The sequence below is a fragment of the Alligator mississippiensis genome, chromosome 4, assembly GCF_030867095.1.
Source record: "Alligator mississippiensis isolate rAllMis1 chromosome 4, rAllMis1, whole genome shotgun sequence".
Lineage (NCBI taxonomy): Eukaryota > Metazoa > Chordata > Crocodylia > Alligatoridae > Alligator > Alligator mississippiensis.
The window spans coordinates 235,799,525-235,923,279 of NC_081827.1; the positions used below are offsets into that span (position 1 = coordinate 235,799,525).

Consider the following 123,755-nt stretch of genomic DNA (forward strand, 5'->3'; position numbering starts at 1 on the left):
TTATGGCATGATCAGTACATTAAGTCACACCATAAATAGCTGTGTGCCACACACACAAAGCCAATTTATAGCAGCGTAAAATGGCAAACCATCCACAAATACGTTTCATATAAAATGGCCCGACTGGGATCTGACAAATTTTATGCCCCATCCTATGCTCAGCATGGCAGAAGGCACAATGTTTGGGCTGGGACAAGAATGTATCATGTCCTAATCATACCATTTTTATTTTAACATTTACCAAGGGCTTGAGTTTTCATTATCAAACTATATGATCACCTTGTGTGTAACTGAATGTGGGGTGTTTTTTCATACAGACAAAAGCAGAAGAGACTCTTGCACTTAATTCTACAATTAAATACAAGATACTTAGCTGAAACTTATAAACCAGTTTTGATCTATCTAAAAAAATACTTTTTTTCATGGCACGTCTTACTGTGACCTGGAAAACCAAAGCAGATTACCCATTTAAAACGGTTCTCAAAATGATTTCCTAAAAGCATGGGAGGACACGTTTGCTTAAGTGTTCTCCCTAGGCAATGGTTTATTTACTGCATACATACGAGCCCCCATTCCTTGCAGACTTGGTCCCAAGGACTAAGTAATAGAGTTAAAAGTGATAAGAAACATTATTCATTCCAACCATGTGAAGCTAAATAGGTTCACAGGGATTACAAATGCCTTTTTTTCCCCCCAATGAGTCCCTTTTGCACTAGATACTGCTTACTGCACACATTCACACAACGCTTTCCCTTGGGCGGTGCAATCGCTAGCTTTCAGATCTGTAGAACCATTTCTCTATGCGCATCTTACAGAAGGAAAATGCTGCAGATGGTTCTCGTTTTCAAAGTGCTGGCAAAAATTGCATATCAGTCATAAGGAAATATTTTCTTTTATTCCAGATTTCTCCTCTAGAATCGAACAGAAAATATGCATACTATATACTGATTATATTCACGTACAATTAAGATTTACAGCACTTGCTCTATTAGTTTTCTTTGTAGTTCATACTCATTTCCAAAATATTACTTTCTCTTTGTTTACTGTCCCTCTCAATTACTGAGGGGTTTCCTTCAATGTCATAGTTGTAAATAACCCTATTTTAAATATGTCTTTTAGAGTACTTACACTGGTTAAAGACAAACATTATTATGACTGTTAACAGCAGATGGCAGCATACAGCTGCTTAGCTAACAAGGTTTGCTACTGGGCTGTGCACAAAACAGACCTAAGGGGAAAAGATATTTTAGAGACAGAAACAAAACTATCTTCCAGTCCACCACCCATGTTCATTCTTGAATAACAAAATGATACTAGGGGTGACAGAACTAACTACCATATTGTAGAGGGCAAATGAAAGGTAATTTTTTTATTAATAATCTGTCATGAGAATTAAAAACCCACAAACAAAAATGATCTGAACAAAATCCCTTTATTCAACTACCCTGAAATTTTTGGTCACTTCAGATCCCAAATTTCAACTTTGCAATTTTAGGTCCACCTAAACATTTAATAAAGTCCATTTTATTTTCATACTACTTCAGAGTTTTTTTTCTACATTATATTTTTCCTGGCTAATGATAAGCTGTATAACTTTTAAAATAATAGATTTTCCCCTGCTTGTACATGCTGATGGCAACATTTTCATTTCCATCATTCCAGACCATTTATACATTTAGGAAGTCAGGCCTCTGCAAATTATCCATTTCCCCTGTTAACTAGTGTTAAGTATGGTAGGGATTATTATTATTATTTCATCTAAATAGTCAAAAAATTAGTGCAGCCTAAAAATGTTAATGCTTTCTAATTCCTTAAACTACAGTTTTTAAGGCAAAACAGATATAAAGTGCAATTATTTTCATATCTCACCCAACAATTATTAGCTCATAAAATCAACAAGGCAGGCAGAACAACTGCCTGGCCGATGTTACAAATAAATAAATAAAAAACTATGATTCTCCCTTCTGTATGTAAAGTTTATCAGACTTCAGCTCTTAGCCACTCTTAAGGCTGATTCTTAAAAGTTCGGAAATGCTAACTTCAGTAGTTCAAGGAAATTCTACAAGCGTTTTCCCAGGGTGCCGATGCTAATCTCTCCATAAAAGTCTAAAATGGAAACAGTTAGCACTTATTATTAGCCATTCTTTTATCTTCCATCTTATTTCAGTGCAAAAGCTCAAACGGATCTTTGTAAATTTGGGTTATAATGGTAACTTAGAAAAGGTGTCTAAGAACAGTTGCTATATTCTGATGTAGAAATCTACAGACAAGTTTACACCGCCCTCATATTCATGCATGTTCAACCATGTCATGGTTGAAAGCAGGGAATACATTTAGAGGACCCAGTATCTAATTTTGGCTGCCAATAAGAGACATATACCTGAAAAGAGCCTCTATTTTTTCTCCCTCCCCAAAATTATAAAAATGGTATTTGACTTTGATTTTTCTTCATCTGTACCCTTACACTTTATGAAAGGGACCAAGTGCCTCATCCATATATAAACGTGCCTGGTGACAAATCAAGGCATTAGGAGAGGTTACTGGCATGTAGAAATGTATCAAATTTGGCACGGACTTGCAAGAGTAGCTTAAATTATTCCAATATCACAAGTAATACCATTATTGGTGTTGCCATATTCCTAGTTAGCTTGGTTTTTGGCCAGAGTAGTCCAAATCCAGGGGGGTGGGGGCTGCATGGCACACTGCTTGCAGGTTCGGGGCTGCATACTGTATGGGCCACAAGCCATGTGGGATCCCAAAAGCTGCACACTATGTGGACTCCCCAGGATCCCCACTACCTGGGCCATATGAGCCCACTGATGTTGCAAAAGCCCCCCCATACTTCAACCATGCAAGACTTCCCCAGCCCCGCAGTGCTGCCACCAAACAGTCAGTGAATTCACCAGGCCCGCTCCTGCTGTGCTGCCTTGCCTCAGAAACCCTGACCACTGTAGAAGAAGGAACAAAAACAGGAGTGGTGGCCAGGTAGGAACTTGTAGGCTGCACATTAACCACATGGGCCACCAGTTAGACAGCCCTCTTTTAGGCTATAGTTCCACATGCCTAATTCAGTCCAGAATTTCTGATCGCAGTGGCATTTTGGATAGTAGCCGCATTACATTTTTGGGCTTGCTGGATCAAGATTTCTTCTTATTAACGGATACTGTTTGGTTGAGTACCAGGTCATTTGGCAGAAGGATCAAGCCCTCCAAGTTTTACCCTTGTCATTCACTGGATTATCAATTTCTAAATCCATCTGTCAAGGAGCAGAAGTTGAAACCAGCTGGTCATGCATAAAGTGCAACACAAAAGCAGTATAACTATTCTCTATTTTAGTCTATAATTTCACACACCATAGAAATTTATGGTGTTATGAGTTAAAACGGATCACTGTTTTTTAATACACACCAATGGGGCAGAAGGGCAAGTAGTGTAGTCAAATGATGACACTTCCAGAGAGAGTGAGAGATCCTGTGGATGGGTTTTACAAACATTTAAGAAAGAGAAGTTTGATGGGAATGATAACTTCAGTGAAGAATAACAGTGAAATCCAGTAATCGTATTGTGCTAATGTGGGTGAATGCTTCTAAACAGTATTTCCCTCACCTTTAATGACACTGTATTAAGAAGAGGGCTTCCTAACTTCTTGAGTTTGAATAATCAGTGTACTAGCTGAAAACTAGAGAAGGCTGAGAGGTGACCTTGTGGCTGCCTATAAATTCATCATGGGTACACAGAAGGGAATTGGTGAGGCTCTACACACCAAGGCGACCCTAGGGGTCACAAGAAACAATGGCCACAAGCTAGCAGAGAGCAGATTTAGACTGGACATTAGGAAGAACTTCTTCACAGTTCGAGTGACCAAGATCTGGAATGGGCTCCCAAGGGAGGTGGTGCTCTCCCCTACCCTGGGGGTCTTCAAGAGGAGGTTAGATAGGCATCTGGCTGGGGTCATCTAGACCCAGCACTCTTTCCTGCCTATGCAGGGGGTTGGACTGGATAATCTATTGAGGTCCTTTCCGACCCTAACATCTATGAAAACACGATACTTTCTTTTTCATCCTATTCATCCCTCTCCCTATTTCCTCTTTTCTTTCCTACTTCTCATTATTTTCCTTCTATTTTTCCTGTTTTCCTAAATCATTTTTTTAATTTGTTGCAATTTTTAATAAACTTTTAGCGTCTCAATATCAAAAAGAAGCTTTCCAACACACCACTTAACAGAAAGAAGGGAAAGTAAAGGCAAACGGATATTGTCATTATATATTTAAATAACTTCTAATAGTCCACGGGCAGGCATGCCAGAATTTGCCAACTGTTGCAAAAGGTACAAGCCAGATTTCTTCCTTCCCACATTATAGCCCAATTTAACCTCAGGACAAAAGTTATTGAGTTTGTACCTTGTCAGTGGAGATCTAATTTATGTGCTTTCAAAAAATGTATTCTGTTCCCTGGAAATAGCTGGGAAGATACAATTTTTGTTCAAAGGCCTAGAAAGCTAACAAAGCAGACATCTGAGTGCATTTGTTCATGAAGAATGCTTCCATTTCCATCACAAGAGGTGAGATTCTGCAGAGCTGTTGTATATGCGGATGGCCCATGATGAGATGCATGTATGTATGTATGAAAGAAATTAACAGAATTTGGCTTACCTTTGAATTATGCCGGGGAACCAGGCCAGAACACAGAAATATTAAACCATGGTTTAACTAAGGCAAGAAGATAATTGCACTGTCTCCAGCTAAAATCGCAGCCATTGAGTTGAGCCGTGGCTAATAATATCCAATTTAGACAATTCCAAATGTTTAGGTTAATTAGTGCCTAAATGCAGGTAGAGAACATAGCAATGACAGTTTATCAACAGCAGTGAGAAAGAGAGTAGGCTAAGGAGAAAACTAGGCTCTAAAACTAGTACTTCGCAGCTGGAACTGAACATGTTTTTAAAATAACGTGCATCTATAAAATAATGCCTATGTCTATTTTTTGGTTATCAGCATTTCACTCGTGTTTTGCTTCCCTTTTTTCAGACCATTACAGACTATTTGTTACTTGATTTGACTTATATATCTAGAGAAGATCAAACCTGAGTATGACCACCCATCTGGGATAAAGTGCTCTCTGGCAGCCTGTTATGGCTGTGACTCAACATCTTGCTTCAGAACTTCAATGGAAGCAGTTTTACATTGCAAATGAGAATTGTGAAAATCTTTCAGGGCACGCTGTTGATAAATTACTGGCAAACTCTAAGGATTATGTTTCGTTCCCAGCAGAGACTGTGCACCAGGTCTTTACAATTAAGCTTCATTTGCACTTTTTTGATGAACTCTCCGGGCCAGTAAGATTATATACTGTACTGCATCTTAGGCAACGTAGAGGTTTCGATGTTGCAACCAGCTTTAATAATGAATGATGTTCTACTGAAGTCACTATCTATAGTAACCTCAGAAGCTTCTGACAACACTTAATTGTGGCAAGTTACTGGAAACCTGGTTTGTGTGACAAGCAGCTGGAAATTAAATAAATAAATAATAAGCATTAAGAAATATATAACTGACACTGTTCCCATCACCACAGCTAATGCTTTAGGTCTGTTACAGACATTACACGTTTACCGGTATAAGTGATCAGAAACTGGTCTATACCCAGAACAGTATGGAAGTTCATCACACAGACTGGTTTAAAAATGATGGAACCCGGTCCTCAAAGGATAAATGTGTGTCCTGTTCCCTACCAATCTACACTACGGTGCTTACAGAAAACTGGATAACTAAGATCAATTCTGCCTTGGACTTTTTGAATGTCTGTACCTAGTCAACATGTACGTGAGTGGAAATTACATTCATCTTCTATTTAATCCCTCATAGTAGCAAATAAAAAGAGCCTCAGACTTTATCTGGCATTTTATAACATGCCTGCATTAAACAAACATTCTCTTTATACTTCATACTTTTCTTTGCTTCTAAAGCCATTTCCTGCTAAAGGGATGTTTTCGTATGATTTTCTCTTCCATGGTTTTCAACACTGCTACAGAAGAATTAAAATAAAATTATTCTCCTCCCCCACCCCCACATACAGCAAAATCCTAACATTTGGTGCATTTCTTTTGAAAATGGGCCTGAACTGGAAAGATCAGACCTAGATTTGAAGTCTAGCCCCATTCAGACAGTTTTAGATACAGACGTCAGCTGTGAAATACAGATGAAGATTTACATTTTGAGTTTTCCCAAAATCTAAGGTTGCTGAAATGCAAATGGGCTCTGATTGCATTACTTTTCAGCCACAATGAACAAAGGGGGTGACACCTAGCAGCTTTTGTGGCAACCCAGTACAGAGGTATCAATGCAACACTGTACAGAAGTCCTTCTAGGCTAGGGACAGAAGTTACCAATATACTGGTTTAAGTAATCAGAAACTAATTTAAACCTGTAAAAGAACAGAAGTTCAGCGCACATTAACCATTTTCAAAATGGCTGAAACTGGTTTAAAATAAACCTGGTTGAATGTAACATCATACTTAACAGATTTATGTCAAGCCAGTTTATGAAACTTCTGTTCCAGGTCCCTTCCCGGTTCAAATTAAGTCACATTCCCCCAGCATCCCAACATTCTTTGCAGCCCAGGGCTGGGCAGGGCTGCCTGCTCCTCGCCTCTAGCACTGGCTGGGGCCTGGGGACCAAGTGGGGGAGGGGGGAAGGTTAAAATTCCTCTTCCCCCGACTACAGAGCTGCCCTGCCCTGCCCTGCTAAAGTTACTACTGGCTGCAACTGTGGACTACAAATCCCAGAGGCACCTTGAAGCAGAAAGAGGAAGTGATGAGCAACCCTGCAGAGTCCTGCTGTTATGATTGTGGACTGCAAATCCCAGAGACCTTGGGGGCAGCAGGAAAAGGAAGTGAACACATAGCTGAGCTGTGTTGAATGCTCACTTCAGAGGGAAAAAAAAAGCAAACATTCTTTTTCAAGCTTTTATAAATTCAATGCCACTATTTTTCCCCCACCCAGCCCCTCCTCAGCCTGGCAACCTCTGCCTCCCCCTCCCCACCCAGGCAAAGCACAGCTGGGACCTGGCCACACCTCCTCCTTGCCAGTAGGGAGGAAGGATGAACTTTGGAGGGCTTCTTTCTTCCTTTCCCTTTGGCAGTGGCTGGTAGGTATGCTGTAGCATCCCTGGCTTCAGCCTGCAGGCATGTGGCTGTATTTCCTGAATCAAAAGTGAATGCCTGTTCATTTGCTTATTGGTTCAATCTTCAATCTCTGCAGCTTAGACTAACCTGCAAAGACTGAACTGATTCAGCCTCAGACTTTTTGACTGTCTATACTTAGCCCTAAAGTCCTTTGGTGACAAGTCCAGGAAATCTGAGCTTTTTCGTAGTTTTTTCTGACTTCTTTCTACAATCATGTTTTTACCTATGTGCAATTTCAGGTCAATAACAAGAACCTCAATAATAGAAGCCTGAAGCCAGTTTCTTAAATCCCTATTAGAAATTGATTTTAAAAAGGGCTGAGGACACAAGAAAACATGAACAGTGTGACTTATGTGCTAGCAGCAAGAGAGATATAGCATCAAACAATAGTGACACAGTAAAGTAATATAAAGAGTGGTTGGACAAAATTCACAGCATGAGAACAATGCACAATGAAAAATCAAAGAACCTGAGAGACTTTGGAGGCATGATAAAAGGTAGTTCCTGACCTCTCAGGACATGGATATTCTTCCAACGCCTCCCTACAAGCAGGACCAGGCTACTGTTTAAGAAGTCTCAGTAAACCCTCCCCTTCCTAGCCTCCCAGGTTTGTGGCCATCTCCCCATGAGTACAGGTGATAAAAACTGTCTGTTAGTTGCAGACAGATTTGCTTTTCTGGAAAGAATGCTTTGCAGAGAAAAGATAATAAATGAAGGGAAGTTCTGGGAAAGGGAACTTAAATCAAGATACTGTTTATATAGTAACAACATCCCCCATTCAGCCAACCACATTCTGTCCCATCAGGCCTGAATCCTATCCCTGTATCCTCACTAGCCTCATCACCTCTCCTGCCAGCAAGCACTGAGAATTGTTGGCACTAGATTTATGACCCAAATACCTTGTTCCAGGCAGACCCAAACCCTCAGACTGACCACAACCTCTCCATTTGATAATAGGCAAATGTTATTGATACACAGTAATAGCAGATAAGAATAATGCAAAAAATTCTATATCTACCAGTCCTAGAGCTGTCATCAGAGGGGAGGTACATCTGGCCAGTACGCGAGCTTCATCCTGAGGTTCTTTCTTGAATGTCAGATGTCAGCAGCCTGGAGGTTGGAGGCTGAGTCCCACCCCCCGCCCAGTGGACTGGGTGAGATGGGCTGGTGGTCTGCCCTCTGTCCATTGTGGTGTTACGTTCCTCCCTCAGGGACCTTTTACTGCTCTGAAATCTCTCCTTTTGTATCCTTTTTCTCCTTCTGATGACTTTTCATCTTTGGGCATCGCTGATTGGTCTCTCTGTGGCTGTCATACTGTCCATGTTCTCTCCTGTCAGCATATTTCTTTGTTTCACAAACCCAACACGTGCACACATCCTAATATGGGTCTTTACTGGTCTACTAATTTGGTCTGTTCACCAAAACCAGAAATCCCAAGTGCTCTGCACTTAGGCACTGTGACCTGGTGCCACCTTATCTCATGTTATAGAACAGTGTGGTACATGTCTTTAATTTCCCAGCCTGTGTGTCTGCTTGCCTGTCACACAATGGACCTTGAGGAAACTTTCACAGACAGGCTTTTTAGAAATCAGTTAACACTTGCCTGGATCATTATTCTACTTTACCTACAAGCCAATTCCCAAAAGCAAACTTCTAAATGCCATTTTCTAGCCATCAAGAATGAGGCAGTCGGCAGTCTCTGCAAAAGGACCCAATGGCCGCTTTCCTTTCTAGCTCCACACAGGCTCCCCCACACACAGTAACTACATGATAAACCATATTTAGTCCTGCTGGATGCATGAGGATTCTACACGTGCATGATACTGCATGAGAGCTAAGAACGTTTCTCTCAAAAAGAGCAGGGGACAACACATGGACAAAATTCGCTTATATGTCCCTGAAAAAAATAAGTGTCCAGGTCTACTGTGTAATTACAACTGAATACATTAAAATGCTGCTTTAATATGCCAAATAGTTAGATATCTTGGGTTTCTTTTCTCCTCCACCCCAAACACATGTGAAGTCATCACTCCTTTTCTCTAGTCTATGTAAAGAAACTATCAAAACAACCATTCTGGCCTCCAGATGAGACAAATTACTCTTTATTCAAACTCCCCAGCTGACAGCCACATTGCTGTGAAGAGAAGCAGGAAGTAGAAAGATACAAAATGGCTCTAAAATAATGCCTTCCTTAGATGTCCTAGATGTCAAAGCATCCAAATCGAGTCGGAAAAGCTTCAGAAAAAGATTCAGCTGATTCGGAGATTCAACCACTGACTAAGCAGGCAGCTGACAGCTGCCTCTAGCTGATAAGTATGTTGGGGTTGGGGGAGGGAGGGATTGGGGCTAGGGCAAACTGCCCAGTCAGGGTGGGGGAACACATTACTGGGGTGCGGGATGCAGGCATGGCAGTATTGGGAGCAGGGGCTCTGCCAGGGTGGGAGGGGAAAGCAAGATGCAGGCGCAGCTCACTCCAGGTGGAAGGGGGCAAGCAGCAACAGGGCATAGCCCCCACTCCCAGCGCTGCTGCGCCCACATCCCACACTCCAGCTCCAGCCTCCCAGCAATTTCAAAAAAAAAAAGCCACACACTCACCAGCTCCGGCAGCAGTGATTGGGGCCTCTAGGTGTGCATGGCAGGGCCCCCAGTGGAGTTTGAGGCGGCGGGGTGCAGCAGGGATTGCCCCTCCCCCTGCTTGGCACCTGCACAGCAGCTGCCCCATTGTGAGGGTGCAGTGTGGCTCAGCAGGACGTTGTGCACTGTCTGGGAACTGGGGTAGCTCCAGCAGTCAGCTGGAGCCTGGCAGCACTCAGCCCCAGTAGCCCCAGCTCCCAGGCAGTGTGCGGCACCTTGCCGAGCCACGCTGCACCCACACCATGGGGCAGCTGCTGCACAGGTGCCAGGTGGAGGGGGGGGTGATCCCCACTGCCCCCCCACTACCCTGTACTGCTTGGGGGGACTCTGCCCCGTCTCCCCCAGAGGTGGGGGATGGGGCGGGGTAGGGCAGCCATGGGGGCTTCTCCCGTGGCTCCCCCAACCCAGGGAGAGGCAGGCACAACCGGAGGAGCCACAGGAGAACCTGCAGCTGCCCAGTTGTGCATGCCTCTCTGGCCAATCCGAATCACCAAATCTCTCCAAATCAATGCCGAATCTTCCAAAGCTGATTTGGCTGAATTGATTCAGGACAGTAATCCAAATCAAATGACTGTCCTCTGAATCGGCCAAATCAGAATCAAATACTTCCCTATTCGCACAGGCCTACTAGGTACAGACATTATACATAAACCAGTATAAGTGATCAGAAACCAATTTAAACCTGTAACAGAACAGAAGTTCAGTGAACACAGACTAGTTAAAAAATGGTGAAATGCAATCTAAGATAGACCTGCATGGATACATAGTCAGATTTAATTGCTTTAGGTTAGACCAGTCTATCAAATTTCTGCACCAGATTCCCTCCCGACTCTAGTTAGGTTGCAGTCCCCCAGCATTCCAAGCTGCTTCTCAGGTCCCTGCTAACCCACCCTGGGGCCTCAGCTCTGTGATAGCAGCACATCTCCCAGCCAGGCCGGGAAGTAGGGAGGGGAGGGGAGGGGAAGGTGGAGCAGAGATCCCACTCCCCCAGCCAGCACAGCTGGGGGAGCCATGTGACCCTCCCCCCACTTCCTGTCCTAGCACAGCATCTCTCTCCAGTCCTGTCCCCTGCCAGTGGCAGAGAGGGGTGGGGAAGAGCGAAAACTGGAGGCCCCTGCTGTGCAGCTGCCCCCTCTCTCCCCACACACACGCCTGTTGTGGCTGGGTTGGGGGGGGGGGCTGGTCTATGCAGCAGGGACCTCCACTTTCCCCTCTCTCCCTGTCACTAACAGCTGGCATGGGACAGGGCTGGGGAGAAAGGCCATACTGGCCCATGCAGCAGAGGAGGGGGAAGCCCCCACCATGTGCCCCCGACTCCAGCTATGGTGGTGGGGGGTTCCCAGGGCAGGAGCAGGGGTATCCATTTCCCCCTTCTGCCACTGAGAGCTGGTGGGGGGCAGGGTTGGAGAGAGCTTTCTGCTTTCTCACCCTCTCCACCACTGCTGACAGCTGGTGGGGTGTGGGCTTGGGGAGAGAAGCCACGCTAGCCATGTGGCCACTCCCAGCTGTGTTGGTGGGGGGGGCAGTATGGGGGCCTCCACTTTCCTCTCACTCCCCTCCCCACCCCCCCACCCCCGCTGCCACTGGCAGGAAGGGGTGGGACTGGGAAGAGATTCTGTTCTGGATCTCCGCTCACTGCAGTTGCTAGTAGAAGACTGGGGGGTGGTGTGCCAGGCATCTAATCAGGGGTTCTTGCCTACATTTGGCTGCCCTGGCAGTCTCCAGCATGCTGGGAGACATGCAAGAACCTTGCTGGCCACAGCCACTGCAGGCATCTGCATGTCACCCCTCCCTTCACCCACCCGAAGGGTGAATGTATGTTCTGTTCACTCCCAATCCAATCTATGCAGCTTAGAGAAACTTGCAAAGGGTTGATCAGTCCCACTTCTGACTTTATATCATTGTCTGCTGCTATGTTAAGTACCAACATTTTGCACAGCAAATAGGATATAGTCATTATCAGACATGATAAATTGTGATTGTTTTTCCACAACTATGTCAAATTTCAATTTTCCAGCATTTTTACAAACATCAGAAACCTGTGGCAACTTCAATAAAATCTACCAGCAGTACCAGCAATTTTACAATTAGCAGGTAAAAAAATGTATGAGGTGCAGATAGTTCTTCAATAGGTCTCTTGATAAAGTCAGATTACAAATACCTTTCAGGAGATTAAAAAAAATAATAAAAATACTTCTCTTAGTAAATCATGAAGCTTTAAAAAGAAAACAAACAAACACGCAACTAAAAACATGTCACTGGCCATACTGCCACATCTCAGACTTACTCTTAATACAGCATGAAATGTAAATTTTAAGGGATATAAAACAAAAAAACCTATCTGTAACACAATGGGTCAGATTCATCCTTGGCACACTTGCATTGATTTGAGATATGAAATGAATCAGATAATTTAGGTTTAGACATTGCAAACATTTTAAATCTTAAAATAAAAGACAGGTTCTTCTCCATTTACCACTCAAGTCCTAAATCTGTGCTCTATACTTCTTTGAAACAGATGGTGGCATCACTGCACCTAAGACAATGCAAGGTACAATATTTTTCCATCTCTTTTTTTTAACCTGAAGATTCTCTTGCCAGCAGCTCTGGCACAACTGTAATACTAAATATTATACAGCATAAAACTGTTTATTGAACATTTTTACTTGCTGCAACTTTTTTCTGTATTATAATATAATATTCATAATCATGCTAAAAGTATGATTAATATACTTGCTAGCTAGAATGCATTTACACACACTATGCCTGGGGCCCTGACTACCTGTTATTTGACAACCTGTTATTGTTAATATGATTCATTAGAAACATACTAGGATATATTTAAAGCTAACCTTTTCCTTTTTTCCCATTACTTTACTGACAATACCTGCTGATGCGGTAGACACAGGGACTGTTACCACTGCTCTGGTAATAGATCAAAGGAATTTTCTACTTGCTTAGTCAGGGTTCACCAACATTTTTCAGCATAGGGCCAGAATGACCCATTCATTCAGCTTGGTCAGATCTGGGTGGGCATTAGGACCTAAACACCAGCACAGCTTCTTCCTGCCATCCAGCTGCAAGGCAGCGAGACAAAAGCCCTATTCCACCAGATGCCAGCCTACCCAACTGCAGCCTGGCACAGTCAGAGGTCCCCCACCACCAGAGGCACAAACAACTGACTGCAGCACACCTCCGCTGGAGTCCCAGGCACCATGGCACAGGGAGAGCACCCACTGCCAGATGCCGGCAAAGCCATGGCTCTGTGGGACTGATCCAGCCCATGGGCCAGCAGTTGCTGACCCCTGTTCTAAGAGATCAGTGTCAGAAATCTAATGCAATCTTGCTCAACCTCAGAACCCTCATTTTCCAACTAATGCAATAGGAAACCCTGTTTCTCTTCTTCCAATTTGACTCCCACAAACCACAAAATGGAGTGGGGGGTGGAACCCCCCCTTTGCCCAATTTTTCTAATTCTTCGATTTTTATAGCTGGATTATAAATTCAGAGAGCACTGTGGCAGAATTCCTCAGAGAGAAAAGATAAGGAATAGTTCCTGAGCTCTCCAGACATGGATATACTTCCAATCCCACCCTACAAGTGGGACCAGTACTGTTTAAGAAGCCTCAACCAACTGCTCCCTCCCCCAGATTTGTGGCGGTCTCCCTATGACTACAAATGATAAAGACTGTCTGTCATTTGCAAACAGACAAACAATACCAGGCCTATTTGTCACCCTCCAAGTTTCTTATTGGCCTCCCTCAGGCAGTGAGGCTACAGGAAAAGATGACAACAGACCCCTTGGGACAAATCATAAAAAAACCCAGGGACGGGAGTGCTGGTCAAAGGTTCAAAACAAGAGTGCCAAGGGAGGACACCAAGCAGAGCATGCCAGACAGCCCCCACTGGCCCTCAAATGACTCCAAGGAGCCAGTGGACACTGCCCAGTGATATTCTGCTTGGAGACGGGAGCAAAGTAGCATGAGGAAAGTGGCCCCGCAGGCCCCAGGAACCCCCTTGGCCAGACCCTCCTTCCCAGTCATATACACGGCCAGCTTGGCCAGGGCCAGGAGGAGGTTGACCAGGAGATCCCAGGCCTTGGTGGGGCCATGGACAGGGAGTGCATAAATAAAAAGGTGAGGCTCTAGAGGAGGCGATGCAGAGGCTGCCATCTGGTGCACTCCAGGTAGGTGTGCGCCTGGGTCTCCCTCTGCTCACAAAAGGGGCAGGTATCAAGGGTGTTAGTGAACTGCACCAGATACATGCCTATGGCTATGGCTCCGTGGAAAAGCTGACAAATAATACCAGGTAATTAGGATTTGGGCTTGCCCCAAGACTAGCAGGATTGAAACCCTTTTGCCCCCAGTATGGGGACATTGTATAGTCCCCAAGTATCCTATCTATAAAACCATCCCCATAGGTTTTCTAACAACCTAAAAAGAAAAATCTTGTTTTTTGCACAAATCTTCCTCAAGCATAGAACACCAGTTTCCTTCTTTGCCTCGAACAGAAACAGCTGAAAAGTCAAGACAAACATCTCCTGCTCTTAGCAACACTCAGCAAAGCCCTTCAGAAGACAATTAACTTTCAAGTTCACCTTCCTTAACTGTCACCATCTCTGAAAGCCTTTAATAAGTTTATTCACCAGTAACAAGATTAAGGGTGACATTCTGGCTACCTGTTCTTCTAGCCATCTAAGACCATCCTGACTTTTTTGCTTTTTTGATCCAATGATATTAGGCGGGGCTGTAGAAACACAGAGCTCCCATGCATTTCTCAGCTTTAAGGACAAAGTGGAGGTCCACCCAAGATTGCTCCTGAATTTCTGTTTCAGGATCTGTGCAAATTCTAGCAAGTTCATAGGCTGCACAATCAATCTTTACCTAGATATTAGTCCTGGTAGAAAAAGTCTCTGCAAATATTCCTACTCAGTCTAAAGATCATTCCTGCCTGCCCCCCCGAAATCAGGTTCCAAAAGACCATCAAGTAACAATGCCAAGTCCAACAGGCCACTATGACAAAACTCTGAAAGGGAGACAAATACGCTACAGCATCACTGCCTGGTCTTAATTTACATAGTCAGATTAGGTCCAAGCCTTAATCTGGCTGCTGGAGTCAGATGGGAGGGCAGGAAGGACATGGCAAGTTTTAGTAAGGGCTGCTTTAGGAACTACTGATCAGCCTCCAATTATTGCTCTCTCCTAGCCCACTACAAGTCCTTAGGCAGCCAGTCTGTCTTGAACCAGATATTTCAGCAAGCTTTCTTTCACTCGGCACAGGCCCAGGCTAACTTGCGGAGGCTCTGGCAGTTGTTGCAGGCTATCAAACAGAGAACCACACCTGTAGACTTCAGTTTGAAACAAACACAGCTTCCCCCAGGAGAGTGTTCTTTCCCACAGTCTTTCCCATGATAGCCCAGCTATCCACCAGGTAGGCTGATCTCAAAGGCTTTTCAGACAAAATATGCAAAAGAAAAAATAATAAAAAGGGATTTCTTACCTCTCTAGCAGACTTGTTACTCCCCTAGCTCCTTGTAAAGTCCTCCCTGCTCTGAAAGACCCAGCCCCATTCCCAAAAGGCCTTTCCACCTCTGTAATGTTACTCTGAAGAGGAAACTCCCAGATTGCTTTCCTTGTTCTTTTAGTTCAGTAAGATTGAGAAAAAGAGATCGAAAGGGAGACTGGCTAGAAGTAGTCCCTAGCTCCTAGATCTGTATTTCTCAACACTGAGGGCAGAGTAGAGTTCCACCCAAACTTGCTCCTGCAAAAATAGCAGTTTCAGTTTATTTCCCAAACTCCAAACTGTCCCTCCAGGAATACTAGCACTCTCCTACAAGCAACTTTATTCCTTGCCCTGCAGTTTTATCTTCTTTTTCAGAACAACCTGGAATAGATTAGTGTTGGTTTTGTGAACTCCTCTCACATGTCTGAAAGAGTCATACAAATCACAGAATAAAAACTCTGCATTATAAATAAGACAAGCAAAAGGAAAGGAGAGAGATGAGTCCAAATTCGTGAGAAATAAAAAAAAAATCTGTGGTATTTTTCTCTTTATCTTCCTTCTTTTGTCTGTTTTAAGATGGACCAATAGGTAACTAGTCAGGTTTAATTTCTCAACTAAACAAAATGCCAGAGGTCAACACTCTGCATTATTGTAAAAAAAAATGTTTAATCACTTTTAATATCTAAAATGTCATTGTCTTAGGTAAGGAGGTTCAATAACTTTTAACCTGACTGTAACTTTTTTATAACAGAAAAGAAAATCTTTGATCTAGAAAGTAAAAAAAGTCAGCTTAAAAGTTTAAATTGGTGAATGAATAAGTGACTACAAGTCTTAATGGTCTATAACAGCTGCACCAAATTTAGCAGCAGCAAGACTGCATTATTGACTATAATTCTTTCATCTTATAACTGAAGCATTGGCTATAGGAAATCAGTAGAATGTATTATGCTGACTATCCATATCAGCTTTTTAATGACAAGCACACAGACAATATCTGTAAAACAGCCTTTCCTGTTGCAATGTGAATTGTCATTAACAACTTATGAAACTAATGATGGGACTTAGGAAAATTCCAGGTTTCCCTCACATACAAAATGCTGTGTGAAAGCTCTCTTCTCTCTCTAGGAGAGACTAATTATTTATTAGTTGAGCCCAGTTGCTTGTATTGTTTTTCAGTCTAAATTAATTATCCTCACAACATTGAAAAGACTCAGGACTTTCATGCTGATTATAATGTCACATGACCGAAACAGTCACAAACTGTAAATAATACAGTTGTATGGTGAAATATCATGGTAATAAAACAGTTTGGTCTAGGTTTGGTTATTATGAAAAAATTACCAATGAAGCATCTGCAGGGGGTAGATAAGCTCATAAAAGCTGACACTTCCTGATGATACAGAAGATAAATAATTTGAGAATAGATACATAATACAGATACCATCATCTTTGACCCTAATCAACATTTATGCTGAAAAAACACATTAATAAAGACATTTCTATTTTTGCCATCTTGGTCAAGAGAAAGGGCATGTTATAAAACCACTTGTTGATTTCTTGTCCTCTAGGATTACTTTACTGCATCTTTGGCAGACTTAGTCTATGTATGTTATTGTACCTTTCTATTATTTTTAGTCCCGACTAAAAATAAAAGCATAAAGGAAAGCATTGCATTTGTATTAAAATTCATGACCGACCCAAGAGCTAACCTTTGTGCTTTCACATTTCTGTATTCAAATGCATCCTATTCATTTATTCATTCATTCATTCGTTCATATTTCTTTACTATTGCTGATATCAGGGAGTTCACAATAAAAAAGTCATATTTGTTTTATATACAGTATGAATCACAAATCTAATAAAAATATAAGTGATTCACCCTCAGCTGAGCTAGACTTGGAGCCATTAATGGAATCTAGGATAGCTGAATGTGATCTCACTCTAATTTGGGGCTTACAGACTTCTGGTAAACCCCATTTTGAAATAGTGCTAAGCCATTGACATGATATTTACAGGTATTTATTAAAAATATCTTCAGATATCTTTTGCTAGTAGAGTACTCAGTGGATGTTTTCTTAGTGATGCTGATTTGCATATTTTGTCTTAAGGAAAACAAAAGCTGCAGACTATTGGTGGAGGTGAAAAAGAAATATCTTTAAAAAATATATATTTTAAAACTTTCTTTTCAACTGTCTTTTCAGTTTATCTTTCCTTTCCACTTTCTAATGTCATCTTTTACTATTTTTCTGGGTCTGCTTTTAACATTCCTATTCAGAACTAAAATTACACATCCCACCTGCATGCCCTGCAAAGCTGAAATAATTTAAAAGTAGGCCGAGTTCAACTAGCCTGGTATACAAAAAAACTAGAACTCTTGGTTCCAAAATGATACCTTTTATTAGACCAACTGGACAATGGCAAGAAAACTGTCCTTTTCTGCAAGCTTTTGGGATCAAAGTCCCTTCGTCAGGCTCTGGGGAAAGTGTAGATGGAACAAGATGGTAAAAAGTCCCCACTGGTAGGAAATAAACTTCATTTTTGCACAGAGGGAGCTGAAGATGGAAGGCTGTCCTTCCATATAATATAAATAGCATACAGTATAAATGCTATACTAGCCTGGTATAGCATTTAGCATTTGTTTCAAGATACAAAGGTACAAATGCTTCAAGGGCAGATTCATCCACTATATGCCACTAAAGAGAGATGTTGCTATAGCTCTGCCAGCATAGATATGATGGCAAGAGCTCCTATAGAAAAGACTTAAATGAAGAAATACTATTTAGCTGATGAATTGCTTTACTTCAAATCTGGAGGTCCCAGTCAGTTAAACAGTGAAGTTTATGGTCTCCATTGAAAAGTCCTCTTCCCTTCTCTCCCCTCTTCTGTTCCTTGTCTATGACCTTGTAAATGGAGCTTCACAAACCGAAAGACCCAAACAAGTGGACGAAAAACGTGCAAGGGTTGGTATGGAGCCACTAGGCATATGTGTTCTTTCCCCTCCTCCTTCCATGTAAGCCACATTCACACATTTAAATGATCTGGAACGACTGTCCTGGGTTTGATTTCCTAGTATAAAAACTTACCTGGAGATGCCTGAACAGACAATTGAACACTGAGCCCCTGAAGAGCAAAAAGCCTGCAATGCGCAGCCAGGGGGCCGGCCCTCTGCACACATCTCAGCTTGCTCCCATTTTTGCTGTCTAGAGGAAAATCCTGAACATCAGTACACTTGTGATTTCTCCTGGGACAGCGCAGACTCTCTAAAAAGAAACTGCACTTTAAAGTACAGTAGTAGGGTTACCATACATCTGGGTTTCCCCAGACATGTTCTCTTTTGGGTCCTTCCATCTCTGTCCAGTGTTGGGTTGTTTTTTTTTTAATATCAACAAATGTCCAGGATTTGGGATTTTGCTCTGTTCAGCATAAAAGTTTTCACTGGCACTGGGCTGCAGTAGGGCTGTGGAGGTGCTTGGTCCTCCAGGCAGGGAAGAGAGTGGGGGAGGGACAGGAGAGAACTGAATAGCTGGACTGTGCTGGTGCCCATAGGCAGCGCATAGGGGGAGCACAGGGGGCACGTGCCCCCCTGAGAATGGCCACCGCCAAAGCTGCTGCCGGCTTCTGCAGGTAATCACCGCTCACACCTGCCCTCCCCTTGTTGCCACCATGGCTGGCAGCATCTGTGGGCAGATCCCGCTCACCACTCACCCCCCACCCTGCCCCTGACACCACCGCCAGCAGCTGGGAGCAGTCCCCACTTGCCACTCGCCGTCACTGACATCAACACTGGCAGCTGCGGGTGGTTCCCACTTGCTGCTTACTGATGCTAACACCTATGCGGCAGCAGTGGGTGGTTCAGGTTCACCACCATGGTGCTCCCCCAGTCTTGGGAGGCACAGGGGTGGGGCAGCCAGGAGATGCTTGCAGAGCTGGGGGGAGCAGGGGACTCTGGGTTGAGAGAGAGGGGCACCGGCAGGACTGGGGGGAGCAGTGGGCTGTGAGTTGGGAGTGAGGGGGCACTGGCAGGTCTGGGAGGGGTTAAGGGGATGTGGGTCAGGAGTGAGAGGCACCGGGAGGGCTGAGGATGCTGTGGTTTGGGAGTGAGGACAGCAGGGAAGGTCAGGAACACAGGGAACAGGCAGTGCCAAAGAGCTGTGGGTCAGAAGTGAGAGGCATCAGCAGGAGCAAGGGGACTGCAGGTTGGGAGTGAGGGGCACCAACATCATCTCAGGGGTGGGGAACTGTGGGTCAGGAGTGAGGGGCAGCAGCAGGGCTTGGGAGTGAGGAGCAGGAGAAGGGTATGGGCATAACACTGCCCCCCCATAATCATATTACCCCTCTCCCCTGACAGGTGTCCTCTTTTTTTAAACTGGAAATTCAGTAACCCTACACAGTATCCTATTCTACTGCACATTAAAGCAGCACATAAAAACAGTGCTAATATGCTAATGTGTAATAGAATAGGCTATTGTGCATTAAGCATCCCCTAAAAAGCAAGCATTTGCACTAATGCGCGTTATGGCAGCCTAATGCACATTAATTTAGTACTTCATATTGGAGGCACTAAGTTTAATGCGCATTCATTACGAAAAGGACATTAATGCATGGGTAGATGTGCCCTGAATGTTTATATGTGGCCTTATTAACACTTCTGGTGAAAATTTCTTTGTGGAGCCCATATTGTAGACATTTTGGAATCACTTCAGTCAGATGTGTCCTTGACAAAACTGTTCCTAGTTACCGTCATCAACCTCAAGAGAATTTTTTGTAGGTATGAGCAAGGCTGGCTGGCTGTAGTCTTTATTATCCTGCCTTATGCTGCGTGGATTGTGCTGAAATATGCTGAAGCTTTAGAGACAGATATTCCCTGGGGACTGTATGTACACAATGGGCCAAGTTCTTCACTCTGTTATTCCAATAAATACGTGATATATTTAACTGATTTCTGGATTTATCATTAAGTAACTGGGATCAAACTGCATTACTTCATTAGGCTTTTTCTGTGAGCAAATTTCTACTTAATAAGTGCCTAAAAGATTTTTAAGTCCATGTGAATGTTTGTGCTTTCTTAAAAAGAAAAAACACACAAAGACTTCAACTGCGGAAAAACTGTATTAAATAATAAATTGTATTGTGACAGCAATTCTCAATACTCTGAGGAGCTAATCCTTCTTCTTAACACAAGTGAATGATCTGCCTTTCTTCTGTAAATTCGTGAATTAGCAATGGGGTGTCATTCAGCCTTAGTTTTCAATTTCTTTAGTTTGACAGTTTGTTTCTTAACTTTTTATTTTTTCAACTTTTTTTTTTTTTTTGCATTTAATGTATCAAAGTGCTTACAGCCTGTTCTGAGAGGTTGTGAAGATGTGTGATATGGGAAAAGTGTAAGCCCAGCAGGGATCAGTAAAGAACAAGTCAGTTTAAGATAGCTTCTTGATTTCCACAGCCAGGCCTAGCTGGTAATTTGTTACATCCCCTGCTGGTAAAATACATCTTATAAGTTTGTATGCTCTTAGGGTGAATGAAAGCTTAATTGGCTTCCAGTACTGCAGCTGGAGGATGAGCAAGGTGAAGGCTTTGTTTCCTGTGATAAGAGAATACCTTACCTCTGCATGCAAGACAAAGATGTACAGATGAACTGAAACTGGGAGTAGGAGATACGAGGCATCCACCATGTGTGATAAGTAACTGCTCCTGAAACTATCCCACAAAGAAATGTCACTCTGCTTAGGCTGTGCATGAAATGAAAAAAGGAAAATGCTTGAAATCAATCAGTTCCTTATCACTCATGCAAAAGGAAATTTAAAAAGAGAAAAAAGATTAGGATTAAATTGTATGTGGGGAAGCTGGGATATACATGGGATTCACAGAAGGGATCCATTTCAGTTTACAAAATTCACCCTTTATAAATAACTAACTGATGAAGGAACCCATCCTGTATTGTTTATGCTGAGGAGGAGATGTGTGTTATTCAGTCAGATGGAAACATCCAAACTGATGGGAGTCTCTACCAACAGCACGGGGACTTCATATTTTGAAGTGTTATCTGTGGTACTTGTGTACTTAGTGCTGTAATTTCTGTAGCTAACTTGTAAAATACCTAACATGGATGCTATTTAACACCTCTACTTAGTAGGGCTGCGTGAAATTTTGCCAGCAGTTTCGTTTTGACACTGTTTCGGCTCATTTTGAGCTCAAAACAGTAAAATCAAAATGAAATAGAGAGCTTCGAAACGGCCTCAAAACGAAATGAGGCAAGCCGAAAAGTTTTGAAATGTTTTGAGTTTCAAAGCTCAAGCTGGGCTTGCCTGCAGGGAAACAGAAACTAAAGTAAAGGGTGGGGGGGAGGGAAGAGTGGGGAAGGGGTGCTCTCATTATTGACTATGTAGCTGGCCAGTGACTGTCATCCTTCCCTGAGGCCCCTTCCAATCGCAGTGCTCTGGGGAACGGATGGAAAAACCGCATGTAACCCTGGGCGCGACACTACATGCGCCCTCACCTGAATAATGGGATCCTGGGGTACCCGGTAGCCAGTCGCCCTGCCCACCCCCCCTGGGAAGCTGTTGCAGTGCCCCCGAGCGGAGAGCCTCCCCGTACAATCAAGCACCCTTGCAGACAGTTCTCAAACTATTTACAAGATTTAATTATTTATATCATAATAAATAATCATTAAATAAGCACATGGATATACGGTCTAATAAACCCTCAAGAACTTATTTACACAGTCTCTCACCGGCCACCCGGCTGCAGTCAGGTCTCTCCAGACTTGGGTTCTCCACACCGGCAGTCCCCTCCTGCTCCTGCTCCTGCCGCTGCAGCTTCTCCACTCTGCTCCTGCAGGCCTCTCTCAGGGGCTCTCCGAGGGACCACTGCGCTGAGACTCTCAATCCGGTCTCCAGCCTGTCCCTCAGCTTCCCCCCCCCACTCTCTTGTTCCCCCAGTGTCCGCAGGTCAGAAAGAATGGGCTGGCGGCCCCAACTGGCCCATGGGCCGCATTTTGCCCACCCCTGATCTACATCATAACAGCAACACGCCTACCTACCCACACCCACTCATGTGCCAAATCCAGAAACCTGGCAACATGACCCTCAGGGTCATCACTCTGAAACCACTCCCAATACTTTGTTCTCTAACATGTCTGAGAGCAGCTGCTGGGACAATTTAGAAATATCCTGACTGGTGCAGTTCCAGGTTTGCTATGTGTGAGCAGGAGTGGGTGGATGGGCCATGACTGGGGACATCTGGGCAGGGGGACAGTGATGCCCCTGGCACAGTGCTGCCACAGTGTCCACAATAAGTACTTCAGAATGTGATTCAAATTAGCCAACAAGCTGAGCAGAGAGCCACCTCAAATTCAGTAACAGACAATGCTGAGCACAAGGGTGTGCCTGGAGTCCTGCCTTCTCTCAAACCTGGGCAGCTCACTCCAGGTTGCAGAAAGGCACTTCCAACCAATGTGCAATCCTCTCCTGAGAGCAAGTGCTGACAACCATTCCTTCAAAGAAGTAGGGTTTACTATTTTCTCTTAACACATAGGAGAAGGAGAAGAAGGTACCTTCTGCTTATTTTACGAGGACTAGAGCCCAGCAATGTCTTCTCTGGTCCAATGTATCCCGAGTTCTTTGCTCTGCAGTGTCATACATTTCACAGGAAAGGTGGGCAGGATGCCTATCAAAAATGGTCCATAGCCTGGTATTTGGGTTATTCTCTTGGAATATGGGAGCTGTGGGTTTGAATTCCCTCAGGTTGAGACGACCATTGAATCCAGGACTCTCGCTTCCTGGGTGAATACTTCAACCACTATTGTACTATATGAAATGTGGGCGGCACTACTACTGTCTCTTCTTGCTTTAAAAGAAAGTTACAACAACTTCACTGTAGAACCCAATCTCATTAAGATGTGTTCTCATACCATGCCTAGCAGATTGAGCCCTGCAGACAAGTTTAGTGGAGGAATGTCTAATGGATCCTAGCTGGGCCTGGCCAGGAGATGGGTAATGAGTCTGGGAAGTCCTGGGCATATGCAAGAACACAACTCTGAGGACAGAAACTTTAAAATCAAACATGGAGTTTTCTAAGAGAATTTAGGCATCTGTTGGGTTAGAAAAGCTGAACAGAGAATTTTTAGACATAGGCACCTCAATTCAACCTTAGTTTTGCTTTGGATACACAAGTTCTTTACTGGGTATAGGCCTAACTACTTTTGAGGATGAAGGTCATAAGGGCTGATCTGTTAGCCATTAAAGTAACTGGCAAAACTCCAGTTGACGTCAATATTGTCGAATTTGACCAATACTGATTTGGATATAAGGCACTCTACAGTATAATATGAGCAGAAAAGCAGTGTAGAAGAATTGCTTTGAACTGAAGAAAATTGATTCTGTCAGTGTCCCTTTTAAATCCCTGTACTCTGTTTTCTCTGATGTTGCTTTTGCTTCAAACTGTGATTATTTCACCTTCCTGTTTTTCTCTGAATCCATTCAATATTGGTTGAGTGTTCCTTTGCACAAATTAGGTAAGTTTAGATGTAAGCATCTCTTAATATGAATAACATCCCTTATTTTAAAATCCAGTTTACCTCTCTCCTACATAAACCAAATATCTCATATTTACTACAAAGACTACATAGAAAGAATGTTGATATGCATACTTAGGAAATGCCAGATTTACAGATGCCTAATCAACTTTAAGTCTGTTTCCCTTGTGTATCCATTCTGTGCACTGAATGGGGTTTTTTGGAAAAAAAGAGTATGTGATTATCAGGGATGCAGGTTTTCTGTTTCCTGCAGAAAAAAACACAGATTTTTTCCTTTGAGAAAAACAAGGAGAAAGCAGCAAGGAGCTGCTTGAGACTGGGGAGAGTGGGGGGAGGCTGACTTGAGGTAGGGGGTGCCACATGCATGTTCATGCACACACACACACACACACACACGGCATACAGCCAGACAAACTGGTAGGAACAGCCCTGGCAGATGGATTCAGGTAAGTCTAGGGGCTGGGTGGCGGGGGGGGGGGGAGGTTGGAGGGCCAGGGCTTGGGGACTATCCAGACAGGGGGGGCATATACATGTGGAGGGAGTGTGTGCGGGGGTGCCTGTCGGCACTGGGGGAAGATGCCCGGGTGCTGGGGCTGCAGTGGGGCAGGGGGGTCTGAGGCAGTATTTGGTGCTGCCAGCAAGCTCAACTCCATACTGTTGCGAGCAGGGCCCACCCAGAGACAACTGCCCCTCCAGAGGGGGAAGAGGGCAGGGGGTCGTTTGGGAGTGGCGGGGAGCTGCGTGGCTGGCCCAGTGGCACTGGGAGCTGGTGCCCATGCTCTTAGGGGCAGGGCAGCTGGGAGACACTGTGGGGGCGGGGGGGGGGGGTGCTACAGGCATCCCCTCCTCTTCCCTCCAGCGTACACTGGGGCCAGATTTGCTCCATCGCTGTCCACATGAGCCTGAGCCACCGGTCGCAGCTGTCATGCTCCAGCCCAAGCAGGATGAAGACTGCCTGGAGCCCCTTGCCCTCCTCCTGCTGCCCACAGCACAGCCCAAGCCAGAACTGAACTTTGCTTCATGTTGCTGCTGTGGAGTGTGGTGCTGGTCCTCCCCCCTGCCCCCTGCCCCCTGCCCCGCCACAGCTGTGGCCAGGGGTGCAGGGCAGTGTGTGGTGCTTCAGCCACTGCCTATGCTTCCACATGAGGTGCACTGCACGGTGGCAGTGAGGGGCAGCAGCAGGGGAGGAGGGAGCTGTGACTTGGGAGTGAGGGGCACCGGTATATCCGGGCTGCCTAGCATCACAAAACAGTAAGGGAGACAGGGGAAGCTGGATCCGCATCCTGGTTAGTGAAGGGAGCAGGAGGAGCTCTGATTTTCCTTGATAAAAAGAACAAATGAATTCAAAGGCCAAAATATATAGGTATTTAGAATTTAGTTTTTTATAATGATTGAAGTTTCCAAATTCCAAAATTTTACCTCCCTGTCTGACATCAGACACCTCCAGGGAAGAAGCCTGATGAATCTGCACATCACAGAGCAACTCTCACAAAAGGACCCAGAGGCAAAAACATTTATTCTCTACCTCCCCTGTGCAAAAATAAGTTTATTTTCTACCTGGGAGAACTTTTACAATCTTTGAATTCTCCTCAGCTGACTAATGCTCTTTGGACCCATAAGCTTGCAAAAAAATATTTTTTTGCCCCTACTTAGTTAGTCTAATAAAAGATATCACCTCTAAACATTTTGTTGACTCTATTTCTTAGATCAACATGGCTACAACATATATCCCAGACATCAACCATCCACCATTCACCTTAAGTATTGACTATATCAATGTGGGGCAAAAGGATGCTGCTATTACATAGTTCCAGGAGGCAGAGAGGGGCAATAAGCATTGTTTAGAAAGGCATGTTCTGGGTTTAGGAGAGATCATGAAAAGTCCAATCTGTTTCTCTCATCCCTTTAGATATCCCCACTCTATTGTTGTTTAGTTAATAACATTATTCCCCAGATAGCTTTCCAAACATTAATCTTTAAAAAGGCTATATATGAAAAGAATTAATACCATTTTGAATTCATGTCCTTTATATCCCATCTAATATAGTTTCACACATCCTTATATCATTAGATCATGTCAATCTATGACCATTTCAAATCCTTCTCCTAACTAGTGTCCTTTAATCTGTAACCACCACCTTGGATTGTATATTCCTTTTCTATAAATTAAATCATAATCTCCATGAATATTTTTCTAATCTTTTAAAACCATGTTGCAATTTCTTTCTGTCCTTCTGTGTTTACTTAGTACTCCTAATTAAGCATTGCATGAAAAATGTGATTGATGTTCAACATTCAGTATTCTAATCCAATCCTATTCTTTTATGAAGATGTTAAAAAGTAATGAAACCAGGGGGTTGATACAGCTATTCATTCTGATGTTTTCCTTTCTCTGTTTATGGTTTATCATCCAGTGTTGTACCCACTCTACTCTATTTTTATTCATATTCATATTGTCCTACATTCTCAAAGATGGTCTACATGCAGTTTTTGTACTGATTTATCTAAATTAATTTTTTGACTTCTATAGTTCAATCAGAAGAACACTTTGTATAGAGTAGTCCTTATTCTCTGACAGAAATGTGTGCAGCCATTATATGCAAGATATTAGATCAGACATATCTTTATATCTGACCTTTGTGGTTATTGCTGTGATCGCAGTTCATGAAAGCACCTCTACCAAAGCAAGCCCTTAAGAACATAGTTCATTTTAGTTTTAATCATAAGCTTAAGTCCTAATGAAATTAATAAAATTAATGACCTAAGTGCTTTCTTGAATATACAGCGCTTAAACCTGTACATATATTTTCCTGAACTGGGGGACTAAATGACTAAAATCTTAATATATTAGGTCCCCTATTAAATATAAGTACTATGTAATCATACATTTTTTTTGCCTATTAAGACTCAGATCCTGAAAACACCTATGCATGTGATTCAATAACACTACTAAGATGAATTACGTTTACTCACATGAGCTAAGGTTAAATTTTTGAAGGCGCGTTTGTAGCCAAGAAAACTGATTTGTGTAGCATGGCTTCTTCTTCATGAAAGCAGACTGCATGTAGTCATCAAATTATCTTCTAGGCACCTGCACATCAATTCCTTTATTAGTTACTTAGATATTGTACTTGGATTTGACTAGTGAATTGCTAATTACTTGAATATACCTTCTTCTTCTTAATTCTTACATGTTCATAAGAATTTTTTGATGTATTGATTACCATTATTGCATGCACCTCACTTAATTAGTAGTCTATTAGCACCATGCTTTTTAATGTTGTAGCAGCACATCTATTATGAATCCTCTGTTTTCAAAGGTTTTTATTTGCCCATAAAATTTGATCTGGGTTATAGATTTGAAATCACAGGCAAGTTTTATCTTCTTTTTTTTTTTAAAGGAGTTCAAGATTTATCAGCAATGTACAATTTATTTAAAATGTTTCTCAAGCACAAGGTTAATTTTCATTGTTACAAGTTAAGGTTTGATTCTGTAAGGCAGCAGTGCTCAACCTTTTCATCCAGTGGGCTGGATGGGGTGTGCCTGAACCCTCCATGGGCTGGATCCAGGTAGTGGACACAATCCAGAGCCTGGGACAGGCACAGTGAGGCCCCGAGCGGCCACACAGAGGGGGAGTGGGGGGCAGTCCAGCCCTGATCCAACCATGTAGGGGAAAGAAGCTTGGCCTGGCCCCAACCTGGCCCCATGGGGAGGGAGGGGGTTTGGGAGGGTGCATGACTGAGCCCTAATCTAGCTCCTTGGAGGGGAAGGGGCATGACCTGACTGCGCAGGAGGAAGGGGGCATGGTCCAGCCCCAGCCTGGCTGGGAGGGAGGAAAGGGAATGTGGCCCAGCCCCACAGAGGGAAGGGGGAATGGCTTGGCTCTGATCTGGCTGCGCAGGGGGAGGGTTGTGACCTGGCTTCAGCACACCACTCAGGGCTTCAGATTGTGGCAGCATGGAGGTGGCAGCATTGCTTCCCCTCTGCCAGATATCTCTACCCTTGGGGAGCTGCACGGGCCAGATTTCAAGGCTCAGCAAACAGCATTTGGCCCACAGGTCAGAGTACTGAGCACCCCTGCTGTAAGGCATTAAGTGTCCTCAGCTAATTTTGAAATAAAAGGAAGCTAAGGACTATCAGAATCACCCAGGAAGCATCCAGTATCTTTTAAAGTCAGGCTTTAAATCTGAACATGGAATGAACAACAGGGCATGAGTCTAGGTTTGTCAGTGCTGCACCACAGACCTCTATCACTTGACCTAAAGGAGTAATCCTATTAGCTGGTAATAGTAGACCATCATTCTCTACTAGACTAGTCACTAGAGGGAAGCACAATGCACACTCACTGGTCCCTCCTTGGGAAAATAAATAAATAGTGTGTTCTTAACTGAAGATAGCTAACTGAAGATAACGACCGCTAACTCGAGATAAAAATTCTAGTATGGATAAGGCAGTTTGTTGTTTTCATGAGTTAGGATGTCTAATTAAAGACAGCTTAATAATTGCCATATTCAAAATAAGGTAAATGAGGATACTATACTGGATAAAGGAATACCAGCAGGTAGAAGGATGAAAAACAAACTGGTGCTTCCTTAATCACCTTCTGAAAGTGGATTTGACTCAAATGGATTGTGTTTTAATCATGCTATCTCTTCATAGTTCTGTAGTCTTTAACATTAACACACAGTGGGCATGTCTATACATTCATTAATGCGCTTTAGGTAATACACATTGAATCTAGTACTTAAGGGTGCCTATACATGAGTGCGGAGGCTACTTCAATGTACTGGAATTCCAGCGTGTTGGAGCAGATTCAGTTAATTGAGTCTGTTGGAGCGTGGCAATTGCTGTGCTCCAAAAGCCTCCTGTGCCTCACGTATCAGTGTTTCTCTACTTAAAAATGGTGGCGGGAACACTTGAATTAAAGCTCATTTTGGAGACACTCTAATTAAAGTGCCACCCTACCACTCACAAAGCATATGTAAAAGTGCCCTCCATTGTGAGGAAGTAGAAAAATGTACATTAGCTTATTTTAATGTGTTTAAGCTGAAGACCATGATTTTTTGTGATGCTTTAATGTGCATTAAAATAGGCTAATGCACATTGAAGTGCATGTGTAGATGTGCCCAGTATTGCCCATTCACCTTTAGCTTTATTCTTCTCTTTCCCAAACAATATATGCTCTTTTAAATTGTTGTCCCAGTTATGATAGCTGTTCCACACAATTCTGTTATCCCAGTTATACATCTGATTTAAAACCTCATACCAGTAGTTCTAGTTTACCCCATATTGTTTCCAAAACTCTTTACATTAGTATACAAACATCTTAGTAGTTTCTCACTGGTGACATCCATTTTCCTACAGGTGTCACCTGTAGTAGTACTTTCTTTCTCGGGGCTTGAGCCGGGGAGTCTCTTATCAGCCTGTGTGATTGGGTTTGGATATGGATAGAGATCTCTGTAATGTCCTTGGACTGGTGTTATTTAATATCTTCATCAGCAATTTGGATGAGGGTGTGGAGAGTACCCTATCCAAGTTCACAGATGATACCAAGTTATGGGGCAAAGTTAACACACCAGAGGGCAGGGAGCAGATACAAGCTGTTCTGGACAGTTGGATCAATGGGCAGAACGAAATAGGATGCAATTCAACAAAGATAAATGTAAGGTACTCCACCTAGGGAGGAGGAATCCCCAGCACACCTATAGGTTGGGGGATGACCTCAGCAGCTCAGAGGCTGAGAGGGATCTTGGAGTCATAGCTGACTCCAAGATGAACATGAGCTGGCAGTGTAATGAAGCCATCAACAAGACCAGTCACACCTTGTTGTGCATTAGCAGATGCATGACCAACAGATGGAGGAAGGTGATGCTCCCCCACTATGCGGCACTGGTCAGGCTGCAGTTGGAGTACTCTGTCCAGTTTTGGGCACCGCACTTCAAAAGGGACATGGAGAATCTGGAGAGGGCTCACAGGAGGGCCACTCACATGATTAGTTGCCTCCGTGCAAGACCCTAAGAGTGGAGGTTGAGGGATCTGGATCTCTTCAGCCTTCACAAGAGATGGCTGAGGGGAGACCTTGTAGCCGCCTATAAGTTTATCAAGGGAGGACAACAGGGAATTGGAGAAGCGCTACTTACCAGAGCACCCCTAGGAGTAACTAGGAATAATGGGTGCAAACTAGTGGAGAGTAGATTCAGGTTAGACATTAGGAAGAATTTTTTACAATAAGGGTGGCCAGAATCTGGAACGGGCTTCCAAGAGAGGTGGTGCTATCACCTAACTTGGAGGTCTTCAAGAAGAGGCTTGATAGTCACCTGGCTGGGGTCATCTGATCTTGGTCCTCTTTCCGGCCAGGGACAGGGGGTCGGACACAATGATCCTTTGTGGTCCCTTCCGACTCTACAATCTATGAATCTATGAGTTAGAGATATAAATGCTAACAGGAGACTTCTACTTTGCAGATGTAGATTGGAGAATAGTTTTTCTAATAATGGTAAGTTTCAGATACTCCTGGAATTAACAATTGAGAGGGTCTTTATCTGAACCCAAACCAGCTGCTATTTTACACTGGGTTTTGGTAAATATCACGGACATAACAGAAGAAGTGGTCATAAAAAATCAATTTGTGATCACTTGATCCAAGGTTACTCAGTTTAAATTGAATGGAAGGATAAACAAAGGTATGTCTGCAACAAAGTTTCTCAATTTTTAATGGAAATTTTGGAGAAAATAAGAGGAGTTGTTAATGAAGTTAACTGGAATGGAGAATTCAAGGATTTGAATGTGGAGGAGGCTTGGAATTTTTTTAAGTTTAAAATGCAAAAATCACATCCTCAGCAATCCCTCATAGTCATAGTTGATTGTCTTTCATGATTGTCTTATCTGTGGGTCTGAAGATGGCTTACGAGGTTGACCCAGGATCAGTAGAGCCTGCTTCAACTCAAGAATCCAGGGTGGGTACCTCCAGATTCTGAATTTGGTCTGCAGTGCATTGTTTCTGCCGCTCCTGCTTTTCCATCTCCTGTTATTGTCATAAGGTTTCAAAGTACTGACACCCTTGCAACAGACACTTCCTCCATTTGGAGTGGTCCTTGCCGATAATCTCCCACAAGTTGATGTTACATTTTTCAAGTTGACCTTAAGGACATCCTTAAAGCACTTTCTTTGTCTTTCCCTTGAGCATATGCTTTGACCGAACTGGGAAAATAAAACTTGCTTTGTGAGTCTGGAGTCATACATTTGGATGTGGGTGCATGTCGCAGGGCACTAAGGTAGCCTGCTTCTTTAAGGGCAGAAACTGCCTAGAGAGAGGGCGCTAGCAGCCAAGCAGAAACCCCACAGGTGCAGGTTACTGTGGCAGCAGGCTAATGAGGAAATTAGCCTGCACCTGCATCCGGTCAGCTGACCGAAAGAAAGCACGGCCCTGGGCACATATAACCCCCAGTGTTGGGACTAGAGGGTTAGTTCCCTGGCAGCAAAGGGGGAAGGAGCTCTCATAGAAGAAGCTAGTTGGAGATGCTTGACTGCCTTTTCTGCTTCTGGTAGGTTTAAGAGGCTATAGGAGCTCATAAGTGCTGGTGGAGAGGAGGCCCATTAAACTGAGAGAGGGATAGAGTGTGGACCCTATGTTATTGCTGTGTTTTGTAGCCCAGTGGCTTGTGTTTTATGTTGTTATTTAAACCAGTGGACCAGGCTGAGGCTATTGGGGAGGAGGAGGCCTCATTGGGGCACACTACAGTGTGGAGAGCCCAACGCCAGAGAGGGCACAACGACAGGAGGCTACTCTAAATGGAGGCCTTGTAGAAAGGGAAAATGTTTAATTGTCACCTGCAAGGCATGGGGCATGGTAAAGGGAAGGTTTTGGAGCCACACATCTAGCCCATAAGGCTTGGGGGTATCGTAAGGCATCTCCTGAGTGTGGGACCCAATAAGGGGTCCAACAACCCACAGGGTTTACAGGAGTCTGTCAGGACTGTGACCAAGCAGCAACTCAAGGGCAGCCTCCCGATTCATCATTTAAAACAGCAAGACGTTGCAGATGAGATTAGTAGGTGCCCACTGGGCGGAGCTGGCACGTCCCTAGAGCACTGTGATCATCAGGCCATCCCTGGGAAGGCCATATCTTGACCATACAAAAAATCTAAGGTGAACTAGAACCTCAAATTAGGAGAGTAATAGTAGTGGAGGTCTCCAGACCTAACTGGGTGAATAAACTCCTCAAAAGTGGTTAAAAACAGAAAGTCTGAAAGCAATGGGAAAAAAAGAATTGATCAACAAAAAGCTAAATCTGAGGGGTCATAAAATGTAGGGATAAAGTAAGAAGTGCCAGAAGTCAAGCTGGGTTAAGCCTTCCAAAGGAAATTAAAACAAACAGCAAAAGGTTATTCAGTTTTATAAATAAAATAAAAAAAAAAAGAACAAGGAAAAAAATGTGGGACTACTGTGTGGTGAGGCTAGATTAACATTTAAAAATGATTTGTATACATACCTCAAACTAACTAAACACCTTCTTTTAATTTTCAATATTGCTAATAATGTAGAACAAGGTAGCAATGGCAAGATAGTTAATAGTAATGGAAACAACTAAAAGGAAATTACTAAATCTAAAGTGGAAGCAAAACTCAAAATGTTCAATGTGCTTAAACAGGAGGAATGGAATAAGCTCTAAAAGAAATGACACATGAAATTACAGGTCTAGTAACAAGGATGTTTAATGAATCTGTGGATTGATATGTTTGGAGAATGGCAAGTGCACTCCTTCTTCAAGAAAAAGAAAAATGTGTGATCCAGGAAGTTAAAGGCATGTTACCCTGCCCTAAGTAATATATAAAGCTTGAAGGAGAAAGTGGTAATGACGCTTTCAATCAGATCTTCAATCTGAGGCATTTGATGCCTACCCTATGTTGCTATCTTGTTTGTTTTTTTGAAATCCAGGCAGAGGTGCATTGTTCGACAGATCTTTGGGTTCATCACTGAGGGGCTTTACCACTCGCTTCACATTTTTTGAATAATGCCCTGAGCCAACATTTGGTGTATCTCCTCTTTCACCAGTCCCTAGAGCCACCTCCAGCCTTCCCTTATGATTCTGTTAGGAGTCACTTTTCTGTTGTTTGATTAATCAGGTAATCCCAAGCTCTTCCATAAAGACCTCGAGAAACTCCCACACTCTCTGCCCCAACTGGGTTCATTGGGCATCTGATAGGCCTAGGGTCACTGAGGCCCCAGTCTTCTTCTCCCCTGCCTGGTGAGCCAGCGGCAGTGTCAATGGCAGGGCATGGGGTGGTGAACAGCAAGTGAGGAGGGGCAAACGGTGACCGCCTGCAGAAGGTGGTAGCAACTAATCTGGGGGTGGCACATGCCCCCCCCCCCCCAATGCCTGCCTTACACATCGCCTATGGGCATAGGGCCTCCTCTTTATCATCTCAGTTAATAGTTCATGGAATAGTGACCAGTCCTAGCCCAGCAGCATGGGGTAAGGCAGCTTACAAGCCACACACACCAACAAGATATGGGTGTGTCCTGCTGTAGTCATCCACACATGGACCTGATCATAACTTTCTGGCTTGCTGTGTAGGCACACCAGTGTTCGTTGATCTATCACCTGTCCTAGCCCCGCCCCCCCTTCAGCAGCCTCTGTCATACCAAGGTTTGCTCGGATTCAGAATCTGAGGGCCAGGACCTGCTTCCCCTTCACCTAAGGGTCTGCTATGAGGCGGGCCCCATCACATACCTTGATCTTCCTTGCTCTAAGGGAAATGACCCCATAGTCACATGCCATCTAGTCTACGGTAAAAGGTTCCATCTTACCTCCCACATCCCCCACCAGATTCATGGACCTGACTTTATCCTGCCCACCCCAGGGGCAGCTCCAGATGAAACAATCCAGATGGCCACACCGCAAACATGTCCAGCTAGGGGTGCCTAGCACAGGCAGCTTTTTATCCATGACCCCTTTTCACTCCAGTCAAGGTCTCCCCCTAGCTTGGCTACCTTAGCTCCCCTGTTCCTGACCCAATTCGTTTTCTGCCGTTACGTTTTCCACTAACCTGATTGCTTGCTCCAGGGTCTGGAGTTGGTGACTACTTATCCAGTCCTTGACCCTTCTAGGTCCCAGACAAAACTTCTAGGTCCCAGACAAACTGTGCTAGGACTATCTGTTCCAGTAGTCCCTCCAGTGACCTTTCTTTGGAACACAGCCATTTGGTAGCCTTGTCCCAGAGGAACTGACCTAGTCCACTGGGGCTGAGGACATCTGTCCCATGTTTTTTGCCCAAAACCGCTACCTATGGGTCTCCTCAGACACTTCTAATCTCAGCATGGCCTCTTTCACTTTGCCATAGTTGGCAGCTTCCTCCCTAGGCAAAGCCCAATAGGTGGCTTAGGCTTCTCCAGCTAGCAACATTCCTAGACCCAGGGCCCATGCTTGTTTCTCCCATTGGGAGACTATGGCATACCTTTCAAATGCCTCCAAAAAATGCCTCCGAGTCATCCTCTCTTTAGTTATTTTCACTGAAGTGAACAGGGGGAGCCTGATTCCCAGACCCCCTGTGTTACACATGAATGCTTTTCACATCACTTTCCAGTTTTCCAGGACTAGCATTTGCAGTTTCAGCATGGTGAAACTGCAAATGTATTGTATCCCTTATCTTCTCTTCCTGCTTCTGGGCCTGTTCATTAGCCATAGCTTGTTAATGGGCTAGCAGCCATAACAACTGTTCCATTTCCATGCATTTGCATTGCTGAGCCTGATGGCTCATGTTTGGGCCCAAGCGTCCTTTATAATTGTTACGGCAAACTGAATCACCCACTAACCACACTTCCCAGCCAATACACCACTTGTAATGTACCCAGCACTGGAGCAGCAAAGTCTTTCCTCCTGACTACCACCTGGACCCTACCTCTTTACCTCCTCTGGCTTCTCAGAAGGAGGTTGAGAGGTGTTACTTTTCTGCCACACCTTGATGTTATAATTTCATAAGGAAGCTGCACCTAGGAGGCAAAAAGTGAGTTTGGGAAAGTTTGTCTGGACTGAGGCCCTCCCTGGCCATGGCCCACTTCAATCTCGCTGGGTTCTACCCAAGGTTCACTGCACCAGGACCTCAAGCTCCCAGACCCCAGCTTGCCCCCTTATGGGCTCTGAGCCCCTCGGCCCCCTGGTCTCACTTTCATAGGCTCATGGCTTGCATCTCTTCAGTCTTTGCTGCCAGGTACTTAGTCCTGTGATACACAACCATCCTGTCTGCATTGTTTTGGGGTTTTGCCCGCACACAGCCCACTGGGCTTCAGGCCCTGGAAGTGCTCTTTGTTGTGTGCCCCTGCAGGACCCCAGTGGCTGTTAATCCTCCCCTTACAGCCACAACCAATCCTCCAGTTTAAATGCAAACCATGAACATTATCTCTCACAAGAAGAAGCTCCCTGCCTGAGGTTAATCTTACTCTTCAATAGCACTAGTCTGTTTCTGTCCATGGTGCAGGGTCTTCTCCGGCTCCCCTACAGCCCACAGCCTTTCCTCTGCCAGCAGCTCACACTGGCTCCTCCCTGAGGCTCTGCTCCTACAGCCAAACTCCATCCTCTGGGTCAGGCCCTGGGTTTATGAGCCTCTCCCAGAGTCACCTGACCCACTATTTCCATCACAGTCCTGTCAACCACTGACCACACCTGGCATAAGTGACCACTTTACTAAAATCCCCTTTGCCATTGTGAGTCTGTTGGAGGGGCTGAGGCTGGCGCTGGCCATCTGGCCCTGGGCTCCTCTCCCCCTCAGTAATCAGGCGGGGGCCCCATTATAGAAGCATACCAATAATATCAAATTTGAAGCAATTATCAGAGGATGACTGGATGATCATACAGACAGAAATGAATAATTTTCAGAACAGGAACAGCAGAAACAGTACAAATGGCAAAGTCATGCAGTTAGGGATCAATAACAAGAATTTCTACTTTAAACTGGAAGTTCCTCAACTGGAAACAACAAAGGAGGGAAAGCTTATATGTCAATCTCAGAGGCAGCAACAGTGCAACCAGCTGCCAGTTGTGACAGCAACTATTGTGCACCTCTCCCCTCCTCCCTCCCTTGCCAAAGACAGTGCTTGGTGCTGCTACCCCAGTTGCCCTCTATTCCCCCAGTTACTCTACTGTCACTGACTAGTTTTAAGATGTAGCTAGAACAGTAGATAAAATGGATTTACAAGCAAAGACTGAACTTGCTGACTTCCAGGCTTGTATTCCTAACATTAGGAAACAGAGTGGGAAGATGGGATAGGGCTGAGACCAATATTTAAAACCAAAAGAAATGCATTTTGAGAAATGCATTTGAAGAGTGAGATTATGTGACAGATTGGTTTAGGGTTAAATACATGTTCTATTTGCTTGTTATCCTTGATAGAGAAACAAAACTACTGCTGAGTGTTTTACTAAAGCTAGAAATCAGCAGTTAATCAGCTTTGTCCTCACCTGATAGTTGAAGCGGAGATGATTTAGGTCCGTTAAATCCTGCTCTGGATAGTCCACTACCAAACTGTCTCTGTCAGTTAGCCAGGAGAGGATTGCTTCCTGGAATACATTAGATGTAGCCTGTTATTGTATTTTCTTTAAAGCCCAATCAGAATATTAACACCTATGTCTTCAAATAACATTTAAATATAACGTTAACACACCGAAGCAAAGGAATGGAAAGCTGAGACCTTGCTTGCTGTTCTTAACTAATACCAGAGTGAATTTTCTGGGAAGCAATATAAATAACACTTACTACTTGCTGTGTATAGTACTTTTCATCTTAAAAGCGCTTTATAAACATTTACTGCCGGTTAATTTAGGAGATTATGATTTAAGGCCAGCTTCTCATAGCTTGTGTGACAAAGTTAATGTCATTTAAATTGAGTCTGTTTGTATTTAATAGGATAGAACTACAGTACTTTAAATTCTATTGTTCCATTAAAAGCCAATTACAGAAATTCAGCTTTCCTTGAATTTATAGCGCACAGCTTTTCCTCTAAAAAGATCTATCTAAATACTTCATCTGAGTTTAGTCTTCGTAATTCTAACTAATTGCATAACATTCTTTTCACCCTCCTGCATAATGTAACCCTCATGTGGAAATAAAATCTTTGCATTGTACTTGCTGGTAGTACTGCCTTTGAGCAGTAGATAGCGCTCCTGATGTTTCCATTTATTTGATGGAAGAGAGACTGTCCTTTTCATCCCTGTTCTGATAGCCATTGGGCAAATTCACACCTATCTAGCTCATGGGAGAATAGGATGCTGAGTATATGAGCCATTGCCAGGCTAGAAATAGGTACTGTCTCATTGTTAATCGATGTACTAGATAATTTCTTTTTTTTTTTTTTTTTGTATGTGCCTAAATATAATTTCAGTGTGGTGAAACTAGCATTCAAAATCCCCAAACAGATTTTCGGTACTATTTATTTAAACTCACAATGTGGAAATAATTTTCAGATTCAAATCCTAATAGGTAACCACCGTGAAAATCTAAGTATTGTTTAAGTTGACTATTTCGTATTTTAAAAACATATACAAATACATTGGAGATCTGCTAAAGTGAACATACAACGGAAAAAATGAAAATATTCTGCGTCTGTCATAAAAATGATATTCATATCCTGACTGAATTTTAAAATATGATCTCAATGAGCCTCTGAGAGTGTTTGGAATATTTCTTTGTATGTTCTTGTAATTATGAAGAAAATAAATTCATTTCACTCATTTTAGAGTTGACAAGTTAATCTTTGCTTCTTGTTTGCATGGATCTGGTGTGTTTTAAGACCCAAATGAGTAAGTGAGATTGGTGCCTACCGCCGATGCTCAGAACACAATTCAGTCTAGGATACAACGCCAGAGGACCTGGCTGAGGACCTGAGGGATACAACTACACTTATTGCAGTCATTACCTGATCAGATCCTGCCTGTCTTCACGTACAATAAAAGGATTTTCAAGGCTGGTTTTTTTTCCTGGTGAGGATTTTTAAAACTTTAAAATATAGGGCTATTCAGAATGTAACTGGAACATGCACCTGAGTAATGAGAGGAGACAAGGCAACAGAGAATTAGGTGGAAACTAATCTGCAAATGACAGGCAGGGTTTGAAAAATGAAACCACTGCCTCCATCCCAACTCCAGCCTTGTAGCAGAGAGGTCACATATCACATCACATGCAAATTGCCGATTAGAAAAATGTGGCACTGCCAAGCCTAAAACAAAAGCATCAATTAAAAATAAAGGCACTGCCAGCTCACGTCCCTGCAACGCAGAAGGGTTGGGTTCTCAAACTTTTATTTCTTCTGTTCAGGGATAAATTAAAGAGCCCTTACTTTGGGGGCATGGAGGAGTGATGGGGAGGCCTTACTTTGGGGGCATGGAGGAGCCCTTACTTTGGGGCATGTGGGTTGTGTAGCATCAGTTCCTACCCGCTGTCCTTACAGATTGGTCCAGCAGACCAGGTGTCATAGTTTCAGATCATCGGGTCCAACCCCCTTGCACGGGGGCAGGAAAGACTGCAGGGATCAAATGATCCCAGCAAGATAGGCGTCAAGACGTTCTTTGGGTAGATGTGATACCTTTTATTAGCCCAACTAAATTGTTGGAAAAATTGTTCTTTGCAAGCTTTTGAGCACAAACACCCTTGCCACACTTGTGTCCCGCTACCCACACGCTGGATCCTGCTGTCCCCTGTAACACGAGCTTTTTTTTTCCTGAAGGCTGAAGACCTGTGCGAACAAGGTGCCCTTGCCCTCCCTTTGCAGGCCCTATCGTGGCTCACAGAGGGGACTTCTCCAGCAGTTCATGAACGCTGTTTGTGCACACTGGTCTGGTGGAGAAAGTGGGAAGGGTGTCTCCATCCAGAGCTCGAGCGATGGACCTTATCCCTGCTGAGACCACTGGTGCAGCCACCTGCCTCCAACCACCCCGGACACTCAGTCTTCCTGGGCCTCTCACATCACCCCGGAGCAGAGGGAAACCTCCCTTTCCTATCACTGTCCCTGAGGGCCTGCCAAGGGGAACGACCCTACAAACCAGGGGGTGGGGGGACCTTTCCCACAAGCGCCCCCGATCTCCAGAAGTGAACTGGGGCCACAAGCAGAGCTGTGCTCCCGCAACATGGGAGGAAAAAAGCAAAAAGACGCGATGTGGGAGCGGCAAGGAAGCCAGGAGCCTTGGTCCTCGTCCCCCTCAGAGCTGCGGGCGGAGGGAGGGACTTTCGGAGCTGCGGGAGGAGGGGGAAGGGGTTGAAATAGCGGCTTCTTTTAAACCCTCGCTGCCCTCCGCCGCCTCTCCCCCGAAGCAGCGGGTGCGGGGGCGGGCAGGGCAGGGCAGGGGAGGGAGTGCGGCGCTGCAGCCATGCGGCCGCTCGCCGCCCTCCCCCGGGGCGCGGGGCCGGGCGCGGGCGCGGGGCGCTGCGGGGCGCGGGCGGGCGGCCGCGCTGAGGGTCCCGGGGCCCCGCGCGCGGCGGGCGGGATGCGCGCGGGGCTGGGCTGGGCGGCAGGTGGTCGGAGCCGCGCAGTCCTGCCCCCCGACGTGGAGATGCGCGGCAGGCGAGGCCGGGAGCTCCGCGCCTAGACGGCCGCCACCATGAGGTCCCTGCAGCCACTGCCTCTGCTCGCGGTGCACGGCCTGCTGCAGCTCGTAAGTCCGCGCCGGGGCCGGGCGGGCGGGCGGGGCGGGGGGAGGAAGGCGCGGCTCCAGGCTTGTTTGGGGCAACTTTCCCCAAGAGCCGCGACGGGCGAGGGAGAGCTGTCGGGATGTGGGGACGGGGACGGGGACGGCTTTGGCATCCGCGCCCGGCCGGGCTGTGCTCCGAGGAGCCGAGCGTGGTTGCGGGAGGAATGCCCGCGGCGCTGGCACCTGCGGCTCCACCGCCCAGCCCGAGCCCGCAACCCCGGCACCACGCACGGATCCCACCAACTTGCAGCTCCTAGTGCCTGGACCGTGCCTGTAGGACCAGACAGGACATAGAGATATTTTTCATGTTTTAAAGCTCTTTTGGTGCCTTAAAATGATTGTGATGGATGGGTGGAGTTTATTGCTAGAGTCTGCACAGGGCTTTCTGTAAGTTGCCTTTTTGGAACCGGAGGGCAGAAATATGCACCTATGCAGAGGACGGTGTAGTCCCCGCTGTACCAAGTGGAGCAGGGCGTGGAGACAACGTCGGTGTAAAATGTGAAAGGACAAAGGGATGAATTCAAGTGAGATGCACTCTGCGTAGGTGTGGAAAGAGCAGGATGTCTAGAAAAATAGGGAAAAAACTGAGCGGTGCTCTTAGGACATGAATGGTAGAAAATCAGCAATCTGCTTTTTCAGGCTAGTGAGGTGAGAGAAACAGAAAACGTTTGACAGGGGTTTGCCAGCCTTACCTAGCGTCGTGTTATGCTAATTGTATCCCAAAACGCTGCTTTTTCAGGAGCATGCTGGCTGCTCACGTAATTCTCCCTCATTCATGCTCCAAAAGTTCTGCTTCTCTTCCTTAGCTGCCTTGGATCTGAAAGTTTGTCACTATAGTCAATAGGGAATGTGTAATAAACCTTGAAGGGATTAAACACCCTCCTTAAGAACTGAATTCTAATATTACAGCATGAGTTGATTGATTAGTTTTTGAGGAAGCTTATGTCAAATTCTAATCCGTTTTTGGATTGTGCTTGTCTTGTAATGTTTTTTTTGCTCCAGCACTTTATCATAGCAATGAAGCACGGAGCTGCAGCCCTGCGATAAGGCACACATTTCTTTCACACTGCTCTCCTTTTGGACAATAAAAGGCTGTTTACATTCTTCACATTCTTACAGCACAGTTTCCAGCTAAACAACACACAGGGGTTAGGGATGTGAATGGAAGGCAGTAAATGGATTACAAAGTTGCTGAGCTGGAGAGAAGTAAATTGAAACACTTCCCTCCACACAACACACCATGCCTTTTTCTTTTTCTTTTTTTTAAACCAAATATCAAAGAAAGTGATTAAAACTTATCCCAGCAGACAGCATTTGTGTTGCACATGATTATGGATGTTGTTGCAAACTTATTTGCTGTGTTCTGACAATGGTTTGTGTGAAGGCTGATCACTCTGAGAGAATCAAAAGGTGCTTTCTTTGATGTTACTGAACTCTTACTCAGTTAATACCTATTCTCAGATGATATAACCCATATAACGGGGGGGGGGGGTGTTCATTTTTCTGTTTTTATTATTTACATCATAAGCAAGTAAAGTTTTGGAGGCACTTGGTCCTATAGTGTTTACTAAAAACTTACTAAGAACCTAAATCAGAACAAAATGAGGTTGTCTTCAATTTTTAAGCATAATTTAAGGGCATGCTTTAAATTGAGTACATTGTGGAAATATATTAAAAAATAACTTGTGCTAATACATTTTTCCACACTGCTTATACCACCACCATGTTCATCTAACCTTTGTATCCGGTTAACCATAACTAAGCTACAGTTTCTTATAAACAGAATCCTGAACTGACATTGTAAACATTTGGTTTCTATGGCCGTGTATAGAATAGGTGTCCCTGTGCTACTGTTTGGCTTGGTGGTCAATTTTCCAATGACTAATAGCTTCTTGGAATCTAATTAGGACAGTCTTAACAAGCTGGTGTTAGTTATATTTTATTAGGTCTTGCCTCTCTTTTGAAAACTAAAGATCAGCATAAAAATACTAATACTACACAAGAGGTTCCGTCTTACAGCTCACGCAGAAGAATACAATTTTTAGAATTACAATATAACAAAATGCTTGTAACTAAGAAATTCTGTATAATCAGCAAACCTTTGTCATTAACTAGGTAATTTTCATTTTTAAGGGAAACAGAGGTGCTAGAATGCAAGAAGATTATAGTTCCAGTGAGAATGCCACATTCTTAAGGAAGCTTAAACTCATTTCAAACCAGCTCCAATTCAAAGTTGATATTTGTTTTACAAAGACAAGTAGATGTGGGTGTATGTTATGCATATGCATGCCTTATGTGCAAATATTAGGGGAACTTTACAGATTGGAGAAACACTAGTGATTCTGACAGGTTTCACATTCCACTTCTTAAAATAGTGCTAGGCAGATATTTATGTGCCATATCCACTATTGCTCAACCAAAGTTTGTTTACAGTATATATGAGTTACGCTTCTAATACTCTGCTGTATTTTTCTTTACTAATATCAAGGTACGTAGGTTTATATGCACATACATACTTCTCGCATTACTTTGTATATTCAAGTATGTTAAATAACGAGAATGCATGCCACTGTACAAGATTACTACATTTGCCAACTCATTACTCTCTGAATTTATAAATCAGTTTACTCCGTACCACACCAGTCAATATACATCAAAGGGATAATTTGCTACATGCAATCAATACTTATCTGGGCAGTTATTGGATAAATAGCAACAAGGCAAAAAAGTGCTACTACAGATTATGGCTAATACTTACTTTTGGCTTATGTTGAGTATTGTGTCACTTAGATGCTGAATTGTGAAGTAATTTTTCAGTCCCACATTACTTATATTTTTATGAAAAATGGAATTGTACATACTGAAAGTAGAAAAGACCTCATGTATTAGGGATATCTAGCCTATCCTTTGTCATCACTGAATTGTTTCCTAAGTACATCTGCCAATAGTTTTTAATTCAGGGTCTTAAGTGATGGAGTTTCCACCATTGCATGTGGGATATTATTTTTCATTCTAGCAAATCTTACTGCTGGGAAGTTTTCCTGAAATTCAGCATATTTTTTCTAAACTTCATAACATTTCATTATATTCCTCCACTTATATTTGCTGCTTAAAAATGTGTATTTATTTCACAGTATTTGCATAAGCCCCTAACTTAAAATGCATTGAAATTCAGAAAGAAAAGAAAATCAGCCACTAAGGAACATATGCTGCTTTTGAACCAAAGTCTGTTTTTTTTTTTTTTTTTATCCCTGTAGGAATGGGAGAGTGCTTACACTTTGTTTCATTGTTTTACATTTATAGACAAATAAGGTAAAAAGTAACTTTGTTTTTTTTTTCCTGAAGCCTTCCAGAGTAATAGTTTTAAAAGAATTATAGCAGCATTTATTAGTCCCTATAATTAAACTTGTGTCAGCATTTCTATTTTTTTCTTATAATCATTTCTAACCTAGCCATAAACATTATCATTTGGAAAACCATTACCAGGCCTGGTGTACACCTAAAAAGAAATAACTTTACAAAAAATGTAAAGCAGTTGAGTAACTTTTAAGGTGTATTTGAGGAAGGAGAAGTGATTATACATTTAGGAACACATTAGGACTAGGTAACAAAGCTTTCATTTAGATAAATTCAGAAAGAAAGTTAGGTCATTTGTGTTTATAGATTAATACTTTGGATTTAACATTAAGAACATTAGTAGAATCCTCTAGTGTCACAAGACTCCCCACAAACACAAATGTCTTGAAACCTAGGACAGTCCAAGTTAAGTTTGCAATTAAAATGTGTATTTGGGCAGTATGGAAATGCAGAGCCAAGATCCCCCAGACAATTTTCCTTCTCCCATATTTCTGTTAACCTGTGTCTCTTCTGCATAAATTAATGTGCACTTCAGTGTCATGTCAAAAACCATATTTATGTGCAGTAAAATTAAGCTAGTGCACATTAAGCATCACTAAAAGAGCATGTGCTTTTGCTGCTGCACATTAGGGGAACCTAATGCGCATTTATGTAGTACTTCACATTAGAAGTACTAAGTTTAATGTGCAGTAGCAAAAGCTCATTAATGAACGTGTAGACGTGTCCACTGAGTTCTAAATATTACCTAAATTCAGCTGTTCTAGCCTTGTGAAGGAGGTAAGTCGTATAATTTACATTGGACAGATAATGTACCTAGGGAACCAGAAGGTTGTAGAATCTTTAAAAAAAAAAATGAAATAGGTGGCTAATAGAGTGGTACAGAAGCAACATATTCTAATTTGATGCCTATGCCTAATCCACTAGATCAAAATGCAATGCTTGCCTTCCTAACCAAGCCATGCAACCTCTGTACATCTTAATGTTTGCCTTGCTTTGTAAAGTGCTTTGAGATCTACACACAAAAATGTGCTAAAAGTTTTACTAACTAATAACCTGAATTGAGGAACGAGAACCTGAAGTACAGTTAAAGTAAAAGTCTGTTTCATTTTTCAGAAGTGACTTGGGCACATAACCTGCCTAGGCCCTTCTGACAATCTAACTGAAACCTCCCATTAGAAACTAAATAGCTTTGAGAATCTGGTCCTTAGCATCACTACTGACTTCTTCCCAAGTTACACAAGGGCTTTCGAAAAATGTACCCTAAATGCATAGCAAAGGTTTGGCAGTAAGAACTGTTGTGGTCTAGTGGAATGGATATGAACCTAGTATTCCCAAAACTATTTTTTGTATTCATGCATGATTCTGCATAATAATGTATAATCCTTCATACATAACAATGAAAATCTGATGCGTATACATCTTTAAAGGGTCCAGATACCCATAGGTACTGAATGTAAACCCTTAAAAACGCTAATTAAGTTCATATGTATACCAGCTGAATGACAGGCTTTTGTAAAGCATACATGCTGAGAAGATAGCTAACGTTTCTTGTTCAGCCATTTAAGGCCATCAGGTCAATAAAAATTGCCCAGGTGTAAAAATGTAGATTTTAATATTCAAGAATTATTTGGATGTTGCTGGTCAATAAACCACATTTTACATGTCTATAAATCTGTTTTCACATCAGCCGTATTTTAGAAGCCTGTATATTTACCACAAAAGGTAAGGCTAAGGAGTAAAATCTTGAGCACTTGCATGAGATATTTTTCTGCTTTTCCCAATGTAAACTACTTGATAGTTAACAATAACGGACATTTTTACAAAAAAGATACATGCCATGCATCTAGATTAAAAGAGAACTGTATGTGCATGTCTCTTCCTTCCTTCCTTCCTAAAACTGTCGTTTTGCTGTGAAGCAAAAGAGTTTGCCTGAGATCAATATATGAGGAGCTAAGAGGAAAAATGTGAAAGCTCTCATGCTGACCCGGCCAGCAGCAATTAAACCTTAGTTTAACTTTGAGACAAGTTAATTTCCTCATCCCTTTTCTCTCCTTACTCTAATGCCAGAGTAGCCTATTTATATTCTGAAATACTTCTAAAATGTCTGTATTATTCCCTCTTGTCATCTTTACATTTAATTTCCAGTTATCAAGTCCAGTTGTTTAATATATCATAAAATATCTTTAGGGAATTTATGGACTCATGCCAGTTAAAAAAGAAAAGTTACCAACATAGTCTGTGTTTTTACTAGTACAGGATTGCTTTCTACAGTATGTTTTCCATTACTTTGTGTACTCTAGGATTAGATAACTCAAGAAATACAATGCCGGCCATATTTCTTAGAAAACTTTGTTCCACATATTAACAAAGGATATATTTACAAGTTTTCCCTGATATTCAGCCTAAATCCTGATCTCTAGCAATTTTCTTCTAATTTCGTCCCCTGACTTCATTGTTTCGCTTTAGATCAGGGATGGCCAACCTGTGGCACAGGGGCCATAAGTGGCACAGGCAGCCTCTGTGTGTGGTACATGGCAGATTATGGCAGCGTTTCCCAACTGGTGTGCCACGGCACACTGGTGCACTGTCAGGTATGTCCAGGTGTGCCGTGGCATTTGGGGCTGGAGCCACGCCTCCCGCCTGCTGCTGCTGTGGACACAGACAGATGGGGAGCATGGCTCCAGCCCAAAATGCAGTCTGGCTGGCAGTGCACCACCCCTCCCCATCGGTGTCTGGCTGGTCTCACGCCACCTTCCCCCTCCCCCACCCCCCTATCAGTGTCTGACTGGCCACGCGCCACTCCTCCCCTCTCCCTCCCCCCCACTCTGCATCCAGTGTGCCACGGTGCTTTTTTATTTAGGTAAGTGTGCCCTGGGGCGAAAAAGGTTGGGAAATGCTGGATTAGGGAGGGGACAAGCAGCACAATGGCAGATAGGGCAGGGAGCAGAAAGCAAGGAATCACATCAGACAGGGAGCAGAAAGCTGCAGCTTAGTTAGGGCACACAGGGTAGCAAGCAGAGCAGCAGATCAGATAAGAGATTGGCGTGGCACTCAAGGAGGGTGGGTATGGGGTTAATTTGTGACATGCTGGCAAAAAAGGTTGGTTCCCACTGCCTTAGATCATTCAAACAATGTATCACTGTGCTTGGTATTTATTGCAGGTTCTTTTACTGTTTAGTTTATAGTAACACCCTAAAGGAAGTGGCTACATGACTGCCTGCTGTTGTCGCTGGCATACACTCCTGAGCATGCCCCATCTACCTGCTTCTACTCGCCCATGCCAAACCCTACCATGGAAGTTTAAAACAGAGATCTTGACAATAGCCACAGAGGAGTGTCAGAAGGAATGTAGCAGACACTTGATACAGACACCCCTTAAATATGCTAGGATCTCTGTAAGACTAAAAAAACAGTCCCGTTCTCAAAGATAAGGCTTTCTGCCCTGCTGGCAGCTCGTGCAGGGGGAGATGTGGCCAGAGCCAGCCTGGGCATCACCTCCTTACCGCCCCCTAATCCCCTCTCCCATCTCACAGGGGATTGTTCAGGAATTACCCATCCGCCAATGTCATGGTATGAATATGTTGTATTGCCTGGCACTTGCTGGCTCCCTGAGACGGGAACTAGGAGGTTTGTTGGGAGACAAGGATGACTCTGTGCCCTGGGAGTCTGCTCCAAACAGATCCCTTTGCTGCTTGGGCAGCTGCTTGTGTATACCAGCTTTGTTTGTGCAGCCAGGAGACTTGGGGCTGGTAGGGGCCAGAGCCGCCTTCTCGCTGGAAGGGGCTTGTGTTGGCTCACTGTGAGCAGGGCTGGTAGGGGCCAGTGCTGCCTGCTCACAGTGAGCCGACACTGGCCCCTACCAGTGAGCAGGCAGCTCTGGCCCCTACCAGCCCCAGATCTCCTGGTTGCACAAAGCTGGCACAGACAAACAGCTGCCCAAACAGCAAAGGGATCTGTTTGGAGCAGAACCCCAGGGCACGGAGTCACCCTTGTGTCCCAGCAGGCCACTCCCAGCTTCCATCTTGGGGAGCCAGCAAGTGCTAGGCAATGCAGCGTGTTTCTAGTCTGCCATCAGCAGATGTGTAATTCCTGAACGACCCCCTGTGAAACAGGAGAGGGAATTAGGGAGCAGTAATGAAGCACTGCCTGGGCTGGCTCTGGCCATGCCTCCTGCCATGTGAGCAGCCAGTGGGGCAGAAAGCTGGGCAGACCCTGGCTGGGGTCCCCGTGCTGGTGAGAGAGAGGGGAGATGGGGGGAGTTAATTCCCCACCCTCCCTGCCTTTGCCTGAGGCTGCTGTCCGGGCTGGCTCTGGCCACACCTCAGCTGCACAACCGGACAGCAGGGGGGAAAAGCCAGGCAGACCTGGGCTGGGGGTCCATACAGGTGGGACAAGGGAGGCAGGTGGGTTTTATCCTTCTCCCTTCACCTAAGCCTGTTGACCCATGCCTGCCACCCCTCCACTCCAGCAGAGAAAAGTCTGGCAGGGGCTGCTCTGTTCCCACCACACAGACCAGGCTGTGCTAGCTGGGCTTCCCACCCCCATCCCCTTGCCAGCCCACATCACTGCTCATGCCAGGGAGCAGGGGGTGGGGCCAGCCTGGCTCTGCTCTAGCAGAGAGCACAGACCAGCCCAGGGCTGGGCATGCTGGAGGACTCTGATTTAACTTGAACCAGAAACTGGTTTGACCTAAATCAGTTAAGTCTGATACTATATTCAACCAGGTTTATCTTTAAAAAGTTCCAACCATTTTGAAACCAGTTTATGTGCACTGAACTTCTGTTCTGTTACAGGTTTAAACCAGTTTCTCATCACTTAAACCAGTTAATGTGCAACTTCTGTCCCTAGCCCATGTCTACGTGGAGCCAGCTGATGTAAACACAGAGCTTTTGGCAGGACTGAGACCTATAAGGCAAGAAAACAAATGAAGAATGGAAGAAAAAGCCAAAACAAGAAAGCCTTGCTTATGGATGCACAGTTAAGGCTAAGGAGTTTTGCACTAAAAGGAAAGCTTTAAGAATTTGTTATGTCTAGAGTACATTCTATTTTTCCCAACATTGTAACGCTTACTGTTTGAGTAAAGAGTTTACTTTCTATTAATTTAGGAGTTAATCAATTAATTAGTTTGATTTAAATTAAAAACCTCTCAAAATACATTTTATCACCTGATCGTCATCACAAATTGTTCTTAATAACAGAAGTCACTCATAGCAATTTTAGAGATCCAGTGAGAAGGGAAAAGGAAAAAAAAATAATAGGTATCTCTCTAAAATCAGCTTTATCTAGTGTGGGACCACGGACACTGAACTCCTGAATCATAATTATTCTGCCATTACATGGCAAAATATGTAAACTCTGCATTTCTATGCTAAACATATTTGGATTTCATTGAACTTTATGAATTTAGGAAATTTAGCATTCAGTATTAATGTTTGTTTTGGAGATGTCTTCCAATTTGTTTTATTTTAAATTACTGATGTGTGATAGTTTGATGTATCTGTTGTCTGAAAATATAAACACATGGCTGGACATTTGTTAGGCTTCTGTACTTTATTTTGTTTCTATAATTGCTTTATCATGATAAATATTTAGTTTTTGGGAGAAGCTGAGTACAGTCAGTGTTGAACTGAAGGAAAGGAAGGCTGGGACTGGAGGACTTAAAGCAGGAAAAATAGGACAGGAAGATAAAAATGGAAAAAGGAGAAGGGACTGTGAGAGAATGAAAAAGCACAGTGGGCAGGAAGAGTGAGGCTGGGCAGCCATGGGTCGGCAGACGTATGTACAGGGCACCAACATGGAAGCAACAGCAACATAGCTTATGGCACTGCATTTCAGAGTTAAGTGGACAATTATATCAGGATGTTGTGCATGTTTGTCTCAGATACTGCTGTATCTGGGGAAAAGAGGCTGGGTCTAGTCCCCAAGATGTGTTCCTCCGGTTTGATGGGGAGAAAACAGGAATAGGGGATCTAGAGTCCCTGTCTAGCCTCAGTCATAAAAAGGTGCAAGGGCTAGAATGCAAAGAATTTGGGGATTCCCATAGTGTTATGGATACTGCTTCTGTTTATCCCTTGGGGGAGAGGTCAGTAGGCCTAATAGTCCAGGTGTGTCCCTCTGGGTTTAGGTTAGGGTGGACAGAGAGTAATGAAAGCTCTTATCTTCCCTCCGCACATTGGGCTGTGAAAGGCTGCATTCTTGATGGTGAAAGAATCGGGAAATTTACGTTCTTCCTCTCTTGGCAGCTGTTAGTGATCCCCACGTGGAACAGAGGGGTGGATTGGTGCGTACAAGGCAGGAGGCCTCTGATTTATCCCCTGTGCTTTAGGTGTGGTTGCCAGTAGTGGCCGTGCGTAGACGAAATGAGGAGTGTGTGCACACAACACTTTAAAGCGGGCTAAATGCTTTTGCACTGTTTTAATGGTGTCAGTGTTTGCATGCCTCGGTGGTGTATTGTGCATTAATTTCAGCCACTGTAGGAAATTCGGTAGCACAATGTGCCTTAAATGAATTGGGATGCAGCAAACTAAAACTCCTCGGAGTCCAGGAGTTTTGGGGAAATTTTCCTTGACTCCAAGGAGTTTTAGTTTGCTGCTTCTACAGCCGTGGAGTAAAGCACAAGGCTCCGTGCAGCTCCGCGGCTGTGCAGGAAGCCCTGCAGGCAGCCTGGCAGCAGCCCGGGAAGGCAGGCTCCACCCAAGAAAAGTGGCAAGCCTGACCTTTTTTTTCCCCCCCTTGCCCTGGAGCCTGCCTGACTGCCTGAGTTGCACGGGGGCCCGGTGCTTCCCTGCACGGCTGCAGTGCTTTCTGGGACTACCCGAGCTGGGTGCCTGCTGGTGGCTGGGGGCACCACCACTGGCACAGAGGGAAGCTCCAGCCCCCGGACTGCTCCACCCACCAGCAGCTTGCCCTCCCCTCCACCCCGCTGGAGAAGCAGGTAAGCTGGGTGTGTGCATGACACTGGGGTTTAATCAGTCCTAAATTGAAGCAGTGTTTTTTAAAAACTTACCGCTTCAGTTTAGGGCCCTTGTTTCATCTATACACACCCAGTAAGAGCAAAAGTTAGGTTCCTTCTTTATTACCAATACTGTGGCCAGGTACAGACCTTGCTTTTACCAGTATAAGTGATTAGAAACTGGTCTATACCGATAACAGAACAGAAGTTTGGTGCCCACAGACTTGTTTAAAAATGGCAGAACCATTTTTACAGAAAACCGCATAACTTAGATCAATTCCACCTTGGGCTCTTGAATGTCTGTACCTATCCTGAATGTAACATTTCCCCAAATCAAATTTTCTTCCTAACTCAAGCAATTGTCTGCCTACCAGTAAAGGCAGAAGTCCTGTCAGCACACAGTGGGAATCTGTGCCTTGTGACATTAATATTTTAACTAATATTTTTTCTGTTTATTATATACCTCTTCTTAGTCAAGGTATCTTTTGAGTCCCCCGGGCCACAGCCACCTCTAGGAGCCTCGACATAAAAGAGCATACAGACTCAGGATTGATTATCTTTCAGCTTCCCCTTTGGCAGACCAGAGCAGAGTGCTGCACAGCTCACCCAGTCTTCCCATCAGAAGAACGGGGCAGTGGAACATTGCCAAGGGGGCGGTTCACTTCCCTACTGAGTATACAACTGTGTATGTAGGGAAACAATCAAAGCCAATGACACTGCACCATCCCAAGTATAGCAGTGTCCCTTTACTAATACACTGCTCTTTAATAATACCTGTTGCTTCTTCAGCCACTTCTAGTTCATTTGATACCGTCTATGTAAAATTTTAATTAAAATTTCTAGTAGGATTTAAATTAGATAGCTTTGTGATATGCTTTCCAAAACTAAGTTCTATTATGTATAGCTGCACTAAAGAATAATAAAATAGTTTGATATTTACTGTATTCAAAGATAAAAAGAAATAGGTTTGAATAGAGCTAAAGTTGAATAGAGCTAAATTTTAAGTAAAAACCATTAATATCAGAACCACTTATTTAGAAATCCAGAAAAATCAAAGTTAAGGTACCACTGAAAAGAAATCCAAACTTACTGATGCATGGAAATGCACATGTGGGGAACATTAACAGCCTTGAATCTTCCCCGAAATAACACCAGGAGGGGAAAATGTGAGGAACACAGCCTGAATGCCTTTAAAATTTCTTTTAACCCAATCTTGGACCAATTTCTTTACTGCCTTCTCATAGCATATTCTAGAGAGCAAAGCTTAGATTATTTGAATGCATTTTCTTACCTCAACATGCTTAATTTCATTTAACTGTAACCTCATGTCTGAATGTCTGCAACTTCTAATATTTGATAATATTATTGATGTCCTTTTTGTACTTGCAATATTTCTTTTTTTCCTTCTTCACTATTAAAATATTATACATGATCACTTAATAAACAAAGACAGTGGTGCCATGTGATATTACTAATGAGTTGAAGGTATTAAATATCACCCTTAAGACATTTTTTTTCTTTTAAGGCTGGGTATACCAATACACCATAGCAGCATAGCTGCAGAAAAGTAGTGGTGAATTTGGTCTTTTTAATTTGTATTTTAATTTGTGGTTTAAAGGTCTGAGTTTTTGCAAGCTGATACTATGTGAGAGGTTAAGTAACAGATGCCAAGGCCCTAAGTTTTAGTATGTCAAAACTTTGAAATCTCTTCCCACCTGTCTACCTGGGCAGTACAATGATAGAGAACTGAGCCTTAACAGAATAGTCACCTGGTTCTTTAATAGAATAGAGACAGTTGGAGCAAGCAACCTGTGAAAGAGTACTTCAGACACCTGTAATGGAGTCAGTGGTATGATACTACAGAAAACAGTTCTTTTTATGCACACTAGCTCTAGAGAAAGGGTAGTAATTGATTGAGCTACTTCTGTACTATGGCACCAATCACAAGTTGTCTGAGCTGTTGACCTGGCTCTGTCAGCAGCTTAGGTGGCATCACATATTCAACTCAACACTTACTAAGTATAGCTAAAATGCAAGTGGAGGCATGTTCAAGTAGTTTAGCACATGTTAAGTGCCCTTGTGGTGTTGTTCCCTTTCAGGCAAGGGTCATCTCATAACACATACTAACTTTAATAGAGGGCTGCATTCCAATCATTTGCAATTGTTGCAAATGAATTTGACACACCACTGGAACAGTCACAATGTTTAATATGTCCCAGCCTTAAAATGATTGCAACTGTTGCAAGTAAACATGTGACAGGGCCCTTAGATAACCCAAACAGGGGCAATAACTGTTCAAAACTTAATTTCTTCTCAAATAGTCGATGGAATATAGTTCAATAATTATATAGTGGACTATATGAATGGTTTCTTTCTTTACTGTCTTTAGTTCTTTACAGAGATCATTCAGGACAAGAAAAAGATGGACACATTCTAAATTTCTTATTGGATCGATTTTTAAATTAATTTTAACACAAATTTAACAGATTCACCTGGAAAATTCTCAGAAAATTCATTCTGGGCACATCTACACATGTAAGTAATATGATGCAGTAAACTCCAGCACATATCGCACTGGAGTTTATTGCTTCTGGGTGTGCTGTTTAAATGTGCACCAGGGACTGCAACACATCGAGCTGGGTCAGAGCAGCCCTGGCTGGCAAGGCACTTGGGCAGGACAGCTTGTCAGCCCAGGGCTGTTCCAACCCAGCTCGATGTGCTGCAGAGGGGCTGGATGGGGCACAAGGGTGCTCCAGTGCAGAACCAGCTGGCAATGAAGCACCCTTGTGTCCTGCCACCCTGTCAGCATCTAAACATGTATTGCTGCATGCTAAAGAATGCCACCATAGGATAGTAACCTATTAACAGTGGAGTTGATTAGTTTTCCTAACCTATGGCAGAGTGTCATGGTGTGGGGTCCCCAGGGATGGCAATGATGCCCCTAGGAGTCCATGACAGTGCCACTCTTGCCCAATGTGCACCCTTTTTCTCGCCTGCCACATCTTGCTGGTTATTATAAGAAATAGGGAGGTTGCCCTCAAGTTTGTTTGGACACAGTCCTGATGGAGCCCACTGAACACTGTGGGTTCTTGGACCCCTTTTTGGGTCCTGCTCAAAATAGATGCCTCACAGGACACCCTCAGCCTTATGAGCTAGATGTGTGGCTCCAAAACCACCCCTTTGCCGTGTCCTCTTCCTAAGCAGTTTCTGCCCTTAAAGGAGCAGGCATTTTAGTGCCCTGCAGCACAGAGTTAAGTAGTTTACTACAAATAGGGCCACAGGTTGGGTTCACACTTACAGGTTAGGCCACGGGTTGTAAGCTTCACACTTACAAATTTTTTTCTGTCCACAAGGGGAAAAAATGTTTTCCCTCAAAGAAATGGGCAATAACCATAGCCTCCTAAATCCATGGATTCAGCAAGATATCCTAGAGACTGGCCACCGCCTAGACAACATGGCTATCTCAGAGACCATTAGCCCACAGAGTTCCTGCTGACTGCTAGCTGAAAAACCAAGCCACAGAAGTAATGGAGAGAGGCTTTCTAGCCTGCTCCTTCAGCCTCTCCTGGGTGCATCTACACATGCACTTTACTGCAGAGTTGCATAGTAAGATCCATAGTAAAGTGTCACCACCTAGATGTGCACCAACATTAGGGCACAGTAACTTAATTAACTCTGCTGTAATATAGTACTGTCTCAGTGTGTAGACTCTGCACCCGGGAGCAGCTCACTCCGGCTCGAACTGTTCCTGAATTTATTGTGTCGTGTTAGTGTCATGTGGAGATGCACCCCCTGTGAAGGTCTCCTTGTTTTGGTAGTGAGCTTGGGTGTGTAAAAGTCAGATCAAAACTAAGAGATACAGCAAACTGTACTTCCACTGCAATGCGCATATGTTAGCATTTTGGGGACAAACAAAGCCTTTTCCTTTTTTCCTCTCTCAAAAAATAGCTTTTTGTTACAGCAATCCTGGTAAAACTACTCCTGACAGAGATTTTCCCACAGATTTCTGAGGTCTGGTCTCATCTACTCCATTCTTCTTCAATCTCTTAATTATTGTCTTCTGTTAGGACTAAATGCACAGTTGAATGTACCAATCTCAAATCTTCTTAAAATAATAATACATTCTGAATGTGTGTCATTATCTTACCTTTTAAAATTAATCAGTGAGAGTAATTTCTGAGACTATTTAAAACAAAATGTGTTTAGAAGTAAGCATCAGTAAGTGTAAGACTGAAAGAAAAATATTGGCATGTTTTGTGCTCGGATCTGTTTTATGATATGAATCTTTTAATCTGTTTATGCAGAATTTCATGAGTTATCTGTTAGTAGTAATGGATAGTCTGACATTGCCAGGGCTAGGGAATTTAACCTCTTATTTTATTTAGTGACACCTTTTCTGTGTATTAGAAGGGGATCTGCTACCCTATACTTGCTTAGTCCACTCAAACTCCATGTTATCATTTTTAATAATCATAATGTTACATACTTAACTAGTCAGAAGGAAACAAGCTTTTGATATATTTCAAGTAATATACATGAAGATATTGCTACTAGCCTACTGAAATTTACCTTCTCATGACATTTTAATTCTAAATGAACATGATACTTTTATTTCTTGGCAGAGTAACAAGATTAATGTGGTCACTATCATAGTTTTGGTTTGATGGATTGGGTTGTCTCAAATTCAGATTAGCTACCAGATTTTTAATTGGGGTTAACAAAGCTGACAACTGTGAAGGAGACTTAAGTTTAAACAGTATATGAATTTTAAAGATGAAGTCCTTCTACTGCAAATAAGTAGCCGCTTTAACTGATCTCTCCTTTGCTATTTGATGCTCTCAAATACAATTAACAATGGCATAAAAGTGGAAATGGGTCCAACACACAAATACAAAAAATAACAGAATCTCACCCGAGATCTTGGACTTTGGTTTATTCTCTTCTAGAGAGTGGAGGTCCAAACAATATTGATATCTAGACAGAGACTTTACCAAGATACAGTCTATTCAGTTCTGGGGTTTGGGTTCATGTCCCACTTCTATCAAATATTCAGTGGGAACAGAAAGGAAGGAAGGAAGGATTTTAATGGAATAAAAACAATTTTTGCATATAAACAACAGTCACTTTTTTTCTTTGAACTGTTCCACTTTGGAATGACCTCCTAATTAGAGGGGGTTTGACATTTTTTATAGAAAAACCTGTATCCATAAAACAAAAAGCTTCCCAGACTCTCAGTTACAAGATTAGAGGCCAAACCCCCAGCCTTTTGGCTATTCTTCAGCGGAGAGAGCCTCTCTCACTCTTTGTGAAAACTTTGAAGGGTCCTGGTTTTATTCCAATGGGAACAAGAACATATTTTGAACATGGAAGTTTTTTGGAAAGGATAAACAGCTTCCTATCTGTCTTATTCCTGGTGTTCTGGTCACATGTCCCTGTTCCCAAGTATGGAATCACTAAGCCTTACATGTTGGGCTTTTATTTGTCATTCTAAAAAGTAAAAACATTCATTCTCACCTGACACAAAAGTGTGGCCTGACGGAAGCAGTCTGGTCTGGATGTTGATTGCTTTAGCTGGTTCTTGGTGAGCTGGGTGTAAAATAGTGGCTGCTCTGTTTTATGCTGAGAACTCTATCATGCATCAAGAATCAGGCAATTTAGGATCTAAGCCAAGAGGTTTGTCATGTAGAGGAAGTGTACAGAATATACTGATCTTAAACAAGGCAGAGAAAATAGGGGCATGGACACGTCTGGTTTGCACTAGTGTAATCTACCTTGAAAATAGCAACCTGAAAAAAGACCAATGTGTGACATACAGCCCTGTACCAGTGTCACTTGCTTGAATTACCCTGGGGAAAATCAGGAATAAAATTACAAGGTTTTAAGTGTCATGATGCCAGGGGTAGCCATTTATTCAAAGCAACCACTCTATTACTTGTTCTCCTTCCCCAAACACTGTAATGCCTGTCTTCTCTGTGTAACTGTCCTGGGATACCTATTCATATAAGTTGAACCCACTGAGTCATTTGGGACTCCATCCATGAAGGAATTTCACTATCACAATGGTGAGCATTACTACACCTAAATTTAGGAATCTGTATAGCCCTAAGTTAGGTGCTTAGGCTTCTTACTCCATGCATAGGGAACATAAAGTGCCTAAAAAGTGGCATGCACAAAACACAGAACACTGAACAAGAAGCTGCCTAAACTAGTCACTAGGAAATGCTGAGAGCAGAGGCCTGCCTCAGACTTAGGTGCCTTACTCTGGTCCACTCAGCTCAAATCTACATTACAAAGCTTCTGCCAGCAGCTCTGCTAGCTTTGCCATCAGGACATGGAGGCGGCTTGCCAACTTGGAAAAAACAAAACAGCACTTTATTTTAAACTCGGTGCACTCCTACGCCAAGCCCAACGCATGCCCAGAAGAGGCGTTGTGTTACTTGGACCCAGCTTTCTGAATTTCTGTATAGATCGGACACTTTAGTTCTTTCATCTAACAGCTGATTGAATCAGTTATTAGGTAAAAGTGCCGTAAAGCCCCCCTGAAGCACCTGATCTATGCAGATGCTGCAGAGCCAGGTCAAAGTAATGTGTCGCTGCTTCCAGTAAAGTGCGTGTTTGTGTTTTTTTCCCCCACATCTCTCAGCACCCATAGTGTGTCCTGAGAGGCAACTTCTAAAGGGACTGCAGCAGTCAGCCAAAGTTGGAGTGTGTCTACATGTGTCTTTGTTTGGTGTCCAAGTGATGCCAGAAGATTTTTGTCTTTATAGAGGTAGTGTTATGCTGCTGGCAGAAGAGCTATGGCTGAGGACACACTCACTGTTGTGCCAGCATAATCTGACTTCTGCTGGAAAAACCATGTTGTATAGACCAGACCTCAAAGTCTTGCACCCTCTCTTTGAGTAAGGTGTGTAAACCCTTTCTTCCAAGGATCAAGGAAAAAGAGAATGGGTCACCCCCATTTTATACAATAGCTCAGAGGTTAGAACATTAATTTATCAAGTAGGAGACATGGGCTGCATTTCATTGTCTTTATGATGGGGGTTTGACCCCCCACATAGTGCCCTAATCACCAAGCTATATGGTATCCTATATTCAATGGTCCCTCCCACTGAAGCTGTTCCAGTTTGCATTGACGGTAGGGGAAAGAGAGAAAGAGAGAGAGGGGGAGGGAGAAGGGCAGGAGATGCATCTTCTAGTCTCCTGGGCAGAGTAGGGACCTCTGGTCTCTCAGATGATAGATGAGTACTGTTACCAGTGAGCTGCTCACTGTGCCCTGTGAACATCTCCTGAGTGTTTGGGGCCTGCAGGTATGATATGCAAAGAATATCTAGTTTTGTATCCAGACAGTGTTCACCAAACAGTTATCTGTTTGTCAAGACGGAGATGATGCTCTGCATACTGAGAAGCAAGTCCTTAGACCTCTTAGGGAACTTTACTTTTGGAAACCTAGGTTGCTGTGGACTTCAAATACCTTCAAGCAGATGAGTTCAGGACTTGTACATCTAAGGGTGTGCACACATGTACTAAGTCAACTTAAAATAAGTCAACTTAACTAAGTTGACTTAAAATAAGCCATGTCAGAGTGTACACACATACAGCTCTTTGACATGGTGGCTGCTATCTTGTCAGTTAAGTCAGCTTAACTAATGCAACTCAAGATAATACACCACAAAGGTATATTATCTTGCACTGCATTTAAGTTGACTCTGCTCCACATATGTGTGTACTCTCTGACAGTTAAGGTGGCTTAACTTTCAGAAAGTTAGTTTGTGTGTAGGCATCCTAAAGTAGCAGTTGGGTGTCTAAATCCTTTTCCAGTTCTAGCCCTCAATGTCCTAACCATTCCTACAGCTCAGGCTGGTCTTATCAATTCTCAGAATTGGTTCAGTTTCAAGGAACACTGGTGATGAAAATTATTCCTGTAAAATCTGCTTTCTCCCAAGTCATTCAGCTCACCATAGAAGGAAGATATGGAAAAAAATCTATCCAGTATCTTCCTGCAAATGCAGAATTGTTCCCTTTAATACACTATCAAGTATTTTCCCCTGGCTTGGTTTAAAAGAACCAAATAATGGTCCCTAGGAAACTATTCCATGACAGACTCTATCTCATTGTTGGTAAGTTTTCCCTAATATTATGCCTAAAGTTTCCCCTTTTTTAATTTCTTCCCATTATGCTTCACTGTCTCCTTTTATATCATGCTCGAGACAGTTTTGCTTTAGGCAGGATTATTTGCCTGCTTCTGGGAACCTATTCTTCAAAGAGCTGTGATGTGAACACTATGACTCATGTCATATTCTGTCTCCCTTCCCCACTGATCTTTCTAGTGTCTCTCACACACATTTGGTGTGAGCTAGTCTTTTTTTCCCTGGTTTGTTTTTGCAGAACATCCTAAGAGAAAGGTATCCAAAATGCTAACTGAAACTATATTAAAACAGAGTGTCATTATTAAAAGACATCATCCGAACTGAGATTGTTAAAGAATTTGGCAAGGTGGCAGGTGAAAAGAATGGCTTGGATTCAAAAGAGTGGGGAAAATGATGTTCTGAATACTATATTTTACCAGTTCTCTTTTGGAGAAAGCAACCACTCATCATGACTAACTGTAGTGATATAGGCTATCTTGCACTCTGTGCTTTCTTTTGTGTTGATCTGACGGAACATTCTCTTTCTGGCATAAGCGTACCATCTTATTTTGCATATCCCTGTTCGACGCACGCTTCTTCCATGCCTTCTTTCAGCCTTAATTTACCAATAAGCAATGATTCCATTCAGCCCAACACAACAAACAGTAACGTATTGTCTTACATCTTCGATTATCAGCTTTTTAGGGCAAGGCTGTAGCTACCCCATGTTCTGTATAGGCACTGTTAATGCCCAAGAAATGAACAAATACAATGAATAGTAAATAAAAATGACTTAAAAAGACAAATAGAATCTGGGATTATATATAATCATCCTATGACACCAAGACTGTTTTGTTCGTGCATTCAACAATTTTTTTTAACATCAGCTCCTCAGACCCACTTCTCTTTGTAAATAATGACAACTTTCAGCAGCTGTCAACGTGTACAAAAAGCCTTTCTTGAGAAGTGTGGTAGAAAAAGACCATATGTTCTCTTGACAGAGGCCAGATATTACTACAAATATCCCATTCTTGAAGAAAATAAATCTAGACAAATCTGTAAAATAATCCTCCCATACAACACTGCAACCTGCTTCTCTTACAAGTCATCACCTCTAATAAACAAACGTCCTATACAGAGCTAGACAAAGCTGTTCTTCTGGTTTTACTGCTTGTAACCAGAAATGAGATCAATAAATGTGTGGAGAGAGATTCATCAATTTGGCTAGAAACATCAAGGTATATGTCTGCCTGATATATACAGTATGTGGAAGTGCCATCCTCTCAAAGAAAAAGCCTCAAGTATAAAATTATTGACCTTGGAGGAGAATGTACAGTAGAATCTTGCTAATCTGCACTTTGTTAAACTAGTCACCAGGTAAATGGCACTTAAAATTTATAGTCTCATCCTCCTCAGCAAAGATTTAATAGCAGATGTTGTAGAAAAATCTATTACTAAAATTTCATTCGTTTTATAAAATATACTATAGTAACAGTCTATTTATGACTATATTGTGAAGTATTATATATAGCTACAATTAACTACAGTTGACATGAGTGATTAAGTATATTTTAAAGTGCATTTATCTCCTTCAGGGGTGTACTTGGTAGCCGTGTTGGCCTGAGACAAAAAGACGTATAAAAAACTAGAACTCTTGGTTCCAAAATTATACTTTTTATTAAACCAACTGGAAAATGGCAAGAAAATTGTCCTTTTCTGCAAGCTTTCAGGATCAAAGTCCCTTCGTTAGGCTCTGGGAAAAGTGTAGATGGTACAAGATGGTAAAAAGTCCCCATAGGTAGGAAATAAACTTCATTTTTGCACAGAGGGAGCTGAAGATGGAAGGCTGTCCCTCTGGGTCCATGAGAGTGTCTTTGTGAGCTTTGTTGAGTAGCTCTTTGATGTGTTGATCAGGTAGAATTTTTATCTCTTTCCAATTTCTTTGCTTACTTTTTCCCTATAGCCCTGAATCTAGAGGATCAACTAATTCAGATCTCTGCACCTATTCAGGATGTCCCTTTAGTCCTTGAAATAGCTGCATGAGATGTGCACTAGCAGACCAAGTACAGGATCAAGATTTCATAGATTCATAGATGTAGGGTTAGAAGGGACCTAAGTAGATCATCAAGTCCGACCCCCTGCCCTGGACAGGAGAGAATACTGGGCTTATATGACCCCAGCTAGGTAATTGTCAAGCCTCCTCTTAAAGACCCCCAAGGTAGGAGCCAGCACCACTTCCCTTGGAAGTTGGTTCTAGATCTTAGCCACCCTGACTGTGAAGTAGTGCCTTCTAATGTCCAGCCTGAACCTAGTCTCAAGCAACTTATGGCTGTTATTCCTTGTTACTCCAGGGGTGCTCAGGTGAACAGGGTCTCTCCCATTTCCCGCTGGTCCCCCCCTGGTGAGTTTATAGACAGCCACCAGATCCCCTCTCAGCCTTCTCTTGTGGAGGCTGAACAGGTTTAGGTCCTGTAGCCTCTCCTCATAGGGTCTGCCCTGCTGCCCCTTGACCATGCAAATGGCCCTCCTCTGGACCCTCCCAGTGCTGGCCACATCTCTCCTAAAGTGCAGCGCCCAGAACTGGATGCAGTACTCCAACCGTGGCCTGACCAGTGTCGCATAGAGGGGGAGGATCACCTCCTCGGCCCTGCATCTGTGGATGCATGACAAGGTTTAATTCACATGGGCTCACTCTTCAATCTCATAAGGCTCTTATAGATGAGTGTGGAGGCTGCTCCAATGTGCTGGAATTCCAGCGAGTCTGCTGGGGTGTGGCAATTACCGTGCTCCAGCAGCCTCCTGCGTCTCGTGTATCAGCATCCGTGCTTAAAAATGGCAGCAGGGGTGCTTTATCTAAAGCTCGTTGAATCAGTTTTAGTTCAAGTGCCCCCACCACCATTTTGAAATGCGAGTACACTGATACTCGAGACACAGCAACACTTGAATTAGAGCAGTTCTCAAAGTGACTCTAATTAAAGCGGCACCCCCCCCCACCTTCAGAGCACATGTAAAAGTGCCCATCGTGACTGAGAAATGCTACTGTATTCCTCGAAAAGCTGAATTCTTCATGGTATGTTGTTCTTCCTTTTCATGGTTCTGTCTTGTAACAAAACCCATATACATAGGCATCAAGATCTTCTCCTTCGGTATAAGCACAGACTAACTCCTTGTTTGGTCTTGATTGTTCTTTCTGTTATAGTCAAGACAGATAAGGTATGTTAAAAGGATCATTTAAGTGGCAAAACGCCAGTATCTTGTTTCCCAAAGGAGCTTATCAAGACTCAAATGATTAGTTAAAATTTCTGCCAGAATTTGAGTATTTAATTTAAAATCACCATAATTATATTAGGTTTATTTGGATTCCAACCAACAAAAGGACATTTCTGAAATAACGTACTTCAACCAGTGAGTGTAGTTTATTTCTCTAAGTGCTGTACTGTCCTCAGAAACCCAAACATGAAGTAACCAGTTGAAAACAGACAGCTTACAAAGCAAGAAAGAAAGATGACGTCCTACAGCACATTTACCATATATCAGCAAAACAGCTGCCTTGGAAGCTGGCAGATTAAAATTATTCCATAAAATAGATAGTATCTACTACACACCAACCTGAGATTTATTAAGATGTGTAAAATTGAACCCATCCAGAAGAGGTCTTTTCCCCCAAAAGATGTTGCTGTTCTCAGGCAATGGATTAGATGGCTTGGAGTCAGGAAGAGTTTTATATCGTATCCATAACATACAAGAAAATCTCATGCAGAAGTGATTGGAATGTGATAAACTGTTTTCAGTAAAGGAGCCATAGGCCTTGCCCACATGAATTCGTATTATGGGTTATGATAGGGACAAAAACAAGCTATAGAAATACTGAAAGCAAGATCTTAAATTCAATACTGAGTACTCTTTGTGTCCATAAAACCATTATTTATGCCCTGGAATTGTATTTTACTAAATTAATTTTCATGAATTTAAATTTCAGCTTGTGTATAGACCCTAACTAATTTTTTTTTCCAAATCTGATACTAAGATTTCAACCAGAGAGTTTGATAGCAATTTTAAATAGGCAGATATATTTTGTGAAGAAAACTACATTTTGGAAAAACCTTTCTTGAAACCCTTATTTCTAATAATTAGTATTTATAGCATGCCTTTGATTCAGTGATCTTGAAGCATTTGACAGCTAATAATAATTCAAGAAAAAAGCCTCAAAGTCTGCCTATATGTTGTTATTTTATCAGTCTCACAGAAGGCCATGTGGTGTGCTGGGAGGTCCAATGATAACTCAGGTCATGCAATAAGCCAGTGCTAAAGTAAAGAGTGGAATTCACAAGTACAAACACTTCAGATAACTGAATTTTGTTATATCAGGGCCAAATAAATCCTTCATTTTAGTGTATCACTGAGCTAGGTGTTAGATTCTGCATAAGTTTTTTTTAGTGGTAGATGATACAAAACCTAAGTCTTTGCCTGAAAAGATAGTAGTAGTAGTCAAGACAAAATTCATAAAACTCACTGCAAACGAGAAGTCTGCAAAACTCTTACTCTAAAAAAAATAGGCTAACAACTGTATAGTCATCATTAAAAATGGGCTTTCTAATGAGTCAAGGCAATTTTGTTTCCTTTAAGGAAATCTAAAGTGTAGAAGGAACATGTGAGTTTAGGGGTGGATCAAGAGCGGGGTGTGCACTGGCGCACTTGAGTTCCCCATTGGTGCCTATTCCACTCAAGTTCAAAAGCAACTGCCTAGTAGTAGCAGCATTTTTAGTCAGTAATGAGGTAATCAATTGACTTCATGGTTCATTATAATCTACCTGATCCCATCTAAATTCTTCATTCCATTGGTGTTAACAACGCTTTCTTCTTCTAAATAGTCTTGATGTTCCACCAATCAAGCTGTCCTTTGTTCTGCAGTCTGTTAGCCATCCCTGGTAATTAATTAATTTCACAGCCCTGCAGATTGTTTTTAATTCATTCCAATGATGTTACCTTTGTATTTGCTTCAATCTTAAACTGAATAATAGAGCCCTGGGGCTCTAGCATACTAGCAAAACTTGTAGTTTTCTTTTTAACTTGATAAAAATGTGTTTGAGAAGTGATGATGCACCTCACCATCTGCACCCTCCTTTTCAAAATTCTAAATCTGCCCATGTACAAGTATGGGGCTCTAATATTGTTGGAAAGGCTAACTTGATAGACAGAAGGATTTGTTGTGATCTTTGAATAGTGTGATGCCCAAGAATGGGTTACCATTGAAAGTGAGCAATAGCATTCATTCTCTAAGTGTATTGAAAAAAATGTTCTTGAAGGGACTGTTTCCTTCACCAAGTCAACTCTTATGCGGCACATATATTTACAATAATATAGTACAAGCATATGATTCATGAAGCATGTCATAAAGTAGCATCAATACGGGCTTCTGAGCACAAGTAAATGAATGTATCCAATCAAAACAAATTAAAATATTATTACGATATTTATTTGTATTATATAGAGCCATACCCATAGGTATAGACTTATCAGTGCTTATATTAACAACAGAAAAATATTTTGTGATTCTTACTAACCCAGTCATAGTCAATTTAACTGGCCTTATGTATATTGCACTCCAGAGTTAACATAGCCAAACTGTCCTTAAAGTCAGACTGATTGTTTTTATTCTTGTAAAACTGATATGAGTTTTTAATTATGTGTTAATTTGTGTATGTATCAAAAGCTTTTAGATGAAATATTAAACTGGGAAATTGTAGATGGTCGAACAGAAGATAGAATAATCTTAGAACTAAAAATGGATCCTGCATTTTACTGTTTTGCAGATGTATAGGAAATTGTCTTTAACTACAGTTGAGTAGCTAAGATATCCTACTTCAGGAAAAGTCAGTTTTACCCACAGTTTGTTAGTTTATCTAGTGACAAGTTGGTCAAACAATCCAGATTTAGCTAAGGATTTGGAACTTGAAACACCGGGGAGGTGTCATGCATTCAAAAATAGGATGTGTCGTAAAACCTATTGCTCCTTTGATGTCCAAACATAACCTGATGGTGTTCTCACCTGTTGTCGAGAATGATGTTGCCTTCAATCATAGTCCAAGATAAATGTATAAAATAAGGATTATTATTTTGACATTGTCCCAAAGTGAACAGTAAAAATAAAGCCAGACTTTACACAGGGCTGCTGGAAAAGCTAAAAAAAAAAATCCCACTTCCATCCTCCAACTTAGTCCTGAGGGGTGATGGGTATTAGTGTTTACTGCCAGTTTCTTAAAAAAAAACACTTTCCTACCCATCCATGCTGTTTAACAGAGTGCAGAACTGATTGTCTGAGGAAATGTTTAACTCTCTCTCTTCCAGACTTTAGGTAGAGCCCCCCATGTTATATACTAAAAACCCAGTAATGCATTGGGATTTTCCTAGCAGAGATGTTTGTACTGGGGTTTGTACTAATGCATCTTAATGTAAGTCTGGGTCTATTTTTGATATTGTTAAAGAGCTGTATTAAAATGCATTTTAAAGAAAGAATTGCCAGTATCCATAAATGTTTTTTGCTTTACATTTAAATTGTTATTTATTCCACTCCATTGTGTCTCAATGTTGCATCAAACACTGGCATAAGAACTATGAAAGATCAATAAGATCTTTATTGTGATGATTTAAGATGCTATAGGAAGTACAGTGAATACTGCAAATACTGGAATTATCTAACTGAAAATCCTTATTTAGTTACTAAGGGGAATTAGAGAGCTTTATGGACCATGACTGCACAAAAAAGACAGCATATGTGTACTTCCCAGCTGCAGAAGTATTTAAAAAATACAGGGATCATGCATCTCATTTTCCCCAATTTAAAAAATAAACAAACATTTTGAAAATTTGACAACAGCTTGATTAATTTATCATCCAAGTTAGGTTCTTTTTTTTTTTTAATTGGAAGGTTAAAACAATGGAGCTGTGGAGTGAAAGACAAGCAGAGAAGGCAGAGTGAAAAATTAATGCAAGAAGACAGAAAAATGAGCAGAACAGTGCAGAGATACAATTATAATAAAATAATGTATTCAGTGTGTACCAATTATATATAGAAACATCCCTTCGTGCTGGCTTACCTTTGAACAGCAGGGGATAGTTCAGTTCCTAAAACAGCACAGCATTTTTCCATATAAAACCCATGCTTTTTCTAATTTAAATCTCACTTAAAACATACATGAGCTTGAATTTAAAGAGACTCCCTGGCTCAACACTCCCTTTCTATGAATTTTACAATCATACTTTGTCTTTTCCCCCCGTTATCTTCACTGCAGTAAAGAAAATCTAAAATCCAAGATGAAAGGGTTAAAAACGTGCACACACCCCTCCCCCCACCATTATTTAGTTACATTTGTGTGTTATGCATTTGTCTAAAGGAGTCGTCATATTGACTATACCATAAGGACACCCTTGCTTTAAATCTCTACATACTGCACCTTAAAATCCACATGAAAACCATGGTAGTTGCCTTTATTCTAAGAGGGACTAGACAGAAATCTCAGATTCCACTGCTTATACAGCAAGAGGAGTTGCAGTTGATTTACAGAGCTCACTATTTCCTCTATAGGGCTGAGTACAAGTGCTTTGTAGTACTCCCTGGCAAATGTGAGCTGGAAACTAAATCCATGTCAACCCCCTCGTGCCACAGCCAAGTGTTAATCTTTAGCATATGCTTTGCCTTTAAACATGTTTGTCTTCAAGGATCTCACGTTGTGCCATTACACTGGATGCAATTCTCTTTATCCCTCTTTCCTCTTAGAATTTTTATCAGAAATAGAAAAATAAAACTGGCAACGCTGCTTAATTGAATTTTGTTATTGATGGCAATGTTTTGAGGTGGAAAGCAGAAAAAGAGCAATACTTAGCTCTTCCACTATGTTCGCACTAGTGATCTAATTTCTGTTTGTGGATGAGAAAAACAGAAAGCTACTTTATACTGAGATAAGAATTAACATTTTAGATGATAAAAGTTATTACACATGAATGGGTTGCTTTTTGAAATCAATGAAATAAATTAGACTCCCTGCTTAGAAGCATCTGGCACCCTTAGAACCTAGTTCCTATAATTATATCTCTGTTTATTAAAAAAAAATATGTAACAATATGGTTGATTTATTCTGATGTGATTGGCTTAGCAATTTAATTGAACTATGCAACATACCAGAGCAAAAAAAAAAATGTAATTTAATTAGCGGATTCATTTGAGGATGACTGGAAGCACTAAATGCTATGCTTCTTTAAAGGTGTGCAACGGTTTAATCCTGTAAAATGCTGAGACTGTTTGTGTCCAGCATCTCACAGGACTGCTCAGGACCATACAAAATCAAGTCTTTGGACCCCAAACCAAAGCCAGCAAGTGTCTTTCCCTCACTCCAGAAAGCACTAAAGGCTAAGAGGGGGCAAAAGAAACCTGCAGTATGGAACAACAGGACAAACATTTGGGTAGGAAGAAATCAAGAAACCCACCTGGGTGATTCTCCTCCTGTAAACTAGTAAACAAACCCCACATTTCCTCTGTCAAATACAGATATCCTCCATGGTTTGGTAGCATTGAAGCGACATTGCAGCCAGTATGGTCCAGGAAATATTCAAGAGGCAAAGATTTTTGTGAGTGATACTTTTTATTGGACCAACTGCATGCTTGGGATAGACTTAGACAAGCTTAAATCATTTTAGACAACCACTGAAAAACAGGCTCACTGCCAGAGGACTGGAGGGTTGCCAGTGTGACTCCAATATTTTTTAAAAGGCTCTAGAGGGGATGCAGGGAAATACAGACTAGTGAGCCTAACTTCTGTTCCTTGAAAACTGTTAGAAACACAATCATTGAAAAAAAATCTTCAGCACATGGATGAACATGACTTGTTGGGAAGGAATGTACATGGCTTTGTCAAAGGGAAATAATGCCCCTCCGACCTATAATGCCTAGTCAATGAGTTCTTTGAGGGTGTCAATAAGCAGGTGGATCAGGGTGATAGAGCTGATATAGTCTAGTTGGACTTCCAAAAGCCTTTAACAGGGTCCCCCATCCGAGGCTCTTAATTGAGGTGGGTAGTCATGGGATTACAGGGAATATCCATTTATGGATTAGAAGTTAGTATAAAGATAGAAAGCAAAGAGTAAATAAAAATGGTCAGTTTTCAAGTTTTCAGGAGGGAAAGAAGTAAGCAGCAGGTTCCCTAGGGATCTGCAGCGGGACCAGAGCTGTTTAATATACTCATAAATGATCTGGAAAAGGGGATGAGTAGCAAGGTGGCCAAATTTGCAGATGACACAAAATTATTCAAAGTGGCAAAGACCAAGATGAACTGTCAGGAACTACAGAAGGATCAGACATGACTGAGTGAATGGCAACTAAATGGCAACTGAAATTCAATGTAGATAATGCAGACTAAAGTGGCTAGGCATATTCAGTTTAGTAAAGGGATGCTTGAGGGGGGACATGTTAAGGGTTTCAAAAAACTAAATGGCAAAGAAAAAGGAAATAGGGATTTATTATTTACTATCTCCACAATACTCACAAGAACTGGGGATCACAAAATGAAACCAGTAGGTAATAAGTTTTAAACTAACAAAAGGCAGTTCTTTTTCACCCAGCGTGTAATTCAAGTGTGAAACTCATTGCCACCATGTGTTGTGGAAGCTGACAGTTTAGGCAGATACAAAAAGGAATTGGATAAATTATTGGAGGAAAGGGGCATCAGTAGCTATTGAGTATGAGAGTCAGGGATCCAGCCTCTGAATCAGAACTTCCTGTACCTGAAATGCTGGAGAGGCTGAGAGAGAGAGGAACAGTGGGGAGAAACCCCCCTGGTCACTCTCCCTTTCAGCACCCACTCTCTGCCCCTGTGCAACACAGGATGTTGGGCAAGATGGACCTATGGTCTGATCCACTAAATGGCACTTCTTAGGTTCTTAAGCTTAGATACCTTCCTTGGGGTGTGATACCCAAAAGCTTGTCTAAGTCTATCCCAACCATGCACTTGCTCCAATAAAAGAAATCACCAACAAAAATACTTGCCTCTAGTAAATATCATATTCCTTTCAATATAAGATACCCTACAATTTAAGACACACTCATTTTTCTGACCCACAACTTAAAATTTACATAGATACAACATTTGTACGCATAGAAGACCTTTTATCCCTATTTTTCTTTTTATTGTAAGAAGTGCATCTTCTATTTAAAGGAATACAGCACCCTTTTATCCAATATACCAGAAAAGCAACATGTTTTAAACTTATTCTGCACTGGGGCAGATTTTTTTATGACTGTTTGCTGGAGTGACTTCTTGTTCCTGAAACATATACATTGTTCGTATTGCTGCGCTTGAAAGTTTACTTCCTAACTAAATAGACACGTCTGATAATTCCATAGCATTTGACCATTCTTGTTTTTGGAACAGTATTAATATTGGCTCAAAATGGACTTTCTGAGTTTCTCCACTGCACATACCACTTCCATATGCCTCCCATTGCAAAGACTCCAAGAACTGATTTGGGGTTGAATTCTGATGTCATCAATGCGGATAACTAACACCACCAAAGTTGTTTCAGTGCTCTGGATTTATACAACCTCAAATGATATTGAGAATCTGAGTGCTGGTTTCTCTAATTGTTGCTGAATTAACAAAATCCTCCAGTCCCAGTTGCCATAATTAAGCATCCAGGAGAACCTAACCCAAAAACCTAATAAAAATTCATGGTAAGGATTTGACTTAAACCAGAAAAGAAATAAGGCTGAAACTCCCAATGTATAGCATCCTATTGTATCTAGATATTGCAGTACATTTGGTCCATGAGATAACGCACTGTTCTGTGAATGGGATCTGAAAGCAGCAAGTACGAAATGAGTGTCTACATACCTTAGTGTTGGGAGCATAGGCAGATCCTGTTTTACATTTGATTGTAGGGTTTTTTATTCAAAATCTTCTGTTTGTTTGCTATAGAATAGTATGAGGTTCAGGAGATAAAAAAGGGAATGGCTCTATAATAGGGATTTTGCAAAGGCCCTTCTCAGATTTGCTTCAGTAATTCCTTATGAAATACTCAGTTGTGACTGTGATATTCAGCCAAACATTAAAAAACGTGTTTGGGAGGGGATCAACCTGTATCTGCCACTGGAATATATTCACTAGGGGAATATATTCACTACTGTTGGTCATTCACACATGGTCAAATACTGGATTTGAAGAAGTCTGGCTGGTACTTTACAAACATGGGAACAAGACAGATGACATTTTTTAAGTATTTGCAGTTTATCTGGGTTTATTCAACTCCTACTGAAGATCATGGGAATCCTCAAAAGCCTGATTTTGTAATACGTATTTCCTACAATATGACTTTTCCCCAAGTATAGTGGCTGGAAAACCCAGGTCTATTTTACAATAAAGAAACTGCCACAAATAGGACATTTTGTAATACTTAGATTGAGCCACGGTATCTTTAAAGACATAATTATTTTTAAGTGTGTCCAGTGATTTGTGATTTTTTTTAAAGTGTGTCCAGGGATTTGTGATTACAAAAGCAAAAAGGAATTGTAGTACATGCCTAACATTTGCCACAACTGAGAGTTATTCCTGTTTCCTATATTTGACATTTTGGCATTTAAAAAAAAAAAAAAAGAATTAGCTTCTTGTGAATTTTCTTTTATTTTTTTTAAATGAAAGGGGAGTATTACTCTATCATTGCCCTTAAACTATCAGAGCTACAATGCCCAGCCAGTCCACAGTACATGATGATGTTCAGATATACCTCTTTTAAGCAAAGCTTGATGACAGTGGCAAAATAGTATTTTAAAATATAGATTGCAAGACTGAAGAATCAGACAGGCTGAGAAGCTAAAAACACACACAAGAATTTCAGGGTCCTTGAGTTAGCTTTTAAGCTAGAAGAGGTAGATTACTGCAAAAGTAATGGGGGAAAGAGCAGCGGAAGAATCATCGTGTGGTTATGGGGAAGAGAAGCATCAGCTGATGTCAGGAGGGGAAGAAAAGTAGTAAAGCAAAGTCCTCTTACAAGCTCTCCTATGCCCCACAGTCAAATGTACTAACCAGAGGTGGATTAAGGTGTACTGGGGCCCTGGGCAAACAAAATTGGAGGCCCCCTGTCACCCATAGGAGCTGGGCTGCAGGAGGGGGAGAGGGGCCTCTTCCCCTCCTGGTGCTGGTGGGGGAGGCTGGGTGGACCCTGCTGGCCTGGGGTTGGGGGGGGAGGGGGCACATGCCTGCCTCTTCTCCCTGCTACCCACCAGGGCCAAACGTACACGCTCAGGCACACACACAGACACAGGCACTCAATCCACTCTCTCTCACTCTTTGCACATGGACGCACAGACACAAACACACGCTCCCTGTCATGAACACAGATACACACACAGACATGCACTCATGCACATGCATGGGCACACACTTGGACAGATAGGTACGGTGCACGGACATACACACACATGCACACACACAGATGGACACACACAGACAGACACACGCTTTCCCCTCACAGGACCTCCCCTACTCTCAATCATTAAGGCAGCCCCACACCCCCGCTACGAGCTGCCCACATCTCCATCTGGCTCAGTGCCTGGCCCCTATTAGACTTACCTGCAGGGAGCTGCTGCCCCGCTGTGTCCCATGCGTCCCTGCAGATGCAAAGCCGGGAGTGCCGTATCACAGTGCTCCCAGCCCGGCCCTGGCTACCCCCCACCCCTCCACCAGGCACGGTGCTCCCAGCCAGCCCACCCCAGCCCTGCCCCATCTGAGCCCCATTGGTGGAGGGGCTCCCAGAGAAGAAAATATGAAAGCCGCCCTTTTAAACTTGGCACCATTTTTGTCTCCCTGCTGGGAAACAAAAAATGGTGCCAAACTAAAACTGTGGCTTTTGTTTCCCTGCTGATGAAGATCACTGGGGGTCTGAATTGGCAGTGGCCCTTGGGCCCAGATCCAGCTGGCCTATCTGTTAATTTGCCTATGGTACTAACCACAAAAAAGGGTGAGGAAAAAGTAGTTAAGTCATCTATACTGCAGGCAGTCTGGAAAAGAGCCAGTATTTCCTCCTAAATATTGATCTTCATGCACTTTGAAAACTGTTCAGACAATTTTCAGATACTAGAATTTTTGCCAAAATTCAGTAGATCCCCAAGGCACCTGCCAGATGTGGATGTGAAGGGGTGATGGGATCTGATGCTCAATCTACACAAATGTGTTCCACCATGACACACACGCATGGCAGGAGGTTTGACTGTGGGATCGAGCATCAGATCCCATTTTCCTTGCACCAGCAATAAGGTGAAGCCCAGGATCATGATCCCTGCACTGGCAAGTAGCGAGTTTCCAAGGCTGGAGCCCACAGCTGATGAGGCTCTAGCCATGGGGATGCACTATGCACTCCTGCAGCGGGGAGCCCCATCAGCTGATCTGGGCTCCCAGCCACAGGAGGACATGGAGTGCCCTCACAGCTGGGAGCCTGAATCAGCTGATGGGACTCCCAGCCACAAGAGCTCACCTGGCCACACGTTCAATTAATGGTGTGATAGGAACCAACCACAGTTATGACTCATTTTTGTGTGGAATAACTTTGTGGCTTATTCCTTATTTTATTATTTCATTAATTGCTTTAATGTGCAACTGGGTCACAACTTAAGATGTGAATAGCTGGCTAATCATATCTTAGGCATAATACTTTAGGAAGAGCCACTTTGTGCTGTCCCCATGCTGACTGGAGGATCTTGGTTCTGTCCCTGTTTAGAACAGGGATTGGCAAAGGTGGTTATTTAGAAAGTATATTCAAGTGCCTTTCCATGAACAGAAATGGTAACAAAATAATTGCCTTGCTCTGAACATGCTTTCTAGGTTCTCCTCCTCTTATCTGCAAAACATCAGGACCTGTTATACATGGGTAGCTGCTCATACTTCTTGTTCTGAAGGTTCCTGTTTCAATGCTCAGCTCCTGCTCCTCACACCTCTTTCTTGTCCAAGGTGAAGCAAGTTAGTTTTATTTTTAAATCTAATTGTATGAAACCCAAAAGAAATAATACTCCCTCCACCCGTTATGTGGTGACTATATATTCTTTTCCTGACCTAGTATTTTAACTATTTCACTTTCTCCAGATCACCATCCTAATGCATTCCTGTCCTCAGACACTCAGTAATCATCACAATCATTGGATGTGCTGCAAGATAGCCTGCGTTATGCAGATCACGCTAAATGATTCTAACAACCACGCAAACCTAAACATCAGTGATTCATGCAGCCGATACTGTATGTCTCAGACTGGTATCTCTTTGCATTGCTCCCAGTCTGTCTGCTCCAGTCTTAGGACTCTCCTTTCCCTCAGAGAAGTCTACCCTACATTACCCCTTACCTTTGAGAAGCCCTCCCTGAGCTTGTTTGCAAAGCTCCAACTCCTTGCCTCTTTCAAGTCCCTCCTAAAAAGTCTTTTTTTTACAAAGAGTATTTAAAAAAAAAGAGATGGCAAAGAAGAAACCTATAAGCACTGGGTTTTGCCTAGACCTTCACTCACCTGAGTTATAGATTTGCCATATCACCATCATGCTTGTCCCTCCACAACGTTCCCCACCAGACAGGTGTTTTGTGCTTTGTTGGGCTATATCAAGTTTTGTCTGGGAGTTTTCTGGACCTCAGGAAGTGTGAACCTGAATTGCAGAAGGGGTGAGTTCCCACAGCCTTCATTTAGCACTTTTGAAAGCATGAAGCCAGCTGTCTCTCCTTGTTTGGGAAGGTGCCACAAATATATTTGGTACAGATGCACCAATACATTGGTCCATAATATATCGGCACCAATAAAAGGATAATTGACATTATCGTCAATCGGCTTTTTTTGGCTGATGTGGCTGATAATGCTGCTGATAAATGCCGCAAGCAGGGCCACTGCTGCAGCATGTACACAGCAGCTTGGATACCAGCATCCAACCAGTAAGTCTGGGGCGGAAAGGATGGGGGGGGAAGATTGAGGCCCTCTCAGTGAGGGAGGGAGTGGGGCTGGGGCTGGGGCAGGGGCAGGGGTAGGTGCTGCACAGCTGGGGCAGGGTGCTGGATAGAGCCAGCAGTTCATTTGGGGAGGGGCGGCTTCTGCTGCTGTGCACACCCCCAGGCGGAGCATGTGCCCCCCAGATCTGTGCATAGGGCAAGGGCAGGCTGCCCACTGTGGGCTGGGGGCAGCACCAGGCTCTTCCCAGAAGGGGGGATTGGGCCAGGGCTCCACTCAGGGTGGGCAGTGGTGGCACTGGGAAGAGGGGCTATGAGGAGGGGGACTACAGCCATTCCAGAATTTGCCATAGCCCTCCCCACTCCTAGGGCCACCACCGCCTGCCCCACTCCAGCCCCCTCTGCCAGGAAGAGCCTGGTGCCACCCCCAGCCCACAGCGGCAGCCTGCCCTCACCCTGTACACACATCTGGAGGGCATGTACCCCCCATGCCTCCCCCAGGGTTGTTTGCAGCAGCTGGAGCTGCCACCCCCCTCTACACTCCCCAGACAAGCCACCAGCTCTGTCACATGCCTCACCCTGCCCCAGCTGGCAAGTGCCTACCCCTGCCCCAGCCCCAATCTCTTCCTCATTGCGTGGGCCTCCCCCAACAGACTTACCAGCTGGATGCTGCTCTCCTAACTGCCAGGCTGCATATTGACAATTGGATCGGTATTGGCCAATATGACTCGTTAATAATCAGCCATCGGTATCAGCCCAACAAAAATCTTTATCAGTGTACCCCTAATATTTGGGTGCCTAAAATAACAAAGGCTACATTAATAGTATTAACAACAGTAAGCCAAGTTTGTGTGTGACCTGGGCTATCATTTAAACAACAAACTCACCAGGGGGGACCAGCGGAAAATAGGCTCTGTTCCCCTGGGCACCACCTGGGATAACAAGAAATAACGGCCACAAATCGATTGAAAGCAGGTTCAGGACTGATATCGGGGCATTATTTTATGGTTAGGGCTGCCAGGCTCTGGAACGGGCTCCCAAAGGAGGTGGTGCTCTCCCCTACCTTGGGGGTCTTCATGAGGAGGTTGGATATATATCTGGCTGGGGTATTATGATCCCAGCACTCATTCCTGCCCAGGGCAGGGGATCAGACTTGATGATCTGTTCAGGTCCCTTCTGACCCTAGAAACTATGAAACAAAAAAACTGATTTTATGGTATTTTTAACACATTCGTGCCCAATCTTCTGCTTCCTGTCACACAATACTCAGATGTCTCTTGCACTCGCTACAGTTTTTCCACCTAGTTCAAACATCCAGATGATTTTTGCTTTTCTCAGCACCTTTTACTAACAGCCTTATTTCCTGGATTCTGCCTCCTTAATAATTATAGCTGTTAAACGATAATCTGGTGAGATGGACAAAGGAGGCTTTGCCCAATTAGAGCCTACATTTATTAGTTAACAAGGTTTTCTTACAACAGAGATTATTGACCCAATTGTAGAGTTGAGATTTATAAGATTGTGTCTTTATTCATTATGGGCCTAGTTATGCATCTACGTATTTACAGACTTAAAAAGATCTCTCTCATTGGTCAAGAAGAATGTTTCGTTCGATATTAGTAAACGGATAAAAAAATTCCCGATAAAAACTCCATTTGTATACAGAGGAGGAAATTTCAAACATTAACAAAGCCACTGCTTCTTTGACCATCACATGGATCAAAATCAACATGATAGACAGTTGGTTTGGATCTTCATTACATTGGGTTTTTTGAGGTTTTCCACACCTCTGAGACTGCTGCCAAGCAAATAAACCACAAACAAGAGGAAACAGATGAATTCCTGACTTCCCTCATTTGTTTCTGTTTATCTAAATGGCTGTCCTCACCTGGATGTCCCAGGGTCAAAAAAACCCCCATGCTGCAAAGTAGCAGTGCGAGGAATGCCTGCGTGTGCGGTGTGGGGTGTCACAGATGGGTCTGTGGCGCCGCATACTGCACGTCTGCATTTATCTGGATGCACCCCAGGTGTTTGCACACCTAACCGTACAATTGTTGCATTAGTAGACTGTTAGTGCTATTACACTATTATTAAAAGCTGCAGCACCCTGGTTGAGAATTACTGGTTTGTAGGATAGAGGCCCTGGCTCTAGCACATTCTCCATCCAGAATGTGACAAGTATTGTGTTGGCAACTCCTGTGATTTTTTTTTTTTTTTATGTTTTCATGACAGCGTCTGCTCCAGGAGTCAAATGATTATGTGAGAGACCGATCATTTTTTAATATCAAATGTTTCGCTTACATTTTCATATATTTAAATTTTAACTCTATTTTATATCTATATACATGATATTTAGATGTTGTTTTACTTGAATGGTTCCACATTAAAAAGAAATTTGAGGTTTTGTTTCATGGGAAATTTCTAAATGTTGGCCATTTGTTACAAATGTTTTTGGAAATGTTAAATTTCCCAGAGAGCAGATAGCTGGCTGAAAAATAGAGGTTAACAGGGAGATTCTTGTTGCTTAGCCAGTATGCCGCGTAGAATATTTTCACAACTCATAGAAAAGGGGAAGAAGCCAGGCATGCTGGAGTCTTTCCAGGAGTTTGGCCAGTGAATCTGTAAGGGATGGAGGATTAGAGACAGTATGTTTAAACCACTAATCTACATACTCAACAATAAAGCAGTGACCCAGCTGTTTCAAGTGGCTTAACCCTACTTCCACATGCAGATTAATAATTCTGTTCTCCTAATTCTTTGCCATAGGCAAATGTTTTTTGCTTTGGCTTTGCTTGTCAACTCAGGATCTGACCCTTTGTGAAATAAGTGCGCTTCCTACATGTGCCATCCTGTACATAATGGTGTGTACTGAGCAGTGAAATGAAAATCATTTGGATTCTTCCAAACTGGTACAATCAGGTTTTAGAAACAAGGAAAATAATTACTGTAGAATGGGTATTTTTAGATGAGCAAATTTCATGTATGAAATGGGTATAGTATATGGCAGAAAGCTCTGCACACAGTGTGACAGGAAAGAAATTCAAGAGGAGATTTTAACTCCAAGTCAGTAGAACAGCGATTCCCAAAGGATGTGCTGTGGAAGACTGTTACTTTATTAGTATCAGATCCAGCCTGCAGTCATGCCATACAGCCCACAAGGCTCCCCACAGCTTTGGAAATTTGGTGGTGGGGGAGCAGTGGCAATTAATACAGTTTTGGTTCCAACCATTTCTTGAGGATAAAAGTATTTTCATCATTCTAGTGCAGTGTTTCCCAAACTTTTGATACTTGGGGCACACCTCTTTTCTGGATTAAAATTGATGATATGCTTCACTGGTGGTTAATACTGCCACTGCTCCCCCCCCCGCACCAAATATCCAAGCTCTGTAAAGAGGGATCAGGCCCCAACCACATCAGCCCCTCACAGTAAGATTGAGCCCTAGCAGCACCAGCCCCACAGCCAGGATCCAGTCCACAGACTGACCCAGCACCACTCATCCTGTGTGTGGGTGTATGTATGCATGCATGTGTCTGCATGTATGTATGCAAGTGTATACATACACACACCTTTTCAAGTATAAGAGTAAGGCATGCCACTAATTTTAATCCAGGAAAAAGTGTGCCCCAGGTATCAAAAGTTTGGAAACACTGCACTAGAATGGTGAAACGACTTTTATCCTCAGGAAGTGGTTGGAACCAAAACTGAAGCATCTCAAAGACCGCTGATGACGAAGAATGTGGATGAGCATCTAAACTTGTAGTAGACTGAAACCCTCCCCTGAGTGATGGAAATAGCAAAAACTCTCCTTTACCTCAGCAGGGCCAGTTTATCCAAACTCTCCTCATATTTGACCTTGGAGGCTTTGCAGTCAGGGATACATACAGAACAGAGGCAGAGGATATTAAAATACAATGCATCCACTGTCCACTTTGACTTAGGAGTATTATTGGTAACCAATAACCCTAGGAAAGATCTCGCCTTTTAAATTTTTTCTTTGTTATGAAACTTAAGCAATTGCTACCTGCTAACTTGTATCTAAGATTATGTCATTTCCTGCATGAGGACATACATTTTAATTCCCAGTGACTAAAACAAATAGAGGTTCTCCCTTTCTTGATGATTATCTGTCTCCTGTGCTTATTTCACTGACTGCAAATATATTGCTAGTGCAGTTCTTTTACACAATTTAAAAGTGTTGCGCTCAATAGAAATATGCCAATAGAAGAAGAAATGCATGCTATGAAGAGATTGAATCAGGGACCTGGGGTTATACAGAGATACAGTATGTACTTAATTCCAAACCAAGTTTTATTCCTCATCTAACACGTGGCGGGGGTGGGTGGAGTCACTTGTCTTGGAATCAGTTCAAGGTGTCCCAGATGCAGGCAGCTCCTGTGCCTCTGGCTCTGGCTACAACCCTGAGTCAGGGTGGAGCTGTAGCTGCCACCTATCCCCCTGCTGCCTCTGCATGGCCTGCCTTAGCCCACTGGCACTCCTTCCCCCAACACCACTTCTGCCTCCCTTGCTCCAGTGCAAACAGGCTCTGTCATCACTACAGCCTGTGGCACGGATCATGGTCCAGGCTGGCCCTGTAGCAGTGGTGCTAGCTCCACACTGCTGCTTTGGGCACTGGACTGGGGCTGCAGTAGGGCAGAAGCATGCCAGGGCAGAAGCAAGGGTAAGAGGTGGAGGAGTAAATAGAGGGCAGAGGCTTCAGTGGTGGAGAGATGAGGGGAAGGGGAACAGGGGTCCTAGGCTGCGGGGGAGGGGGGACAAGTGAAAGTGGGGGCAGGCAGCAGGGGGCAAAGCTACCTCCTCCTCACCACCTGTCTCCCCTCCTCCTTTATCACCTGTCCCCCCACTGCCTGCAGTGTTTTAAATTTGTCCCCGCCACCAATCCTCCAGTAATGATAGATTCTATGCATGGAAAATTATACCAAATTTATACATTTCCCACATATAGAATGTAAGTATTGGGGGGTTGTCTTGGATTTGAGTAAATGCAGCATTCTCAATAGAAATAGGAAGGTATGATAGCAAACCAGCTGGATTCCCTTTTTTTTGGCTTGATACAGTTTCTGTGGAACAAGCCAGTATGAAATTATCCTTTCATAAAACTGTGCTGTTCGGTCGTATAAAAATCCTATTGTGTTCGGCATAGGACTTGTCACAGGTGTAATGCTTACATCAAGGGGCAGATCCAGAGGAGGTGCAGTGGTGTGTCTTCACTCCCTTTCTAACCACACATCAGGAGCAAAGTCCCAAAGAAGGTAATTCCCTGCTCTACTTCCCTTCCATGCTCAGAGGCACACTCCCTCCCCCACATACCCCCCGCCCTTGTCTGCCTCTGCTGGTGTCCTCAGTGAGCTTCTGTCCCACTCCAGCCAGGCTGTGCAGAGTGTGGATTCAGCCCAGGACACTGGTGGTGATGGTGGGCAGATGGGTTCGCGCTCCCTGCCAACCCCTCCCCTCCCCCCCAGGATGTTCCTCCTAGCTCAGGAGCAGGCACAGGGAAGGGGAACCTCCCTACCCACCCACCACTTCCACAGCTGTCCCACACTGATCCCAGCCTCTGTGCAGCCTGGCTGGAGTGTGACAGAAGCTCACTTTGCCTCCAGGACAGTACAGACAGAGGGGATACCAGCAGCAGAAGGTAGGGGAGGTGGAAGGGGAAAGGATGGGGCAGGAAGGGGAGGAGGCTTGGCTCTGAGTTCAGAGGGGAAGGGAGGGTGGGAATGATTACCTTCTTTGGGACTTAAAATCCCTAGCTGTTGCTCCTGGGACAGGAGCTCCTGGGTCTACATCATGCTCCTGGCTTAAACTAGGTGCCGGTATTCCCTGAAAGCACATAATACTAATGTATAGCAATATGTCTAGGCACATTCAAGAAAGTCAAGGCCTGATAAAAGTTTCAGTCCCATTACTTTGAAAGGTTTCATTTGTGGTATTGGAATTAGCAGTACCTGTTCCTGGCACTAGTATTCAGCAGGAATAAGTATATGCAACATTTTTCCAGTTAGAGATTGAGCATTTAGATTGATGACTAGATTTTAAAATGTTAGGGAAATGTCTCTCAATTTTAGAATCTACTAATTTGAGAACAACTTGACCAATTAATCTCCAACTTCGTCTTCCTGTGACATAAGGCTAAGCGTATGGAATCTCAAGCTAAAAAACAGTGAATTTCCCACTTGTTTCGGTGCATGTGTATAATAGGGTAGGGTAAATAATTAAACGGGATAAAATGTGGTTTATAATGAAACTCTCTCCCAAGCTTAAATATCTTACTGCACAATAATTCATGTAAAAGCAATGCATAATAGCTACAGAGGCAACTGGCTGCTGCTAATAAAAAGGTAATGTTGTTTTGCTTTTAAACTTAATAAGAAGACTCCTCGGTCAACTATTTTTTTCTTCTTTAAAAAAAGTAATTCATTTAAGAAAACAGCAGGCATGCGTGGATGAAGCCAGCGACAAGATATCTTGAAATGCCCTAGTATGCTACCTCATGCTAAGTGATCTGAAAAGGAAAGGGTTTTAATTTAATTTTGAAAACTGCCATGGTCGTTCATGCATAATACAAAGAGAATAGTAACTGAGAGGCAGCACACCAGGCTACTGCGCACAAGGTCAGCAGAAGAACCTGAGCAGTGTGTGTGCATGTAAGCAACAGTGTAATTGTTCCAAGTACTTATTTCTTCTTTTAAACTCAGTGAAAAGGAAGAAAAGTCTCTCATCCTTATCCTTGTGGAGTGGTGCCATCTTTGCTGTGACAGGCGAGAAGGGCAGGAAGCAGAATTGTACTTTGTATGCCTTGGTTAAGAAAAGGCAGGATAAGCTGCCATTAGGGTTAGTACTGTTAATAGAGTAAGAGTATTTAGTACTCTGGCTAAGAACAAACAGTCAAAAAGCCCGAGGCTGAATTGATTCAGTCTTTGCAGGTTAGTCTAAACCAGGGGTGGGCAAAATGCGGCCCGCAGGCCAGATGTGGCTTGCCAGGCCATTCTATCTGGCCCACGGGGCCCCTAAAAAATTTAGAAAATTAATAGTTATCTGCCCCTGGGCTGCCTGTCATGCGGCCCTTGATGGCTTGCCAAAACTCAGTAAGTGGCCCTCCACCCAAAATAATTGCCCTCTCCTGGTCTAAACTGCATAGATTAAACTGAAACGGAAGTGAAGGAAATGCAGGTACATGCCTGCAGTGGCTCAGGCCAGACACTGGGGGGCACTAGAGCATGCCTGTCTTGTACTTAGCCAGCATCCTTTCCTCTGCCTGCTGCCCCCAAGGACTCTGAGATTTGAAGTTGAAAATTACAGCAGCAGGACTCTGCAGGGTTGCTCATCACTTTTTCCTGCTTCCAGGTGCCTCTGGGATTTGTAGTCCACAGTCACATTGAGCAGTAAGTTTGAGCAGGGGAAGGGGTGTATAATCCCCCTCCCTGGCCTCAGACTCTAGCTGGGGCTTGCAGGGGAGGGGAGGGGTAGACCCCCTGCAGACTGGGCTGCATCCCCAGACAGGCTTGCCCCTCCTACCTCCTTGTCAGCCAGTCCTTACTGCTCCAGCTAGGGAGCAGAGGGGCAGGGCCAGCCTTGGTCTCTGAAGCAGACAGCCCAGCCTAGCACAGGGCTGCAAAGTATGCTGGGATACTCTGATTTAACTTGAACCAGGAAGGGGTCTGGGACAGAAGTTTCATAAACCAGTTAAGTCTGATGCTACATTCAATCAGATTTATCTTAAACCAGCTTTAGCCATTTTGAAACTGGTTTATGTGCACTGAGCTTCTGTTCTGTTACAAATGTAAACCAGTTTCTGATCACTTAAACAGGTTTATGTGTAACTTCTGTCCCTAGCTTATAGGATCAAGAATCCATTCCACTTGCTGAAAGGAACCAAACAGCAACACAAATGGGCAGCAGCTGCTTGATTATCCTCTGCAGCAGCACATTCAGCTTTTTTAAAGAGACCCAGGATATTAGATCCTTTTTCTGGATCTAGCAATGCTTTTGTCATAAAGGGACCAAATCTCTTGAATTTCAGGGCTGTCTCTCAGTGTCCCCAAAAAGCCCCTGAAATAGGTTTTTTGTCCCAAATTTGACAAATTAATCCCAAATTGGCTGACCTGAATACCCCAAAACATTGCAATGGTACCAGACAGCATCAAGATGCATATGCATAGCATGCAACACAATATTGCCGACCCCCACATGAAGTTAGACTGTTTCTGCTTCAAGAGGTAAATGCTCCTGAATGCAGCTATACTAATTAGTTCTGCTAAGCAGCAAAGTTAATTTGTCTGAGTACATGAATGCTGAAAGGCAGAGCTAATTGGTTGGGTGCAGGACTGTGTGACTGTGGCTATACTGCTTTCACCTTGGGAGGTAGCAGTTACCCCCTGAGCCTAAGCAGTATAACCACATGTATGCAATGCTGTTCCTGGAATAATTAGCTCTGCCCTTCAGTACCACACTGAGGTAGCTACTCTAACCAGAGCCAGAAATAGTATACACTACCATATTTTCTTCACATAACACTCCCCACCCCCATAGGACACACTCCTTGTTTTTGGACCACAGAATATGTGGAGGGAGGGAGGGATTTTTCCAGAATCATGGCTGATGTGATGAAGTCCTCCTAGAAACATACTGAAATTCCCTTGACTATTCCTTTCTCGTTTTGCAATGAATTGGCTTGGGCTGTGCTCACACCACTTTTGTGATCCAGAGCAGGGGTGTCAAACTCCATAGGCTGGATGAGCGGTGTGAGACTGGTCAGCAGGCCATATCTTTGATATCCCTAGTCCAGAACATTTTCTAAGTGAAGACATTTGCTGGCAGGAGTGTTCCCTGAAACAGCAAGTTTTCAATAAACATTGGAGAATGCTTACTGAAAGCACGTTTGAATTTATGAATGATAATGGGCCTCATCTTTTCAGAAAGTGAGGCTGAAAGTATCGCCAAGAGTAAATGAGCATGAAATTGTTGTACTTAACAAAGCTTCAACAGCTGGAACTCCTACAGATGCTTGGGATGACCAAAGTGTACCTCAGTGGTTAACCGGAGAAGGCAGCTCAGATCAATATATAGGATTGCATGCTAGGTCCTATAGAGTTCATAACTTACCTTTACCACTTATTGTGTTACCTTACACTGAATTAAACTGATGCGAATTGAGAAATAATGTCCTACTATGGACATTCCAGGGCTCAGCATATTCCATCTTAATCCAATTTGCCAGGTGCATTCAAGTAACGGGAATTGGATAAGATCCCTACAACAATCAGCTTGGAGTAAAATGAAATATTTTGGAGCAGGATCATCTAAACAACTGGCTTTTTATTGTATGTATATTGTATTTCCCAAACTTAACACAAGGTGATATGCCATGAAGTAAGATGCACTTAGCAAATGGAATTGAAATAAAGTGCAGAAAGCTTGCATTTCATTTTTTATTGTCTCTTTCATCACTACATGTATTACTGATACAGCCAACAGAGTTTGAGAGCACGTGGTACCTAAAGGTACTTGGAATAGGTTCTTAATTATATCTTTCACTTCAGTGACATGCTGTTATGAGCTTGCAATGGGGCAACAGAAAAAGCTTATGTCTTATTTAAATAATGGTGTTCATTGCCAAATAAAATGTAACTACCTGTCTTAAAATAGGATTAATTAAAGTGTACAAGAAAAAAAATGAAGCTCACTTACATTTTATGTAGAACCCCAATGCAGACATTTCATAACATCCCCAAAAGTAAGATTTGGGTCAGCCTGGTATCCTCAATATTGCCATCAAAAGCAGAGATGAATATAAAACCTGCTCCTTTCAAAAGCTTGGCTTAAGTATTGCCATTGTGAGACTCTCATAACATATTACTTTTGTCATTACTGTTTTGCAAGATAATTGTATCAGTGATCTAACTTTTGACAGCATCCAAAGTGGCTGGAAATAGTTTGCTCTAGCACCTTTGTCTTTTAAAGGCCATTTGGGGCTTGTTATTTTAATCCTTGTGCAGCCTGATTTATCACTTCAAACATCTGTCAGATGTGCTTTGTCTTGAAATTGATAGTGATAGTGTTACTGATTTTTCAACAGCAGCTGTTAGAGGTTCATTAGTTAGACTCTCAAAGGGTGTAGATAACTGTAATATTTTTCTTTGTTAATTATCTCTTATGCATTAAGGATTCTGGAATCCACCAGAAATTTGTAGCACCTCTCTGTTTCTAGTTCGCCAAGGCCAGCCATTTTCTCTATTTAGCTATATTATTAAAACCTTCTTCTTCACATAATGCAATACAACTGGAAACATATGACATGCTGGTGAGTTAAATAGGAATTCAGGGCAATATTTGATGTTGCATATTTATGGCAAAGAAAATCAGGCAGGGCCACAAAGTTATGAACTGAACCCAAACTGATTTCAAAGTTCTGGCAGTTGAAGATTGGATCTATTCAGGCCCCTTTGAAATTTAAATTTTCAAGCATAGAGCACATAGCTGACTGCTAACAATAGGACAGACTGAGATTAAGTATAAACAATTTCCCATCTCTATAAACTTTTCTCAGTTTTTAGCTTTGCTGTTGTTGTTAAAATGCATTCCTTAAAATTATTCAAAGGTTGATTCTATCCAAGTGCCATAGTAACTCCTGCCAGAAACTCCCAGGGACTGAAATATCTGTGAACTCTCCAGCAGTTAGGAATGCATGGACACTATTGCTAGTTCAACTAGCAATGCTAACCAATAGATAATTACAGTTTGAAATTAGTATTTTAATAACTGATCTTAGCAAATGTAAAGTGAAATCTCTCAGGTTTTAAGGCTAGGGACAGACACTCAAAAAGCCTGAGCCTGAACATATTCAATCTTTGCAGGTCATTGTAAATTGCAAAGCTTGAACCAATTTGGAGGTGGATAGACATTCTCTTTTCATTCCAGAAATGCAGGCACATGCCTGCAGTGGCTCAGGCTAGAAACCAGGGGGCACTAGAGCAGCCCTCCCTTCCCTTCTTCAGTGCTGATCAGAGGGGGGGCATGGTCAGCTCCCCACAGGATGCTGATTAGGGAGGGATCTCTCTCCCCCTCCCCCCCCCAGCACCCTAGCAGGGAGTTGATATCACAGTGTTTATCGTCCCATTAAGAAACCACAAGCTTCTCTCATTAGTTCAAACTCTTTTTAAACAACTTTTTCCAAGGAAGGAATGGAGGGATGTTACCAGCTGACCTGTTGATTAGCTCCAAAAAGCCCTAAGTCGACACTGTGATGTCTGCCTTTGTCCTGTCTGCCACAGCACGAACTGTAGCCAGCATGTGGTATGCTAGCTAGTGCTGAGAAGTGTCTGTGTAAGGCAGAGGGGAGGGGGGAATCTCTGCTTCAGCAGGGAGTGGTGAGGGGGAGGGGGGAAGCAGGAGAAGCCAGGCAGATGCCCTGTATGTGCAGTCTCTGCCAGAGCTGCAGCCAGGGAGCAGAGGGGAGGGTCCAGCCCAGAGAGCATGCCAGGATGCCGGGGGACTCTGATTTAGCTTAAACCAGGATGGGGTCTGGGACAGACATTGCATAAACTGGTTTGACTCAAATCAGTTAAGCCTGATACTACGTTCCACCAGGTTTATCTCAAACCAGTTTTGGTCATTTTCAAACTGGTTTATGTTCACTAAGCATCTGTTCTGTCACAGGCTTAAACCAGTTTCTGATCACTTAAACCAGTTTATGTGTAATGTCTATCCGTAGCCTAAAGGAATAAGCAGGAGGGAAAATTATTAACTATATAGTTCAACAGATGTCTAGTCAGCAGGTGCTAGCATGGCAGGTAGGGTTCAAATTACACGTTGACTCTTGGTGGGGGGGGGGGGGTCTGCAGAAGCAGCTGGGATGCCCATTATGATGCCCTAATAAAATCAGAGACCCCCCCCCCCCGTCATAATTTTCAAATCTTACAGGGGGGCTCTTGACTTTTATGGGGGGGGCGGCTCAGTGCCCCCTCCCCCGGTTCCCCTCTAATTTGAACCCTGATGGTAGTGAGAGTTTAGTACTCCTGTTTCAATCCACAATGTGGGAAGTTCACTTAGGAGCTAACCCTGTAAGTTGTGGAGCACCTTTTGCAAGTGGCACTGTGACTGCAGCACAGGCATCCTGGCATCTCAGAGGATCAAGCCCATAGAGGTGAATTGAAATGACCTGGAAAATTCAGCTAAATATATTTTTCTCTTGAGAGACCAGTCCTGCAATTGATCCATAGGCAGGTACTTGCATGTATGCAAAGCCCTGCCAAATCCCCCACAGAATCTATAGCAGATGCAGACGGTGACTCAAAAAGTATCGGAAAAATCAATTCCTCTTTATGTATCTGTCATAGTTCTGAGTGCCGTTTCAAGGGTATTGGCTAATGATACAGCTAGTTCTGAGTCCTGGGAAGTAAATTGCCTTTGATTAGTTCCCTCCTGAAATGTCTTAGCAGGTAATATTACACAAATGGTCCTGATACAGTTTTCTGATCTGTCACAGAAGCCCAGACATAGTAGTAAATATATGCACACTCACACACACACATTTTGTGTGTGTGTGTGTGTGTGTGTGTGTGTGTGCGTGAAACCTTTGGAAATGGTACAACCCCTTTATGCTTATGGGTATGTACCAGCCCATCCGTGAGAGAGACAGAGAGAGACATTCCCTGAAAGCAAATGTGGATAAAGACAATCCTGTGCCCACAACACTACATGGTCCAGATTCCCCTCCTGTCTTATGAGGACACATTTGTGTGGGGCTTTTTTTTTCCTCCTGAGAGTGGTAGCAGGGACTCTCTTCTTTCAGGAGCAAATGGGGCTTTGTCCATGAGACCTGCAGGAAAGAAGCACAGGCCTCAGTATTTAGCCCAATAGTCTGGGTATAACTGCTCATCTGGGTTGGCCTAAAGGCTAGTCTTTTTGCCACAGTTTTGATGGGAAGCAAACATCTTGTTAGCTTCTCTAGCCCTAGTTAGATGCCACTGCAAAAAAAAAAAAAAGGAAAAGAGGAGTTGAGCATTCACTGACATGACTTCAGAAACTCTTGCCCTAAGCACAATTCTGAAGTGTCTACGCCTTAATTCCCAATATCCTCTGGATAGATGCATTTTTTGAAGCAGCTGGTACTAATCTCAAATAGATTTTTAAAAATTTAATTTGAGGCAAATTTTCAGTTCCTATTTCCATTATTTTTAATTGCAATAAACAACAGAACTTCAGTTGTCAACATTTTTTTTTTGTAACTGAAAGAGAGGGGTTGAGGAAAAAAAGTGAGCCACCAAATGATAATTTACAAAGAGCATTTTGTCAAGGATTTTCACAGTAATGGTTTAGAAGAGCAGCCTCCTTTGGAGTGAAAAATGGGGCCTGTTTTCTCCCGCACAGGAACACTGCATAGCAGGTTGGGACAAAAAAAAAGTGTGAAGAACTGGTTTCCAATAGACAAATGAGTAAAACTCATTTTCTTTCAGTCCAAAGGGAAAGAAAGGACAAAGATAAAGTTCCCAGAAAGACTCAATGTGCCTCTCCTTCGAAAGAAGCAGGAGCAGAATAAAATGGCGGTTGACTCTGCACACAGACTAATTTAAAATAAAAAACACATTTACAAGCCACACGCTATAAACAATTTATCTAACTGAGCCCTTAGACAGTTAAAAATATAACTGACTACAGCTCACTAGAAACTGTAAGTACTTCCCACAAATTCATGTAATTTTTTTTTCCAGAAATGATTTTTTTTTTAATAGGAAATAAAAGTTTGTTTAAAATGCTTCTAAAATATATTTTCGTAAATATTTTCTTTTAGGAGAAAAAAAAACTATTTTCCATTGAAAAAAGTTCTCAGGCTTGGAGTAATTACTCATATAGGACCCTAGCAAGGGCATCAGAGCTCGTATCCTAGTCCCGTGAAAAGGGCCATTAAATCATTAACGATCCTAACCGCTGGCATCCTGAGTTTTCATTACATCCAAAAGGCAGCACCTCCAGTAGCAGCATCCTTTATGCTGCAGCTCTGTTTGCTAATGACTCCTAAGATGAACGAATCCCATGTCCTGAGCAGCTGAGACCACGTTCTGAATCACACTGAAGTTTCTTTTGAGATTTCCTAGCCAAGCAGGCCTAAAATCAGTTTAGTTTAGGACGTGCAGTGAGATCACAGCTTAAATTGGCATGTCTACAAACATATTTCCTGTATGTTGTAGCTTGATATTTTTATTCTTGGGCTGTTTGAAAGCTACTTTGTGTTACCATCAAAAGTAGAAAAATTCTTCCTTAACCCTTAACTATATATGTATACGAATAATAGACAGAGATACATTTCCTCTCTTAGATCTCTGAGGAAAAAGGGCAAACTGCCTTTCCACGGTGCTCGTAGAGACATGCTTCATTAGGTTTTCAAATTACTGGCAGAGAGATAGAGAAAGAATTTGCCATATTCCACATTAGCAGCAACAACAGTGCTAAGGCTATAGATTTGCTTTTATGCTTCCAATTTATACTTTTTGTGTTAGCTTCTATGTTAGTTTGGCAACTTTTGAAAGATATCTGTAAAAGGCTAACTGTTAAATAAAGTTTCAGGCAAACTGTGCAAGGTTTGCAATTGTTTTTATGCTTCCTTCAGATGTTTGAGTTTGTACTTATCTGTGTTACTAGGTTTTCAGACAATGATGCATTACAGCAGGAAATACTAATACCCACAATTAATTCCTTGATGTATAGCTTGATTCTGTCATTCTTTATTCCCACTCTGTCACTTTCCTATTATACTGTTCTGACAATTCCCCAAAGATTCAGAAGAGAGATGGCTTTGGGGGAAGTCATACCACTAATCATTGAGAGCAATATGTTGTGCAGCAAAGATTGGTTTCAGTTTTGTCAGCAGGGTTGATACTCAGGTGCATCTCTACAGGGAAGGAAGTTCTTTGTGAGATTCATTTACAAGCAGAAAATTTAATGGGCTGCAAGGTTCGATCATGAGGGTTTTCTGCTGAAGCAAGTTTGTCATTTTAGTTTTAACTACAGGAGACAGGACAAAATGGTTAAAGCAATCCAATTATATAAGCTATTGAACAGAACAGGGGATTTCTGGCTACCTTTCATTAGAGAAGGAAAGTTGCACTGGCTGTAGCTGCTTTAAAACTTTCAGGTGCAAAGGAATTTGCAAACCCCAAATAGAGTAAGGGGGCTGATTTGTATTGTTGCTGGACACCCACTCTTTCACTGGCTTCAACTGAAATTCTGGATGCTCAGCAGTTCTGAAAAATCATGTCCTAGATTTCAGTGTTCTGCTCATGAGATGAATCTCTCTGCTGAAACAGGTATTATTAACAATATATCATTTTTAGGAATTTTTTAAAAATGAGACTACTAATCGGACAAGTGAACCCTAAAAATGGTGACTACTGTTAGCTTTTAACAATGCAAGAGGAGTAACTCAAAACTACTATAATCTCCAGATGGATGTGGAAGGGCATCATGGTGACTAGCCGTTTGTGTTTACAATTTAAGGGGTGAATGACAACGCTAAAATGAAAATGGTTGAAGCTTAGGAAGGTGAACAGAGTGCCCTTGCTAACCAGATTGCAAAGGGCATTTAGAGGGATAAATGCCAACCACTTGCTCTACCATTCTCCTCCCCCGAACCTCTGATTAGTATGGGTGAATTGTGGCAGCAATTTGTGTGCAATCTACACTGAGGAAATAATTAGTTCAAAGATTTTGACAGATGTTTAGCAAAACTCAGATTTCTCTGTTAATCAAGGTAAACAGGAAGGGTCTTTAGTGTTACTAGGGTCTAACTGATACTGTATCAACCAATACAAGGCTTACTCCCTGAAATCAGAAATAATGGGTTTTGTTCAATGATTACAACAGAGGCTGACAAGACTTCCCACATTTCCAACCAAAGGTATTTTTTTAATGAAAAATTCTCATCTTTGCAAGTGGAATGATGTAGAAAACAGTGATGGAAAATAAGTCAATATGGCTTGCTCTTTATAGCTAGAAGTATTGCCAGAGGTGTTGTTTCAAGGGTAGTTGGATTAATAATAGCTTTGTCATAATTAATGGGCAGCATGGCTCTATTTGATTCCTGGTAATTCTTTGTAAAATGTGCTTTAAAAAGGAGAGCTTGAAATAAAGAAATGTGCAACTATAGAAAGACTGATAAGCAAAGGCAAAGCAAAACATTGCTGAAAGGAGGACATAGTGAGAAAGGGTGACCATTTTCAACCTCTGTCTCCAAAATAGAACCAAACTTTATTTAATGTTCCCAGTAGCTTTGATAAGTGACCTTTTGCTTTCTAATCAGCCTGTCCCTCTGCTGAAGGTTGCCCTGTGCCAAGTCCATAGATCTCTAGCCAGGGAGTGAGCCGTGTCTGTGCTCACTGGCAGACTGTGACATGCTCCCTGCTCTGCCTAGCGCACAGAAGTAGAGAAACATTCTTGTGTTGCAGATATAGCTCTCTGCTTTCCACGTGTGCTTCAAGCAGTAGGAAGAGTTAGGTCCGTAGACCCTAGGAATTAAGGAGCAAAACTGTGACGGGAGAACAAAAGCCACTGTAATCCCTGAAGGGACAGGTGGGAGAAAGTGTTGCAGTTTCTGTTCTCTCCATATCAGTAGGAAAAGAAGATACCTTATCAAATGTGCAGAGGGAGGAGGAGGCAAGTATGGGCTAAAGGCAAGGGGGAAAGGGGAGGCAGGCAGGGCACAGGCTCTGGTCGCTGACTTGGGGCAGGGGAGGCACAAAAACATCAGCCACTTCCACAACCGGTCCAGCACCACTGCCATCAGGGACCCAGCTGCTGCTATTGCCCCCACATTGCCGCCACTGTTTAGGGAGGCAAAACTGCCCAACTACACCTCTAGTTAAAGGCCCCTGACTTTTCTATCTGGGAGGTTTTTGGTAATTTTTTAAGTCCTGACCAATGTGCATCCTTGTTCTTTTCATTCCTTTTGACCAATTTAGTTCAAATGAGAGAACTGCTTACACTTGTGAATCTGTGTTGTTTGCCCCTTACATCTGTAAATGGTCTAATGTCATAAGTCAATCCCATACCTTCTCCACAAACTAGGGCCAGAGCTTTGTTTTACTCCTCTGCAACATCTTCCTCCCACCTCTGCCCCCACCCCTTTTTAAATAAATGCAGGAGCTAAATGATCTGTTTTCAGGGTCTCTGATACTTAACCCCCCTGATTCAGAAATATCAAAAATCATTGCCAATAGTCAACCTGTAATTATTTCATGCTAAATAGATCTAAGGAGGGAAACATGGGGATGAATTCTGACAAGTGCTCACTATCCCCTACAAGCACTTTATGTCCTGAACTTTCATTGGCTCCAGCTACAGTTAACTTAAAGGGCACTGACAGATGTACAGCTTCCCACTGTAACTCATGGTGCTTTGCAGGAAGTGCCATGAGTTACAGCATTCCCCACTACCAACAGACATGTGCTCTTGGGTCTGGGGGTTGGGAGATTGAGCTCCAGTTTGGAGCACCTATGTGTCTGCAGGTACTTTCCCCTAGCCCCCTCCTCCCCGCTGCACCCCCCCCCCCCCGGTGCTGTCTTCAGAATAGGAGGGGAGGGAGTTCGTCTGGGTTTGCCCAGCCTGGGCTGGAGGGTGGGATGGGTGAATTGGAGTGCCCCCCCCTCCCCCGAGGTTATTCCCCTCCTATTCTGAAGACAGCACTAGGGGTAGGGCTGAGCTGTTTCAATCCAGCCCTCTTCCCAGCATGCACTGACAGACATTAATAAAGGTGCTCTGCTTTGAAGCACCTTCATCTGAACGCTTATGTAATGAGGGTTCAGATTGTTGTGCCATCGGGTACTTTTAAAAAGCTCTGCAGCCATGCACTTCTGTAAGAGCATGGCTATAGAGCATGTTCAAGGAGCTGATTGCACAATAAATGTAACTTAGGTCTGTACCCACAATTTCCAGTGGGCAGTTGGCTGGGAACTAGAGTTTATTGAAAAATCAGAATTTCTATGCTGTGAGAGAGCCGGATATTTTGACATCTGTTTTGGTCCAGCCAGAATTAAACCTAAATTTGAAATATCAAAATGTTTCATAGAACAGAAAATGTAAAAAACTTCAGTTTCAGTACAAAACTATGTCTGTCTAAGCTCCCTCTTCTACATAGACCAGACACTCTGTTTGATTGTATCTTCCCATCATGCACCATAGGATTTCAATTGGAGTGGAACTGTGGTCCATAGAGGGAGATATAGATCTACATGAGAAATCACGTGCTGTAGGAGAACAGGGCCACAAGGTGTCTGACCTAGCATGTCTGTTGTGTCTCATGACCGTTGATGAAGACATGAAACATTTCAATTCACCTACACAAACGGAAGTGTCTGAATTTTGGTTGACCTGAATAATAATTTGTTTTGATAATCTCAATGGAAAACAAAAACTTCCCAAAGGATTACTGAAAAATGTATATTGCTAGGCAGGTACAACAACATATTTCTAACTACTGCTAACAACGTCAAATTAAGATTGCAGTTTGATACAGAGATAGAAACATAAACCAGCCTGTTACATGTGACAAAAACAGATGGAAAATTCCTGATCTGATCTGTTGGTAATCCATACCTTCAAACAATGTAAATAATAGGCACTGATCTTTGCTAACTGGTATAATCCAATAATCCAACAATACCTAGTACTAGTGCAAAGATTATGCACTAGTTGGTTAATTATCCACTCCATAGACTTCTGCAAAGCACTGAACCTCTTTTTACACTACTGAAGAAGAGCCACATTGAGTCCACCTGACATGTTATTAAGAGTTTAAGCTTTGTTTGAGAAAAGCCCGTAAACATATTTTGCTAAGTAGGAATGGATTGAATCAAATGCATGAAGGTAAGCATTTGTTTAACTGTTCACCTGAATCAGGGACTTCTTTTCCACTATTGGTAAATGCAAATTAAATGGTCCTTATTATAATGAAAGCATGTGGGTTCACAGCAAATTTTGAAAAATACGCCTGTGCCTAGATAGAACTGAATATGACTTTTCTGTATAGTCCGGCTAAAAGATGCTGCTTAATTTCTGGGTTCCTTACAGCATTCCTGATAGCAATCACATCTGCTACCATAAAACCCATCACAGCCACTGCCTTTGGGAAAAACACATTTAATTATCAGTAAAGTTCAAGCTCAGCTTGTTATGATGAATTATTAGAACCTGTCATCATTTTCTTACAAAAAAGGCTATAATGGAATACAATTTTATGTTTTTCCATTTAATTGATGAAGGTCTGAGTTTTTATTATTCTTGCTGGACTCAAGTGTAAGATGCTGAAAAAGCTAATATGATATCATTGTATCTAGCTAATGTGTGCTCTCTGCAAAATTGATAAGCCCGTCAAGACATAAATTATTTAAAATTTGATAAATGTGTTGGAAATCATTGAATGTTCAAACAGATAAAGCAGAGCAATTTCTCTTTTTCCCCTTCTTCAAGCTTAGGTTTTTGTTCCAGCAGTTCAGTGATTCTGCATTATTATTGCTATTTATGGCATAAAAGACAGTAGAGATACTGAAATTAGTGTGAAAAAGCCAGAGAAGTACTATACAGTTATAGTAGGGACATGAATATATTCTTAAGATAATATTTCTTGAGCTTTGTCACCATTCCATGGGAAATGGCTGTGTTGTAAACAAGCTTGCGCAAGGAGCTATTTCCAGGCATTAACTTCCCAGCCTGGTGGAGGTAACAATTACCAAAAGAAGTAGTGGATTCTCCCTCTCTTGACATCTTCAAGACTGGATACTTTTCTGGATGATATGCTTTAGGCAAACTCAAGCTACTGGGCTTAGGACAGAAGTAACTGGATCAAGTTCTGAGGCATTAAAGAGACCAGAAGAAATAATCTGAAGTTCTTTTCTGGCCTAAAAATCTATGGCTTTGGAGAAATGGATAAAAGCATAAGAATGGACCATTGAAAAAAATCAAACCAATTGAAGTGCACAAGTTCTTTCTTGACTAAACAAGTATTTTTCAAATACTAAAGAACTGTTTTTTACTAGAAAGCAGGCACTACAGCAGAAGGGTGAGATACTGAGCAAGTCAGTTTTCCAGCATGTGCTTCATTCTTTTATTGCAGATTTTTTATTTCCTGTAAATTGCTAACCAAAGTGAATAAACAACCTAACAAAAGGCACAGGACCATGCTTGCCAATAGCAAAAAAGCCGTCATCAAACAAGGAGCATTTACAGTGTATGGAGGAAAATGGATCCTCAGAGGGTTCAGTTCTCTTACACTGTAAAACCTTTTGACTTAAAATAAAAGAATCTGCACACTAAAAAATGCATTATACATTGAAAAGCACAGAAATTATTCCTTTTTCTAACAATCTCACCACATTTCAGCTCCCTGGGTTCCTCTAGTGTAAGCTCTGTGCATTGAGCATTCAATTCCAGAATCAAGTCATTCTTTGTTGAAAACAGTTTTAAAATATTAAACATTTGTAAAACATAAAGCATTTCTTTATCAAGAGCTTGCATCGCTCATCTTCAAGCAACTGATTTACCTTACCACTTCTGCAGCTCTTAAGCTTGGCTCTGTCAATGGAAGTGGGACAAGATAGCAACAGGAATTAGGTAAAGTCAGATATTAAGGGTTACACTAGATTCAAGAGGACTTAAGTCTGCAAACAATATAAATTTGGTAAAGTCTGTGTGTGTGTGTGTGTGTGTGTGTGTGTGTGTGTAAAGTTTAACTCACCACTTACAAACACATTTATTCCTCCAACTCAGAAAAAATATTCTTTGTACAGAAATATTCACTCATAATAAAATGATTTGTATAACCATGTGTTCACATGTTATGCAAAGCTAAATGGAAGATTGTCAGATGCAGTAATCTGTGAATGTTTGCTGCTGACGTATATTTGATTATCCTATATGTATGCTGGGGTGCTTATTACTGTGGAATAACCATGTTATAAAACAGGATATGTTATGTACCGTGAGTCAATATAGATTTTGCTTAGCATGGTTTGGTGCTGTGATCCCCCCCCACCCCAGCATGATCATAGTATTTTTATTTTAAAGACCCCATCAACAGTGTACCAAGTCATTTTGCTCATTTAACTGCTGTATACACAGTTGCCCACGCCACAACATTTTGCATTTCCGTACCACGTTTGGACCAGCATATTCTGTGTTCATGCTTGTACCCTCGTTTCCTACTGCCTCATTTTCAGGTGAAGTGCCTTGAATAGGCATATACCAAGTGCTACCAATTAGGCAATGCTCTCTACAATTTCTTACTTCTAAGGCCTGATCTATACTGCCTGGCTTTGCCAACAGAACTGAAGTGCTGCCAGCAAAATTCCCAGTCAAAGCTGCACCGTGGCACCAGACTCTTTCTGCTGGCAGAGTTGCATTACGTCTCTGAATGAAAGATGGCTTCTGCCACTGCCCAGCAGCTGGTAGAGAACACATGTACACACACACCTTCTGCCAGCTGCTGTGCCCCCCACTTCATGCCCTGTCAGCACAGCTGAAGTGGAGCTACATGGATGCACTGGGAGCTGCATGGGGCTGCCACAAAGCAATGGGTGCTTATGCATTGGCTCTGGTAGCTGCTGTCTCTTGCCAGCTAAAGCTTGCAGTGTAGACAAGGCCAAGGAGAACTGGGAGGAAAGGCCGGACATCTAACAAGCATGGCAGCACCAACATAGCGCCAAAAAAAAAAAAAAAAAAAAAGAAAAGAAAACCCAGCAAAACAAGTGTGCTGAGGACAGGAAGATAATGGTGTGCAAGCCTAGTTCTCAGCAAAGGGCAAATACCATTGGCTGGGCTTAACTTAATCAACTGTAAATACACTTGGTGTTAAGAGACACGCATGTCACAGATCCTTTCTAATCTTCTTTTCTCAGCATTTCTCACTTTTGCTACCACCAGCACAGCTTCCATTCATGGTCGCAACAGCACAAGTTTAGACTGGCCACCAACACGTTTAATCAGCAAGTCCATGAACCTTGCTTGAAACAAGTGGGGAGAACAGGTTCTGAATGTCTGCTTCTGGCCAGGCAGGAAACAAGGTTTAAAAAACACATATCACCCATTGGTAAATCCTGGCCTAGTAGCAATCAGGGAATGAGAGAAAATAGTTACATTATTTATGCCTCTGAAAAGGTGCGGGTCAGGTTTTTACTTCAGGGATAGGTGAGGGTTTGCATCAATTCTTGTTTAATCCAAGCAATATTGCTTTTTCTGCAGCAAGGGAGATAAGTTATTTTCTTAGCAGTGGTTATGGCCGGCTGCACCGCAAAGTCCTATTCCCAACATCACCCAGCTGCTTTTTAACTTGTGAACAAGATTGAAAGTGGCTGAAGAGCTATACATAAACATGACGTTACTTCACCCAGGCTTTTCTATCATATTGACAGTTTTCCATAGTATCATTACAGCAATGCTATTTGTGCTGTTACAGATAAGCATCTGTCAGTGTTTCCATTAAAATCCCCTATTTTTACAAGTTTATAACTCAACCATGAAAAATTTAGTCCACAGGCAGAAACTTGACATACAAGGTCTCCATTTAGGAATTATCTTTATTGTCTTTTTTCTCCTTCTGCATCTAAAGAGGAGAATTTATGCAAGTTGAATTAGAGATATGAGCCTGACTACTAAATCTGGATCCAGCTCTCAAGCCTGGCAAGTTCAGTGTTTTGGTTTAGGAAGTCAGATGGTAGCTTCAGTTCTAATCGCAAATTCATATTGGGAATGCTTGCAGATATGACTGAGGGTTTCCATTCAAGTTTCTCTCGGTGTTTACATGGCATGCACAGCCTCTGCATGCAAAGCAGATCAGGGAAGGAGCAGAAAGCAGAGCAAAAGATCAGACAGAGGAATGGGATCAGAGTGGCACTCGGAGGGTTCAGGGCTAATTTCTGGCATGCCTGCCAGAAAGGTTGACCCTCACTGATTTATGTTATTAAGAGACCATGAATAGTAACTTCATGGGGTTAGGTGACGTTTTTTAGTTTTATTACTGTAACAGATGGCTTTATTTCTAAAAATAATATTATAGTATAGACTAAGTCTTCTTAATTTTCTGTTTTACAAAGTGAGGCACCTAAAAATTAAAAATAAAGGAGTATACTGTACAAGCACAACATCAGTTATTGATCAAACTTAAGAAATAGCAGACCTACAAATTAACACTATTGAAAACAACATTTTAGTCTAGTCTGATTTTAAGCATTGCCCCTAAATGATAAAAATAGCACAAAAAAATCTATATTTATGAATCAAGTGTCATCTGGACTATTCTGAAGGAGAGTATATAGAACAGAGTATATAGAAATGAAAAATTAGCCCTTCATTCCAAACCTGCCAAAGTTATACGTTCCAGCAGCTGTCCGCTGTATGTATATGCATAATGATATAGTCTATATCAGTGTTTCTCAACCCCTGGGTTGCAAGAATATACGAAAGGGTTGTGAACAAATTTTAAAAAAGGATCAACAAACATTAAAAATAGATTCTCCTTTAAAGGAGAAAAATGTGTGAAACTGTGGCTTTGCCCTTGCAGACTGGCAGCCCCATACACCCACCCCCTGCCCCACACACTGGGGGGCTGGGACCCGTGGGCAGGGGCAGCAGGTTGGGACTGAGGAGCACTGGGTTGGGACTGGCCATCGATGTTTACAAATGGGTCCTGGTACAAAAAAGGTTGAGAACCGCTGGTCTATATGATCACATGATGATTCTATGCACAATTCACAGGCTCCCTTCCACGCACAGTTCCAAGAGTGGATGCACAAAAGTGCAGAATAGCCAGAAATCTCAGTGTACTATTTTCACACATTCAACTTTTACAACCTAAAGTTCTCCGTTTCATCAACATTTAACAATAAAGTTATTAAAAGCAATGTTTTTGCTTTACACTCAGCTTTTCCTAGTTAACATTTTCAGATGAAATTAGTGATTTTCTGTGTTGAAGACCTAAGCAGGACCTAAGTCTCAGTGGATGAATTGCTTAATAATCCTTGAAAGTCAGATAGTCAGATCCCCTGTAAGGTGGTAAATTGGGCAGCTGAAACTGGAGCATCCAAAATCATGGTTATTCTTACTTGTGTATCAAGTTGTTATTTAACATCTATCAACTTTAAAATTTACTTTTATATTGTACCTGCAGCTGTAGGTAGCATTTTATTCATGGCAACAGAATAAGCTTTGCTCTCCAACAGTTACAAGGTATGAACAAGTATAGCACAGCTAAAGGTTAAAGACTGTCATGTGGACATTGTAAAAAGCAGGCTTCAGGGAATAGCTGAAATATGAGAAATGATTTCAAAGGGAAGGGTTAGAAAAAAGATCAGATTGGAGGTTTTTAAGTGGCAAAAAAAACCCCACAAAATTTTGCTTCTTCCTTTCGCTCTGCTTTTCAGACACTATGCACTTTGGCCGAGAAACAGACCTTTTCCCTCTTAGTCCCAGTCCAATAAAATCCTTAGTCTAAACTAGTAGTAGTATTCTAAAATTAGTCTGAACTAATTAAAGTAGTCCCCTTGAATGAATTTTTTGTGTAAAGAATAATCAGGGATGGGACCCTATCTGTATAAAAATGAATACTATTAATGCTGACTTAGTTATCTTTCCATTTTCATTTTCACTTTCTATAATCCTGTCTCTCTCTCTCTTGAAACAGATATTTTGTGACACGAAACAAGTAGTTCGTGCTACAGATGTTTTGGATTGGGAAGACAAAGATGCTGCAGAGACATTGGTCGACAACGTTGTCCATTCCAGGATCATAAATCCTTTACGTCTATTTGTTAAGCCATCACCAGTGTTGAAACATGGCCAGGTGTCATATTCAGACAGCATAGACAACTTTTGGGATTGGCTGTCCAACATCACTGAGGTTCAGGAGTCTCTTGCACGAACTAAACGCAGACCAATTGTAAAAACTGGGAAATTCAAGAAGATGTTTGGCTGGGGAGACTTCCACTCCAACATCAAAACTGTTAAACTTAATCTCCTCATCACAGGGAAAATTGTTGACCATGGCAATGGAACCTTCAGCGTTTATTTCCGACATAACTCCACGGGTCTGGGAAATGTTTCTGTAAGCCTGGTGCCACCTTCCAAAGTGGTGGAATTTGAATCATCGCCACAGTCAACACTGGAGACCAAGGAATCCAAGTCCTTCAACTGTCGAATTGAGTATGAAAAAACAGATCGTGCTAAGAAAACTGCATTGTGCAATTTTGACCCTTCAAAGATCTGCTACCAGGAGCAGACCCAAAGCCATGTTTCTTGGTTGTGCTCTAAACCATTTAAAGTTATCTGTATTTACATTGCTTTTTACAGTGTAGATTACAAACTGGTGCAAAAGGTCTGCCCTGATTATAATTACCATAGCGAGACTCCATACTTGTCCTCTGGCTGATGTGATCCGTGTTCTGAATAACTGTAGAAATTCAGCATTGGTCATAAACATAAGAGTTTCCTTTAATCTATGAGGACAATGCTTTCCTATCAGGTTAAGGTCTTTCAAAACTTGTGGCTGTGTTTGTGCTGTATCGTAAATATTCAAACTGTTTATGTAAAACCCATTTTCATTTGAAAAAGTTGCATTCCAGCTACGTTGTCATTAATAAGGGAAGTGTCAAGCAGATGCAGGATAAGAAGAAACAAAATTATGCATGTCACAAACGCTGATCTTGAAAATTATTGAAGCAGGTTGGAAGGCTGCTTGAGCTAGCAGATACATTGGTGTCTTTTAGTTGATTTGTACAGCACTTACACATTAAGTTCTCAACACAGAGTGGGAACTGGAGACACAAACAACAAACAGTGACAAATAAGACTGCTACAGGATGTCCATATAAAAACCCCAGTAACTATTAACTCTCCCATTGATTTTGATGGTTATATACACAGGGCTTGAAGAATCTAGTCCTAACCTTTGAAGAAAATGGTATTTCTATGAAAGAAATGACAGGAAGTTGGTTCTTCCTGTGCATTTCAAAAAGTAGGTGTAGACATTGACATAAAAGAGTTCTTTCTTCAGCTTTCTTACCTCTGGATATGCAATGGTGTAATCAGACATTGCTAACCCTGTGAGACCCTGTCAGTACAGGTTTGGTGTACATTTCTCCCTGCTGTGGTTGCCATTGCTTTGCTTTATTCTCAGGTGTTTACACATATACCAGTACTAGTTTTACAGTAGAACACGTGTACCTTGATCTGCGTTCAGTGAGTCCCAGAGCAACAACAACGAGTAGATGTTTCATTTAGAAGTAAGCATTTATCTTTACGTCTTGCTGTAGAGCCCCATCCTAATATTACATTCCTAGCTAACAGAAAAATATCATAAATTAAGGCCAATATCCCAAAAGGACACACTTTCTTTTTCATGAGTCCCAGTTAAAATGACTGTCTTCAAATTAATTAAAAAAAACCAAAATCACTGAAAAATAGAAGGTCAACAAACATCTAAATATTGAGACCCTATGCAGATATCCAAATGTTATGGCCAGATTCCAGCTGGCCTCAAACAACATGGCTCTACTGAAGCCAACAGCAGAATTTACTCCTGTGGTGCAAAAGTAAGCATAAACATCACATGAGCTTTCTTAAGTAAAAAGGCATGTAAAAAAAATGAAAGCCAACACTTTATCATTTCTGATGTCACAGATCCTTGCTGAGATCTGGAAAGGAAGTAGTTGGGAAAGGGGGGGATGTCTTGTTACATGTAAGTGAACATTGATGAGTGCTGGCAGAAAAGTACATTAACATGAAAATTAAGTTTTGCTAACATGTAAAAGTATGGCAGTGTCTCTAAACAGACAAGGAGACAGACTATATGTCAAGGCAAAAAGGACCTCACCTGCATCGTTTTTTTGTCCGTTTGCTTGTAAAGTGTCATACTGAAAAATGTTTTAAAATTCTTTGTTAAAGAAAACGTTGGATTTGTTTTTGTCCTAAGGTTACAAATTTAGAAATGTGGTTTGGTTTTATTGAGAATCTAAAGGTTTCCACTCACTTCGTGCATATAGTCTCCCATTCTCAATAACAGAGTTTTCCATTTTTTTAGTCTATGACTGCTAATGCCTTCATAATGTTTTATGTTCTGTAGGGTGTGCTCTAGATCAGGGGTGGCCAACCCACAACAGACATGCCACAAGTGGTATGCACAGCCCATTTTTGTGGCATATGAATGATCAGAAAGTGGGCAGGAAGAAGAGCAGCAGCAGGCAGGGAACAGAGCTACAAGTTGGGGAAGGAGTGAGAAGTGGATCAGATCAGGGAGGAGGTGAGAGGCAAAGCATGATCAGCCTGGGAGGAAAACCACACTTAGGAAGGGAGGGAGAAGCAACTGGGGAAAGGAGCAAAAGGCAAACTAACAAGAGGGGGCTGGGAGCAAAGCAGCAAGCAAAGGTTGGGCGGTGGTAAGAAAGATCAGGCTGGAAGCAAAGCAGGAAGTGGAGAGGTAGCAAGAAACAGGTAAGATCTGGCAAAGTGGAATGGGGCTGGGAGCAAGGCAGCAGGTAGCGGAGGGAGTAAGATGGCTTATGCAAGAAGATCCAGTGAGGGAGAGCCTTTCTTCATTTACTCCTACAAAGCAAATAAACCCCATGTTTTGTGCACAATTCTTGTAGTTTATTTAGTTTTAATTTTCTACAATGCTTAGTAATGTTGTAAAAGAAGATAAAACAATTATCACTCATCTCAATGCTTTTAAAACACCGGAGTAGATTTTCATCTCATTTTTTTGTCACGATACCTCATATCATGAAATGTTCCTTTTTTACGAGCCTCCACAACTGTGGGCCCATGGACTATCCATCGGCTCTGCATTCAAATTCTACTCCCTGAAGCTGATGAAACATCCTTAAGTCCCGCTGATTTAAGAGAAGAAAACACACGCGCAGTTCAGATCTTTGCTGAATTTGGCACAAATTGATAAACGGCCACAGTGGTGTCTGCTGAGTTCTGTATCTCTCCTCATAGCAGGCTCATATTATTCCTTGCACCTTATTTTGATGCACAGGGTGAGGACATTTCAAAGATCATTTCCCATTTCCTGCTTGTTTTCACCTATGCACACAAACTGCTCTTTGAAATTCAGAGACTGATCTCTGGCAGACAGGTTTTTTGGGTAAATCCAATATCTTTTATTAGACCAACTCAAATAGTTGGAAAAAGTCTTCTTAGCAAGCTTTCAGGCACAAACACCCTTCGGCTGGCAAAGAGGTAGTAAAAAGAGGGCAATGGCTAGCTGTGGCTCCTCCTTAGCCATTACATGCTTAACTTTTTGTTCAAAGAGTTAATTACAGTGTGAGTAGTCACCCTATGGGGAGGAGGTTGCAGGTATTTTTTTCTTCTACCCAAGGCATTTTACTTGCAGTGTCTCTGCTGGGGGATTGCTGCTTTGTTCTACCCCTCGTTAGGCCCCAGGAGAGAAAGCTGACCCTCCAAGTTTAATTGCCATGTTGTGTTTGACACCCCGGTGCTAAGAAGTGGAGATCCCTTGACTTGCTAATGCAAGTCTGGGGTCTTTTCTGCCTGGAGTGTACGTAACATGGAAGCAAGTGCTGCCAGGAGTCTACAGCCATGCAGATGCGTGACTAAGGCCCCATCTGCACATTACACTTAAGGCATGATTAACCAGTTAATCATGTCTTAAATTGTGACCCAGACACATTCAATCAATTAATAGCATGATAACACAAGGACTAAGCCACAAAGTTATTCTACAAAAAAAATAATGTAATAAAATGTTGTGGCTTGTTCTTATCACACCATTAATTGAATGGGTGGCTGGGAGCCCCATCAGCTGACAAGGCTCCCATCTGCAGGGGTGCATCACCCACTGCCCTGGCTGTGAGCCTCATCAGCTGCACGGGAACTTGCTACTTGCTGGTGCAGGGGGAGCCAGGGACTGTAATTATGGGCTCCCCCTGCGCTGGCAATAAGGCACGATTGGCATGGCAAGCATCTCTCATGGTAAGAGGTGCGATTGTACGGGTTGCGCATCAGCTCCTATCGCGCCTTTGCCTGAACTCCTAGAAGGGCTCCAAGGTTGAGTGTGTTTTTACTACGGCTGCCCAGTGGCATCTGAAAACAAAACAACAGCAGTACATATTGTGATCCCTGGCCCTGCCAGAGGTGTGGAGAGCAAGGGGTCATTCAAATGTGAAGAGAAAGACTGTTCTAGGCTTTTGGTTGCCTTTCCTTCATTCTTTCAAAAGCAAATAGGAGCTTGCAGCTGTTCAGTCAGGATCAGCGAGGCTCCCTGCCAGTTTCCCCACGAATCCCTCAGAGACTGGCTCCCAATTGCAAGGAGCCAACAGTCACACCCTGTACCACTCTGGTTCCCCAGCACCTGCTGCCACTTACTCTGCACACATGGGAGGGCAGGAGGTTTCTTTCTCCACTTTCCCTGCTGTTCCTGACTTGTCATACAACTACTGCTTCCTAACACTAATCATACACTTTGCCAAGGTCTTTTCATAGGAATCTGACCCTCCTCTTCACCTGCTCAGAGGGAGATGAGCAGCGGGGAGGCAGTTGTTAGGAATGATGGTTTCTTGCTCACTATGTTCATCAGGCCTCAAGAGAGGAGCTTATTTGTTTGACTTCCATGTTTGTAGTTAGCTTTCCTGCTTTTTGAAACCATGCAATCCCAGGAAATTTAGGAATCTTGAATTCCACAAGTCTTGTCACTTATTCCAGACCTTGCATACCTGGTATTGATGATGTATACTCTAAAGACATAATTATCTGTAGTATTCACTTGCAGATATGCAGTGATGCAAAGATCAAGTTATTATGAAAAAGTTTGTCATTCAGCAGCAGCTATTTTGTTTTCAGAGCACAGTGGTCTCACTGGGCATTTAATATCTTCCCTTTAGACTCATCATGTTCCTGCAATAACTTTTTATTGGTCACTAGTTGTTTATCAATTGTATTAACAGAAACAAAATGAAACAGGGGGGATCAACCCATGGCATGGGCAGCCTCTGTGTGGCACACAGCACTGAGGAAGGGGATCAGAGTGGCACTCTGGTAGGGTGCAGAGCTAACCTTGTGGCATGCCCTGCTGAAAAAAGACTGGTTACCACTGATCTAGATTTAGGTGTATATTAGCTAGAAGTTATTGCTATATTCTCTGAGTTCAACGTTTGGTGCTTTTGTAACTTAGTCGTAAACCATGACTTTATTGCCATGTATTTTTACCCAGCACTATAGAAAACTTAATAACAAACAAAACTACAAGGTATTTATTGTAGAGTATGTGAAAACCATAAATGTATATACACAAATATATGTGTACATGTAGAGAATATATGTGTACACTTATTTCTATGTAAATAAAGAGAGTTTGCTAAATCTGTCACTTGTTTGTGGCATCCTTTAATTAAAAAAAAAAATTGTTTCTTCTTAAATATTTTCCAGCTTGATTCACATGCCTACAAGTTTCATTTTGTGCAGAACATGTCCTTATTCCAGACTTATATCTTGTGCAGCAGAATCAAGGAGGCTATAGACCCAAGAAAACAGAGCACCATTAAGATTCTGTAGCATTTACTTTGTTAGGGATAAAATGATACCAAACAAGGTAACAGTTCTTACCATGACCCATTTAAAAAGGTGTGCTTGTTACAAAGACAGTATTTTGTGCATTACAGCACATTGGGATCTTCAGCCGCTTAAATCTACTGCTGGGATCTATTGGGTTAGAGTGCTAATGTTTTATACTTTTTCAAATTAAGATGATGGCTTTAGCCATTGAAAATGGCTGTTGCAAAACACACATAAAGTGCATGTTTGTTAAGAAGAGTCCAAGAAAAAAACGGAAAACTGAATAAGAACTCCTGAGAAACGTGACACAAAATAGGAGTCATACTGGTGATTGCCTGGTGGAGGCTGTGTCTCATTAAGTGAATCAATGGGTGCATTAAATTTGTGTTTGTTTAACATTATTAAAAACATTCAGATAAAAATAATAATCAATAGTAATAGATTATTCTTCCTCCCTTTCCCCCTGCAATTTCTGGAGCCAAAGTCTCTTGCCTACCGTGAGAAGTCTATTTCGTCACATTTGGGACATCCATGCCAAGCAAACAGAATTTCATTTTTACCTTTACTGTACCTGTCATTCATACAGCTTTTCTGTATTAAATAATATAAAATCCATGTGCGTGAAACTCAGGGGTTACCTGTGCAGGGGAAATTGACTGGAATGTCTATTGCTGAGTACTTTCTGAAGTAGACACTCATGTTCCAGGATCAGAGCCTTTACACATTTACACAGAAAGTTTTAGGCCATAGCTACGGTGGAATAACTATTCTGATCATTTTGGAAGCAGAGAGGCTGAAAGGATTGCTTAGGAGAGTTATTTGCAGATATTCAAAGACGTTGGTAGTTCAGCTGCTTGGGGGACGAAGCATTTTCATCTCTATAGATTGTGGTTACTAAGCTATGGCTGCAAAGGGAACGCTCAGTAAAGCTGAGGTGAATCAACCAAATTTTGAAATTATTGCATCCAGGTTAGGTTTGATTAACATCATCAATTTTTAACCCCAGGCACCACATTTGTTAAAGATGGTTTCACATCCTTCCTAGATAAAGTAGAATGACGGGATAAAAGAGGGTGATCTAAGGCCACTTTACTCCTGAATAGGTCTCTGCAAATGATTTTTAGAGCTGTGTGAAGTTTCACCTGGTGTTTCGTTTTGAAGCTGTTTTGATGCATTTCGAGCTAGAAACAGTGAAATTGAAATGAAACAAAACAAGGGCACTCAAAACATTTCAAAAGTTTCAAAGCCAGGCTTACTTGGCTTCAGTGCTGGTTCTAGCCAGTAGCATCAGCCTCCTGTGATCCAGCAGGCAGATCAGGGCCCACCCGCACCCCTGGGAGGGCTACAGGGCTGTGCTGGACTGCTCCCGGGGGTGCGGGCCCCCGACCTGCCTTCGGGATCACAGGAGGCTGGTGCTGCTGGCTGGGACCACCGCTGGGTGCAGCCCTCAGCCAGCACCGGGAAGATCAGTGCTGCCACTGGCCCCAGCCGGCAGCTGCAGCCTCCTGTCATCCGGCAGGCAGATTGGGTGCCTGCACCCCCAGGAGGAGTCCGACACAGCCCCCGCATAGCCCGACTGATTTTCCAGTTTTGATGGCTGAAGCAAAGAAACAAACATTAAAATAATTCTCTCTCATGTTGGACTCAAACCCCAAATTTTTCATAACTTACAACAAATCACATTCATTTTGGGCCAAAGAAACTGATTTTGGTCATGAAGTGAAATTTCCTGATTATACTTAATTGTGAGGTATGGATTAGCTTTAAAATAATCTCATACTGTACCTGAATGTAATACAGGCTATAATGTGAGTTTAAAAGCAGATGTTTAAAAATGGCAAGCTAAGTATTAATACTAATTGTAGCTATTGTAAATCTGATTTAAATCCATATTGAGAAACTCAAAGAAATTCATGCTTTGTTCAGACCAGCAGAGACTCCCTGTGCCTGCAGAAGGGTGACTGCAGCCTAAAACTTTTTTTCTAGCTACTCAGTTGGTCTAATAACAGATCACTCAAAGAACCTTGCACGCTTTGTTCATACTTTCATTAAAATAAAATATCACAGACATTTGGTAAAATCAAAATAAATATGCAGTAGTTTTCAGATAGTAGAAGCAAATATCTCTTTACATATAACTTTAAAAAATCCTAATTAATATGCATCTTGTTTTTGAAAGGCAGAATGAAGAAGAAAAATATTTTTTCCAGTTTTGGCTGCCAAGAGCAGGGACAGAACCTAATCTTCAGCTGGCTCACCCTCCTGTTCCTGCTTAGGCTAACAGGCGCAGCTAGCAAACAGCAAAATTGTCCTAAAAAAAGAAATTGTGAATTAGTGGAACATCAAGACCATTAAAAAGGAGAGAGGATTGTTAAGAGAAGAACCTGTGGAGTGCCATTCAGTCTATTCAGCCATTTGAAGGCATCAATAAGTAATGTCACTGCACTGCAGAGCAGGAATTAAAGCAGAGCACCAAAATCAGCTCCCCCACTTTATACACATACCCCAATTTTCTGGGGGCTACTTTTGAGGGAAAAGTGCTTGATGTATGCAGACGAGGTTCTTTGGGTAAATGTGATATCTTTTATTAGACCAACTAAATAGTTGGAAAAATTGTCCTTTGCAAGCTTGCAGGTACAAAACACCTTTCTTCAGGCACAGGGAGAGTTGTATGTAAGAATATATGGTATTTGGTGGCCTACTCCTGCAAGGTGTCATAAGCAGGAGGGTAGCATAACATCTATGATGAAAAAAACATAACTTTGTGTTTAAGGGATTAGACCAAGGCTCAGGATGTCAGCAGTCCCTCCCTACCTCTGACAGACTTCCAGTGTATCACTGTATACGAGGACAATTCAGTTAAGGCCAGATCACCAAAAGGTATTTAGGCAATTCAATTCCTATTGATCAATGAGAGTTTGGGTGCCAAAATCTCTCTTGAGGGTCTGGCCTTTGCTGTCCCTGTATCTTATCTACCAGATTGGGATGCTACATTCCTACATCACAGAAGTCTTGTAAGGAAAGATTCATTCATTAAGCCAAAGATGCTCAGATACAAAAATTAGTAAGTGTCACATACAAGCCTACAAGTGAGCAGCTTGCGGTTCCTTGAGCTGTACGTTCTTCCTTAGACCTGAATAAGCCTACTTGGAAGTGGACCCCAACATATAATCCCTGCTCCAGCTGCAAGAAATGTCATATTAATGGACTAGGCATATTGAACATGGATCATTGTGGCCATAGCTCAGCCTAACTCCATTTGTTTTTAAATTCTGTGAGATCAAGGATGTTAGAATTTCCTAGATTTTATTAGTTGTAATGTAAACTTGCATAGTCTGGTTCACAATATTTTCTTGATACCATAAATGCAGTTTCCCATTCTTACTAATCCATCTTCTGTTTGCAAAACTAGAAAGACCTGCAAGGATAAGTCACACATCTCAAATAGCTCAAGGAAAGGCACCCAATCAAGTAGTTGTAGCTGCAGGATTCCTCATTCCTGAAATCAAGGCTATGTCATATCTGTCTCTCTCTCCATGGGTAATCATTACCTCCTAGGTACATTTAGTACAAGCAGTTTCCATTCTGTTGTTCTCACACATCATGTTGTGAACCTATTTAATAAAATGACACTTCTAATATACTGGCAACTTGCTTTGAATTACACTTCAAGAATATCGCCTACCCTGTATTTGTCACTGATAAAATCTAGGAATTAGTGTAATCCATTCTTGGGTTTATGGAAACAGTCATTCAAGAAATGCCACAAATTCATATAATGTCCCTGAGTGCTGGATTTAGGTCTCTGGAGTTTGTAAAAAGATGTTAAATCGCATGTCAAACAGCTCCCTTTTGACTATGCATTTCAGGCAGCTCAAGTGCATTTGTTATTCTGCACATGCATGGAATACACTGAATCCAAAACCTGTGTGCTTCTGATATGCTAGCTTTAGATGGGATTTTGCATTGTGAGTGGTTGAAACAGTCAATTTAACAGTCATTTTAACAGTTTTCCAACACAACCCCAGTAGATCCATTTTAAATACCTGTACATTGTAGAGGATTTAGCAGATGCAGTATGTCCTGGTGGAGTTTGGTAGCGGTGCAGCACTGCAACAGCTTAGTGCAGAGCCTGCTGCTGGATTTTCAACTGCGTAAGATTTCTGTCCCTCTTATCAGCTAAATACTGATAGATTTAGGATCAGGAATGAGTCTCAAGCTCTTATCACCTCCAAGTGAGAGGCCCAGTAAACTGGACTGAGCATTAAAACTACAAAGGAAAGTCAACAAGAATAAAACTATTCAAAGACAAATTCGGGCACTTACTCAGCACAAATCCAACACCAGCTGTAGCCTAATTAAAAAACAATTAAGTTCATGCAGAAACACAGTTTATTCAGAACTGATCTACCCACATTAACATTTGGAGGTGGCAGCACAGGAGCTTAGTGTTTGGGGGTCATAAAAGAGCATCAGGTCCCTTCCAGTCTAATGATAAAACAATAGCTACATAGGTCAAATGGAGTAATTTAATAAAATTAAAGACATTTTCTTCCACATTAAGAAAGGCCTTCCTGTTAAGAAACATGCTTGAAAAGATCTTTGTTGGTATTTTATTTCCTTCAGTGTATTGCAAGTGCCTATTCTTCCCTTCAGGGGCTTTCACAATAATTAGAACATGTAAATAAAACCACAACAAAGAAAAAAAGTCAATGAATTGTCTAGCTAGGGCCACCCAAATAAGTCCATGTGCAGCAAACCACTCACAGCACTACAACTAACACCCACTTTGTGTGAACTACCTGCTGGTATGCTATGGGAAGAAAATCAATTATCTGAGGCAGAAGGGACCTTGAAATGTTTGTTGCACGTGACTGTGAATAGAAAGGACCACCCCCTTGGAGGCAGGAGAAATATTTATTCAGTAAAAAGAGGTTTAGGTTTACAGGTAGGTGAATGCAACTATGGGGCCCTTTCAAAGGGAACCCAGATCAGCAGCTGCATAGACTAGGCTCATTTAGCTTTTTAAAAATTATTTTTCAAAACCTTTCAGATGATTTGGAATCATCAAGTTCATCCATGTCTACCATGTCATCTGACCACAGCTACCCATGACTTGCTATTCTGCCCTCAATCATGCATTATTCTATATAATATCAGGACAGGTGTCTGAGCAGGGTCCAGTACAACAGGACCTACAATCAGAATTGGATCTTTTGAGGACCACATAACACACAAGTAACAGTGCATAAGTCACACTTTCAGCTGTTGCTTTAAAAAAAAAAAAAAAAAGAATCCCACTACTTTTGCTATATACCTTGTAGAAGTCAAGTGACAAAGGGGATGTTTTACATTCATTATCATCCTGGCCTGAGGCTACTGTACTGGACCCTTCAGCTCATCACGTTTCAGTCTCATTCTCTTGGTCTGCCCTCAGCAGTTTTGCACCTTAGCCACCTCAGATGCAAATCCAGTTTCTGTAGTCTCTTGCCTCATTCCCAGATGCAAGACAGTTTATGCTCTTTCATCATTATGCAGTCAATTAAGCTTTCAGCTACCTTATCTTAACTGCTCCAAATAAGCTGGTGATCTTCCTGAAAGGTGATATGTTATAATTGGTTCCAAATTAGAAATAAGGAAAAAGTAAAACATGAAATGGTAAGGCCATTTGCAGTTAGCCTTAGATTTAAGAAAACAGCCTAAAACAGGCACATACAATGGCAGACTATATGCCAAGATCTTTTAAGATCAATCACATTGGATATAAAAAGATAATATTGAAACTACTTACCAAGAAGCGAGGCTGAAGAGCTTTTGTTTTAGAGATTCCATTGATATGATCAAGCTGTGAGTTTCCAAAGTAGGTTTACAGTGCAAAAACGATGCCTTGAACATAGGGGGCTGGTTGAAAAAAGGACTTAGGTGCCTAAATCCCAATGCCCCTGCTTAGCAGTCGCCTAAACTGGGAGTCACTTTAATTCACCGGCAACTTTCCTGTTTCAGTGACTGGAATCCTGCTAGGCACCCAGACCTTTGTTTCTGCACATAACTATGCTGACTTGAAAATCCAGAGGCCCATCTCACTCCTAAACCCGTTTGGGAAATTAAACACTGCTCCACACTGAGGCCTGCTCTGAGCATAGGTGGCTGGAAGGGAGGGCAGGGGGAAAACACATGACCCCCCCCCCCCAAGATTGGCCACCACTGGCTTCTGTGGGCAGTCGCTGCTCACCACCCCACCGCCAATGCTGCCACCCACAAACTGTGCTCCCCCAGTCTCAGGAGGCACCCATGGCTGAGCCTGCTGACTGTACTCCGACAGAGCTATGCCTCTCCATAAAACGCAACGGTAGTCTCTCTCTCTTTAATACATGAATGGGGAAAGGCAGAGGCAAAGGCCTGCCCACCTTTTAAAAACAGACTGGATAGAACAGAATGCAAAATTCATGGGCTGAGAGAGCAAGAGAGAGCAAGAGAGCAAGCAAGAGGGAGCCTGGCTAGCTTCTCATCTTCCCTCCCACTTGTGTATTTTTCTAATAACTCTTGAATGTAAAATGCAGAAACAATCCCAGGAGCAGGGACTGGGACCCAAGACTCCCTCCCTGTTCAGCTGACGTATTATAAGTTCATAAAGCATGAGTGGTGGCAGCAGTAGCTCCCTTACCCATCCCAAATCTCCTTTTCAGCTGTGTTGTCTCTTTAGAACCAAGTTCCAGCCTCTTGATGCTGGGGGGATGGAAGTACCAGCCCCCAAGTAAGGCATTGAACTCTGGAGAATGGTGAGGTTACAGACACCCCCCATCCAGGGCATTACATGGTGGATAGCTCTAGGTGGCTGCTGCCTATTTTGGATCCCATTTCTGAGGTGCCTCTAGTTCTCTGTGAACTAGATATATAGCCATCTAACTCAGGGTTCTGGATTATACTCAGATCCCCAGGTACCAACATGATGAATGCCCGTGAGTTAGGACCCATAATGCCATAATGAGTTCAGCAAGAAACTCACGTCATTAAGTTATTCAGAATCTGATCTAAGGATCCCTCCTTTTTACGACGTACTTCTTTGAAAAAAGTGATCTTGAAGACAAAGCGATGGCATGCGACTGGAACCCCTTTCTGACTGCAGGCTTTACTCATGTCCAAGCTCAACATCAGTAGTCAGGAAGTAAAAGTGCCAGTCTGGACTGATAAAAGTCAGCAAAGCTCATCAACAGAAAATTCAGGTCAGTCCCCAATTTACTGGCAAAGGAACTGGGAAGAAAATAAATTTGGTACAAAACACCAGGAAGTAACTTTAAAAGAAGTGCAGCCCATTATTTAAAACACACGTATTGAATTCTTGTTGCCAGAAGTAGATTAATTGCAGCTTCCAGTGTAGGAAAAAACTCTGAGCTTATTTCACATTGACTTTTATTCCCACTTGCTTTAAGTTCCTTATGTTACACCATCTCATTTGAATTTTTTGAATTGGTTTTACATAGTATCATTTACTGATGTACTATCTTTAATTACATAACACGTATACACTCTCCAACTGTATTATTAATGAAAGTGTTTTTAATTAAATGGCTCTCTGCATAATATTCACTCATTAATTCCACATGCTCTCTATGTGGAGAGATTCTATTCTTGTGGTCTGGGGAAACTTTTTACTTTAGGTGAGGGATAATTCCAAAGTGATAGTTTTAAAAATGAAGTTGAAAATCATTATGAGTATTGAAATTACCCTCTCAGCAGCTGGCACTGCAGTTCCATTCTACCGTGTATTATTAATTCTTCAGCTAAAATACTCCTTCTGCTCTTCTGCGCTTCATTGTTGGTGAATTTCAAATGCATCTCGCTGGAGTCATGTATATTCCAGAGTGAATACCGCACTCATAATTGTCTTCTAAGAACATGAGTGTTTGGAAATCCATGTGCAATGACACCATTACCTGCATGAGCTGAACCCAAGACCTCCAGTGCAAAAGCAGCAATAGATACAACTCTCATCCAAACATGCAAGCTCCACTTGTTAACAATGATGACTAAACATTCCCTACCAAGGTAACTCAAGAATAGTGCAGATGTAAGCTGGAAAAGGAGTAACCTGGATTCCTACCCAAGCTTCATTGTACTTTGTTCTGCTTCCTGAGGTCAAAATCATAAAAGGAACGCAACATGGCCTTTCATGTAGCCCTGCAAGGCTGTTGACTTGATGAGAGTCTATGAACACTTCCTGAGGACACGAGTTGTCCTTGACACTGTGAACAGCAAAACAATTCATTTTGCTTTCTGATATCAGATGTTTCATCTCATATTCTAAGAGAGTAAGTGAAGAATGACATAATGGAATAAGATGACGCCAGAAGATTACTTAGCTCATTTTGAATTGATCCATTCCTGCTTCTCTTACCTTAAAGTTTCCAGCATTTAGAGGCCTAGGAAATACTAATTTGAAGTCTGCAGCCCTGCTTTTACTTAATACAGATGGACCTATCCTACATGAATTTGTCCAATCTTCTTTTGAACCCATCAAGAAATATTCCGTGCAACTTGCATCTGCTGTACTACTCTTGAGATCCTCTGGCTGAAGCATGTAATCACCAGTAATAAGTGGAGCTTCCATCACAGGAGGAAAAGCAGTATACCTCCTCCAATACCTTGATAGCAGTGATTCTTAACCAGGGTGCCGTCACATCCTGAGGTGCCACCAGATCCTTTGACAGTACCACAAGTTGTGAGGAGGTAAAGATAAGTGCAGACTCATGCTTGTCCCTGCCTGGCTGTCTACAACACCCACTGTCTGGTCCCTCTGAAAGGCATTAAGCACTATAATATATACATTAATTTTGGAAATTGGTTGCTACTCTTCACAGAAGTTATGGAGGGGTGCATCAAGTCCAAAGGGGTTGGGAACCACTGCTTGAGAACCATCTTCCTGAGTGAGAGCCAGGTCAGAGAGAAACATTTGATTGTGACAGCATTGCCTCCCTCAACATAACCTAGTGATTTAGGATGTGCTTTCTGAATGAGCCCTTTTGTGGATCCTTTTTACTGGACACTAGGCTACAAAGTTGAGAAGCAACATCTACTGGCAGACCATAGGCAGCACATGTGGCAGTCACCTCACCCTCTGTGAGGCTGCTCTAAAAACCCCCAGATGCCCTCAAGAACTGGGGCTCAACTCATCCAGCAATAGGAGCCTGGATCATTTTCAGTAAGTACCAAGCTGCTAGTTTGAAACCACAGTCTTTACCACGTGTGCACTAGGCATGACCCAAAGTTTAGTGCCACAGACATGACATGATGGGACCTGACAATTCTAGCATGACTAGCCAGTGTGACCATACCTCATGTCTACCTGGGACATGGAGCAGAGGTCTGCTCCACAACATTCATCGATCAGTTTTTCAGGTAAATTCTCTGACAGACTTTTTCACCGTTTCAGGAACCACTTTGGTTAGGTGGCAAAGTAAGGACTCAAGTGGCATTTTGGTGCCTAACGCTATAGGATCATTCTATCTTTTGTTGGTACCAACACCACATGCATGTGGGTGAAGTTGACGTCTTACCCAGATACAACTGCAGCTGAAGAAGCCCACAATGATTCTACTAAGGGATCCAAATCCAGTTGACTTTGAGTTATTAAAACCTTGCGAAGTTCAGGGAGGGGATGAAAGTAGCATAAAATACCTGGAGTAGAATTAATGCTCAAGTGCTTGTTCTGTCAACCAAGATAATGCAGCCCCCCAATTTCCGCAGCAGCATGATCTAAACTGTCAATTAGAGACACAACATTACCAAAAGGATTGGCTGACATAATTGGCCCATATTAGCTAGAAATTAGTGGGGAAATTAAATCAAGATTCTTCTCAGCTGGTTGCAAAATGTGTAGTGTGTTTGTTGGGAAAAGAAATAGGAGCATGGATGAGAAGGCTGGGTGGAAGTAGCCTGGTTCTAGAGTTCACTGTAATACCATAGCTTGTTCATTTTTTACTAGAAAAGAGAGTTGTGCAAACACTTAGGAAAATAATATTGCTTAATAAATTCTGCCATCTTACCGACACTGTTCAGACTGATCAGATACTTCAAATACTTCTAAAACGGATTTCAGAGAAGAAAAATAACTCACGTATTTTTATACAACAAAACTAATTACAATATATGCCCATACGCCAAGCATTTAATGCCTACATAAAATATTGCACCATAATGAAGATAATTGAAAGTATGACTTTCATCAATATTTAATTAGCATTTGGTGCTAACTCATTATTTCAGTACAATTAATTTGACATCTTGCTGTACGTCCTGCACAGATTTCATTCCAGAGGGCTGTTTTATTGGTGGGACATAAGTAAGCCCAGACATGTGCACCTTCCCTGAGGCTTCTAGAGGACACACTATGAAATATGGATAATATGATTGACATTTTAATCTACTGCAAAATATGAAAGCATAATAGGGGACTAAATAAGCATGTGTATGTGGTTAATATAGTTTTGCAGTACAGGAAGATTTTTATTAACCTAACATTGTCAGAAGAAAATCACATCATCATCTTTGTGTCTGATTTTTCCATTGAACTTCCTCTACTACTTTTATATGCCCGCTGATATAAAGCAGTAAAGCTATTAGTAGAGGCTTACTTGATTTCAAATGAAATGCGAGTATTTCTTAAAAACTAGCAATGTTAAGATGGCTGCCAATAAACTTGCAGAATCACCATGCCAAAAAATAAAGAAAAAAGGTACTTTAAATTTTTTTTAGGGACAACAAACCTTCATTAATTCATACTAGTGACTGGGAGGCTCTTCCAGAAAGAGTAAACATCAGGGGAAGAAACAACTGCATCACGAAACATACTTTGGCAATGTAGTCTTTTTTTCTTTAATTATGATGGTTATTACTATCCTTTAGATTCCCATGGTCCCAAAACATCCCAGCTGCCTAAGTGGGTGGATCCAGGATTTTGTTTAAGAGAGTATGGGAATACTGACTGGGTTGCAGATGTGGCTTCACCTCTCCCTCCCAGGCAGGCAGACTGCACCGCAAGAGCAGCGATGGGGTAAGAAGCCCATCCTCCCTGCCTTCTTTCCCCTGTGTACTCAGTAGTACATCCCTCTCCACTTCCATTTGCCCCCTCCATTGCTACTGTCCCTGGCTGATGGGAGGGAGGGGGGTCCAGAGCTGCTCCTGACTCACACCTAGGAACTATGGAGGCAGCAGGTGATTCCTCCTGTTTTTTCCTCCCAGGTAATTCCATGCCAGCCTGGGAGGAACTTGCCTGCTGTCACTGCTGTCCCCTGCTGAGCCCATCTACAGAGATTCTGGAGCTTCCCCTGCCCGCACCAACTCTGCCAATTCATTTCACAGGAGGAAGGTCTCCAGAGCTGCTGCCAGGGTTAGCAGGGGTCAGGAGCAGTGGCAGCAGCAGGAAGCGTTCCCTTGCCCCACATTTGCTCCTGGATTGTCAGGGAAACAAGAGGGACGGAGTAGAGAGAAAGAACCCTCCTGCTGGTGCCACTGCTCCTGGCTGGAGCCGAGCAGGAGCAGCTCTGGAGCCCACCTTCCATCAGCTGGGAATGGTAGCAGCAGCAGGTGGGGGAAGGGGTCAATGGAGAGGGGAGTGGGGGTGCTGCTGAGGAGAGAGGGGAAGGGAGCAGGTGCTAAGAGCAAGTATGGGGGGTGAGGAAATGGGATTCGTACCTGTAATTGTAGACTTAGAGAAAGTCCCTGCTGCTGCTTCTATGGCACAGTCCAAAAAAAGTGGGGGGCATCTGTACGACTGCACACCCTGTGGATCCAGCCCTGGCTGCTTTCTACATGAATACAAAGATATTATTGATCCACAACATTTGCATCTAATGGTAAACATGGTATTACAACAAGTGAGGAAGAGATGGCAATGCAATGAATGTATGACTCCTGGAAGTAAATAGGCCAGATGGGACATGCTCAGTGCTTGGTGTAGAGATTTCCTAAGGAAATCCAGAGAATAATGTTCTGAAATTAGGACTACACATCTATTTTCTGAGTCAGAACTGATTTAAAATCCTAGCAAAAAAAGACATAACTAGTGAAATGGTATCTTTTCGAGACGAGATAAAGCTGGGGTCCTGACTACCATTGATGATTCCGCTGCACTGTACTTAGAACAATGGGTGCATTATTCCTAGTTGGAAAATATATGCTTAGGTGCTTTGGCTAAACTCCACGAGGTCCTTATCATACAATTTCAAGATAAGGTATTCTTTAGACCTGATCTGTACCCGTTTACATAGCATCACTTTGTGCTGGCTAAGCTGCTAAATTCTGCCTGAGAGATGGCTGCATTTCATTAGTAGACTTGCCTTCTGCTTCTATGTTAAGTAACACAGCTTGCACCAAGTTTAATTATCCATCATGAAATTTAAATGGTCACACCTGTGTTTGATGGCAGAATACACACACTCATATGATTCCTATAAATTAGTACTGTGCTTTTCTGAATGAAATAAAACTAGAGATTTGTAAATAAAAATAATACTAAAACAATACAAAGTGGTTAAAAGCCACGTGAAGATGATTTCATGCTCTCTCTAAAATACATCAAGTATTCAGTGAAATGTTCTTTTTACACTCCAGCCACTGGCAACCCACCCCAACACCACAAACAAATTGGATTATACCACCATTTACAAGCATGAACCAAAGAAGGAGTAGCAAAAATCAGAACATGAAGAGCCATATGTGCATTACTATCATCAGTAATTTTTGTCAAGTTCTGAACCACAGGGCTCAGTCCTGGCTATCAAACTAGGGTTACTTCTTTGGCTACTCACCAGAAACACCTTTCCAGGGCAAAATTTACAATAAATACAAACAGACTGGAATCATAAAGACAAGGCAGTGCCATTTCTGTATAGCAGGCACTCTCTTCTTGCACTGGACTTTCTTAAGGCACATGACCACCCTTCTGTGGCTAAATTAAAACCCAGATACTAAGGATTTCAATATTCTGTATTAAATAACTGGCGTTTTTCATCTGTTGATGTCAAAGCCCTTACAAAAATTAACAGAGAATCCTACTCTATTCAATAAGGCTCTGAATTACATTATTACTATATTCGTTACAAAAGTGATCAGAGGCCTCTAATCAATATTAGGGTATACTTTCTGCTGGGTATTCTGTTAAATAATATCTTTATCTCAAAAGGTTATCTAAGAGCAGTATTTTAAGGGCAGAAAGTAAGGTGGTCAAACTAAGCAGCTGTATATACAACCATATACAATGCTTATTTTAAAATTACATATAGGAGTCATGATTTCAGGTATTTGGCTTGAGACACTGTAATTGGACTCAACATCAGAAATTGCTACACAGATGCTCCAAAAACTAAAACAAGCTGAGAGCTTCTCCCCTCTCCATACTGGGGCTTTTTTGGTGAGAAGGGGGTGCAAACAAACTAAGACACCAAACTCAAAACACAAGACATCCAAAACCATCACTCATTTTTTAAAGATTTGGCCATAAACTTCAGTAAACATTAGGAGAGTCAATGGGAGCTTTACATGTGTAGAAGTTACAAACTAGATTCTAAAAGACATAACTTGGCTGCTTAAGCAATCCCCCAAGAGCCCCCCCCCCAGCCCCATACATACACTGTACCTACTCACTTCTTTATTGAAAATAATTCCCTGCAGCTGACAGATTCTTGGAATTTTCTTCACTTCTAAAAATGTTTTCCACCCTGTATTTACTGCATATTAAGGGATGAGATGCTTTTCTGTTTCATTAATGATTTTCAAGTGCAACCAAATACTTTACAGACAGAATCTATAGCCCTCACAAGTGACAGAAAATGCATGACTTAATAAAATTAATGTATAGCACACTAATGCAACTGCATAAAGGAAAAACCCCCTTCAATGTATTGAGCATGCTCTTTGCAAACTAGTATTTGTTATTTTTCACTAACTGGAATAAGCCTGTTTCTTAAATGGCTATGGATAATGTCATTTTGAACCTTACAGGCTCCTGTGTTTTTCCAAATCCCATTACAAGATTCCAAGAGGCCAGACTTGCCCTACATCAAAATGTTACTGCTGAGAGAGATCCAAAGAGAAATTTCTATCCCTACTTATGAAAACTCACCACTGAACAGCTTGTTGTGATCCTAGCAAGGGTTCTCCTCGTAAATTCAACCCATAGAAGATAAAATGACACACTAAATACACTCATCTTCTATCAGTAATTAGAGAAATTAGTGCTCAGTGGGACCTTGCAGTTGTTTGCTCAGGCACAAATGGAATGGTTTGTACAATATTTTAAAGAAACCCACAAGCCCATGACTATGTTGTGGTTCCATCTATTCACCATAATTTGCATGAGACTGGGCATGTGTTAGAGCAAGCTTAAAATGTACTTTTCCAACTCTATAGCAGTCCTAGAACATCTATCTATGTCTACTATTTTGCTGTGCAGATTGGAAATGCATCCCAACAGAAGTTAACTGTAGAAACATATAGCCAGTAGGTCACCCTCTCTCCTCCCCCCGCCCATATTCCCACAATTCCTTTCCTTCTAGTGCTTATCAGAATTGGTTTCTGTTCCAGAGCTTATTTTTTAGTATTATTGCTTCCAAATTGCAAACAGCTGTTTTATCATTGGTGGAAGATGGTATCTAGAGCTCTCAAGACATTGTTCAGTAGACATAATGCACAGGAAGCAGAAATACAAATATTTCTGCAGGGTACTATAAGGGTCTCAATCTTGCTCCTCTGGAAGGTGAAGAGCCTGCTCAGTCTCCAGGGCCACAGTCTGGCTTGCAAGACTTCAGGACACGTTAGATAATACCAGTTGTGCTGATACATTTCTGGTGGGATACCGGACTGAGACAAGACTGTAGCCTTACTTCTCATATGCCTTACTTTCGGTGTTGCTGAACATTAAATTACTGAACTGGCTTAGATCTGAAAAAGTTCATTTTATTAGTTTGAGTCTATCGAGGGCAAAAAGTAGTTCTTGCCTGTAAGTTTGTTGTCTTTTTAACGTGATGTAACAAAGAATGTATTCTCTTTTAATTTAGTATATTCAGACCAACTCCTTTATAAAGTTTTACAGCAGCACCAGAGGAAATGATTAGTGGGAACTTTGCAAGCAAGCAGAGAATGAAGGTCACTATGTTGTTGATAGCACTGACTTGAAGCAAGATAACAAGTAGAATGGCTGTAACTTAAAAAAGAATCAGAATTCAGAGGTAATTATTTTTTCCTTCTGATTTATGCAAGATCTTATTCCAAGTGGACTTCCTGAAGAACTGATTATTTGATACACAAAACTTTTCACAGCACTACCAGAGATGCTTAACATCTCAGACACCTACGCTAGAAGGTCCTTCCAAATGGAAACAATCGTTGGAAACGTGAGTTCCACCCTTCATTTCTCTTTGGCGCGCACACAATATCTTCAATCAGTGCTCAATGGCTCAGGATAGTGATGTGAAGCTTTCTACACGATACCAACTCACCTTGATCTAGCTTCTCAACCAGGGCACTTTACAAGGTTTCATGTTAGTAGTTTTTACCTGAGTCTTGCCTGCTCACATTTCCTGCAAAACTTAACATTTTGGTACTGATGTGGTCTGAAACTCTCAGCATGATCAACAGCAAAATAGGGAAAACATCGCCACTGAAGCTCTCGGTGCGTGTCTTAGCTAGTAATTCAGCCAATCGCACTGAATTTGTTTGTAAGCTCCCATGTTGTACAGTGTTGTACTCCAGATATTTTTCTGCATTAGTTTTTAAGCATTCCCTTTCATTGAATTCAACTGACAACTAGACCAAGCATCAATGTTTTAATTTTTCCAGGGTGAATCTTCATTTGCAATCACGATGTCTTTGCTACAGGTTTTACATACTTATGTTTGAACTCAGTTCAAGTAGGCAAGTGTCTGTCACAAAAGACCAGATGGATTAGAAATTGGAACCAAGCTAGTCACCCTTGAAAGTGATTCAGAGTTGAGCTGGCTGGCAGAACAAGCTTGCACTTGCATTAACTTTACTGTGAGCACCTTAATATGGATGATCTCTTCACAATCCTGCAGAAATAAAATTCTGAACACTAAATTCATCTTGTGCTAAATTCAGCCTCCATGGGTAGAGTGCAAGGGTAGGAGGAAAGCAAAAAGGAGCATCCAGAAGGCATGAGTCTTTAAAAATGTCCTGCTTTGTTTCCAATCTACTTTTTAAAGGGGGAAAAGCAGGTTAAATGCACTCTAATCAAGCCAAAAGAAACTGGTTCATTTGAAAATATACAGCAGCAGTGCACAAGATAATCTTAAGGAAAAAAAAAAAAAACTTGCCTGCCCTTATAACAAATCTGCATTTTTCAGAAATACTGGAGCCTGAATATGTAAATGATAAGACTGTATTAATTATCATTAGTCATTCCTTCACAAAGACTAGAACTAATTGGAGAAATAATTTGAGAAAATTGAGGTACATGACAGAAAGCATTAAGATTCATCTAGTTTCAATTCTTTGGTTCTGTCAGCTTGTCAAAAAGTAGATGTCGGCTATTCCAGCATTTCTAGTAAAACATTTCATATTTTTCTAAATTGGTATACAATTTAGATTTCCTTTATAAACTGCTTTAAAATTAACTAGATCTGGCATGGTACATTTTCTATTTAACGACCAATATTACCAACAAGATTAAAAGAAATAGAAGCAAAGTAGCTACATCTGGGAATCTGAATTTGCAGTGATCCTCACATGAAGTATCCTTTATCATCATAAATAGCTTGAAAGATTCCATCATATAAACAGCAAATATGCAAAGAGCCTGGAATTTACACCAGAAGTGTACATACAGGAGATGTTTATTTCTACTCTTCAACAATTCACCTTGATTGAAGACATAGGTGACTATGTAGCAGCCTTCCAGATAGCATTTACCCCAAGATGAGAGAAGCATTTTGATATGATCACTTCAATTTTTAAAATTACAGTAAAAAAATGTTTAGAAGGCTGCCCACATATGCAGCTACATAGCTGCAATTTTAGGATTTCATAACTGGAATTAACAAATTCGCCACAAACTCACAAATAGCTTTAGTTGACCCAACTGCTGGTTAAATATACTTGCACAGCCCCAACAGAGCCATGGTCAGGTTCCCTCTCTCTCAACTGAGGCTTGTTGCCAGGTTCTGGGAAAGGAACAGTATGAAACACTACTCCAGCTACAAGCCTCTATGCCACAGCAATTTCTGTATGCTTATGCTATTTTTTTGGGGCCTGTGGGACCCAACCGAATGCAAACCAGCACCAAACCAGGAGGAACTGGGTTCTACCCTTCCTCAGAGGTTATACTGAGTACTTTCCACCATCTCTCCTCAGGCTACTCCTACCATCAAGGCAGTACCAGGACACAAAAATAGTAAAACACAGTACACATCTTAGTGATTTTATTTCCTTTGGAAAACTTCACACAGCTTGCAGTTTGGTAGGGGTAGGTTAGTGATGATGACCCTGCTGCCACCAGGCTAAAGCTTTGAATACTCTCTTCTACCATTTCCCTGCTCCCCCCCACCCCCATAGGGGTTTAAGTAGCCTGTTATCTCCCTCTAGCCCACTACCCGTGAATTAGCAGCTAAATTGCTTAATTGATGAGTTATTAGGCCAGAAGGAACAGCTAATTGCTTAACTGAGGAATCATTAGGCCACCCATTGTTTTCCTCTTTCTCCCCCTGCTGTCAACTCCTTTTCCAGTAACTGGGGCAAGGGTTCCCTGTTACAGTCCCCTTTCAATAAATTCTGTTTATTACTGATGGAAATACATTTCTGTTGGTCTGCGAGTGTAAGATGAAATTGCCCTTTATCGTTTATTGATAAAAATTGAATCCTGCCAAACCTACATGCATATAAATGATGAGATGTGCAGGGTCATATTGTGCATAACAAAGTATGACTTCATATGAAAGTATCAAAGGTAACTGTTTGCCAATGGTCATCTTCTATTTCCAATACAATCATGTACTCTTCTGGCAGTATCTGTATGCAGTTGTAATAGTGGAAAGGAAAGTGTCCTTGCATCATACTTCTGAAGTGCTTCATTCCTTTTTTCTGTTTGTACTTCTTTCAGCTCCCTCTAGCAGACAAAAGAACGAATCTTCAAAACAGATGACACAATTAAATAAGTTATTCTATGTAGAAAGTGGAAAATTTTTAAAAAGTTTACAGCAAGATGAGCAATCTAAGAAATTTGATACAATTTGAACGGCAATTACCAATGTCTCCCCAATTAGTGTACAATCATAATTTTAAGTGCAATGTCATTCTGTGTAGTGCAAATAGTCAGTTGTATCATTCATACCATCTATTTAAATAAATTCAGCAAGTAACATTTGTATTGGCATTTAATTGTGCAGTAACCTTATGACATTCATTTTAATATTGTTTGTAGTAGAAGTTCAGACTAAAAAATTAGAAAAAACACAGTTAAAAAGTTCATTTTCTCTATATGGAATATAAGTCAACCATATATTTGATCAAAAGTGAAGTTACATTAGAATGCAGAACCAAATCAATATTTTATGTTTAAATTATATTTTGCCCATGAGTTGCATGCTAGTTATAAAGATTCAAAATGGCACAAAGAAATTTGGAACCAACTTCCCAGGGAGGTGGTCCTCGCCCCTACCTTGGGCAAATTCAAGAGGAGGTTGGACGATCACCTGTCTGGGGTCTTGTGAACCCAGCATTCATTCCTGCCTGTGGTAGGGGGTCAGGCTAGATGATCTGCTCAGGTCCCTCCTGACCCTAGCTACTATGAAAATATGAAATGCATGTTATATGAATAATCACCTCTTTTGAGATTCCTTAGCCAGTGGCAGGGTTAGCACTTTGTGGAAGAGTGGCTTTTTATTTCAATAGTAGTTTTAGGGCCCTGTTACACATTCTAATTAAAGCTGGAGAGAAGCCAGCTATAGAGTTGTTACACATTCTCAAGCACTAACTTTATAGCTGGGTTGGTTTTTTTTTATGGCTGGAGACTCATTTTTATTATGTGATAATTACTTTGCATGCGTGGCCAGTCTAAATTTACTGTGCAATTAACCAGGTAATTGCATAATATATGTAACAAATGAGCAGAGGTCTTAGAGTGACATTGTAGCCTTGATGGTCCATAAATTAGACAAGGCAGTTTTCTTGGAGTGATATATTTTATTGAACTAACTGCATAATTGGGATAAGAGTTCGAAACATTTTCATATGTAAGACCTTCTTCTACAAGTCACTATTTCATTGTTTCATTATTTCAATGACACCTCTTCATCCCTGATTTGCTACTCTTTTTCACTTAAAAATAAAGTTCAACATGTTTATCAAACTGCTGCAAGTAAAGACTAGTAAAAAATTTGAAGACAGTGCTGCTAGTAAAACTTTAGCTGAGATAAGGTCCAGCTAGATCTTTACTACAGATTATCTGAGAAAGAACATTTTTTCTCTTCAATATTTGTAACTGAAATGTGGGGCCCACTTAATGATTTTTTTATAGCGACTTGCACACACTGTACGTTAAATTTATTTTTGAATGTTCTACGGGTGAAGCCAATATGTTTACCTTTAAGAGAACTAGATGTGGAGATCTACCACAGCAAATGAGTGGTAGATTTCAGAAAGAATCAAGTTAACTGAGCTCATTAGGTTTAGTCATTACTAGGATATTACTAAAAACTTTAGGTCACAGGCAAAGAGGGCGAGAGGACTGCTGAACTGTGCTGTTCAGGCATATGCTTAAAAGGGGGACCTAGGCAGTACTGAACTTTTTTGTTGAAATGGTCAGTATTACCTTTTTTCACAGTTGCTTGATGTAGTAACTTATCTTGCGAGTGCCCATTTTTAAGTGCCTGGCTTTTCTACGAAGCAGCAATATAGTGGTTCTATGACGTTTTGATAGCATTAAAACATACTGCAATATATCTATGAATACAATAAGCTAACCCCATTCAGGACAAAAACTAAATAATGTTTTCCCAAAGCCACGATATACTGGGGATTTTATATATAATGGCCAACCTGCACTTATATTCTTTATTCAGTTGAAGTTCAAGAAAATGGTCTCATGGGATTAAGAATAGAATGGCAGGGAACAGCATGCAGAATAACACGCCACGGACAGCTTCCACTACAAAAAAATTTAAATTATCTTCCCAGCAATTCACTGTTAGTAGGTACAGCATTAACAAGAGGGTTATTTCTCAAAGAGCCAAGTCTGAAATTATTTGTAACTTT

General features: G+C 42.2%; 1 protein-coding gene across 1 annotated transcript; it reads left to right on the forward strand.

Moving 5' to 3' along the window:
• The first annotated feature begins 39,267 nt into the window (after window positions 1-39,267).
• NXPH2 (neurexophilin 2) lies at window positions 39,268-103,308 on the forward strand. The gene is made up of 2 exons (XM_019480619.2): window positions 39,268-39,496; window positions 97,609-103,308. The coding sequence occupies exons 1-2, from the start codon at window positions 39,443-39,445 to the stop codon at window positions 98,350-98,352; spliced, it is 798 nt and encodes a 265-aa protein (XP_019336164.1). The 5' UTR covers window positions 39,268-39,442; the 3' UTR covers window positions 98,353-103,308.
• Window positions 103,309-123,755: the final 20,447 nt, after the last annotated feature.

Coding starts and splice junctions, on each gene's coding strand:
- NXPH2 (XM_019480619.2), top strand. CDS start 39,443: ATGAGGTCCCTGCAGCCACTGCCTCTGCTCGCGGTGCACGGCCTGCTG. Junction 39,497..97,608: donor TGCACGGCCTGCTGCAGCTC/GTAAGTCCGCGC, acceptor CTCTTGAAACAG/ATATTTTGTGACACGAAACA.